Below are 143,241 nucleotides of genomic sequence, written 5' to 3'. Positions count from 1 at the left end.
GAGAATTGGCTGGGTGGTGGTGGCACATGCTTTTAATCTCAGCACTCAGGAGGCAGAGCCAGGTGGATCTCTGTGAGTTCCAGGCCAGCCTGGTCTGCAGAGTGAGATCCAGGACAGGCACCAAAATTACACAGAGAAACCCTATCTCAAAAAGCCAAAACAGACAAACAAAGAGCAGGCTAAGAGTTATTTATGTAGGCACTGTGAAGGCAAATTTTTCTCTTTTTCTTGTAAGGGTATTGAGAAGAAACAGTCTTTTAAATTTATAAGTATAAGAGGCCATTCTTTAAGTAACAGAGTAGGCAAAGGAATTCCAGATTATAGAGAGCCCATTGACTGGATTACCTTGTTAACAACTCTTAGATCTATTACTGTTCTCCATTTACCAGATTTTTTAAATAACAAATATAAGAGAATTCCAAAAGCTGGTTGATTCTTCAATATGCTGAGTGTTTAATTGCTCTTGTACCAGCTCTTCTAAAGCCTGCAGTTTCTCTGTTGTTAAAGGCTGTTGCTGAACCCATACAGGCTTGTCTGTTTACCATTTTAAAGGTAGAGCTGTTGGTGTCTTTGAAAGATCAGCAGCTGTTGTGTCCTGTTCTTGTACAACCTGAATGATCAGTGACTATTCTTTTTAATACTTTCTAATATTCCAGAAATATATGTTAGTTTATGGTTTGTTTCTGAGGTTGGAGGAATGTTAATCTGGGTATTCCATTGTTGTAATAGATCATGGCCCCATAAATTCATAGCTATATTAACCACATATGAATTTAATTTTCCTCTCTGTCCTTTTGGCCCTATACATTCGACCCATCTCATGCTCTATTTTACTTGAGATAATGTTCTAATCCCTAACTGAACATTTACCTCCTGAAGAGGTCAATTTGGATGCCAAGATTCTGGTGAAATTATTGTTATATCCTCACCTGTGTCTACAAGACACTCAATTAAATTATTTATTTGTATTTTTAATTTTGGTCTTTGTCCATTTATAGAAGTTTGCCAAAAAATTCACTTTATGGTTTCTCTCTAATTTTTTGTTCTCTCTTTTATAGCTGTGCTATTATCCAGAGCAGTATTTTTTTTACAATAGGCATTAGGTTTTTAATTGCATTCTTACACAATGACAGGAAAAGACTGAACAGAATTTGACATGGGGGCCTGTGAGAGGCCCCTCAGGGCATTTCCTGATGGCGAATGCAAAAGATTACCTTGTCTGTCCCTTGTTGACCTACATTAATTAGTTCAATGTCTGCCTTTGCCACACCTTCTGCATAATCCAGAAGGGAGGAGCATTCTGTTGGGATTATTCCTTGAAAAAACCATTATTTCTAGGAACATCTTGTTTACAGTCCCCTTTTAGTGACGTTGTTTGCCACAATTGAAACATTTGACCTTATGATTTTTCTTCAAAACTCTGGAAATCACCTCTCCTATCCAAGCATGATTATGGTTATGAGATTCATTATTGACTATATCTGGAATCCACTCCTCCAACGGTCCTGATCTTGCCTTTAATGGCCTAATTACCCTTTTGCATTGTGCATGAGCATTTTCAAAAGCCAGAGAATCAATTATTATTTGTCTAGCTTCTGAATTTGGTATCATTCTATTTATTGCTGACATTAGTCTTTGTAAGAAATCAGTGAAGGTTTATTTTGGGCCTTGTATAACTTTAGTAAATGACTCAATTTTCTTTCCTATTTCTTCAATTCTGTCCCAAGCATTCAAGGCTGCTATATGGCATAACGCCATGGTGTGGTCATCATATAAAGATTGTCTTTGTGTATCAGCATAATTGCCCTCCCCACAAAGTTGTTCTTGGCAAATTTTAATACCTCTAGCTGTACTCCATTGTTCAATGGTCTTAGCCTCATCCTTCCACCAGGTCCTCCATTGTAATTGAGGACCAGCCCCTAAGACTGCTGTAGCCAAATCTCTCTAGTCTTGAGGGATGATTCTATTACAAGTTGACCACAAGTTTATATGGTGATATATTGTGTATCCTAATAAAATTTGCCTGAAGATTAGAGAACAGAACAAGCCACTAGTTTAAACATAGAGGCAAGGCAGTAGTGGCACACACTTTTAATCCTAGCCCTCGAGAGACAGAGATCCATGTGGCTCTCTGAATTCAAAGCCACCCTGGACTACATGAGATTGACTCAGTCTAGGAGAGAAAACAGAGCAGGCAGTGGTGGCACACACCTTTAATCCCAGTACTGGGAAGCACACATGCCTTTAATCCCAGGAAGTGATGGCTGGGCAGAGAAAGGTATACAAGGCGTGAGGAGACAGGAACTGAAGGCTTTTCAGCAGAAGCGTCCCTTTCAGCTAGGAAAAAAAAACTTTTTCAGTTGAAGCTTTTTGGGTGAGGACTCGGAGGATTTCAGGCAGAGGATTCATGAAATTGGTGAGGTGAGACATGGCAGTGGCTTATTCCTTTGTCTCTCTGATCTTCAGGCAAATTTTACTAGGGTACACAATATATTGCCACGAGTTTAACATCTGCTTCACAAATGGTGAGTGGGTGCCATATGAAACTATTGCTTCTTTGAATTTCCTCAAATCTAACATTTGCACAGGAGTCCATTCAGCTCTTATATGGTCTTGGGTTATCTATCATTTGGCAGCTCCTGTGAGATTACTGAGTAAATTAAGGTTGGCTTTTGGAAAGCCTTAGGCTGTTTCTCTGTAACCTTATAATGCAATGCTGAAATTGGCTCTCCTTTAAATTCCTCTGTCTGGGTCTGAATATCTCTTTGATCTGTTTTACTAAGTTTTTCTAAGACTTGTATCTTAGCACTCATATAAACCAACTTTTTTAGGGATAAAATAAGAATGATCAAACTGATAATGTTTATGGTTGACATTACATCAATACCACCTAAGTTAATTATCCTCTCATTTAATTGCTCCATTTTCAGACTGTCCAGTGTGTTATCAAACAGAGACCACACTCCTTCCATTGTAACAGTGTTTCCCATTTTTTAATGTGGGGAAAAAGTCTTTTAACTAATTTCTCCTTTTAAAAAAAATCCCAATTGACTCACCAAATCTGCTGATAATGATTCAGATGATGGTGTGGCAGCAGCCTGAGGAGGGGCCCAGAGAAAGCCATGACCCACTGGGAGAGGGGAGAAACCAAAGAGCCAGCAGTCTGTGTGGGAAAACATGCAAAAACAGCTAATTCCAGCATGTTTGGAGCCTGCGCCTGGGCCTGCGCCTTTGGAGTCAGCTGTCTGCACAGAGGAATGTGCGAAGGCAGCTGGCTGCTGTGGGTTTTGGGGCCCCAAACCTACAGGATTTTCTGCAGAGAGACGGCAACTGACAGGGTAGGGACTCTGGCCCAGGCTGGGTGGAGACTCCAGTCATGTGCAGCTCTGGACTGAGCTGGTGGCTGCAAAGCCACGGCAAGAGGCTTTTCTGTGAATTTGGGCCCCATGTTGGGTGCCAGATGTTGCATCAATCCTAAATGGTCTCACAGTAAAAACCTGGAGCCAGATATCAGGGTGAACGCTGAAAGATCAGAGAAGCAGAGCAAGCCACAGCCACTTCTCACCTAGCCAACTCCTCAGCCCAAAAGAGAAGAACCCATCTCCATGAATCCTCAGACTCAGTGCTTCTGAGTCCTCAGTTTAAAGGGTCCAACTCCTGTCTCCTCCTGCCTTACATTCCTTTCTCTGCCCAGCCATAGCACTTCCTGTCTCAACCTCCCTAGTGCTGGGATTAAAGGAGTGTGATTCCCAAGTGCTGGAATTAAACCCCACTGCCTGGCTCTTTCTTTTTTTAGACTGGATTAATCTTATGTAACCCAGTGTGGCCTGGAACTCACAAAAATCCAGACAGATTTCTGCCTCTGCTTCCTGGTTGCTAGGATTAAAGGCGTGTGCCCCCACTGCCTGACCTCTGTGGCTAACTCTGTGGCTAGCTCTGTCCTCTGATCTTCAGGCAAGCTTTATTTCTTAGATTACAAGTGCCTTAGCAACCCCAGGCCTGTTTTCTGTTCACACAATGTGGCCTCTCCCAGAATGTCATTGGACATAATTCCTCGCACACCCTGTGGCTGTGCCCTCACACTCTTTCATTTCCTACCAAGCCTCTGAAACTCACACCTACCACAGGAGAGTACTTTCTGCTGCTGAGTAGATGTGCCAAAGCATGTTTATCCACACACACGTAGAAGGACATCTGGGCAGTGTCTGCATTTTTGGCAGTCACAAACAGAGGCTTTCTGAGCACCCATATTCAGTTTTATGTGTGGGCCTTCATTGTCATGTGTGTGCATATTTAGGAGTGAATCTCGCTAACTACGTGACTGCTGGCCCATAATAAATGCATGCTTAGTTTTATGTTTTAAGAAAAGAAAAAAACCCTGCCAAGCTATTTTCCAAAGTTATTGTCCTGTTTTGCATTCCCGCCAGCAGTGTGTGAGTTCTGGCTTCTCTGTATGTACTTGCCAGCACTTGGCATTGTCATTTTGAAAATGTTTAGCCATGTTAGTCTGTGTAGAGCTGTATCTCATTATTGCTGTAGTTTGCACTTCATCTTGCATAATATTGGGCATATTTTTAGCCAACTGGTAAGTATTTAACTCTGTTTTAACTATACAGAACCAGCTCACCAGTGCTCTTAGGGACATATGCCATATCCAGAGGCATCTCAGTGTCTCTGTTGTGTGCTCCACTAGCTCCTTTGGGTTGGAGGCCATGCATGGTGCTATCCACCTTCTAGTGTGAGGAACTGCCACACTCATACTATCCATCTCATAGTGTGAGGGACAGTCCTAACAACAGAACTGCCTGCCCCAACACTTCCATACTATCAAGGCACTAGAGGGTTATCAGGAAAATTCAAAGCCGAGGCCAGCATGAAGGTGACAGAGGATGTGTGTTCTGTAACACTGATGAGAAATGGAAATGGGCCTAGGTTCTGACTCAGCCCTGGAACCACACATACAAGTAACATTATACAGGTTGTATTCAGCAATGTATGTGTATATACATATATGCATGTAACAATTAATGAAAAATGAGGCCATGAATTTGAAAGAGAGCAAGAAAAGGTATATCGGAGGAGTGAGAGGGAGGAAAGGGAAGGTAGGGATAATGTACTTGTATCATAATCTCAAAAACACAAAAACAAAACAAAGTAATAAAATGGCTCTAGGAAACAATTCTCTGGCTGCTGCTGCACACATTTTAACTTTAAGCCCCAGCACCTGTCTCAATGAGGGAGCCAGGCTGTAGCTAGCCTGGGTGTTTGCTACCACACCTGCAGGCGAGCAGCAGCTCCCGAGCTTTCCTGTGCAGACTTTGGATGAGCTAGAGCTGTGCCTGTATCATAGCTCCTGAAAACCCTGTACTCAGGAGGCCACGCCGACACCCGCGGCCTCTCAGTGTTCCGCTGTAAAATCAGAGACACAAAGAGCACTCTGTAGCTGTGGCCACTTGGGGCTCTCACAGGCTTTGCTTCCAAAGGACCTTTGGGTGCCATTCCGCCATCAAGCAACACAAGGAAATCATTCATGAGTCACTTTGGGCTCACCAAAGGTCTTTGTGGATTTAAGACTCCAGGCCTCTAAACACCAGAAATCAATTTTAAGAAGCAATCAACAGGCAGGTGTGATCCATCTAGGAAGAATGTGGCTTTGTAGAGTTTACTCATTTTGAGATTCAGATTTAGCTTAATGCAGAAACAGAACCATCTCTAGTATGTGGAACCCAGAAGTTTATCTTCAGAATGGATGTAGAAAGAACAGGGAGAGGCTAGGAGATGGCTCCCTCTGTAAAGTGCTTACCATACAAGTATGAGAATCTGAGTTCAAATCCCCAGCATCCATTTAAAAGTCAGGAGCTGGTGGAGGAGCATGCCTGTAATCCCAGCTCTAAGGAGGTGGAAGCATGCAATCTCTGGGGGTCACTGGCCAGTCAATCTAGCTGAGTGAACAAGCTCTGGGTTCAGTTAGAGACCCTGTCTCAATAACAAGATGGAAAATGACTGAGGAAGTGCACACATACACATACATGACACACACACATACACATGATACACACACATAATGCATATACACTCCCCCTTGTGGCACACACACACACACACACACACACACACACACACACACACACACACACGGGGGTGGGTTGTTGGTGGGGATAAAGAGTCAGAAAAGACAAGTGACCACTTGCTTACTAAAGCCAAACACTGCTCTGAAACATTCTCATTGTAATTACCAAAGAAAGCTTCATTCAAAGACAGGTGTGTGTGTTCTCTCAGCTCTCTGCCAGAGGCATTGGCAGACAAGGAAGAGGCTTGCGCTGGGGCATCCGTCCTTCAGGAGTCCATCTTGGCAGAGAAATGCTGGAGCCACCCTGTTCTCATTGAGCTAGCTGGTGGTTCATAAGCCTGAATTCCCAGTTCCTTGCAGGTTCACACCCCTCACACTGACACTCCTACACAGCAAGCCCCACATGCTCTGTTGAGTGCTTCTCAATCTTTCAGTGGTAAATGACATTTTTCAAAATCCCTAGCCCACTGCAGACCAACACCCTGGTAAAGCACATGAAATGATGTCCGCGAGCCACAGCAATGCTGACTTCTTGTGCAAGATTCTAAATGCGTTCTCTCGACTTCTGTGGTTATCTCTTTGTTGACTAATAACAATAATAACACACCCCCAGAGCAGCATGGGTCACAGACCACTCTTTGGCGATGAGGAAGAAGAGGATGCGTGGGACCCACTGAGAATGCCCGAGACCATAGTTCACACTCGGTGCATCTACCAAGTCCTGGGGCCGCTGCAGTTGTACAACTGAAGAAGTCTCTGCTCGGTCGGTCACTGGCTGAGTAAAGCAATCAAGGCAGAGGAGGAAGACACACGAAAGGCAGGTGCAGGTTTCTGGAGTGATGAGACCCATTCAGAATGCATCAGCAAGGGTGTGGCTCTGCTCACCTCCCTCCTCTCAGGTCACCTCAAATGGATTCATCCTGTCTACCTTGCTTGCCCCTCTGTGAGCTGAGATTGTCTAGCTAGGTTCTCACACCTCCTGTGTTTGTCACTGGGTGGAACCTGCCATATAACATCATGGTCAGGGCACTCACCTGCAACCTCGTGCTTCTCTAATTAGGTTCAAGCTCACTGAAGCATGGCTCCCAGTGATCCGAGGCTCATCCCTCCACTCCCACCTCAGCCACAGTCACCATAAAGTGACCAGGCAAGATTTTCATTTCCATTATGTGGCCAACTGCAAGCCAGTGACCTGGAGAGGAGTCACCCGCCCACAAGCAGCCATGGGTATCTATCTCTCTGTGCAGAGCATTTTATTTTAAGAAACAGAGGGAACTGTCATAGTGAGAACTCTCCTACAACTAGGGGTGAAATTTTATTACAAAGCCAAGGAGCAACTGGAGTAGGAAGAGGAAGTCAGTGTTCTGAACCTTACAGGCAGCTAGTTTTAATGAGAGAGGAGAGAAGACACCCGGAAGTTCCCTAATACTTTTGTAAGCAGTGCTGAACATTTTGTAGAACATGGCTACAGGGATTCTCTTAGTGACTCATGATTTAATTGCTCTCATGAAAGAACATGAAAAAGAAGAATTCAGTGTGTTTAGGTCACTGGTGTGGTATTGTTAGTACTGACATTGGTGTTGTGGTTTTTGATTACTCAATAAGATTGGAAATTAATTTGACCTCAAGATGTAATTGTCATACAGAAGTGGAGAGGTTTGTGCCTTCCTTCTTTCCTTCCTTCCTGACACTTTGACATCAATCTCTGAGAAATCAATATTGAAGTTGAGATATAGTGACCAGAACTGCCCATCAGCTTATCGTTCTACCCTCTTTTCTGATTTCCACCTACCTTCATGTTAAAGTCTTCTTTATAAAATAAAATGCTCACTAGGCTAAGAGAGATAGTCCACTGGGTAAGACTGATTACCCTGCAAGTGTGAAGATCTGAGCTCGTATGCCCAGATCACACATTAAAAACCAAGCATGGCCATATATGCCTATAACCCCACCAACGGCTGGGCAGAGATGGAGCCTGAGAGAGCTTCCTCTCCAGTCAGCCAAGACTGAGAGCTTCAGCACCCAGTTCAGTGAGAGATCCCATGTCAAGGCAAAGAGGTGAAGAGCAACAGAGGAAGACACACAAGATCCTATTCTGACCTTCACAGTACACTTCTCTCTCTCTCTCTCTCTCTCTCTCTCTCTCTCTCTCTCTCTCTCTCTCTCTCTCTCTCTCTCACACACACACACACACACACACACACACACTTCTCACACAGCTCTTCTTTGCTCAGACATCTACAAAGATAACCCACAATATATCTTAGAGAGTCTGCCTTGTAAGATAGGAGAACTCTCAGTTCTATCATTCTGTCCCTTTGTTTATAAAAGGGTCCTGAAAAGATGGCTTCCTCATGGTCATTAGCCAACAAGTCATAGAAATAAGAGCTTCAACTTCAGATCTAGTGGGTGGCTTGTTTGATTTGTCTGTCTTGGTCCTTCTGATAAACTCTCATAGCACAATTAGACCCCCATCCCTGCAGACCACTGTTCTCCAAGTTCCACCTTGGTGCTACCTAGAGACTTTCCTTCCTCCATGTGTCTGCTCTACCCCACTTCTCACCACTGAAGTTTAGAGAGAAGCATGCTTTTAGACAGGCTCTCTCACTGAACCTGGAGCTCACTGATTCAGCTTGACTGGCTGGCTAGAAGTTCCCCAAGGGTCCTCTGGTCTTTACCTCTCCAGCTCTGAGGTTTCGAGTGTGTGCCACTGCACCTGGTTTTAATATAGGTGCTGGAGATCTGAGACGGGTCTTCATGCTTGTACACTAAATTATCAATTCAGCTATCTCCCCAGCCAAGGACTGTTTGTTTAAATTAATTTACTGCATGCATATGGAAGGGGGCACATGCTACAGTCTGTAGCATGAATCTTAAAAGGTCGTATTAATTAAATCAAACCTGAGCGAGGTATTTGGTTAAGTACTGTGCTGCTCAAAACCTAAAAAGCTTAACCAGCCAAATGCTTCTAGTTTCTGGTCCTTGTGCCTTATATATCTTTCCTTTCTACCATCACTCCCCGGGATTAAAGGCTTGCTTTCTGGGATTAAAGGCGTGTGTCGCCATGCCTGGCTATTTCCAATGTAGCCTTGAACTCACAGAGAACCAGAGGGATTTCTACCTCTGGAATGCTAGGATTAAAGGTGTGAGTGCCACCATTTTCTAGCTTTTGTATCTAGTGGCTGTTCTGTCTTTGACCCCAGATAAGTTTATTAGGGTGCACAATATTTTGGGCAACACAATATCACCACAACGGTATAAAAGTGGAGGTCAGAAGACAGCTTCTAACAGTTGGTTCTCTTCTTCCTCCCTGTGGGTTTCAGGCAGCAAACTCAGGTCCTTGGACTTGGTGGCAACATCTTAACCTGCAGAGCCATCTCCCCAGGCCTGCACAGAGTTTTCATGCACAGAAGGGATATTGAGGGCTTTACCTAACACTGTAGTGAGGGGGGCTGAGATGCAAAAGCCAGAAAGGAAAGAATGGAAACTTCTGAGGGGGCTCAGGGCAGAAGTCATGAACTTTCCTGACATCTCAAATGGCAGTCTGAACTCAGGAGGAGTTGTCTTGGCTTTCCCCTCCTCTATGTGCATGTCTCATTTTCTGTGATGGAAAGGCTCTGGCTTCCCAACCCTGATTCATTTGCTTAGTTCCACAGCAGCCACGGTCTCCTAGTTACTACAGGTATGTATTAACCGGGGCTCCAAGTCTGTTTGCAGCTTCTGCTGCTCTCTACCAACTGAGTGTCCACACTCGCGGTAATACATTCAACAGTGACTTGGTTTAGTTCCACCTCTCCACCCCCCATCATGCCTCATGGTTATTTCTCTTTGAAATACATTTGGGTCTGCAGCCAAACCACCCTGAATGCACCCACTCTATCCTGAAATACATTTGAGCTGATTTGCTTCTGTCAGCAATCCCTCTGAGTCCTTTCCTCCTATCTTTGTTGATTCAACTTTATTTTGTTTAATATGTAAATTGTTCATGTGCTTGACCAGAGACTCCATGTGATGCTTCTTTGCTACCTCACTGAACCATTCCTAACAGGCCATCATGGTCGATTTTTGATTGACTGCTTGCTGATGATGGTTGGGGATTATGTGTAACAGGGATGAATCCATGAGAGAATTTCACATGGAGATCCTGTAAGGTCATGTCTTTGACATCCATTCATGACAAAGTCCCATGTGCTCCAAAAGCCTCAGGCTATCCAAGGGCATGTACCCAGATGGCAGCCTTGGGAAGCCCCAAAGGAAAGGCACAGCATCTGGGATGCCACTCAGCGGAAACCTGTCCCCAGGGCTTTGACCTTGATGGAGTAGTGGCTGATGAAGGATTTTTAGAAGCAGTACCTGCAAAATCAATTGCCCGGGACAAGTGCTGCTTCCCCCTTTGTGGGAGAGGCTGCAGGAGGAAGGAAAGGGCTAACCTTCCTCCGAGGTCGAGGCAGCTCTGCACACACGGTGCTCCTCCAGTGCAGAGAGGGCAATGTTGTTTTAGAGAACCTGGCAACTGAAAGGCAGCCAGGATGCCCTCTCCCTGGAGGAGAGATAAGAACAATATGACTCATTGAATAAATCATTCTGAGAAAAAGGCTTTAGTTAGCACACAGTCTATTTGTTCCACTTTTTAATTATATTTATCAGCCATAAAATCATTCACAAACTATTTACATAATTGGCCATAACCTGTAAACCCGGGGCCAATAGACAAGCTACTCTTTGAATCAAAGACAAATATCTTAAAATTCCCAAGAAGTTCTGATGCAGTTCGCTCCATGAAGTTCTCTTTTCCTCTTTCCACTCCGTGAGGAGGGAGGAAAATATTTGCAGGTTCCTGAACAGCCCCTGGGGTGTGTTCCGGTTGTGTCGATTGGGAGGAATGGTTCCTAGAAGGGAAAACTCAGCTCAGGAGGCAGGAGACTGCTGAAATGTCCACCATGTGGTCCAGCCGATGCCTAGATTTCTCCCTAAAGCCTTGATCTCATCAGACAGGGGAGAGAAGTGAAATTGGAGACTGGGTTAAATGTCTCCCTTTTGAATGTTGACGATACCTTTCTGCTCACGATGCAGTTAGAGAAGAATGAAATCCATCTACAGCAACTGTTCTCACCTAGACTTCGTGGTATGAAATCTCCAATCCAGAAATAAACTAGAGTCACTGAGAGATTAAATGCTGAGCCTGAGCCACAGCGTGAGGTCCAGATCTAACCATTCCGGACTATTTTTCATTCTCCTTTATGTGTCTCCTTAGACAGAAGCTACAGGGAGACTATTTATTGATCACATATTACACACAAGGCAAGGTGCTAGGTGTAAAGGTAACAAGAGGCATTGGACACGGCTGGCCAGATGGCCATTGCTGCATAATAAACCCCACTGTTACTCTTGTTCAGGAGTCTGTGTTCATGCAGGGCTGGGTTAGTGTTTCTTCTGTGGCTCATGCTCCTGAACTCATTGATCTGGCATTTCTTCTGGGGCTAATACAGCAGAAGGTTGATGTCAGCTGTCAACAACTGGGTCAGGTGATTCCTCACAGGGAGGCAATGTTCTGAAAAGGCCAGCCTCAATACACAAGCACTTTTCAAGCTCCTCATATCATGTTTGATGGCATTCAATTGGCCCAAGAAAGTCACATGCTGGACCCAGAATCACCATGGGAAGTTACTAAGGGTGTGGGGGTAGAATTTACTGAGGTCAATGAATGTCTAATCTCTCTGTCATAATCTCACGAGAAGACAGGCTATGGGCATTCAAATCAAAATCACAACACGAGGCTTGCTCCTGAGTCTGGAAGCCCTAGGCCTGGACCCTTCTTTGTTCTCACCAGTCTGCTTCCCAGGTCCTAGCTGCCACTGGGTTCCCAGTAAGTTTCGGTGATTCAAAGCATCCTAGAGATGTGAACTCTGAGTCTAGGACAGCTTAGCTCTTGAGCCAACAGCCCTCAGTTGTTTGTTTTATGTTCTTGACTAGCTTAAAAATATAGTAAAATAAAATAAGTACCTGATAAAAGATATATAAATACTGCACATAATAAACAGCTAAATATAAAAGCTCTGCTGCCCCATTTTATCATCTACTCCATGGATTTTTTTTTCCCCTCTGAAGACATCTCAGGGTTATCTGATCTCCCATGTCCTCATTTCCTGCTCAGAACTTCAAAGCTACAGGATTTCTTTGGGTCTGCAAAATCAGAAGGGATGGAGTGGGCTGTGGAGCATCTGTAATATTCCACAGGCCCCTCCTTAATCCCTCCCAGCTGGCTCTGGCATTGGGATTTGTTAACTCTCCTGATCAGGGGTCACCTTCTTCCCACTGGAAATGGTTCCGTGGGGCTGGGGTGTTGGCTTTCTGTCCTTAGCCAGCTTTGTGCATGAAGTGGGTCACACAGTAGGTGACCCCAGAACTGTAGCAGACAGTGAGGTGTTAAATGAGAAGTGTCACGGAGTCCTGGTGTGTGCTACCCAGGAATAAGTTTCCATTTCATATTCCAATCAAGATGGATTCTGCCTTTCAAATAAGCAGTATTCATGTCCTGATCACACAGTCTGTGCCCACTCCAAAGAGTTAAACACTGCACTCTGGAGCAAGCAGACAGGGGACAGGTGTGAGACCACACGCCCAGGTGGCACACAGCAGGAACAGGCAGACAGACAGACGCTGCCATAGCCTCTGTGTGAAGACTGTCCTTAAGACAGAGTGGGAACAAGGGCGGCATCATGGAGTCTGAGGATAGTAGTGAGCATCCTCACTCCAGCCCAGCATGAGCCCCGCCGCAGAGGAGCGTGTGTCCTGCCTGCAGGCTTAGACAAGGCCAGTGTCATTTTCTCAGGCCTGCTTGTTAGAAGATTTTCACCAACGCCTTTGCTCGGAGCTCACTTCCTGAACATCTACCCCAGTAGAGAAGGCTGTCTAGACGTGGAAACACACATCCCCATGACACAAGCAGTTTTTCAGTTTGCTATGTGGACTGCAATGCTCATGGTGATGCTTTCAGGCCTTCTCCTTGTCTTCCTGAAGCCCCAAGAGCGCTCATGTTTCCCCGTGTCTGCCCAGGCTCTCTCAAAGCCTAGCTGTGGTGAGGGGAAGAGCCCTGCCAATGTCCCCTGAGCAGTCTGACTTTAGTAAGGCTTATTTCTGTCCGTTCCTAGGACAGACCAACTTCCTGGTAATGCCTGAAGGCACCCTTCCTAGGAAGGCCCTCACCATTCCCTGGAGGAAAAACAAAATAAACAAATATGTAGAAAACCCTCTGCCTCTGTTTCACCCTCAATTCTGATTCTCTTTTTAAATTAATATGTCTTATTATCGAACCAGACTCATCATCTCTTTTTAATCTTCCTTTTGTTTCTGGGAGAATTTCTTAACTTCCTTCCTGCCTCCCCATAGTGAAAATCTCCCCCCTGGGGCTTGGAGTTTGGCAATCACAGCTTTCATTTTTTCAAGGATGCCTGGACTGCTTCCCCAGCTGCCATGTCCTCTTAGATCTCACTGACACCATCCGTGTCCTGAGTCTCCTTCACAGGGGAACAGTTTGCTCAGTTCCTCCGATAGTCACGGTGATGGTTAGCTTTAATTGTCAACATAACACACTCTAGAGTCACTGGGAAGAGAATCTCCGTGAAGGACTGTCTGCATCAGGTAGGTCTCTGGGGGACTGCCATTAAATTAATTGATAGGGGAAGACCCAGGCCACTGTGGGCAGCACTGTTCTTTAGGAGGGGTCCTGAATTGTGTAAGGATGGAGAAGTAAGCTGAGCACAAGTAAGCGGGCACTCCTGTGTTTAGTACTCTTGGCTCTTGACTGTGGCTGTGACTGGACCACTGCCTTAAGTTCCTACTATCCGGACGTCTCTGTTGTCACGAGCTGTAACCTGGGACTGTGATAAATCCTTTAATTTACTTAAAGCCAAAATAAATCCCCCCACTTGTTTTTGTAAGATATTTTTATCACCCTACAATAACAACAAAAGAAACTAGAATAAGCCCATCTTGATTTTTTCCAATTAATTTTTAATTGATACATCAAATTGTGTGTATTTATTTACATGATGTTTTGAGGTGTGCATGCTTTGGAGAATGGTTACACCTACCTAATTAACACATGCATTGCCTCCAAAACCATCATTTTGTGGCTAGGAGCATGGACCCTCCATTCTCTTAATGCTTTTCAGAGGACAACCTATTATCCCAGAGAGACACAACAGTACTTTCACACTTAATCTTCTCATCTGACTGTAACTTTGTGTCTTTTGAGCAACGTCCAATTGTCTTTTAGAGGGAAGGGGCCTTTCATGCCCAAAGCATTCTGTCTGCACTGAAAGTTCCAGAGATGGATAAAATGTTTTCTTTCCACAGTTGGGAGCTGAAGTCTCTTTCTAAGTGATATGCCATCTGTTTAAAGAGCTTGTATGCAAGTAAAATTTGCTGTGCCCGGTCAGAGGCCCACCGGCTTCCGTAGAGAGTTAAGTGGTAGCAGTGGGAGGTGGGAGAAGAGAAGGGGATTTCAGGACCTCGGGCCTTTGCGCAGGAGAGTCTGCTCATGCTGACAGCAGCAAACACACTTTGTCTGAAGCAACTGTCCTCTGAGCAAGCTCCCCTGCCACGTATGCGGCTCTGCCCCACAACTCTCCAGCCTAGATGCTGGAACTGGGAATGACTGGCCCCACATGCCGCAGTGCTGGAGGAATCCCACCGCTTTCCGTACTCCCCATTTCCTCCTCCCCCTTTGCTGCTCCACACACTTGCACCTTTCTAGCTCTGGTCTGTGGTCTGGATAGGATTTGAGATTGTCCTAGAAAGTTTCAGTACTAAAAGCGTGGTTTCTGCCGTGATTCTGAGAGGTGACAGACCCTTGAAGGGGGGGGGGGGTGCTGTCTAGTAAAACGGTGATTACGTCATTGAGAATGCTGCCATCTCAAAACCTCAGCTAGTTCTCCCAAGAGCAAGCTGGTATGAATTCCTCTAGCTTCTTACATAGGCTCCCACTGCCAATCACCACACTGAGATGTAGCCAAGAGAACCTCACCAGAGCCTGGGCACCTCTAGAACTGTGTGTAAATGAGCTTGTCGTCATGTATTACCCAGTGTCAGGTGTTTTTGTGATTGTAAAGGAAAACAAACTAATGTAAGACCTAATAAACCTCTTCCGTGTGCTAGATGTGGAGTTCCTTTATGATTTAGTAATACTGGAAGACAGACATACTTATCAGATGTCCTCTTAGGGAGTCCACTGTATTTCAAGAAATAATTTGACCAGCTACAGGGTAAAATCTCCACGTCATGTTCTTATTACTAAAGACACACACTTAACTGTAGGCCGTGGCACAGGGAGAGGAATTCACTTTCTTCCTGAATCACAGAAGAGTGAGACCAAGCGAGGAAAAGGGGAAGGGGAAGTCTCAGATGGCGGACACCCACTCACTATTCTGCTGCCAGCCAAGTTCATGACCTTCACAGCTTCAGCGCAGGCACGTGACTCCTGGACTCTGCCCACTAAACACCAGCAGCGCTCCAGCTGTGGTAACTGGACACCTTCAGATGTCACCAAATACCCCCCAAGGGGCAAAACTGCCCCAGCGGAGCCCCTGTCCTAAGACAACGAACCCACACAGAGCTTAGGAGGAGTGAATTCTTGGTGGACATAGGGAAAACTTTCCATTTCTGGTCAGGCTGACGGAGGGTCAAGCAGAGTCAGCTTGAGGGACATGGAGATAAGAGATGGAAGGACCATAAGGACAGAAGCCCTGGAACACACAGATCTGGTGAGTGGGACTTTGTAGTCCCCAGGCTGTGGTCTCTGGGGCCTGGGAGTGTGCCCCACATCTGTCTCTAATCAGCTCTGGGTCAGCTCCCCTTTCTCTTCAGTAGAGCCAAGTCCAGGCCATAAACAACGTGACAGAAATTCCTCTTATTCCTGGCACATGACAGCCTGTCTTAGTATCCAGTGGTAGACATCCCATTCAGAGTTTTTAGTGGGCATCTAGAGGAGAGCTCCAAGTCACCTCACCCAGAATCAACAAGCGAGGCTGTGTCTCCTCTATGGATCAGGGTGTCTTTGAGGCTGCAGGGGAGTGATGATTTTGAGGTTTCCCTTAGGAGAGACGGTCGAAAGCACTTGAGGTCAGTGTGTATTCTGCTTTGGTGCATCAGACTTGGGTCTAGGCTGGTCAGTCCTGGATCCAGGAATCCAAGATCCTGTCTGATCTTCCTCTGCGCTCTTCCCACAGGAACACTGAGCATGGTGACCCCATCCATTTTCCTCAGCCAGCCCCAACCTCCTGAGAGGCCAGCATGGAACGATGAAGACATGAAGACAAAAACTCTGGCATTCTTTCAGCAAGGGTTACAGGCCACTACATATCACCTAGAACGACTTCACGTTTTGGAGACGAAGAAATGCAGATTCAGAGAAGCTAAGCAACACACTACTGCTGTCTCAGAACTAGTGACTCCATGGGCTAACGGCAAGCTCCTCACCACACTACTGCTGTCTCAGAACTAGTGACTCCATGGGCTAACGGCAAGCTCCTCACCACACTACTGCTGTCTCAGAACTAGTGACTCCATGGGCTAACGGCAAGCTCCTCACCACACTATTGCTGAACGGTGTCAAAGGAGTAGGCATTCACTAGAATCTGCAGCTCTTGATTGTTTGGAGCAAAGATCTAAGTTTTGTGTTGTGACAGTGAGTTTCAGAGTCTCATGTAGCCCGAGTGAGCTAGTAGCTCATAGATCAGGATGACCTTGAACTCCTGATTCTCCCACTGAGATGATAGGCCTGTGTGCCAACATCCCATTTTAGGAGCTGCTGGAGATTCAACCCCAGGTCCTCTGGTGTGCTAGGGCGGCGCTCTACCCTGATAGCTATAGCCTGTGGGAAGAGCATTCCTTTTAAAGCCAGGTCACTTTCAAATTTCTACCCATTAGAGAGATTTCCGAAGGTAGAATTTGAGATCAAAGATGATAAACATTTTTTTCAATATTCATGTTACATTTTGCCAAAGGCTCTTTTTAAAAATCTTCGCCACTCTGGTAGGTGGGGACATGCACTCTGGATACTTACAGTATGTGCTTTCTTTATCTGTGAAGTCGAGTATGATCTGTGTTCATTAGGCATTTGCCTTTGTGCTTATGTCCATTGCCTGTGTTTGTATTGTCCCTTTTCTTAATATTTTGTAAGGTTTTCTTGTAAAATAAGGACAGTGGCCCTTCCTTGCAGTGTTGAAATCTTTCTGTCAGCATGTGACTTGAGTTACCACTGTTTAATGTCACTGGGGTCCATAAATCCCTTTCTTTCTCTTCATTTATTCGACTGATGTGGTACTTAGAAAGTATCCAAAGTTGGGGTTTTCTCCTGATTTTAAAAAGCTTTTGTTTGCTTGTATGCCAATCCATCCGTAATGCATTTGACTATTTCAGATGTGGCTATAATTTTGATTTTACAAAATAACCATTTCCCCCATCACTTTTTGAATAAATCATGTCTCTTCCCTCATTGGTTCCCGTATTTAGTGCTTAAATGTCCGTAGTTGTCTGGGTTAACTCTTTCGTTCTTTCTGTGCGCCAATGCTATGCCCACAGCATTTCCAGCCACTCTCCAGTCTCCCTTCCCACCCAAGCTCCTTCCTCTCCCCACTGCTCTCCCCACCCCCCTCCAACCCTCTCCCCACCCCCCTCCAACCCTCTCCCCACTCCCCTCCAACCCTCTCCCCACCCCCCTCCAACCCTCTCTTAGCTCTGCTGCCTTCTGCATTTTTCCAGATGAACTTTGGCATTCCCGTGCCATGTTTCTTTAAGAGAAGGAAAATGCACCGTTATTTTGAAGGAAATTGGTTGCGTCTCTTACCTGAGGTCTCCCTCACAGGATCTTTCTGCCTGTACCCTCTTTGCCTGGGACTCCCTCTTCATCACCTTGTGACTCCAGCTGCTGGCTTGAATTGCCTCGCTTTCTCCTGGCTGTGCCATGCTCCCCCTTCCGGGCTCAGCTCCATTTACACCAGCGTCTGTGGGAGCAAAGGCAGCAGTTTCTTCTCATCCTTTACCAAGCAGCTGGACATCCACCAGAGGCACTAAAGGAAAGATGTTGTAGACTGGGGACCAAGTGCTTGCCATGAAAGCACTTGGGCCTGGATTGATTCTGGAATCCATGTGAGAAGTACACGGATCTGTAATCCCAGCACTGGTGGGGTGGAGGCAGGGGGATCCCTGGGTCTCACTGGCAGCCAGCCTAGCCCAGTTGGTGAACTCCAGGTTTCTCCCAGTGAGAGACCCTGTCTTTTATAAACAAGGCAGGGCCAAATGATGGTTCAGCAGGGAAAGGTGCCTGCTGCCCAGCCTGGTGACTTGAGTTTGATCCCTGAGACCCACTTGATAGAAGAGAATCAATTGCCACAAGCTGCTCCTCACATGTGCATGCTGGTCCTGTATACCCACCCTCTCTCTCTCACACACACACATGCACACATACACACACAATAAATAAATTTTAAAAATGAGGTAGATGACTTGAGGAATAACATCCAACGTTGACCTCTAGCACACTCATGCATGCACACACACTAAAAAGAAAATCTCTGCAATGAGCCAGGTGGAGGTGGGCAGGTGGAACTGACCCAGGTGGAGGTGGGCAGGGGCTGAGTTTCATCCTGATCTTTAGACAGCTTTGGTCCTAGACGTTCAGCTGGGCTTCCCGACCTCAGAACACCCACCCAGCGACCGTCCGAACTCTCATCGTGTCTATCAACTTTCTGCTTGATAGTTCTGCAGACCTCCGCTATCCCAGTCCATAGTGAGAGGACGTGAGATGGTTATGAAACTGAACTTCAGTTTTGACAGCAGAGCTTGAATAAACATTACCATGCTTTGTTTCTCCAGATCTGTTGCTAACTCCATTGCTTCTCCACAAGTTAGAAGCCCAATAATCAACTTCTGCCATGCTCCACCGTCTTCTCAACTGACATTTCACATGCTCTGGAGGACGCATAGGGTCTTGGGAGTTCCACCACAGAAGTACTTGCTTTGTGAAGCATTTAGCCCAGAAATCCGTGATCTGGGGTCATCAGAAGCAACTGGGGAATAAAAGCAACCACTGGGAACAGTAGCACCTTTTCATGTTGGGGTCATGACCTCCAAGGAGGACATGTGATGGTGTTTTTCATATCTCCCCTTCTGTAGCCGGGAGTGTAGGAAGGGTCTTGCTTTTGAAGTGGAGTGATCCTCTCATTGGATCTGAAATAGAAAAGGAATCCTCTTTCCCTTTGCTTATATCCCCAACCATAGATGCTCAGATATTTACCAGGATATCCTGGGTAAATAATCACCAGCCCCTCCTTCTAAATCCGCACTCACACCCTGAATTAGAAAATAAATGGTAGGATGGTTCCTCCTTTGTGTGTGGGAGTGCTAACTTTTCAAATCTGTACCAAGATTTTATAAACAGTATATTCTGTGGTCTCACCCTATATATAGGAGGAGCAGGGCACTGCCTGAGTAGTGGGATGGAAAGGCTGCTTGCGTGTGTCACACCAGCTCACGCCCACACCCAACTGTCACCCGTCCTGAAATTCCTACCATTAGAGTTACTGCTTCCACTCTTGTCACAGGCTTCAAGAAAACCTTCACTCAGGCACCCCGTCACAGGTGCTGTCACCTCCTCAAGCTCAGTCTCAAGTAGCATTGTTTTCCCACTGCAAATTTCAAAGCACTGGGGTGGCTTACTAGAAGATGGAAAGGGAAAAATAATCCTCTACCTTGGGGAAACTGGGCAGACATCCCTTAACCAAAGATGAGGCTGACACACAGATGACGTGGTGTGGGCTGCCTGTGCCTTCCGATGAGGAGGCTCTTCGCCCTCTCTAATGGTGAGAAAAGTCTTGACCAACCCAAGGTAGGGGGCATTCTACAAGATCACTGGCCAGGATCAGTCAAGATTACAGACACAAAAAGGAAGGAAGGCCTAGTTATGCCATTGTTCAGAGAAGACGTGGCAGCTAGATGAAAGATGGTGTCAGGGGTGGACCCTGGTCTAGAGAGAGAGTATTGGTGGAGAAACTGATGACATCCAGAGTCACAATGCAATAATATGATATGCTAAGGGAGGAACCTGGGCTGACCGGATTAGGAGAATGGAACAGTTAACGACCATGCAGATTGCATGAGGCGCCTGACAGAAACTAACTATTCTATCTCGACAACATCATTCCCAAGTACATTATGCAGGGTTCTCCAAAAGAATAGAAGCAATACATAGGGGCTGGGTGACCAACAGTGGCTGCATGCACGCTGGAGAGCCTGAGAACCCAGGAGATGCTCGGTCCATGAAGCTGGCTGCCTCAGAAGGCCTTGTCTGGTGCTGAAGGCTGGGGGTTTCTTGGAGAGTCGCTGGTCTTCAGTCCATGCTGGTAGGCTGAGGAAGCTAGAGCGTAAGGCCAGTGGAAGAGGGCAGCAGTGGTAACAGATGTTCCTGCTGGGGAGGAGGTAGAGGCAGGCAGGGACAGTGCCTTTCCCTCAGTCACCCAGCAGAAGGTGCCCCACTTGGTGGTAGGTCTCCTGTCTCAGTCCTCTGTAGAAACATCCTCACAAGCACACTTAGACGTGTATCTCCTAAGTGATTCTAAATTACTGTAGGCTGGCCACTAAGAACATCATTCATTCCAGCTGCAGAGGAAGCCCTCTAGGGTGCAGATGTCCTAAACAATCCTTGCTGTTTGGAGCTGATGCTCAGCTGTGTCACCTCCCGTCACCATGTCCATGGCATGCACTCCTCCCCCACTCCCTCAGGCCTGTACGTGCTCTGTTGCCCTCTGCAGTGAGCTCTGCTTGCTCCTTAACCCCGGGCTATGCTGGTTATGATGCTGCCAAGGAGGGGACGGCAAGCTTGTCCCCCACCCCGGCACACTAGACGGGGTCCCAGTGGCACTGATCTTGGCCGTGGGGCCCTGGCTGTCAGTGCCCTCTTCTCGGGCTTCCAGGTAGCCTGCCCTCGTTGTTCAATGGAGTGCCTACTGGCTGCAACAGGCCTTCGCCATTCCACATCCCCAGTCCTTCCAACCAGCCAGACTCAGGCCTCCACCACCTCCCCTCTCCTTCCTCCGACCCTCTTCAAGTGGGATGAGTCCTTCTCCTGCAGAAGCCTGGACTGACCAAGCAAAGGCGTCTGTCTAAGAGAAGGCCAGGCACCTGGGTCACAGGACCTGGTACCTCACCTGAGAGAAGCAGCACAAAACAGCTCTTTCTTTCCTAATAAGAGGACAGCGGAAGGGTGGGAAGCTAATGATTCTCTAGCTGGTTATCTGCCACATTAAATATTCAATGTATGGTCTCGGCCATGAGTACATGAAGAGTGACGAGATACACGGAATGGGAAGAATTGACGCCATGCCTCCAGTGCCCTCCACCCACCAGAGGCAGATGGGAAAGAACTAAAAGATGGAAGATTCTTACCATAAGTGGTCAGGTATGCCCATAGGCCCAAGCAACAGAGAAAACAGTGGTCCTTTGCTGTCCTAGGCAATCCCAAGATGGCTGCTGGGCATAAAATCAAGACTGACAGCTGCTGCTGGAAATAGCATGTGAAAATTTGCTTTCTTAGTGTAAGTTTAAACTGCACTGTGCTCTGAGACGCAATATTTGCCCCTCCCTTAGAGACACGAGAGGGCTTGCTCCACCAGGCAAAGAATCAGAGGCGCCTTTGAAATCCATGGCGGAAGTGGGACTAAGTCTCTACCGCCCAGGGGTTTCCGTCTCCGTGAAGTCTAGAACACCCATCGAAACACCACTGACCGTCAAGACGAAGCCCGGGTGCCACTGGGTACCACTGTGGACAGGACAACTCAGCATGGGCAAAAGCCACGGTTCAGGAAGGGAGCTCAAAGGTGTAGAGAGCCGGGACCAACCAGTTTGCAGAGAATCTCGTAGCTCCGCCCACCGGAGGGAAGGCCACAGTGTAAGCTGCCGCATCCTTCTTTCCCAAGGATGAAGGCAGCGGGCGTCCACTGTGACTGATTTGAGGATCTGTTACAAACTGTTTTGCCCACAAGCTTCAACCTCCAAGCCTCATAGGATTCTGAGAGTCACCTAACAAGCTCTAATACATTTTTGTTTCTTCTTCAAAGGGTCAGATTTGGTTCTTGTTATTTGCCGTTAAGAACCCCCTATAACATGTTAACTCCCTTTGTCCCTAATTTATGTAAATAAATCACACGCCAATGATTCCCTTGAGCCTGGAAACTCTGGATTAAATCATTGAGATGGAACTGGGCTGGGCCGCTGTTCAGTAACAGAGACCAAAGCGTGGCTTCCTTCCCTCCTTCTCTATCATCTACTAAATAACACCCGACATTATATCTGAGACCTAAAAACCGCTAGTGAGCCCATGAGGGCTTGTGAGTTAATTATAACGGCTTTTGCTAGGTTTGGCTGTGGTTTTCCTCTTATAATCAAATGTCAGGCATGGGGGAGGGAAGCTTAGCCGTGTGTTACCGCGGATGTTTTTAACCGAGAATTTAAGGCTGTTTGATATTTTTGGCTTCATAATTCCCATTTCCAGTCCTGATTTGGGAATAAAGCAAGACTGAAGTCCAAAAGAAAAAGACTTCCTACATGTAAAACAGCCTGGCGTTTCAAGGTAGAAAGTTAAGTTAGTCATCCAAGGCTCTCTTCACCCTGTGCTTCCCTGTTTCCTTTTGGGCTTGTTGTTTAGTCTTCGTTCATGAGGCGAGCTGGTCTTCTTTGCTTTACCAACTCCTAATCTCTGCCTAAGCCCTTTGCAGAATTTTACGTGTTTATTCGATATTTAGCATTGTCCCCTTAAAAAAAAATTAGTGTGTGTGTGTGTGTGTGTGTGTGTGTGTGTGTGTGTGTGTGTGATTCCTGCAAGCATACTCTTGTGTGGAACCAGAGGCTAATTTGCAGAGTTAGTTCCTTGCCCTGTGAGCTCCAGGAATTGAACTCAGGTTGTCGGGCTTGGTAGCCAGCCTCTATCCACTGAGCCATCTTATTGTCCAGTTTTGGTTTTCTGTCTTTTTTGATTGTTTTGTTTTTATGACTGCAGACTTATATTTTGTCCATTCTCTTATCCAGTGAGACTGTACACTCAAGAGTCTGGCACCAGAAAGCAATCAAGGTGTCCCTCGTTTGCTCTTGGATGTCCCAGGAAGGCTGAGCAGTACTTCTTACCTTTCTCTCACTGCATTGCATAAAGTAGGGCTCAGCAGAGAAGGGTCCCCACAGCTGTGGCAAGAGGGGACCTAGGTGCTTCATTTTGACATTGCACTCAGCCTTCTAGAAAAACTAATTTGGGGTCAACATTACACATTTTTAATTTACCGTCATGGAACATGCAGATTTTTTTCTCATCACTATTCCTTAATCAATGTATTACAGCAACAATTTACATCATGTTTATCTGGAATTAATTATTACAAGTCAGCAGAACATAGTTAAAAGTATATGGGGAAGGTGGTTGTATGCAAACATTACACCATTTTATAAAATGTCCTCGAGAATCCCCAGGTCTTGGTATCTGAGAGGGGTCCAGGATCAACCCCACACTCTCTCAGGAGAGCTCTGCTTTGCATTCTGTGAGCTGAGGCCACTCTGCAGCATAGAAGCATAGAGGTTGGGGGTGTGGTTCAGTGGCAGAGCACCAGCCTCGCATGCACAGGGCCCTGGCTTTGAGCTCCAACACTTGAACAAAGGGAAAGTCTCTAGCAATGAAACTCTGAATGCTACTCTATCAAAGAATAAGTATAAATACTTTAAAGTCTTTTAGATATTCATCTTAAAGTCTTCTAAGTAATTTCTGGTTGAGTCTGGTTAGTTCCACAGTTTCTTTTCCCCCCAGAAACACCATTGCATTTGGAGTGCAAATTCGCACGGCTTCTGTGTGCAAACATCACAGGCTCTTGTTTTTCATAAAACCCAGAATGATCTCACAGTGTCAGCTGTCCTGTGTTAGACATCCAAGGCTAACAGAACCTGAATTCTGTCACTGCCTTAGTTTAGACCATGTGCCCCAGTCTCAGACCCAGGCTGACCTCCAAGTGTCCAGATCCTGAACAGCCTTGGTGACTGAGGAAGAGTTAGGCAAAAGCTGCTGAAGGCAAGACTATGTTCAGTGAGGCGCCCAGCGTGTCCCACACAGCCAGAGTCACACACAGCCAGAGTGAGTCACACACAGCCAGAGTGAGTCACACACAGCCAGAGTCACACACAGCCAGAGTCACACACAGCCAGAGTGAGTCACACACAGCCAGAGTCACACACAGCCAGAGTCACACACAGCCAGAGTGAGTCACACACAGCCAGAGTCACACACAGCCAGAGTCACACACAGCCAGAGTGAGTCACACACAGCCAGAGTCCCACACAGCCAGAGTGAGTCACACACAGCCAGAGTCACACACAGCCAGAGTCACACACAGCCAGAGTCACACACAGCCAGAGTCACACACAGCCAGAGTGAGTCCCACACAGCCAGAGTGAGTCACACACAACCAGAGTCACACACAGCCAGAGTCACACACAGCCAGAGTCACACACAGCCAGAGTGTGTCCCACACAACCAGAGTTACACACAACCAGAGTCACACACAGCCAGAGTCACACACAGCCAGAGTCACACACAGCCAGAGTCACACACAACCAGAGTCACACACAGCCAGAGTCACACACAGCCAGAGTCACACACAGCCAGAGTCACACACAGCCAGAGTCACACACAGCCAGAGTCACACACAGCCGGAGTCACACACAGCCAGTCTTTCTGCCCAGGTTCCTGTTGACTTCCAGCGGCTCTCCCTTCCATTTGCATTTTCTAACACAGAGTATGTGTGTAGTTGGCAATGCTGGACAAATACAAGAACAAATCACTAACGTTATTTCCCAAGGCTCAGTTCCCAAGGAGACATGGCATTAAGCTGTATCTTTGAAAGTCTATTTTTCCAAAGGAACTTGGTCTCCAAATAGGACTTTCACAGAGCCCCTACTCCTACCCCTGAGACACACTGTGGTACGCTGTCTGTCCTTCCTATAGAGTGACAGCTTGCTTTTATTTATAGCACTTGAAACCCTCCAAAGTTCCTTTTCTTACTCCATCTCATTTGCGTCTTTAGAAAAGAGAACAAGTTTGATTCCAATTTTACCAGTGAGGAAATTGAATCATGTCCTTCCCAAATCCCCAGGATATGAGCCTTAGACTGTGGCTGTGTTTGAGATGGTGCCTTGAAAGAGGTAATTACATTAAAATGGGGTCACTGGGGTGAGCACTAACCTAGTCTGACTGGTGTCTTTATAAGGAGAGATTAGGCCACAGATGCAAACACCCAGGCCAACTCACATGGGCACACAGCAAGAGAGTCCTGCAAAGACAAGAGGGGCGCCTCAGGAGAAGCCAGCCCTCCCCACACTGCTGTCCAGAAGTTTTGGCTTCCAACGTGGGAAGAAAACCACTTTCCATCATTGAAGCCACCTGCTCCTTGGTATTGTGTGATGGCCGCCATTGCAGACTAACAGACTCCCAGGCTCTGAAACTTCCCCACATCTCACGCTGAGCAGCCAGAGCAAACTTCAGCTCCCAAGCTCTATGCTTCATAAATCCTTTATGGAATAAACTATTTTTTTTGCATACAGGAAAAAATTCTGTTGCATAGCTGGAGATGCACAGTGGGTCTCTCACTGACTGCATGGGATGCACAGTGGGTCTCACTGACTGCCATCAGGATGCACAGTGTGTCTCTCACTGACTGCATGGGATGCACAGTGGGTCTCTCACTGACTGCCATCAGGATGCACAGTGGGTCTCTCACTGACTGCATGGGATGCACAGTGGATCTCTCACTGACTGCATGGAGATGCACAGTAGGTCTCTCACTGACTGCATGGGATGCACAGTGGATCTCTCACTGACTGTCATGGGATGCACAGTAGGTCTCTCACTGACTGCATGGGATGCACAGTAGGTCTCTCACTGACTGTCATGGGATGCACAGTAGGTCTCTCACTGACTGCATGGGATGCACAATGGGTCTCTGACTGCATGGAGATGCACAGTGGGTCTCTCACTGACTGCATGGGATGCACAGTGGGTCTCTCACTGACTGCATGGGATGCACAGTAGGTCTCTCACTGACTGCCATGGGATGCACAGTGGGTCTCACTGACTGCCATGGGATGCACAGTGGATCTCTCACTGACTGCCATGGGATACACAGTAGGTCTCTCACTGACTGCATGGAGATGCACAGTGGGTCTCTCACTGACTGCATGGGATGCACAGTGGGTCTCTCACTGACTGCATGGGATACACAGTAGGTCTCTCACTGACTGCATGGAGATGCACAGTGGGTCTCTCACTGACTGCATGGGATGCACAGTGGGTCTCTCACTGACTGCCATGTCGTTCAATTAGTATTTATAACAAATGTCTTCGGGTCTTGAGGAAAGGCAATCCAGGACCCCCTGCAATTAGTATTTATAACAAATGTCTTCGGGTCTTGAGGAAAGGCAATCCAGGACCCCCTGGCCTGTTCCATCCACAGGAAAACTAAGGCATCCCTCTTTATCTGTCCTTGTTTGCCCAGTCTCAGCTCCAGGAAGAGAATAATGATTCCAACAAGCAAACTGGCATCTTCAGGGCCGAGCTAAGTCCAGTGAGAACAGCCCTTTGGTGGGTACACTATCCCTCCAGACACCTGAGTGTACACCCTCCCTACTCAGCCAGTGCCAGCTCCTGGCTCAGCTGTTGCTCTGTCCACTGCCTCCTGGTGACTCCTGTCTGTGGTCTTTTGCTTTGCATTGGGACACGGAACTGAAACTCGGGTGTGAGCAGGGTTTTGCATGATGAACACATTTCCCCCTGTCCTCTCAGCTCACAGGCTCCAAACTGGGCTTAACCTCAGGAGGAATGTTATCAATCACAAGGAACAAGACTTCCTCTCACAGAGGTTGCCCCAGAACGTGTGGCAAGGAGTCTCCCTCTGTACTGGCCCCACCACTCCCCCTGCCTACAGGGCTGTAACTACATTTGTCCCTCCTGGAAGTGGGGTGCGGGCAGGGAGTTAAGGCCACTTTCCCAGCAGGCAGACAATTCACTATCTGGCTAAGATAGTGACTCTTGAGAGTGACAGTGACAGAGTCCATGCTCACAGACACAGGCAGCATGCTCACTCCCAGGGTTCTGGAGCCAGGCTCTGCCTAAGGTCTACCATACATAATTGACATTGTATCCTGCCCGGCTCCAGGTCCAAAACCTAAGGGTTCTGAGAACTCACGTTCTTGCTTATTAATTTAGATAATGGATTGAATTCATGAAAAGTCTGGGTTGCCATTTTCCTATTAACAGCTTTGTAGCTTTTAGGAAGGCCATTAGATTCATATCAACACACACACATACACTTGGCCATGGTCCCAATATACCAATAAAAGCCAGTTTCCAATCTGTGATCTCCATGCCAAGTGGTGGAGTTGGATCCTCGCCTGGACTATGGCGTGGTGACTCTGGAGTTGTGAGAATCATAGACAAGTCCTACCGGGGGTGCAGGGCGCCGCTCCCCACCTCTCCCTTAGTGATGTTTGCAATAATGCACACTGTGGACCTCAGTCGAGCGCCAGGGTAAGGATAAGATGGGAAGCTACTGCACATCTTGACAACTCGGCCCGCTTCTCAGCGCAACTCGATAGAACACGTCAGTGATTCCCCCGTGCTGCACGCTTAGGGAGGGTGCTGGTGGTGCTGGTGTTCGAACCCAGGGCCTGGACAAGTGTCTCAGAAAGCACTGAGCCAGTGAACTGCCTTTTGGGCCCTCATCCCACCCAAGTTATCATCAAAGCTCCAGAAATGTTTCCAGCTATACAGGGATGGAAATAGCTTCCTGGGGAAGAGTCCCCAGATTTCAAGCCAGAAATGCATCTGGAAGAGAGGGAGCAACCCAGGGCTGTTTTCCTTCTGGCTCAGCGGACCCCACGGGTGCAGAAGGGAGGCGCCAGGAGGCCATCGGACACCCACCGAGAGATCTGCACCTGAGAAAGTCCTCAAAGCCAGGTGAAGTGTAGGATCCTGAAGGAAAAGGACTGCGGGAGTGAGCCACTCCACCGGGAATCAAAGTCGGGGGCGGGGGAGAGGGGCTGGTGGCCACTGACAGAAGTGGCTGGCTGGCGGCTCCAAAGGAGACCTGTTCCCAGCTTGCCACTTGGATGGCACCTTTCAAAGCCCCCGGGACAAAGGGATGAGAGGCTCCTCAGTGAGGGTGAGGCTCCTCCCCGCCTTTGAGCTCCACGCAGCCCTGGTGCCGCCCTTGGCCGCTCCGCGCTCCCTCGCTAGTGTCCTTTGATCCATCGACTGCTCCAGCAGCCCTTTCGAGGAAGCGAGAGGAGCCCAGGCGCCCGGCTCCCCGCTAGCACGGAGCTAGGATTTCTTTGAAAGAGAATGAAGATCTTGTTGGTATAATAGGGAGCTGTCCATCTCAGACAAAGTCCCCCTCGCTCCCCCAACCCAAGAAGCGGGTCCTTTGCTAGAGAGCTCCCTCCTCCCGGGGAAGCACCGTTAGGGTGACTGTCATTCCCACAGGGGCTGGGTAGATGGACAACGTCCAGCCACCGCCCCAGCGGGTGAGACTACAGCATCTGTGCCAGCCTAGAAACTGGTCAGCACCCCGCAGGGGGGCCTATACTGACAGTGGCCTTGGCCACAGGTGGGAGCAAAAAGCTCCCAGGCCGGACAGTTCCTTCCTCCAGCATCGCGTGAGAAGCATGCCTGCCACTTTGATGTGCTCCTTCGCATTGTCTGTATGAATCCTTTACAGACCACACCCTGCTCTCCTGGCTGGTTCCACTGGTTGTAACACGACATTAAAACAGCTGGTTTCCCTCCGTGTTTACAGACTGCTTGATAATTCCCATCCTGAACTCTTCTTCCTGGATAGGAGACAGCTGCTAGAGAGTTCAGACTTCAAGAAAAGCCCTTTCAGCTAGGCTCGGAGCCTTATCTTTCAAACAGCCAAAAGTAAAATCCTTTACAAGCATCCCAAATTTTGGAATGCTGTTTCATACCTCAAAAGAATGATTTCTGAGCTTAAGAAACTCCAGACAGAGAGCAGGAGGGTCACTTGCTGGTCTTGGAGTCGGAAGGTTGGGAAGTGGGTCTGGCTGGGGTGAGGCAGGAAGATGACATCACTCACAGTGGTTCAGAAAAACGACTGCAAGTGTGTTGTCCTTTCTTCCAAATGTTCACCCCCACCCCTCCCGAGAGTAGAACATAAACCTCTCAAAGGTCAGGAAGTTCTCAGTGTCTTCTGGGTTAGGAGCTTGGGCAACTGTGAAATAATATACTATACTGGTTCGAGGCAGTACCTGCAGCTGGGTGAGGACGCCTCTAACCGCAGTCTGTCACCCTGACTCTGGAAGACAAGGAGCACAGCTCACATTACAGAGAACTGAGGATCCTGCAGACAGGCTGGGCGTTAAGGTACTCCCAGGACTGGACTGTGACGACTGGCTGGTTTTAATGACATTCCTCTGCCATCTAGTGGCACTCAGCCTACACTTCCCTCCCAGAGAAGCTTCTAGGAGCTCCCACGGGCTGGGGCACCTAGATTTATCATTATCTTATTTCTTTAGCGCAGACTGAAATTTTAAATGGCCATCTCAAGGGCCAGTGAGACGATTGAGCAAGTGAGGGTGCTTCCTACAAAGGCTGGCAGCCTGTGTTTGAGTCCTGGAAACATATGGTAGGAGAGAACATCCTCTCAGCAAGTGGTCTTGTGACTTCCATATAAGCTCCGTGGCAACTGTGTGCACTCACAAATTAATTAAAATTTAAAAGTCTCCCAGGCAGTGGTGGTGCGCTCTGGAGGCAGAGGTAGGTGGATCTCTGAGTTCGAGGCCAGCCTGGTCTACAGAGCAAGTTCCAGGACATCCACCAGAGAAAGGAGTACTCACCAGAACTTACTTGGAGTCTGTGCTGTAAGGAGTCACTTTATCGTGGACATATGGCTTGATAATCTGTGACAAGTGACAACTTCCTCCAAGTATGACTCACAGCACAGAAGCCACACACACATGTAAAGACAGCCTTGCCCTCTCTGACCCTGGAGACAAGGCATTCCATAGATGCCATGCTGTATTTTCTCTGTGCCATGCTCTCTGAATTGTTTGAGGAGAAAGCAAAGACTTCGATTACATCTTGCTATTTATCTGACTACAGCCTTCCATCCTGCCCTGGAATCTTGTGCTGCCCTCAGAGAGCCACATACCACACTGGTGCTCTGAACTCTGTGTTTACAATAGCTAACATTTATTCAGCACTATGTGATTGGGTCTGTAGGTGTTTTGTGTTCTTGTCTCATTCAGATGTGACAGTAACAACCCTCAGATCATTCCTCAGAGGGCATCTGCTACAACTATCCTTTGCACATGAGGAAATCAAGGCCTTCAAAGGTCAAACAAATGATGGAATCAGGATTTCTGCTCAGGCAGATTCTAGAACATTCTTAGGCATATGGCCACAGCTTCCTTCAAGTTCGTACTGCCCTTCGCCAGTGGAATTTTAATGAACTACTCTACTTTTCCAGGTGACCAAACTGTTTAAAGTTTGGTGTTGAGCTGGCGCAGCTGCTCAGTGGTAGAGCACAGGTATGTCTACAGCCTGGGTTTGATCCTCAGTGCTGCAAAAGAGTAAAACTTAAGAATAGGGCTGGAATGCAGGTGAAGGTAGGTAGAAACATTTGCCGTGTGAGAGGGCCTGAGTTCGAATCTCCAGAACCACACATGCTGCATGCACAGTGCGAGTGTCTGTGATTCTGAGCATTTCTACAGGGAATTGGGAGGTGGAGACAGAATTCCTGAAGCTTGAGAACCAGATAACTTTTTCACCAGATATGCGGTGAAAAAACAACAGAGATCCTTTCTCAAACAAGATGGAAGGTTGTCCCCTGACCTCTGTGTGCTCTCTGTGGCACTTGAGTGCCAGCACTCACACACTTACACACACTGTACACACACAATCGATGCAGGCATGCCACCACACATGATTGTTTACATGTATGTTCTCCCACCATAAAACAAGAAATATCTCATAAGGCTATTGCCATTTTTGTTGGTTGCCCACCATAACTAGATGGTAAGACCCAGTTCCCAAAGACAGACACTGTGCTTTAGCTGCAAGACATACAGAACTGAGGCTGAGACTGAGTTGGAAACCTGGTCCCTGCTGGCTAAAAGTACCATGTGGGCCACTGGGGTAGAAATGTCATCAGTGGACTTATCTAGAGGCAGAACCTACATGCTGTAAAGTCTCCTCTCCCACCAACTTCACCTTAGAGTCGCCTCCTCCCCGCCAACCATTAATTGTGTCAATCTCAGGGCAGATGTGCCCCATGAGCCCTTTGTACTGAAATGTGATTTTAATTGTATGTTAATAAATAAAGTTGCCCGGGGGTCAGAGCTATTAGAGCCATAGCAAAAGCTGGGCGTTGGTGGTGCACGCCTTTAATCCCAGCGCTTGGTAGGCAGAGCTAGGTAGATCTCTGTGTGGTCAAAAATACAGCCATCATTGGAGACACATGCCTTTAATCTCAATACCATAGAAGACCTGGAGGGCTGTACAACAGACAGTGACGAGGCAGTCATGTGGTTGGTTTTACAACCAATGAGAAGGCAGAACAGAAAGTCTATATAAAGACAAACAGACAGGAAGTAGCTTTCTTTTGGAGAGGTCTCTTGGCTTAAGAGGCTAGCTGCAGCAGGTGGGTAAGGCTCTTAGCTCTGATCTCTTGGGCTTTCTTCTTTGCATTGGTTCTGTGTTTCTTATTTAATAAGATGGTTGGTTACATCTACAGCCCGTCCTCCTTCCATGACAGTGTTGGTGGGCCCAACCTTGTGTGGATCTTGTCTATTAAGGTAGTATCTTTATAATAGGTAATGGAATTTAAAAATGAGAAATTGTAATTCTTTTGTACTCAAGGAACAACTGAAGTTCAATCTTCGCATTGGCTTGAACTACAAAAATATTTTATAAGACTTTGGAATTCTAAATTTCTAAGGGAACTTTTCATTACAGAAAACAGAATTTCTAAGAATACAAAAATATACTCATGAGATTAAAAGTCTATACACAAGAGCCTTCAAGACCGTGTTTTCACTGTGCGTGTCTAAACTCTGCATCCCTCCAGCTCAGCTGTGGCCCTGCCCACTGCCAGGGCAGTTTTTGTCATTGCCAAGCAGGTGTCCACTCCACAGCCTGCTTGCTGAAAAACTGGCAAGAAGCAGAAAGCATTCCTACCACCCTGGCAAGAAATGTGTGTTGGCCGGGCGGTGGTGGCACACGCCTTTAATCCCAGCACTTGGGAGGCAGAGGTGGGCAGATCTCTGTGAGTTCCAGGCCAGCCTGGGCTAGAGAGTGAGTTCCAGGAAAGGCACAAAGCTATACAGAGAAACCCGGTCTCAAAAAACCAAAAAGAAAAAAAAAAAAGAAAAGAAAAAAGAAATGCGTGTCATTTTTGTATTTTACAACAATGTGGGCACTGCATTTTTTTTCAATGACCTGCAGAGTAAATTTTATATCGTGCTGAACCAATTAATCTGAGCTACCCAGGAAAAAAATGTGACCACACAGAGACCCTACTCTTGTATTTTATTTATTTATTTATTTATTTATTTATTTATTTGCACTGTGTAATTTAGTCTTGTAACTGCTTTGACAAACATTGCTGAAGAGAACACTGGATTTATCAGAGCCACTGTATGCAGAGTGCATGTTCTTTATGCCTGGTGCTGTGTTAGGGTTGTGGAGCCTGATGACCAGCAATGGATGTCACCATTTGTCAGCACAAGTCTTCAAAGTCAGCAGGCCTGGGTTCAGGCTGACTCTTCAGCTAGTCACCTAGTTAGTAGGGTGACCCCAAGAACTCTACAGAACTCTGCTTGGCTTGTCCATGCCTAAAATGGATTTATCTGTTGTAAGCACCAAGTGAGTTAATATAAGTCATCTAAAATAGTCCCTGTCTGTCCAGGCCCACGGCATTTCCATTGTTATGGCTGCAGATCAATGGGTCTGGAAGCGCAGCCTCTGCCCTATGTACATTGCTGAGAGACTGTGAAATTGAACCTAGACCACTGTCAGCTAATGTTGTCACACTTTCTAATCTTTAAAGAAAAAAAAAATCTGTGTGTGACTTTTACAGCAGTGGTGAGAACATCTGTTTATTTCAGATTGAGTATTGAGTCTGGACCAAAGAAACAGCTGCACCCAGGCTTAGCTCAGAAAGCCAGTGAATTTATTAGAGTTACTCCCAGGAGCAAGGGCGAGCCAGACCACTGCTTCACCACAAAGCCTACTTCAGTGATGGGAGGACTCAGTGATATGGGAGGAACGCCACTTCCCTGGAGCCCTAACACACCTTGCAAGCAGCTGAGCCAACCCACGGGAGCGTCTTCTCTCCCTGCAACTGTTACTGTGTGCTACCTTAGGAAGGGACCTTGCAACGCTGTAAGCTTTGAGAGCTTCCTGGGACTTGTGAGATTTTTGTTTCGGTTTTCTTCTTGAGTCTTAGCACTCGGCTCCAGGAGGGATGTTTCAATTGGGAGGAAAGAGCTACACACTCACTGAAGGCCATATGGTCAAAACCACAGAAATTCCAGGCTCCTACGAGTCTCTAAGGGGAGCCCACCAACTCTTATCAGTCACTGAACTGGTCTCGCTGCTCAGCAAAAAGCAGAGGAGTTCCCACATGTCCAGAGGCACACTTGTTCCGTTACTCCGCCATTTCTTTGACCCACATGTCCAGAGGCACACTTGTTCCGTTACTCTGCCATTTCTTTGACCCACATGTCCAGAGGCACACTTGCTCCGTTACTCCGCCATTTCTTTGACCCACATGTCCAGAGGCACACTTGTTCCGTTACTCCGCCATCTCTTTGACCCACATGTCCAGAGGCACACTTGTTCCGTTACTCCGCCATTTCTTTGACCCACATGTCCAGAGGCACACTTGTTCCGTTACTCTGCCATTTCTTTGACCCACATGTCCAGAGGCACACTTGTTCCGTTACTCTGCCATTTCTTTGACCCACATGTCCAGAGGCACACTTGTTCCGTTACTCCGCCATTTCTTTGACCCACATGTCCAGAGGCACACTTGTTCCGTTACTCCGCCATTTCTTTGACCCACATGTCCAGAGGCACACTTGTTCCGTTACTCCGCCATTTCTTTGACCCACATGTCCAGAGGCACACTTGTTGCGTTACTCCGCCATTTCTTTGACCCACATGTCCAGAAGCACACTTGTTCCGTTACTCTGCCATTTCTTTGACCCACATGTCCAGAGGCACACTTGTTCCGTTACTCCGCCATTTCTTTGACCCACATGTCCAGAGGCACACTTGTTGCGTTACTCCGCCATCTCTCTGAGCTAGGGTGTCATTTCTCTCAACAGATGATCACTTAACTCACTTCACCTCTGGCATATGCTGCTTTCCATTGTCCCTCATGGTCTCTGAGGAAACCCGAAGGTTGAAGGATTCTGGGGATAGCTCACAGAAGTTTGGATTTGCTAGCTACGCCCTCTGAAGTCTCTCACCTTCAGGCTGGTCCTTGCAGGCCCAGTCATTTTCTGTCTACTCATCTGTTCACTTATTTACATTCTTTCCTCGTCCCCACTGTCGGCTACATGTCACTCAAACCGTGGAAAGCACCAGACATTTCCAGCTTACAATTTCTTGGTACATCCTTTAGCAACTGAACGAGACTCCAATAAGCATTCCATTTGACACAGAATGATAAATAGCTTGAAACAAAGTCTTCTATTTGGAAGAAAATATTTCAAAATAACTTCTTAAACTATTTTAAAATTGTCCTTCACCTGAAATTAAATATTAATATAATAACCGACAGAATGCCAATACTTTTGAATGGTTGAGACTTTCATGTAAGAGATTGCATTGAAGCAGTTTTTCAGTTGGGTGGTGTGTGACAGCTCACAGCCCTCTAATTAGTTAACTCCTGAAGGTCCCCTCCATTCACATTCACCTTACCATTTCTTGTTGAACATGTTAAAGGTTGGCAACAGAAAAAGATGCCATCGCTTTGGGTCAGGAACATGATGCAGATGCAGCTCTAGCCAAACACCATTCCAAACTCACCCCACACGTCCCCAGTTACCACCTCTGCGATACTATGCTGCCCTGTGCAAATTCAAGCCAGGCCAAACAAATCCCAGTTTGGAGAGGGGAGGTGAACAGGAAGCTCCAGCCCTAGCCAGGGAGCTATTAGCAATTGCTAGCTGCTGGTGAAGGGACAACCCATTGTAAGAATGCTGCCCCTAGTTAGCCCATCGTGCTCCAGAAGGCCACACATACAAGAATATGTAGGCTGTACAAATTGGTCTTGATGGGGGGGGGGTGTTGGACACAAAGTTGGGTGGGTAGGGAAGAGGGGGCGGATCTGGGAGGAGTGGGGAGGGGTGAATATGATTAAAACACAGTGCACAAAATTCTCAAAGAACTAATGAAAAGAACTCCAGCCATCTGGACACTTTCCTTGTTGACACATAGTTATGTTCAGAAAGTGGGGTGGGGCTTGGGAAGGGGAATACACCAGGTATTTTCATTCTTCCAGTGTGTTTATTCTCAGGATCTCCCAGGTTGTGGCCTCATCAATCCACCTGCAGCCTAGGTAGCTGCTGAAGTCAAACATGGGTCAGAGAGTAGAGCTGGACATATAGGTCTGAAAGGAGGCTACTCCCTCCCAGCAACATCTTCTCACACTCCTTCCCAGTCTTAGTCTCTTCCAGGGGAATCAGAAATTTGAACAGGATCTTTTCAGACAGTAAATAAGTATACTCTCCCTTCTATCATGTGCTTGGACTGTGCCATGAATGCTATATAATCCTTAGAGTAAAAATCTATTTAAGAGTGAAAGTACCCTTTGAATAGTTTTGCAAACCAAGTATAAAGTAAAAGACAAGCCCCTCAGTCCTCAGGGGAAACCACCGTGGGCTTGGTATACCTCACCCACAACCTTTTTGCTGTATACCTACATGGAGGCGCTCACACAATGGTTTTTTGATGTTTTATAAAGGGTATGTCATCAAAACAAGTTTTAGAGGACACATGCATATCACCCTTAAACATTTTTAATACTTAACAAATCGTATCTTTGGTTTTTCAGAGATTCAGCTTAGTCAGAAACCCACATTACAATTGAGTTCTTTTCCACACATTCTCCTATTTAAACTACAGAACTGCTCTGCCAGGCAAACTTGATCATCCTCTATCTGCAAAGAGAAAATCAAAACTCAGAGAGGTCAGAGACTTGACTAGGGGGTCACAGTAGTGACAAGGCAAGGTCTTCCCCACCTAGGACACTTCAGTAGCTCTGTGTTCTCTGATGGCCTTGGCTGGAGATGGGGGCAGGTGAAAGAGTGTGTGCTACAGTCAGGATCGGAGCAAGGCATCGGCGTATCCACAGCAAAGCTGAAGTGGCACCTGCCCTACCGCAGTCCAGACTGCCAGCAAATTACACTGAGCCCCACTGCTTCAACTCTGCTCAACTCCGGACTCACTGAGTTCAACAGGCAACAAAATGGTTGGTTTTCTGGCTGCAGTTGGGGGGAGCAATCTAAATATGACTTGTTGGGGTGTTAGACCTTCTAACTTGGGGAGAAAGCAGATTCGTGGAAAGCATCCCTGACTGAGCTCCAGGGAGAGGCCCGAGTGTCCTTCTCATCTCACAGGGTGGTCGGAGCCTCATTCAGAGCAGTTCATTAGGACGTCCCGTCCTTCTTGGTATGTTTGTCTTTTAAATTTAACTATGTTCCTTATTACCACAAAGGAAAAACAAGACGTTCTGAAAACACAAAAAGCAATAGTGCCTGCTGTGTTTAATCTTTGACCAGAATAGCCCTCCATGCTATTTTGCTTTCTATGTAAATGTAGCATTGAGTAAACTATGAAACACATAATAGAAACTTTGATGACAATCTGTCCATGTATTTTTACATTGAGAATACCCAGAATTACCAGGGTGACTTGTGACTTTTGGGGACCATGCATCATACAGACAGCTGCCCCTGAACTCGGAGTCCTGGCCCTGCAGACCTCGTCTATATGTGAGCCTGGCATCCACTGCACACTCACTCTGCCCTGTGCACCTCCAAACCAGCATCGTTTCTGCTTCTCATATCCAGAAGCTATATTGATATTCTAAGACTTAGCTTTCTCTGTTAATGAATCTCTGAAAAACGGGGCTAGCCTGAAGAAATCAGATGCAATGTAACCTGGTTTCCTAAAGTGGTTTTAAAGAATTTTCCCAAAGGGCAACCTTAGGCCAGGGCTCCAGGACTGTACAGTGAGTTCAAAACAGCCTGGGCAACTCGGTAAATCTAGTCTCGGGGTCAGGGATACAGCATTGTGGCACCTCACCTGTGTGATAACCCAGGTTCAAACACTAGTGCCCCAAGAGTCACCTTTAAATAACATAATAGCCTAAGAGTCAGATCAGCCCTTCAATCATGCCACGCCTTGTGGGATGTTCTGTATGGCAAATGTGTTGCTCTGATTGGTTAGTAAATAAAACACTGATTGGCCAGTAGTCAGGCAGGAGGAAGTATAGGCGGGACAAGGAGGAGAACTGTGGGAAGTGGAAGGCTGAGTCAGAGACACTGCCAGCCGGCACCATGACAATCTGCATGTGAAGATGCCGGTAAGCCACCAGCCACGTGGCAAGGTATAGATTTATGGAAATGGATTAATTTAAGCTATAAGAACAGTTAGCAAGAAGCCTGCCACGGCCATACAGTTTGTAAGCAATATAAGTCTCTGTGTTTACTTGGTTGGGTCTGAGCAGCTGTGGGACTGGCAGGTGAGAGATTTGTCCTGACTGTGGGCCAGGCAGGAAAACTTTAGCTACAACGCCTTCTTTTTCCTACCCCATGCACCCAGCACATGGGCACACAGGCCAACCACCTCTGCCTTTGGAACATATCTTCTACAATCCTTTTAAAAAGTAAACAGAAATGCTCGTCCACTTTGCTACTCATCACTAATTACAAGTCTCTAGCTTGACTTGTAATTAAGGAATCACAAACATCTTTTCTGAAAGACTTATCAGTGAAGAGCTGCCAGCTGGACTTCAGTGGCATCCAGTCCACAGCTTCGAAATCAAATTGCTTCCACCTAAGCGGAAGTCTCATCCATGCTGGTTAGTTTATTATTGTGCAAAATACCTGCAACAGTTTAAAGATGATTTATTTTATGTTTCCAAGGTTCCAGTCCATAACGAGCTGTTTCCCTTGCTATGGGACTGGTGTGGCAAGGCACCATGTGATGGTGTGACATTGGGAGAGAGTTCCAGCGAGCAGGGAGAGAGGTGCATGGAAGGCCAGTGACCTGCTTCCAGCAGGTCTTACCTCCTCAGCCCTCAACATCACAATGTTATTAAATTACACACCCCTCCCACCACCACCAATGGATCGATCCACTGATTAGGTCAAAGCTCTCAGGATCCTGTGGCTCTCTCAGTGGATGGAACCTTCAATCCTTCAACACCTGAGCCTTGGTGAGGGATATTTTGTATTCAAGCCAGAACACTGAGGAAATAGAATGAATGTGACAAAGCATTTTGTTAACATTAAGAAACTCCTTTTCCCTTCCCTCTTTCCCGTTTGAATGCCCTGGTAAATAAAGGCCCATCTAAATAGGAGGAAGAAAATGGTGAATGGAGACAAGGAACACACATACAAGACTCTGCTGCAGCTGTTTTGGGTGTTATCTCTTTTGAGGGATGGGAGAGGAGTCTCATGTATACTTTCTGAAACGGGTTGTATCCGTGTCAGAACTGTGGTTCACTCTTTAAAACCATAAGCAGCATGTGTGCTCTGCAGCTGCATGGGGTGCACACTTAAATTGAAGACTAGCCTTGTGTATTACAGTTTTCAAATTGGATCATCCAAATCTCAGAAGGCACAGGGAATTCCTGCTGTTTTGTTTTGAAGTTGGTGCCATGGAACCTAGCAGGCATTTATTTACCCATGCATTTTTTAAAAGAATGTTATCAGGCGAGTGCACACCTTAAAAAAAAACAAAAAACTATGATGTTGCAATTAGCTCTTAGGTGCTCACTCTGCCAAGTGTGACTTACGTGGCTTCTGAATCCCAGTTAGAGATGCTGGAAGCAGACCTTTCCCAGCCTGCTCCACTCACAAGCTCTCCCATGCAATTCTTCATTCTGCTCACATTCATAACAAACCCCAAACTGAGGAACAAGCTAGTTGCAATTCAAAGAACCACCTGCTTCGGCATGGGCATCTGAGTGAGAGAAGGGACTTATAGGGTGACATGGAGCTGGGCACCGAGTTTATCCTACCCAGGAGACTAGCCAACAAAGCTACAGATGTATGGCAAGGGCAGCAGAGCTGTGCATTAAGGGGTGCTCACAACACAGGGTCTACGGAAGTCACTGGTCAGCAAGTTTGACAGAGAGTGCTTAAAACCAGAGATGCGGGAGGGTGCTCAACTGTACACAGACCCACCTTCCACCAGGCCCTTGTGGCTTTCATTAGAACTAAAGACAACAACTACAAAGAGATGATGTGCAGTCTCTCCAGAAGCAAATGTAGTTCCTGGTTTATCGTATCTAGAAACTGGCATGCCAAAGGATAGGCAGTCCAGTGAAACAGCATGGCCCCTGGGTAGTGAAAGGTGACTGGAAATCCCCCATACTTCCTTCCATCGAGGTGTTTTGTTTTATACAAATTGTTTCTTAAATGTTAGCTGATGACTGGCCAGTAGAAGCAGCATGTCTTGAACACATCCACGGGTTCCTGGGAGGCAACCATAGAGGACACTGTGGAAGCTTCCATCACTGTCAATTACTTGTATTCTATAGATCTGTATTTCAGGGGACCTTCCCAAGAATGCAGAGTTTATGTGATGTGGCATAAAGGAGGCACCCGAAACCTAGAGAGATGCAAAGTAACACCAAGTGACGTGAAATACTCGTTGCATGTTAACCCCATTTTAGCATAAAACTGGTTCTTTATTGTTAAAGAAGCTGGAAACCATGGGCACAGAAGGTCCACAGCTTTGTGAAACATCAGAATGTACTACAAGGTTACCAGCCCAGTAGGAAACTTCCTAGCCTGTGGGACTAACATCTATAAAATGCTCAGCTTTGCTATCTAAGTTTAAAGTGCAACCTGGCAATCAACTTAACCTTACTTCAATCATATTTGAGAGGATAAAGATACATATGGGAAGCAAGAATAATCAGTCTAGTTTAAAAACCGAAATCAAGCCGTTTTGGAAGAGTCTTGTTAATGGTGGAGAATTTGTTTAGCCATGTGAAATGTGTAAGTCACTACAGATGCCACTGAGATGCAGCTTGGTAAACAGGCATTGCTTATTTAATAAGTACAGAATGTACACAGACCCCTGAAGAGCATCGCTCTATACAGAGTATTTACAGAAAGCACAGTGAAATCCAGGGCTATCTATACAATGCAGACGCCCACACACTCGGGAAGGGAAGACAGCAAAGTAACAAAGGACAGCCCTGTGTGGTTCAAGAGTCCATTCAAGAGAAACATACATTTCAATATGCAACTAAGTTCTCGTTTAGTTTGTTGTTCAATTATTTCTCTCGTTCACCTTTGACAATTTTCAGGTCACTAGTGCCACCAACTACTATTGAAGATTAACTATTAGTGTGAAAATGAACTGCTCACTGGGGAAAAAAACTCTTGAAAAAGATTAGCAGAGTCAATAGTCCCAAGGCATGAATGACATTATAAAAAATATCCTTACCAGGGCAACATAATATCACATTTACATTATTAATAGTTTCTGAGTTGTTTTTTTTTTCAGATTTTTGCCTAAATTTTCTTGTAAAAATATTTAGAAAATAATCAACATACAACACGATTGGGTTCATTTCCGGACATCAAGCAGGAACCAGTCAGGCATTTACTCAATGGTAAAGGTCTAACCTCACACATGGTCTTCGGGTTTCCCCTTACCACGTTAGGAGATGTGCAGAAGCACCGTGAAAACAGCAATGTGCTCGAAATGCTCCCCAGGCCAGTGCTCCAGGTCAGCCTGGGACTTTCGGGCCATCTACCTGTATAAGTCAATTAACTCTCTCCTCAGCCCAGGAATGAAGAGCTGGCACCAGGGAGGTCTGAGGACCCGTGCTGCTGCTGTCATGAGACCGCAAGTCCCAAGGGACTGGAAAGCGATGGCCACCATACCTGTAGGGTGCCCAGCAAATGTATTTCTTAAATGAATAAATGACATGTGTAGCCTGACTGAGTCATTTTAAATGGTTATGTAGAACAAAACCAAACCCCCACCAATTGTTCATTCTGTCCAAACTCACCATGGTCAATCCTTGAGACTGTTTTAAAAGACTCAAAATCTCAAGTGGTATGGGAAAAAAAGGAGTGACAGGTACTCACTTTCAAATGAAAACGGGGGAAGTGTATGGACACAGACACACAGTTTCTTGCCCAAGGATACCAAAGTATTATTAAATAACTAAAATAGTCACTTACATTTGGAACTAACAATGATCAGATACAACAATATCCCCAGGTCCTCAGGTTCTTCCCCCACAGTCAATCAGTAGGACCTCAGAAATCCACAGGAGGAGCTGTTTATAAATCAGTGGAGAAAGTTCTCTCAGATACACACATTTTTATACATTACTTTGCTCAGTCCTGACCATGTATGAAAGGACACAGGAGATGCCAAACAAAAAAGAAAACAAGACTTTTCCAGCTTTTTAAGCCTCATAAATAGGAAAAAGAAAGTAGTATGATCCCAGTATGGCTTTTAGTAATGATATTTTTCAATTATTTCATTAAGTTCTACAAGTACATGGTGGCATAAATATAAACACTACTTGTTCCGTGTGGTGCCGACTGTGTATACACTTGAAAGCACACAGAAGAGGATACTGTGGACATTACCACTATTTGGTCTCCGCTATGCATGTTTGTATCTTGGAATTAAAAAACCCAATCACTGTAACTCATGAATCAATATCACCTGAGGAACCAGGGAAGTGTAGCTACACTGCCTACACTATGTAGACCTTTGGAATCTTCCAGTATGTCTAGGAATAAATGGGCAAATAATTCGGAATTTATTGCACTTACCCTCTTATTTTTATTCTAATAAATTATTAATAATAAAAAGAGCAAGACATTATGACTAATACTTTTTACAACTATTTAAAAATAAAACAACTTTGAATGCATTTTCACTCTGAAGCTAAGAGATTGTTTGGATAACAACAGATATCACAAAAAGACACTATACTGACATTTAGTATTTAGTAAATTACATTTATAATCAATGTTGATTTAAGGAAATGTTAAAACACATTAAAAGGGCATTGACATGATCTAAATTTTTAGAGCCCATACAATTCTAATTATAAAACTGGGCTTCATGTAGCCCAGGCTGGCCTCCAACTCACTTTGTCCTTGAGGCTAGCCTTTAATCTTCCTGCACCTCCTAGGTGCTAGCATTCTGGGCACGTATTACTATGCCAGCTCGAGCCCATACAATTCTTTAAAGGTCTCTATCCCCGGAGCTCAAGTTCCTTAAGGGGAAAAATGCCCAAGCACAACACAAACAGAGGCCTGCCAGATCTGCTCCACGGTCTCCAAGGAACATGATGCAGTGTTTAGGTTCTGGGAGGTGAGAAAAAAATTCAATGACAAAAACATTGGTACTAACAATTGGCAACATTTAAGTATACATCTTAAACACTGTAGATATCCAACAAGATACAATAATTTGGCTCAAAGTTCCTTTGGCTATGAAGATATAACTGTGTTTTAAATAATAGAGTGAAGCATCACATTTGGTGAAACGGTGTTTCGTTATGCTACGCAATCAACTATCAAGAATGAAGAATGGGTGCACACATGAAAAGTTAGCAGAGCTAAGTGCTGGCTTCTCTTGGGAACGCGGTCTTCAGAAACACCTGAACCCAGCAGTTCTCAACCTCCCTAATGCTGCAATCCTTTAATACAGTTCCTCATGTTGTGGTGACCCCCAACCACAAACTTATTTTAGTTGCTACTTCATAACTGTAATTTTGCCACTGTTAAGAACTGTAATGTAAATATCTGACGTGTTACCCGTGAAAGGGTTGCGACCCACAGGTTGAGAACCACTGCCTTAAGCCTGTTACATTTACTTCTGCACAATGTCAGTAAGACTAAAGCATGTCAGTTTCAAAGTCTTCATTCATCTGTTCTAATGCTTAGATTCATTTCACATTTTAAAATATAATAAGTCCACAGGGAAATTTTAAGTACACACATTGCTTAAAATCTTAGTTTAAGTAACTGAAGATGTAAAAAAACACAACTAGTAACTCAAACAACTCAAATGTGAAAACGTAGCTATGACAAATAAGGAAACCTGACAGACACAAATAGTACCTGGTCACTGCTAGTTACCAGCAGCCAGTTTTCCTGTCTAGTTGTCATTAAAATCAGAATTAAGTATTCATATACATCCTTGCAGCACAACACAAGGCTACTCTGTGATTCCAGCTAATTGTGATGGGGTTGTGAGATGCTGCCCTGGCTGGCTTTGGACTCATGAGCTCCAGATCCTCCTTAGCCTTCGAAGTAGCTAGAACTATAGGGTGATCACCATGCCCAGATCAAAACTGAAAACTTCATGATTTCTCTAGGTGTCTTTGTGTGCTGTAGAAATAACGGATGGAGAACACCTGTGTTTTCATGAATACTTTTCAAAGGCTGAACTCACTAACGGAAGAACTATGGCAAAGTTTTTTGTTTTGTTTTTTAAAAACCCTTGTACTAATGTTTAGCACTTTAGGGCAAGAAGTAAATTAGATGTTGAGTCAGTGACAAGGTGGTTGAACTGCACCACATAGAAGCGGACTTCATTGAGCTCACAGTACGGCACACACACCAATGCATTCATGAAAGGGCACTTCTACACAGGGAAGTAAAATGAACTTTTGATTAGTTGACACAAAGCAAGGGCTGTTTCAGAACACTGGACAGTGGCACCTGCTGGTCTGCGGCTCTTGTCTGTCTACTGGGCAAGAGTTTTTTGTTAGGTTTTCTTCGTCCTCTGCTCCAATTCATGCTGGTGTTTAATAAGGCGTTCTATTTCTGTTCCAAGTGTTTGCAGGTTTTCCTTTAATAAGTGGGGAAGAGAAAACAGAAGTACTGAGTATAATACAAGTACCCTGGGAACTACCTTTGCCTAAACAGTGGAACTGAGTGATTAGTTCTTGGTACTAAGATGAACTACACTAGACACACATGTTTTAGTGAAATAGGCCTGTCCTTTTTTATTTATTTATTTAACTTTCTTTTTTTTTTGACAAGGTTTTTCTGTATAGTCCTGGCCGTCCTGGAACTTGCTACATGACAGACCAGGCTGGTCTCAAACTCACAGAACTCCTCCTGTCTCTGCCTCCCAAATGCTGGGATTAAAGGCCTGTGATACCACGCCTGGCCCAAAGTTAATCTTTTCACTGCAGCTAAAGCAAGTTTTAATGCACAATGATTACTTAGATTGAAAACTATTTTTTAAAAATCTATTACTATCAAGGCCCATGCATAGCAAAGACAGAAAAGTTGGGTCAGACAACAGCTATTAAAAAAAGCCACAAGATACACTTCAAATGTTGTAATATTAAAAAATTATAATTATAATATACGGCAAGAGGCTGACTTTCTGTCCTGGTAACATGATGTCTTGTGTTAGGCAAACAGCCCAGTGAGAGCCGATACTAGGAAGAGGCATCATTCTGTCACACTTACTGAGTGAAAATGAGTAAGAAACACAAATACCTTCAAAGTAATATTTTTTAGCAATGTATCTTCCAAAACAGCCTGTAATTTTCGGTTGATTTCCAAAGAGAGCTCCAGTGTTAGCCCACTGTCAGCGGGATGGGATGTGTATAAGGACGCCATGATGCCACCGCGTCTACTCAAATGCACTTTGTTAAAATCAGATGCTTCTGAAGAAAGTGTGCCTGATTCTTCTCGTAAAATGTAACTCTGAATTATTCTGCAAAACAAAATGATACTCTGTGTGCTTGCAGAATAAAAACACTGGGATTGTAGGAATCAATGAATCACAAGCATAAAGATGATTAGCATAAAATAGACATCTGTTAGGCCAATAACCTAAGTTGGTGCAGAATTTCCTTACTAGATGGTCTCTTACCTGTCCTTTTTTGTTGTATCATGGTATTTAAAGAAATAGAAACACAGCTTGTCTGTTTCTTTCCTTACGTGTATGTAAATATTTTAGTCATTACTTTATTGGTTTGATTTCTGTTAACAGTTTCTATTAAAACTCCATTTTGCCCTTTCTTTTAAAATCTATAAGCACAATTTTCTATAGGTCTAAAATTACTTCCAAATAACTTTAAAAGGTTTAGGAGCAGAGTTGCATATGGAGACAACTCTTACTGAAGTGTGATGTTTGTGAGAGGAACGTGGTGCCCGCAGACTGGCTCAGTCACGCTGGGTTTGGAGCAGAGCTGGGGGTCTGTCTGTCCCTCACAGGTCAGGGCTGGTCGCACAGATCCGGAGAACCCACTCTGCTGCTGAGTGGGCATGAGTGGGTCTAAGGAACTGATTAACTAGTCCCAAGTACAGTGTCTTACACCAAGAGGAGCTCAATTATTGCCCTACTAGGTTTTGACCAGTAGGAAACAACTCTCAAAACTCCATATATCTTTTAGAGTCATTCACTTTTAAAAGCTAAATACATTATTTTTTAAAGTCCCAAGTTATTTTAGTATGTTAAGAGCAAAACCTCTACCCCTCCACTCCCTCTCTCCTCTCCTCTCTGATGTCCCCCTTTAAGAAGACATTTGGTTGTCTTTCTTCTTTATATACCCTAAACCTAGAATACAACAGGTGATCAAAAAAGATGGAGCCCAGATGTGTAGGAATTACTAATCCAGGCACAGAGCTGCTTGCCTATAGTCCCAGCTACTCAAGGAGCTGATGCGGAAGGATCACGTGAGCCCAGGAATACAATGCCAGCCTGGATAACATGGTGAACCCCATGGAAAAGATCACCGTTTCATGGCCACGCGAGTGGCAGTCCTCTAACACAGGCTGTGCTACCACAGTAATACATACTTGGTTTTCTTTCTTATCTCTTCTACCAGTTGCTTGATGTGGTCCTCCATGAACTCTATCTTCTCATTCTTCCGGGCATGCGCTTTCTGCAGCCTCACTATCCTCTCAATCAGCATGGCCTTGTCCACTTCCGGGAAGTTGTCCACAGCCACCGAGGAGCTGGTATTCTCTGGAGATCGGTCTTCAGCACTGCTGCGAGCATTAAGTGACCCTGAAGACAGAAAAGCAAGCTCAGTCAGAGCTCGTGACCAGGGGCCCCTCATCTCATCCATTCTACGAGCACTGTCCAATGCTGGGCAAAGAACACAGAGTGGGCTCCCTGTGGAGGCCATTCTTTTGTGAAAGCACAGACGACAGCAGCGGTCAGCAGTGTCTGTTACATCGCACAGGAACGAGATGGAGAACAGAGAAAAATCATCAAAAACAAAGAACAGCAAAAGTAAACAGTAAGAACATTGAGGGGGAAAAAGGGGGGTAGGAGAGGCAAAGGGGAGTGTGTGGGAGGGGAGGGAGGGAGAAGGTGCCACTGTTCAAATCCACTCAACAGTCACATTACTAGTGTGTTTGGGCACATTATTTAACCCTCGGTGGCTTAGGTTATTTCTGCTAAAAATAGTAACTTACCTCACAGGATTGTCACCCCTGTACACTAAACATGTACAGACTGTGTCCTCAGCATTCACACTGTGTTAGACACTTGCTGTGGGATGGTCTGCATGTCAAATTACTCTGATTGGTCAATAAATTGGTCAAGCAGCATGTGAAGATGCCGGTAAGCCACAAGCCATGTGACAAGGTATAGATTTATAGAAATGGGTTAATTTAAGATATAAGAACAGTTAGCAAGAAGCCTGCCACGGCCATACAGTTTGTAAGCAATATAAGTCTCTGTGTTTACTTGGTTGGGTCTGAGCGGCTGTGGGACTGGTGGGTGACAGAGATTTGTCCTGACTGTGGGCAAGGCAGGAAAACTCTAGCTACAAATGGCATCCAACGTGTTGGCAAGAGTTTCCACCTAAAACCTGTGTAAAAAGATTCTAAAACGGAGCTAAGAACAGTTCCTAGTTGTCTCTTTCAAGCTAGCAGCAGCCTACATGTTTGAGCTACTATGGCGGGTTCCTGGCGTGGGAGCTTGACCTGCAGTATGGCAGGAATGAGGCCTCTGCAAGTGGCCCATTAAACTGAGTGGTGGATTTAACCTTTGCTAGTACAAAACAAAAAGAGGTTTCTGAGCTACACGCTGCTTGGATAAAAGCATAGACCCAAGATGGCTCCCAGAGCTGGTGGAAAACATACCACCACCATGTTGGGAAGCTGAAGTGGGCAAGCCAACAGCCACAGTGCCGTTTCAGGCTTAGAAGGCTTCGGTTTAAAGCAATAGGCTCAAGGTAATATAAAAAATAAGCCACTTAAAGATGGCTGTCACACAGAGAATCTGGATTATGTTCTCTTTGATATTCGTAACTAAAGAAAAACATTTGATTATAAAAGCTGTTGAGTTATGCCAAAATGTATATTTTAAAGGTACCTTGACTTCAAAATTTGGATGTAAGAATATGTTGCTTTGGAAAGGAGGTGCTGCTTTTGTTCCCACAGAAAGCCAGAGGCTATGGATTTGTTCCAGATTAAGATACATCAGGTTTGACCAGCCAAGACCCCCTGAAAGGTCTCCGATGACATCATGTCCCAGATGATCCAACATCCAGAACGGTTTGAAGGCAACTGACTCAGACAATACAGCCTCATGGACTACTCCATAATCCTAAAATTTTCTTTGTGTCCCCATAATATACAGCGCCCCCCTCCAGCAGGAAGTAGTAAGAGAAGCTACGCCCAAATTCCCAAGTTATATGTAATTTTACTATGTTAAGGTTAAAACCTTCCTTTCAAAAAAAAGAAAAGGGGAAGTGCTGTGGGATGGTCTGTATGTCAAATTATTCTGATTGGTCAATAAATAAAACACTGGCCAGTGGCTAGGCAGGAAGTATAGGCGGGACTAACAGAGAGGAGAAAAGAAAGAACAGGAAGGCAGAAGGAGACACTGCCAGCCACCGCCATGACAAACAGCATGTGAAGATGCCGGTAAGCCACGAGCCACGTGGCAAGGTATAGATTTATGGAAATGGATTAATTTAAGCTATAAAAACAGTTAGCAAGAAGCCTGCCACAGCCATACAGTTTGTAAGCAATATAAGTCTCTGTGTTTACTTGGCTGGGTCTGAGCGGCTGTGGGACTGGCGGGTGACAAAGATTTATCCTGACTGTGGCAAGGCAGGAAAACTCTAGCTACAGACACTAGATATCATCTACACACTCTAGATACGTGATGTCAAAATGATTTCAAGTCTGTGAGAGGATGGCATAGATGATACACCATCTTATAAGAGACTGCATCATCTTATAAAAGTTTTTAGTATCCACTGCATACTCTGGAACCATCCCCTGTGGATACCAAAGGAGAACTATAGGTATAAACCTGATGCTACGTAAGGATGGCCATTTTGTCACTTCTTAGGTGTTAAAATTTGGAAGTAAGAGAGTCCACATACCAGATATGGCTAGATACAAATCTAAATTTCAGAAATTAAAAGAAGTGTTGCACAGAATACAAACATGGCAGGTAAAGAAAATGGGGCTCAGATAGAGCCCAAGACATACCTGGAACCTTGGCAAAGAGCAGGATGTAAATATTTAATAAGATACATTTTCCATAATATAATTATATGTAACTTCTATTTTATGTTTCAAAATGAAACAAAGCCTATAAATACTTCTTAAAAGACTTATTTATTTATTTATTTATTTATTTATTTATTTTTCATTTTCGAGACAGGGTTTCTCTGTGTAGTTTTGGTACCTGTCCTGGATCTCACTCTGCAGATCAGGCTGGCCTCGAACTCACAGAGATCTGCCTGTTTATGCCTCCCGACTGCTGGGATTAAAGGCGTGTGCCACCACCACCCAGCAAAAGACTATATTTTAAACAATTACCAACTAAGCTCATTCTTACCTGATGAACTAGAACGGCTTCCCATGCTGCTAACTTCTTTATCGTAGTTCCCATTCTCAGTCTGGTCTAATTTTCTCCGTGCTGTTAGAAAAATAAATGGATTACTTGTGACAGTTTAAATGGCCATTTGCTCATGCCATCTGATATTAACTGCTAAAGTCACTTGGGCAAAAATGGCCTAACCCACAAGACAATGGTCCTTGAGATATATCTTAGAACAGGGGGATGCCATTCATAGAAAACGACTTTTGGAAATGTACAGGTTAAATGAAAAACAAAGATAACTGAAAGCAGCACTTTTGCTGACAATGACTTGAACTTTCAGATCCTTCTCAGTATCAGAAATCTCTCCCAAATTTGCCTTCAGTTAAATGTGCAAAAAAACATGTCAAGAGATCTGTGGACCAGAGATTAAGAGAACTGACTGCTCTTCCAGAAGACCAAGTTCAATCCCCAGCACCTACATGGTGGCTCATGATTGTGGTGATATTTTGTTTGCAATCTAACAAATAAAGCTTGCTTGAAGATCAGAGTGTAGAGCTAAGTCACTAGTCGGCCATAGAGGCACACATCTTGGATCCCACCCAGCATTTGGGATCTCATGCTCCCAGCACTAGGGAGATGGAGACAGGAAGTGATATGGCTGGGCAGAGAGAGGAATATAAGGCTGGAGGAGACAGGAACTCAGCCCCTTTCATGCTGAGGAGTTGGCGAGGTAAAAGGTGTTGTCTGTGGCTTGCGCTTTTGTCTCTCTGATCTTTCAGCATTTATCCCTATATCTGACTCCGGGATTTTATTGTTGAGACCAATTAGGATTCATGGCGCACGCCTTTAATCCCAGCACTTGGGAGGCAGAGGCAGGCGGATCTCTGTGAGTTCGAGGCCAGCCTGGGCTACCAAGTGAGTTCCAGGAAAGGCGCAAAGCTACACAGAGAAACCCTGTCTCGAAAAACCAAAAAAAAAAAAAAAAAAAGGATTCACCCTATACACGACCTCCATAACTCCAGTCCCAGAGGATCTGAAGCCCTCTCTGGTGTCTATGAGGATCAGATAAGCATGTGGTGCACAGTGTGCAGGCCAAATGCCCACAGGCATAAAAACGAATAAATCTTAAAAACAAAAACCAAAAAAACTGAATTCAGTTGGCCCTGAACTATGTAGATGAGGATAAACTTGATCCTGCTGGATTATAGGCATGCATTAGCATACATGAATTTGGGGGGGTAGGGGGGGAGACACATTTAAACAACTTTTGCAGGTAGCAGAATGCAAAGTAAAAAGGTTGAGATTCTCCCAACTGGCCACAGGGACTTTCCTGATTTTCACCTCCTGTGACTTTGTGAAAAACAGCCTTTAGCATGAAAGCAGACTACTCACAGGATTGCAAGTTTAGCCATCTGAGTATTTGTAATTTAGTCTGTGGGTGTTAACACAGTGAAGAAGAATATGCAGGTTGGGCACTGTGGCACATCCCTTTATTCCTAACACCGAGGAGCGTGAGGCAGAAGACTAGGTATGTAAGGTCACAAAGACTGCCACAAGGATGACGACAAAACCTGAGCCGAAGAGAAAAACCAACCCCCCACACAGCTGAATGACGCAGGAGCACACAGAGCCAGTGCGCCTCCTGCATCAGATCTCTAACACACACAGGCACATTCTGGGGCTCAACATGCAAGACATGAGTACCTTGCTGAAGCTGTTTGCTAAGATCCTTGACATTGGAGGCATGTTTGCGCCTCTGTGTTACTAACTCATCTTTCAGTTCTTCCACTTGGGTGCTCAGGGCTTTAACTTCTGTCTGCATAGCAGAGAGCTCGGCCTGCAGGCTCTGGACCTCCTCTTTTCGCAGTTCCTCCTCTCTGAGCAATCTGCTCTCCTGAACAGTAAGTACGATAGATATGGTTAAAAAGCACCGATTCTTCTTTTTTCAATTACTGCTCAGTTTAAAACCTTAAAATTATAAGGGAGAATAGACTCTCCTGTGACAGCCCCTCCTCCTCTTCACCCAGCAGCTCAGGGAACATCAACCCTGCGTGGGACACAGCTTCAGTGTAAGACTCTGAAGTTTTACAAGACTCAAATTTCTTTGTCTTTTTTTTTTTTTTTTTTTTTGAGACAAGGTCTCACTATTCCTGGCTGTCCTGAGCACTGACTTTGTAAACAAGGCTGTCCCCGAACTGACAGAGATCCACCTGCCTCTGCCTTCAGAGTGCTGGGATTAAAGGCATGTGCCACCACTTGGCTCAAATTATTTTTATGAGTAACTAGATGGCACTTTTATTACTCAGGAATATTGTACCATTCTAAACTACTAAAATAAATAAATGCCCAAAAATGGAGACTCAAGTTAGTAATGACAGAAATCATGGTTTCCTTATTTTCAAAACTGTAATATTCTTTATCATTTTAGAAAAATTCTATTATAGGAATTATATTCATTAAACAAATATATTTTTACAAAATTTAAAATGACTTAATGATATCCCTACAAGAACTAAAGCTAATTACACTATACTCTGATATGACTAGATAAATTCAACCTGTGCTTCTTGCTGCTGTTTTAAGAACGGACACTAGGGGCTCAGTAGTTAGGAGCACTGCTGCTCTTCCAGTGGACGGCAGAACAGCGCCCTCTGCTGGCCTCCGCACTGCACTACGCACTGCACTACGTGGTGCACAGCCACGTGCAGCACACGCCCACTAGGAGGAAAAGAAGGAAGCTTACACTCACCAAGTGAGCGTTGGTCTGTGTCACGTGCTCACACTGGCTTTGCAGCTGACTTTCACTGCAGGAGAGGCTGTCCACTTGTGACTGCAGAGAGCAGGACTCAGACTGCAGCTGTGCGTTCTTACTAGTGAGCTTCTCCGTGAACAGCAGGAGCTCAGACTCCCTTTTCCTGCTGCCTTCGATGTCTTTCTGTAGGTCATTAATCAAAGAATTAAGGCTTTCCATTTCTTCCTTCAAATGTTCAATTTCTTGTTTACCACTAAAAAACAAAGTTTGTATTGAAGAAAAATTAAGTAAGCTATTAAAAACATTAAATTAATCGTGTGGAAATTTTCACTTAATGCTTTACAGAGGTACTTGTGGTCATGCGTCCATTCAAACACGACAGTCTCCTATGTTAAGGGAAGAGCTGTGAAGGTAAGTGAGCAAGGCTTCCAAAGAGCTTTTCTAGTGAGCAGCGAATGGCAGGAGTGTGGTGACACACTGAGCAGGCAGGCTGCCTGAGCTCACTGGGTGTGACCACCATCCTGTGAAAGGGCAGGCGGGCTTCTGAGCCACGCTTTATTGTTTTTGGTTATCTGCCTCAAATGTATTTTGTCGCTCGCTGTACTACGAAAACAGCCAGAGACAAAACTCAATGGAGCACTGTGGCTATGTTCTGAAAGGCCTTTTGTTTACAGGGGCTGGAGAAATGGAGCAGCAGTTCAGAGCACTGGGTCTTGCAGAAGACCCAGGTTTGGTTCCCAGCACCTACATGGTAGCTCATGACCATCTGTAACTCCAGTTCCAGAGACCTCACTTTCTCTTCTGGCCTCCAAAGGTACCAGGCATGCATGTAATGCACACACATACAGGCAGGTAAACATGCATATACACACAGTTTTTAAAATCCTGTCAATGTATAAAAGAAAGTCAGTAGACAGACAAGAGACAAAGGACCCACAGCAGAAGTGGAAGGAAGGAGCATCAGAGGAGGAACATCCCCTGCACCAGGACAGGGAGAATGGTTGTGAATGCCGGCTGGCAGCTCAGAACTGAGCACAGGAAGCTGAAAGAAGAGGCACCAACAGCTCCTGTTTTCTGTAACTGATTCCAGGCTAGGAGGGAGAAAGCAGAGCAACTCAGGAGGGAGGAGGCCTGAGGGGGGCAGGGCCGGCCACAGGCACACTACCCTAGTCCAGGAAGGCAACTGGGAGGGTGAGCAGCACTTCTTCATGGAGATGGGCAGCACAGACAACACAAATTTAACCTGACCCAGGCTCTGCTAGATGATAGCATGAATCAAGTTTATGTTGTGGATGATTGACTGATAAATAAAGCTGAATGGCCAGTAGCCAGACAAAAAGTATAAGCAGGACAAGAAGAGAGGAAAATTTTAAAAAGTAAAAGGCTGAGGCAGAGAGACGCTGCCAGCCGCCATGAAAAAAAACAGATGTTAAGATATCAGTAAGCCACGAGCTACGTAACAACTTATAGATAAAAATGGGTTAATTTAAGATATAAAAACAGTTAACAAAAAGCCTGCTACAGCCATACAGTTTATAAATAATGTAAATCTCTGTGTGTTTACTCGGTTGGGTCTGAGTGGCTACAGAACTGGTGGGTGAGAGAGATTTGTCCTGACTGTGGGTCAGGCGGGACCAAAAAAACTCTAGCTACAAGTTTAAGTGATTTTGAGACACCAAGGAATGATGTCAGTTTCTGACCTCAAGCCACACACATGCAAAGTTAAAGATCTAGGCACAGATTCACGGTTCCCTTTCAGAAGAGTGACAGCTGTGAAGCTGAAGACAGATGAACTCACCCCACCTGTGACGGTTCCTGAACTAGAAACTTTGAGTTGACTTCTAGGAGTCAAAGACACAAACTGAAGAAGTGCCAACTCTGCCTTCAGAGTGCTGGGATTAAAGGCGTACACCAGCACTTGGCTCAAATTATTTTTATGAGCAACTAGATGGCACTTTTATTACTCAGGAATATTGTACCATTCTAAACTACTAAAATAAATGCCCTAAAAAAATGGAGACTCCAGTTAGTAATGACAGAAATCATGTTTTCCTTATTTTCAAAACTGTAATATTCTTTATCATTTTAGAAAAATTCTATTATAGGAATTATATTCATTAAACAGGAAAACAAATATATTTTTACAAAATTTAAAATGACCTAATGATATCCCTACAAGAACTAAAGCTAATTACACTATACTCGATGTGACTAGAGAAATTCAACCTGTGCTTCTTGCTATTTTAAGAACGGATGGTGGTTGTACTTAAAGACAAAATGAAAAGCTTGCTGCTCATTTCATACCTCTGAAGCTCCTCCTGGATCTGATCTGTCATTTTCACTTTGTCCAGTAAATTTTGAATTTCAGCTTTCTGACGATTAATAATTTCCCTGTATTTTGATAATTCGTCTTCAGTTCTTAAGCGTTCATCTTCTAGACATTTTGCCTATAAAATGATCACAATCAAGCTGAAGTACCTGAGACAGGAGGGACACATAGCAACCCGAGACACATGCTACAGGGCTGATGAGAAGACGGTATGAAGTCACTCTGCTTCTACTGACTCCCCCATCTCCTTCCCTTCCGTCCCACCGTGGAGAGCGGACACATCGGGAAGGACATGGCACACATGGCACAGACCTACTTCTACCATGTGGAGACAGCACGAACAGTAACATGAACACTAACAGGGCCGTCACTCTGACAGAGAATACACACATGGGATTCACTAATGTCAGAAACTAAAATGATATCCATCCTACTGTGAATACAGCCAGAGTATCCTCAGTCTTAAAGAGTGTTTTGTGCTGACACCACCATAAGGTCCGCCCTTCCTGCCACCTGCTTTACAGTCCTTAGCGCCAGAGCCCACTCGTAAGGTACAGACACTGCAAGTGTGCTTGAACAGGGATGCATGGCACGCACTTCCAGTGACTAACACACACTCAACTCAACAAGAGTCAGATGCACTGCTAAGAAAATGCTATTTTTTCCCTGAGTTCTTTTATTTTAAAGAACTTCTAAGTATTCCTTCCCTAATACTTTACAAATCAGAGTAAATTCTAAGTGAAAGATATTTACCCCAACTCTGAGTTAAGACTGAAGATTTGATTACCTTTGTTCTCAGTGTCCGGAGCTCATCCATACCCTCCTTAAATGTCCTCTTCAGATCTTCCAGTTCCTTTATTTTGGCATGATGCATCTGGAAAGGAGACACAAATCCTAATGCAGTACACGCGCACTGGCAGTTCCCCACCTGCTTCCTCTAAAAAGGCCTCAGCTGCAGGCAGTAATGCGCGCCCACTCCTTCTGCATCACACAGTCTAGCCTGTCATATATTCACAACACACAAGAGCTGAACTCCTCACCTCTAGCTGGTCAGACTTCTCTTGCATCTGTTTTTCAAGTTCTCCTTTTGTGACTCTGAGTTTTGCATCAAGCTCATTTGACTTAATTTCTTCTGATTCCTAATATAGAAACAATGAAAAGTATTTATACTTTGAAAATGAACAAAGCTTTGCAATCAAGTTTACTAATTGTACGGTAGAGTATGCAGCTAAAATGAAAGAATGCATTGAATGATTTTTAAATGTTAACTTTGCAGAACCAAGAATATTGCACTTTGGGTTCACAACATATTACAGAAGAGTGTCTTTTAAGTTGTGCATTTCTTCGCTCTCTTCATTATCTTGACATTTTCTAGGATTATTATTATTATTATTATTATTATTATTTTTTTTGATGAAAAGCTCTCTAACGTGGTGTAATTGTGTGCCTGTGGGCCCATGGAGGCCAGAGGTGACAGCAGGTCTCTTCCTCAACTGCTCTCCACTCCACCGTATTTTTGAGACAGGATATCATGCGACCTCAAACTGACTGGCCAGTGAGCTCCACAGATCGGCCTGCCCCATCTCTCTTCACCCGTCAAAGCCAAGGCTATAGATGCATGCTGCCACATCCAGCTTTTTATGTGGGTGCTGAGGTCTTCATGCTTGCATGGCAAGCCTTTCCCCACCAGGCTAGCTTCCCAGCCTTCAACTGCAGGTCCTTTAACACAGGAACTAACTTACGTGTTACCTTAACTGTCCTAAGAAATCCATATACACTTCAAATTTGGCAGAGATAGAAAGACCGTGAAAACAGAGTTCTAATAATTAGTCTATTTCAAAACGGAAACATACCTGATATGTTTTTATCATATCTTGACAGTTTTGCCGGATCTGATCAGCTTCTTCCTTTGCCTGTGTTAATTTTGACGTTGTTTCTTTGAGTTTATCTTTGGTTTCCTACAGTGACAAAGTGACAGAGACAAAATTAACCACGGTGATATGAAGAGCAGTAAGAACAAAGATAGTTCTGCTTGTGATGGTTTGCATGAAAATGGTCCCAACAGACTCAGGGAGTGGCATTATTGGAGGTGTGGCCTTGTTGGAGGAAGTGTGGCCTTGTGGCAGGAAGTATGTCACACAGGGGGGGCTCTGAGGTTTCAGAAGTTCAAGCCAGACCCAGCGGCTTGCTCTTTCTTCCTCCTGCCCGAGGATCCAAACATAGATACAGAGCTCTCAGCCCCTCTCCCAGCACCATGTCTGCCTGCATGCTGCCGTGTTTCAGGCCATGATAATGGACTGAACCTCTGAGACTGTGCGCCAGCCCAATCAACTGTGTTCCTTTGTAGGAGCTGTGTGATCGTGGTGTCTCTTCCCAGCTGTAGCACCAGACTGCAGAGTAAGCAAGCATCTAGCAGTAGTTTTTGTGTCTGATAAAGTGAAAATGGTCAGCACAGTTAATTGATGGATATTAAATAAGTTAAAATGAACAGTTTTCACCAATTCCTCAAAATGACTAAGGTGCTGAGAGAAGTGGAGTGTTCAAGGGTTCTCTGCACACCCAGAGATCTCTGGGTGTAGCTGTGACATCCACAAGAAGCTCCCTTTGACTGAACAATGCTACCAAACACGGTTTCTGTTTCTAGCTGCTCTACTAAAATGGCGATTTTAGGGATTTTAGGGATTACTCTCATCAAATCCAGTTGCTTTTTTCTCATTCTTATTCGTTACTCTCCTGTCCCAGTCCTGACCACCCTGGCTCTTCACTCCGTGCCCAGTTCCCACTGAATACATGTATACTCTCTTCTGTGTGTCTTCATTGCTTGCTTTCTATCACCGGAGGCTGACTTCTCCCACCTTCCTGACTGCAGATGTCATGTGACCAGGCCTCTCAAACTGCTGGTCATGCCTTTCCTGCTATAATGCAAAACCACAGCCAAAAAGACCTTCCTTGCACTTTATCAGGAGTTCTGACACAGTGATGAGAAACAAAAACAGTGACTAAAACCTACTGCATCTGTGGAGGAATGCCAGGCAGCAGCCTCTGCTCTAGGCAAGTCGGCGTACGGCCCCTTTTGTTATTATGCTTGGAACAGGTTTGCCTTTCTCTCCTAAACATCCACACTGCACCTAGCTCCACACACTACTACTCCAAGTGTCATTTTAACAAGTATCATAATTAAGTATTTATTTATCTCCCTTGAGCTACTGGTCATTGATAGTAAATGGCCGTATGTTAGAATCCAGTATCACTTAATAGAAATAATATAATAATCTAGATATTAAAGAATCTCAGACTAGGTAACAACTGTGGTTCTGCATCTTCACTATCAGAACCAAGACACAGCTGATATATATAGTTCTGGCCCATTTCGTACCCAAAAACCGCAAATGAGATTCCTGTATGCCAAATAAATGTGACTAATTAAATGAACATTTGAATAAATGAAAAAAATTCACATTGTGTTTAGTTAAGGATGCTTACTGTGCTTGATCTACCTATCAAGAGAGCACTTCCAGGCACTGTTCCTTTTTGTTAAATCGTGTGTGTGTGTGTGTGTGTGTGTGTGTGTGTGTGTGTGTGTGTGTGTGTGTGTTAGTGCGTGCGCGCACGCGTGTGCGCATGTGAACAGAGGTCAGAGGACAACTTCAGTTGTCAGCCCTCACCCCCGCACCACCATGCTGCAGCTGCATGCACCAGGCTAGCTAGCCTACAGGATTCTGGAGATGCTCCTGTCTCAGCCCTCATCTTACCACAGAAGTGCCCTCGGTTTTTGGGGATATGAACTCAGTTCTCATTTGCAGAGCCAACACCTTGATCTACCCAGCCATCTCCCCAGCTTTTAGACTGTTCTGGAAAATGGCTTTATAAGCAAACAAATATCTCTACCCTTACGAAGCTGACAGTCTATTGAGGAGTTAAATAAAAAATAAAATACATAAGTAAAGGGTATGTTCATTATATTAGGGACAGTGCTTAGGAATAAAAATAAAACAACAATAAAGTTTAGGAGAGGGGTTTAGAGCTTACGCAGACTGGCTAGGCAGTTTCAATGAGGTGTTGGGTAAATACAGGCTTGAAAGGTGTAAGATGAGGGGCTAGATATGCTGAGAGAAATCAAGCTGAAAGCCTTTTGACCTGAGCAACTAAAAGACTGGCTTGTCATTTATTCAGACAGGGAGGTGACAGAGGGAAGGAAGACACTGTAAAGTATTGAAGATGTCAGGTATAAAGAATGCAGTTGAACATGGGCATTGGTGTTATATGTTTTGAGAAAGTTTCATGCAGCCTAGGCTAGCCTCAAACTTGCTAGCTAGCTCAGGATAACCTTAAACACTGTCTAAGTGTTGGGGTCCCAGGCATGCACCACTAGGCTCAGTTTTATGGGGACTGAACCCAGGGCTTCATGCATGCACTCTATCAACTGAACCACACCCCCAACCTCTCTATTGCTGTTTAATTCAATGATCTGGTCTTCTGCAGTACTTTATGTGTTCATTCTACATAATGTTTTTCATCATGAATGCTGTATCAATATTAATTTTAAATACCATGTCGCCTCTTATCTGACTCAAGCCTTTGTTTATCTCCTTGGAGTTATAGAGGGTACTTATAATTTCAACTGTAACATCCTTGTGTATAATTCTATACTATGAGTCATTCTGGATCTGTTCCTATTGACTGATTCCTTTGTTCTTTGTTGTTGTTGTTTTTGGTTTTTTGAGACAGGGTTTATCTGTGTAGCTTTGCACCTTTCCTGGAACTCACTCTATAGCCCAGGTTGGCCTTGAACTCACAGAGATCCACCTGGCTCCACCTCCCGAGTGCTGGGATTAAAGGCATGCGCCACCACTGTCCAGCCGATTCCTTTGTTCTATGGACTGCATTTTTCTGATTTTGCATGCTGGTCATTTTTCATTAGGTGCCAAACATAGTGAATTGTGTACTTTCAGGCAATGTTTTACAATCATTTGAAATTATTTCTATAATGTCTTAGTGCACAACTGAATTACTTGAAATAAGCTTGCTTTTAAAGCTGTGTGAAATGGCCCTCACAACTAAAGCAGTACTTGCTGAGGGCTACTAGATGCCCTGTGTGCTAAGAGTCCTGCCCTTTGGCTGGTGTCCACAGCAACGTTGACTTCCTTCTGCATTCCCAAGCCCTGCCCTCCTCTTCTGCACACTGTGCACTCTCTGTCCTCAACCCAGAAAGGTGCTGGGTTTGGCTTCAATTCCTCTCCTCAGGCTGCAGAACCCCAGCAATGGCCTCATCTGTTTCACTTCACTTAGGGATCACTAGCCTATGCTGTCTTTTGTCTCAAGTCTGAAAACCTTCATTTCACATATTTTTATTGTTTTTCTCCTTTGTGTGTTTTTCTCCTTTGTGTGTACATATGGTTTTGTTTTTTTAACCTTTCAGTTTCTGTATTTTGGGAGGATTTTTAGCTTAAGGTGGAAGGGTATGTCTGGATCTTGCTATCCCACAGTGCAAGAGAGCAAACAACAGATATAGAACAGATGGCGGCTTACTAAGGGGGGTAAGCAGCAACGCAACTCTCAGAAAGTTCTAAACTCTGGCTAGTGAGCCTCTGACAAACCATGAGCCTGAGGCAGCACTGGCCACAGAGACAACGACTGCAGAGCCCAGGAAGCGCAGATCCTGGCTTTAGGCAGCTGAGCAGACAACACAGCAGTGATGTCAATCACACAGCCTGGGAAGTGCTCCTGCATCCTGCCGTCTGTAGATGCTGCTTTGACTTGAGAGACGGCAGGATGGCCTGGTAAGCACCCAGCACGGCCGACCATGCTGCCAGAGGACCACGGTCCTATCTGCTGCCAGCCATGCCTATGCTCCAGAGGTCTTCTTATCCTGAGGTCAGGCAATGAGACCATGGCAACAGACAGATGAGCAAGTACATGAGGGACAGTGCGGGAAGTCTTTCTTCATTATTCACCACATTCAACAAAACTTTGTTTTTAAAGGCTAAACATTGAAGAAATAATTTCAGTTAAACCCACAAAGGAGCTTGGAGGAGATAATTAGCTTCTGAAGTCTGACCTTGACCCGGACATCAGATACACACACAGTTTAGACTTCAATTCTAGTAACGTACACTGGAGGGCTGACCAGGACCACTGCTCACAACGGACCCAGACCCACAGTACCCCAGTGTTAGCATCTAAGACTAAAGTGGGGCCCAGGAAAGTTTACAAAGTCTCTTGCTCATCTGAGCGGTTTCCCACACTGCCAGATCACCTCTTGACTCAGTTTCCTTCTCCCAGCCAGCAGGCAGATGCATAGACGAGGTTAAGCCAGGGCAAAGACTGTCTTCTCACCCTCATATGTCTGCATTACCTAGTAGTGCTGTACACAGAGCTAATGCTACTTAAGAAGAACTAGTAAACACCCAGTTTCCACACAGCAGGTCAGTATGGTTCATCTACATCATGTCACCTCACAGAAGTCAGCCTTCAGCCACTTCTCTAAACAACCTGTTTCACCTCTCCACGCTGCCATTAGAAGTTTCTCACCGTCCTATCTTTAAACACTCAGGACTCACAGATGTGTAAGCTAAATGCCAACATTCCAGTAGACCTTAAGATTCTTTCTCTTAGAAACAGAGATAGAGGAAAAGGAAGTGCCAAAAACATTAGAAATGACTGAGCAGGGTGCTCAGAACTTAAAAGAGTAACATGGGCAGTTAGAAATTATTTTTTGTGAATTTCAAATTTTAATTTCTCACCACATAACCCAGAGTACGGGGAAAATCTTGAGTAGCTAACTGAGTCAGGTTGTCCACTGCTTTCTAGTTCTGTGTAGTTTCCCACACACCCATGGATCATGAGTGACAGAAACAGAGCACACTGCCAATCTACCTTTGACCACTCTCTCACAGACTACCTAGAGTTTTCTGATACTAACATACAAATATCCAAAGGTGATTAACAACTTCACTGACGTGGTAATCCTTAATAAGGCAATGTGGCCAGGCGATAGTGGCACACGCCTTTAATCCCAGCATTTGGGAGGCAGAGGCAGGGGGATCTGAGTTTCGAGGCCAGTCTGGTCTACCATGTAAGTTCTAGGACAGCCAGAGCTACAACACAGAGAAACCCCATCTCAAAAAACCAAAACAATAACAATACTAAGGCAACCTGGAATTATGTTTTAGACAGCATCATTAAGCCTACTTTTAAAAACTTGGAAAATAACACACTATTTCTCTAACACCACCCCTCTGTTTAAGCTACATTTCAGAGTTGATTTTTTTTTTTTTTTTTTGGTTTTTTTGAGACAGGGTTTCTCTGTGTAGCTTTGCGCCTTTCCTGGAGCTCACTTGGCAGTCCAGGCTGGCCTCGAACTCACAGAGATCCGCCTGCTTCTGCCTCCCAAGTGCTGGGATTAAAGGCGTGCGCCACCACACCCGGCTCAGAGTTGATTTTTACTGTCCATTTTATCATCTGAAGATTTTTATTTCTCCAAAGACTAATTCTATTTGTGTTTAAACTATGCCATCAGTTACCAGACTTTGTAACTGTATTTTATTATATTAATTTTTAAATAAAATGGTATTTGCAGCAAGCAGTTCAGGGACAGGGTAATTAGCCTAGCACATGTGTGTTCATGCACATACATGTTTTTGCCAGCATAGTAGCAATAGGATATTTATGAAAACAGATAAGCTATTTGTATTAAATTAAATTTAAACATGAACATGTATTCTTAATTATGAGAATCTTAAGATACTTTAAAATTTTTCATTTTAATTCCAACAACATATATTGAAGTTTCCCTCTCCTCAAACTGAGGATCAAAAAAATTAATTTGGCAAATTTAGGTGTTATACACTCTGAATTATAAAATTTAAATCCCTTTCTTCCGTGATGACCCAACATGCAGAGTCGCTAAGGAAAGCTCCAGGCCTCCTTAGCTGTCACCGAACTCTCCCTGGGCCCTCCCGGCTGCCCCCCTGCACCCGCACTCACCTTGTGTGAGTCCATCTCGGCCTTTAGCTTGTTCTGTGCCCACTTGACTTTAATGACGCACGAGCTGATCTCCTCCTTTAACTTGTCTGTTTCTCTCATGAGTCTAGACGTTTCACCTTCCTAAAAGGACATTAGGTCATTTTTCACTTAAACAATCAACTGTGGGTCTTTTACACCCCTCTGCAGTAACACAATAATTCAAGGTTGGGTATACTATGGCCCAAAGGCTTTATAAAACTGATTTAAGGTTCAAATGATAAGAGAGTAATAAAACTCTAAATCAAATTAACAGACATGAGGATAATTATTACCTAGTTTGGGTGCAGTGGAAGACAAACATACTCTGATTCTTAACTATCTGGCAGTAAAGTAAACATGATTGAGCTGGTTCTGCTAGAATCCCGGAGGACAGTAACAACATTTCCACACTAAAAGACAATAGCAAGAGCTCTGAATAGCTACAACTTCAGCCATTCAGCCTTCTAGGACAGCTTTAGAATAAATACATTTGTCAGTAAGAAAATGTGAATTCTAGTCTCCAGGAAACTAAATATTGCACTAAGATTCTGGCCAAGCTGGAGATGCGCTCAGCAGTGGTGACCTTGCCCAGCCTGTATGAAGACCCAGACCCAGTCCCTGGCACTGCAGGGGTAAAAGGTATTAAATAAAAAAACAAGGAAGACTGGCCAAATGATACCTTTAATTCTAAAGCTATTCACAACTGACATTAATATGTACATATTTTAGCAAAGTTTTTTTTTTTGAGATACAAACTAATTTTTCCAACAGCTTCTAAAAGAAAGTTTTAAAAATAATTAAGAAAAACCTTTCTAGCAGCAAGAAATGAGGCACCTAAAACAGGCATGAAAGTAAGCTAATAAAACACACTGACTGCTTCAGTCCTACACTGCTATGTGACTGGGGAAGAGGCACAAGGTATACCTTCGATTCATAGAGCTGCTGCAGCCGCCCTTTCTCCTGAGAAAGCTGCTTAACTTTGTTAGTGTTTTTCTCCAACTCCTTATTTGCATCTCTAAGTTTTCTCTCAAGTGTTTCTTTTTCTTTGCGAAGGTCTAGAGACTCCTTCTCACCTCTCACATACTTCATTACCATCGCTTCCTTTTCTTGACGGGCCTCTTCACATTTCTTATTGGCCTTAGAAAGAAAACATTAGCTCGCATTAATAAAAATATTTTCACATAAAAACACCTACAGCTAAAAACTATTTCCTGCAGTGCAGGCATATACTTTCGTACTAAGCTCCCAGCCCTTTCTTACTGCTTCTACTTTGGTTGGTGTGGTTTTTAGTGTATGTTTCCCTTCTCCACATCTGCCTCCTTGCTGGTTTCTGGCCCACTCTGGGCCCCAGGAAGAGGACCATCCATCGCAGCTCCTGTAACCTCACACTTGTAGTGGGGTTTGGCTAGCAAGATTGGCAGGCAGACACTTGGAAAGAAAGAAGTCACCTAATACAACTACTCTCTCTGGGTTGTCCTGCTCTTGAACTGCTAGAACTATAACATCAATATGTGCCTGTTTTTGTAATAGAGTATCTAGACTCAAGTGTTTTGTTGTAGCGACACAAAGGGGCTAGTGAAAACATGTATACATACACAAGCAGGTGTCTCAAGAACATGTATATGTGATGTAACAGAATGTCAATAATTAGTTATGGAACAAGGAAAGAGATAGGAAGGGAATGGAGACACAGGTGAAGAGGTCACTCTCATTTTGTCCCATATATTTCTTAATTTATTAACTTTTTAAAAATTAGCATGTATTTATGATTGCCTTAGCACTGTTTATGACTTATTTTTTTATTTGTATTTATGTGTATGTGTGTGTCTCTGTCTGAGCACAAGCATGTGAATGCCCTTGGAGGATACAAGAGGGCATGGGAACCCTGGCACTGGAGTGATAGGTGGTTGGGAGCCACCTGACTGGATGCTAGAATACAAACTCCTGACTTCTGCAAGATCAGCAAGCAGTCTTCCCAGCTGAGTCACCCCTCCAGTCCTTCGCTTCCTTTCAAAGCTCTTTCTATGAGTGTCACCAGAGTCACAATAGCTGTAATATTCTAATAAACAAGTACCAAACTATCAAATTAATAGTGATATGAAATACCTGGTCCATCCTCTGGGTCATCTCTTTGTGGATTTGCTGAATTGCATTTTTAGCTGTGACATCCTGTGCAACTAGCTGATCTTGAGAAGCTTTAACTTCTTTGTTCAGTTCCTCTATTCTTAATTCTAACTGTAAAAAGAATGATTTCCAGGTTATATTTTATAGCTGTACCAAACAGACCAATGATACAATTAATACATACAATGCAAATGAAGAATGCAAAATATGGATCCTGACTATTCCTCAGGTTCCCTCACAGGCTTTCGCCTTTAAGTTTGGCTTACATATGGTAGACCTGGAGCACATAAAAAAATCACAATTAACTACTGCATACAACAGCTTACAATCTCCTTTCAATTATGTAAAAGTGCAACAAATACATATTAAAACACAAATAAATGAAAACTTGGTTAAATTTTTTATTATGCAGCTGTTTGCTGCTGCTTTCTTTCATCAGACAGCTTTCTGGGAAAGAACAGGAACAGTCATGAGCAGCAGCAGGACAATGCCTGTGTAAGCGATGGACCGTAGGTCCACTCCAAGCCTGCTTCTCCACCGTCTCCTAGCACTTTCGCTGAAGTGTGCCTTACTTAGGATGCCTCACAAGGAAGAAAACCACACGACCCATTCCTCAGAACACGCCAGTGCTAAGTCCACCACCCGGCACAGGACATTCCCACTCTGTCCACAAAAGAAAAAACCAGCTCAGAAAAATCAAGAGCAACTTTTGCTCCGTTACCAACCTAAGCTCACCCGTCCATCCATGTAGCAAACACACAATGGAAAAGAGAGAAAGAAAAGTTCCAGCTATGGACACCAGTTAGCCTGGCATGACCTTCACAGTAGAACTCACAAAACACTGGGAATGAAACCATACTAGAACCACAGTGAGAAAAAGATCCTGAAGCCAGACAGAAATGTCTAGGTGTCACTACTATTAACTACATCTTCTCTTAATTGGTAAGAAGTTAAATCAAATCAAGTCTTTTTCATGGTTTGGAAAGAAAATGTGTCATATTTGGAACAGTTAAACAAATAATTATTTATATAAAATAATTCAGGCTCATTCTAATACTTTAAATACAAAGTAGTTTCCTGTAGCACAAATCTTAAAAGGTCTTATTAATAAAAACAAACCTGGGAGCCAGGTATTGGGGTGAATGCTGAAAGATCAGAGAGACAGAACAAGCCACAGCCAACCCTCACCTTGCCAATTTCTCAGTTGATCTTGTTTCCTCAAACTGGAAGCCTCTGTGTCCTTATCCAAATGGATCTCAGCTGAACTGCTGCTAAAACCCTAAAAGCTTAAAAAAGACCTCTAGTTCCTGATCCTCATGACTTATATACCCTTCTGCTCCCTTCCATCACTTCCTGGGATTAAAGGTGTGTGACACCATGCCTGGCCGTTTCCAGTGGGGCTTTGAACTAACAGAGATCCAGACAGGTCTCTGCCTCCTGAATGCTAGGATTAAAGGCATGTGCTACCACTGCCTAAATCTACGTTTAATATAGTGGCTGTTCTGGTCTCTGACCCTCAGATAAGTTTATTGGGGTGCACAATGTATCAACCACATCTTCCTGCATTTGAAATGTTTTTAACTTATTACATGTTTTCTGTTTGTTTGTTTGTTCAGGAGTTTACTTTCTAAATTTAAGTATGGTCTTGGAAGAATTATTTTTTTTTTACCTGTTTAATTGTGTTCATATGCTGCTTCTCTGTTTCTGTTCTTTTTTTCAGTTCTTCTCTTAAATTGTCTTTTTCTGAGCAAATATTTAAGATGAGTTCCTGATGATTCTTATTTTCTTTAATTAACCTAAACATAAAAGGGGAATATAAATAAAGCAAAAATGGATATAAGATATGGAATGTTATTTATCTACAGATTAGATGTAGACACCTATGATTATATAAGTCAATACTCTCAAGCAATCTTTTTTATAATAAAATACCATATTCATATAAGAACAAAACCCCACACCTAATGATGCCTTCTCAGAGCATGTCTTTGCCATCAAGTGATTTTATGTTTAAGGATAAACTATTTCCAATCTTGTCTATATAAGAAAAGGTAGGAAGATGAGAAAGGTAAGCGCTGCTAGTTTTGTTAGCAAGCCTAAATACTCACTTTGTTGATTCATACATCAGATATTTTAAAAAAAATCTCTGGCCAATCAGCCCTACTAGGCAAGCACCTTACCACTGGCCACACCCACAGCCTAAATTTGTTATTTGTTATTCTTAGATGTCATGTACACACTCCACACCGACAACTATCCTCAAGAATGTAAGTTGGGTAATTGAACAATATTACTGATGGATGGGATAACAGAATAATACAAACAGAGTGGAGTGGTATTTTCCTGGAACCAGAAAGTAGAGGATACAGGAGATGAGATCCAAAGAGTACAAACTTCCAGGTTAAGACAAGTTCTGGGGAATTTAATGTACAACATGGTGATAGTAGGGCTGGGGACGTAGCAGAGTACATGTCTATCATTTTTAAGGTCTTTTAGCACAATGCACAGAGAAGAAGATGAAGAAAGGAAAGGGAAGGGAAGGAAGCGGGTGGGGACAGACGGACAGACAGATCCAGAGAAGGAAGAGAGGAAATCTGCAAAGAGAGTAAATCTTAAGGGTTCACACCACACACATAACTATGTGAGAGGATAGATATGTTTACCAGTTTGAGTGCAGAGTCATAATGACTTTTAAATCATTGCACTGTACATCTTCAATACATACAATTTTGCAAAAAAAAAAAAAAAAAAAAAAAACCACCTCACCAACTCAGACATTTGGGAAAGGATGTATTTATGAAAATTTCGATCACAGGAACTCAAATGTAGTGTTCTTCGCAGGTAAAAGTTAAGAAAAACATTTAGTTGCTTACCTGAACCAACAAGTATTTTATTTGGAAGTAAAAATATTATATGTAAAACCACAACAACAAAAATCAATGAAGCTTCCAATAACATTTGACACTTCTATGACGCCGTAATGTCCACAAGAGTAACCGCAGGTAAGTACCGCCTCTCTCAGAGGAATGAACCAGCTGACTCAGCCAACGGGACTCTTCAATTTCAGGCTTCCCATTAACGCCCTAACCCCACTCTACACGCTGCTCCTGCTCTGACAGGGTAGAACAAAGAGAGGAGTTGTTGGTTTTGTTTTTTACTGTACTCTTAATACTTTTTAGTCATCCAACAACCTGATGATTTTCAGTCATAACTGAGAAAACTTCTAAAACCAAACTCATGAAGCAGTTTCTTAGTTTGTGTCTCAGGTACCTTACACACCTCAGGATGACAGCAGTACATACTGTGTATCTGTAAGATTCCATAAGTCAAGATGCGTGCCAGTCACATATAGCATATGATACTAATGAGTGAAGACAGCTTCAAATTTATAAGTGCTGTATAAACTGGTAGGATTCACCATCTAAGAAAACTAGAGAAGGGTATGAGGAAGACTCCGTGGGGACGGTGCTATGGCGTGGGTACAGACTGCAGGGCCGTGGGGAAGGAGCCCTAAGCCTAAAGGACAGCAGCACAGAGGGTTCAGTGTGAAAGCAGAGTGCAGCACAAGTCAGCATGTTCCAAGTTAGATCCAGTGAGCAGAGACATTCTTGAGAAAAAGGGATTTGATCCCCAGAACCTATGTAAAGGCAGAAGGGGAGAAATGACTCAAAAAAGTTGTTCACATGTGCACACCCCTCACATCATAACACACTCATTTTTTTAATTAAAAAAATTAGAAAACTTAAATTTTAAAAAAAATTTAAATTTTAATTAAAAAATGGAAAAATTAAGCTGGGAGGTGGCAGTGCACACCTTTAATTTCAGGACTCAGGAGAGGGGAGCGGGGCAGAGGCAGAGGAAGGTGGACCTCTGTGAGTTCAAGGCCAGTCTGGCCTACAGAGCAAGTTCCAGGACAGCCAGGATTGTTACACAGAGAAACCCTGTCTTGAAAAACCAACCAACCAACCAACCAACAAACAAAACAAAACAAAAACAGGCTGAAGAAAATCAAACTATCATCAAAACACTATACAAATAGAAGTCTAAAAGCACAATATGCTCAGATTCTGTTCTCCAAATTTTAAGCTTCCAGACTTAAATTTCATGACTTTCAATTTCCTTTTGAATTATTCTGACATAATGTGAATTCCTTTACACAAGGTTCTCACTCCCTAGTGCGCTTACACTGTTTACTCTTCATTTCCTTAGACTTACAATAGCCAGCAGAAGCAGCAAACGTGAGGGGCTCGGTTAAGGGAGTAGACACTGCATTCTGAAATGAGATGTGGACAAGACTACTTTCCTTAGACAAAGTGCAGTTCTGCCCTTGTTTCCTCCCACAGACTAGACTTACTTCTTAATCGTGAGCTCCTGCTGCAAGTACTTGCCATGCATACACTTCTCAAACAGGGCTAAGGCGTGCTCGCCTTTATTCACTCCATTCGGTACTTGGTGTTCCTCTGCAAACTCTGCAGACAAGAGCTCAGATTCGATTTCTCCCAACAAATCATCTGATGTTGAGACAGTCTTTATCTGAGAAAAGAGTTTCCTGGTGCAGTCTGTGTCGTAGAGGCTTGCTGAGGACGTCTTTGGGTCACTGGCTTCTGTAGATGCAGAGGACCTCAACTCTGCCAGTATCTGTGTCACCGTCTGTTCTGGGTCACTTGTTTTGGACACTTGTTTTGCAAAATCCCCAGCAGGAAAGTCATCTATTTGTTCAGAGTTTTCTGAGCACGGGTCTGTTTTAACACAAGAATTCTCACCACCACCACAGTCTGGAATAAGGTTTTCTTGTTCAATTTGACAACTGTGGTCATTAGGTTGACATAAAATTTTGTCCGAGTTCAATGACAATAGTTCAGATTCGGTTTCTAATTTGCTGCTTTCATCACCAGAAAATGGGTTGCACAAGTCTTCTTTTAACTCAGGTGTTTTCCCAGTATTTGCATCAGAAGAAATGGAGGCCATGTGCTCTGTCTCTGACATGTTGACTGGTACCAATTCACTTTGCATTTCTTCAAATCTGCTCCTGATCTTCATTTACATCTAAGGAATCAAATGAATTTTAAAAATTAAACTAAGAGCCTTTACATCTCCACACACACACTCTATGACCATAAAGTGGACCACTCATAACTCCATCAATAAGGGCCTTCCTTCCCTCCCTAGAGGAGAGGAGGAGGACAGCCACCCAAAGGGACACAACCCGTAGGCCCGCGCAGCCTCTCAGTAGTTCCTCTCTGGGGTGGCCAGCCAGCCATACTAGTTAGTTCTGGTTTGCAGCTGCAGGTGTATGGAGGAGTAACTGGAGACCAGTAAGGAGGAGTGCTCTTCAGGGTTGTGGGCAGAAGCCCTGCAGGGTGTGGGCAGGAGGACAGCAATGGAGGCTCTAGACAGCAATCTCAGAGCAAGACAGCACACAGTGCACGTGAGTGAAGATGACACAAAATCACCAAGGAGATGTAAAAGTAACAAGACAGCTGCAGCTCAGAGACCTAGTTGGGAAGTGACCCTTGACAGGAAGCAGCTTTTCTCCTCGGTAGGGATCTGGGAACCCAGTTCCACTGTTGATTCAAAGCATCTTCCTTAGCACAGATCAAACAGAGCTTACTTATATCTACTGTCTAGGTCAGCGAGAGCAACCCTTTACTTGACTAGGTGAGAATACCTTTTTATTTATTTACAAAGGTTCCTTCTCTATGGAAAATCAGTCAACTTCAAAAATTATCCTGAAATACAGAATATAAAATCTTTTACCAGGGGTTGGAGAGATGGTACAGCAGTTAAGAGTGCATACTGATCTTGCAAAGAACTCAAGTTCAGTTCCCAGCACCCATGTTGGGCAGCTCACAACTGCCTGTACCTATAGCTCCAGGGGATCCAATACCCTAGCTTGACATCCTCTGGCACTGTACTCATATGCACAACCCTTAACCCCAACATGCATATACACATAATTAAATATAAATCGAACTCACAGAGATTCGCCCAGCTCTGCCTCCCGAGTGCTGGGATTAAAGGCATGCGCCACCACCGCCCGGCAAAAATAAAAACTTTTAATTAAAAAAAGATCCTACTGGTCTTGATGAAAAGAATTGTCCGTGTCTCTGGTATGTTTCAACAGTGCACAGACAGACAGATAAGTTACCAAAGACGAGACCATACTGCAACTGGGCAGATGAGAAACTACAATGAAGTAATTCCAAAAAGAAGTATGCAAGTGGAAAATAAAGCAAATTAAATTGCAGAACAGAAAAATGTGTGCTCACATCAAACTTTGAGAAGGGTGATGATTAGAGGACACTGGAACCAGGAAGAGAAGATTGGCCACGTAGAACCCTCAGAACACTAAGCAGGAGTGAATTTTGTTAAGGATGAATTATAATAAATTCTAAGACTTGTACAACATTTGATTCTACTATATGATTTCCAGCACCCAGTGAACTCTCAAATACTTGCTGACCTAAGGCCTGCAAAAAAATAAAGCTAGTGCTTGAAGAACATTATTCTAAATGTAGAAAGGAGTCACTATAGTAAGAAAAGTCACCTTGTCTGTCCAATTCTGTTCCTCTGGATCACCTGAGGAGACAACAATTACTACAGCCACTGATCTCAGGCTCCCAATCACTTCACTATGTTTCACCTACCTCCCAATGACACAAATGAACACTATCGTGCTGTAGATGTTTCATAAGCAAGCCCAAGCCCGTATTGACATTAAAGACTAGACTGGACAAATAAATACAGTGAACACATAAGAATCTTGGTAACTTATTCTCAAAATCTTAGAATAAAAAAATGAATCTCAGACATGTTTACCAGTCTCAAAGCACCTTACAGACTAGCTCACTCAAAGTAACTTTCTTTAAAGATATAACACACGATATGATATACAATAAATGTAAGATAAAATTCGCTGCTGCTGACTTTAAAATCTTACACTGTAAAACTGCAGTGGTTTTAAACTTCATAACTAGTTAGCGCTCTACCAACAGATGCTGGACTCACAGTAGACAAGGAATCCCTTTAAGAGAGAACAGATGATAAAGGCATTGTGACTCCCCAGTATTCCGTTAAGAAAGAACACATTTTATCAACTTTAAGGCTCTTATTTGTCTGTCATGATTTGTCAACAGAAAAACACATTCCTTTATTTAGCATCCTTGGTCTCCAGGGCTCCCTCAACTCTTTCTCCCTTCTTAGCATTTACTCAGTTAGCTAAGTTGAAGCAGTAGCCCACAGCTGACGCCCAGATGAGTTTCCAGCTCTGCACCCCGAGCCACAGACACGGAGTTGTCCCTCTTCTTCACGCTATGCCTGTGCATAGTAAGGTCTGTTGCACACAGTCCTTCCTACTGGAGCATTCTCCAGGCTTAACAAAGGGGACAAACCAAAATTCTACTTGAGTACCTGTATCTGGGCACCTTCCTGCCGATGGCTTCTCACACATAACCATCCTTTTCTCCTTGGCTTTCCTAGTCCCTTTAGCAATCTGTTCTCCTGCTTTTCTGTCACTGCCCCCTCCATGCAACCCAGCCCAGGCTTCATCTCACACCCAGAACATTTGCTTTCTCAACCTCCTTCAATCTCTCTTCCTGTAACTTCGAGACAAAGAACAAAGTAGTTAATAGAAGGGCAGATTACTTGGGACAGTCACAGGGGGTGGAGACAGGGTTCCTAAGGGAAGTGACGAATCATCCAATTCAGAGAAGTGATGATGTATGTAGTACACTGACTGTCAAAAAAGGACCCGGAACCACTTGTGAAGCGAGCCTTCCATGATTAAAAAGGATCTGCAGCACTCTTGCTATCCATTCTACACTTAGCACTTCTTCAGACGGTAATCACACAAGGCCAGCTGCAGAGATGTACCCGGACCCTCCTCTTCCCTCTTTACAGTTTCAGTTAACGAAGTTCTGTCTCCACCCTAAAGAGGCTAGCAAAAGAAAACATAGAAAACCTGTCTCTCTGGGAGTAGGATTAGACAGACACCACTGAGTCGAACAGTTAGGGACTGATAGCTTCAATTTTTCTTCAGGGAAAATACGTTTATGACTTTTTTTTTTTAACTGTTATTTTGTTTTTTAAATGAAATCACTGAGAGTTCTCAGTAAAGCGGTCATATTAGTTTCCAAACATCATCTCTGGCCATCTTCAGAAAATCCTGCTCTTCTACTGTAGTGTCGTCTTCCGCCAAGACACTCCTGGTCCCCATCTTGCACACTCACATTTCCGTGGATTTGCCCTCATCTAAAATGTTCTTCCTTTCGGTCTACCTAGAGACTGATTGTGCTTAAGGACTGATTCGAACGCCATATCTTTCTCTAAAGTTTCCTATGACAATAAGCACAAAAACAATCTCCGGTAAACTGAAACCACACTTCATCTACGCTCATCGACAGACACAGCCTTTCGTGACCCTTTTGAAGGAGGCCACCTTTTAAATGAGCGCAGTTCTTGCAACAAGGAAATTTACTCCAAACTGAGATTTCTGAAATATCAAACAATAACAGCAATAAACAGATAAACCTAACAAATACACTCTGTATGACATTTACTGCCATTTTTGCAAATTCTGTTCAGTTCTTCTCAATGGTATCAGGACCCACTGGCTTTGTGAAATGATCTGGGGTGGAACAGTCTTTAGTGGGCTTTAGTAAGGAGACTTCTAGTGTACAAGAAAATGAAGAACAATGGAAAATGTATCGCACATTCTACAGGAGCTTCATCTAGGTAACAGAAAAATAAATAAATAAAAATAACCTGTTTACCCAAGCTAACAATTTGCTCACATATTCTATCAATTAAAAACTAAACTTAAAGACAAGTAATTTACATACTGTCTCTCAATTTGTCGTGACCTGTGAAAAAGTCATTATACAAATTGGCATCTGATATCCATTAAAACTATGCAGATTTAGTTTGCTGAGACCCCAGTGAATACTGACTGGTGACCAGAGGAAAAGGATATGTTAAGGAGGAGGTTCTATGCTTCACATATAACAATGTCAATCCTGAGGAGTACATAAGAACTGCTGAAGACAGAAACCAACCAACCCTATGATAAGCTGATCTGTCTACCATTAACTAGGGGGCAGGGAGAGTCAGCTGAGTTCCCCTACAGGCGTCCCCAATTAGCAATGCTGATGTAGAACTATTTGGACGTTGTCCAAGTTTTTTTCTTTTTAGAAGAAATGCTGTCATCAAAATTATCAAAGATTGAATAGTCTACCAGTAGGCTACAAAAGGGGAGGATGGTAAAACTAAATTGATTACAAGACTCTTTTATGTGCTGGGCAAACTAAATTCATATTCACAAATACATACAGTAAGTATGGTTATTGATTACAATGTGCATTGCTATTCCGAAGTAAGAAAAGAAGCTATGTTGACTTTGTAATAAGTTACTCATGAAGGAAAGTATTTATAACACAATCACAAAATCCCTCTTAATTCTCTTGCTGTCTCCACAGCTCTTCCTGTTTCTGACACAGTAGGATAGGACCAGCTCACACTTAAGCCTGTTGCAGTGGGAACTGGCTTCGCTCTGAGTGGAGCACATCAGCTGTAGGCAAGCTATCACAAGGCTCAATGCCAAGCGCTACTCCAACTCCTCTCTTATACCTTAGGGAGCACACTCATATTTCTAGAAAGTTATTCCACACAAAACTATGTAAGTGAAAACATTAATAGTTTTCAGTTCTTTTTCCGTTTCCCACCAGTTAGTACTTTATGAACAACAACAACAAAAAAACCCATAGGCTGGTTCACTAACTGTAAGTAGAAATGAATTCCATTTATAGATAATTGGTAGCAGGTCATCAAACAAGCCTCATGCAAAGGTACTAGGTCAAAAATAATTTCCAAAGAGCTCATCTTTGGAAATACAAAAATACATGGTGCAGCTTTTCCATGTGGGCATTGTTCTAGGTGTTGGCACAAATACATGGTGCAGCTTTTCCATGTGGACATTGTTCTAGGTGTTGGAACATAGTTCAGAATAAAGCAGGCACACTCAGGTGCAGACCTGAGGTATAATGGACTAAAAGAGACTGTTAAATCTCATTTGTTTTGCTACTGTAAAATGCTGAAACACTACAGATCAGTATTCACAGTATTTTAAAGTCTACCAGCATTTCACAAGAAGATCATATATATATATATACACACATATATATGAGCTTGTTTTAAATCCAGTTGAAAATCTTAGTTCAGCATACCTTTTAAATTATGCGCCGCCACTCCACTCCCCAAGAATACTAGCTGCACACTTCTCAAGTTACTATGCACTAACATATACAACCAGGCCTGTGAGCGCATTTCCATTCTTCAATGAAACGGTTTCCTGCCCTTTGTAACAAAGTGTAAATATTTCAAGAAATTTTTGCACATTTCCCACATACAGTTTGAAAGAAGCATAAATAAAAAACCTTTCTGATTGGTTCTAGTTAAGACTCTGGGATGACAACTCAAGTAAAAGTAAAAATCAGATTTAAAAGCATCCAGTCATTATCTCCTCACAACCTTAAATAGTAAACTTTAATATGCATTAGCTTTGACACTTTCCTAGATTAAGCTTTTAAATTAAAATAACAGAACAGAAGAGAACCTGTGGAAGAAACATTAAGTCACGCTTCCCTGATGAAAACAGCTGACATTGAGGTCTCATAGAAGGTAAATTTATGCAGATTAATTTTTACTTCTAAGAGATGAAAGCTGAGGCAATTGTTTCAAAGAATTTTAGAAATGGTTCAGCAAGAAGGAAGATTTTTCAGATACAGCGATCAATTATGGATTAAAGTTTTAATGTACAGAGTTTCAACTTCAGTTCTTTATCCATTATACAAATGAAACAGTGCTGACAAGTTTGCTTCTTTTTGATCTTTTCATATTTAATCCTCAGTGAGATATTGGGTAGTTTATACATCCTGCAGCACTAACACCTCCTGTCTCTGTAACAGGCAATCATAGTTTTGGTACTTTAGATCTATGCACTTTTACATAACTCTAAAATGGTTTTTAAAATATTAAGGCAGAAAATTGATTTAGAATTCTTAATTTGAGGAGCCCACCAACTGCAATAAAGTCTAAGAAAACATACGTATTTTTATCTCCTTGTTCTTAAAAATCTGAGAACTGAATATAAAAAAATTGATCTCAATTAAAACAGGGATTTGTAAGTTTTCTTTAAGGAGTTGGACTGATGCCTAAATTTAATTTGTCAAGATGTAGTTTATTAAAGACAACAACTATTTATTAGCACTTACTCCCTAATCTTACAGTGAAGGCTCAGCTCACCCACCTCATCAGAAAAGCATTAAGAAATGCACTCCTAACAGTCAGTAGTGTACTGGGTTGTGTCAGCTCTCGGTGTCTAATGCTCCTCTACCCTGATATTTTACTTCTTAGAGCAGAGAAAACCTCTGTTCACAAAGTTCAACTAAGTTTGAAATGGTGTAAGATTATAGAATCATTTGTAGGTCTAAATTGTCTATCCTAGTGCTGTCTCTAAAATAAATTCTAATAGAACACCTACACATTGTAAGCCAAGTGATGCTTGTGAGTTTATGAGAAATTCAAAACTTGGCCTTAGTCATTTAAGACAAGAAGTAGAAGAAAAACCTTAGTTTTTACTAAAAGGAACACAAACAGACCAGAATGTGGGGTTAAATATTCTTTCTTACAGTGAGTCAGATAGCTTTTGTAAACTAGGGTAGAATACTACTCTCCTTTCAACTGGAAAGACAATGTTCTAAATTTGGCTCTTGTGCTTCCAACCATCACAGCTTCCTTGAAGAGCTGAGTGGAGTCTGCTGTTACTACAGTCACCATGGTCATAAACGACTTTCAGGACTGGATATGCTAAGCAATCACCAGCTCTGCTTGCCTCACTGAGTAGTATCGAAGGATAATTCTTTAGCTCGTGGGTGAAGGAACTAAATGTTTATGAGTAGTCACTGCACCACCACACAGTCTTTCAGTCAGCAAAAGATAAGAATGAAATATCAATCATATATCATGGAACCTCTGTTTAAAAAAAAACAAAAAAACTTAAGCTTCTATTATTCTGAATTAGAACAGGCCTTAAAACACACACACACACACACACACACACACACACACACACACACACACGTCCACGCATCTTCTGGAAGTCTTCCAAAGTTCTACTCACCTATTTCACCGTACAAAGGAGGAATCATTGATGCAATACTACAAGATTTATGGCCTACCCAAAATCTTCACTGAATTTAAAACATAAAAAGACCAAAAAGGAACAAAGAAAGACGTAGGCCAATCAACACTGTTGTTTTATTTGTGTGCTCATTAATAAGCAAAGAGCTGGAAAGTAGCTGCACGGACACGGAGCACTTTATACCCAGACGCTTCAGTGTCCCCGTCTCTGGGTCCTGAATGCCCTCCACAAGATCAACACTGCAGACAGACAGGTGAAGTTACAGTTCAGAAGGCCACATCCTCACTAAAAAACCCAAGCAACCTAACAGACTGATGTTTCTTTGGGTGGCTACAAGTGTCCCTTTGAAACGCTATCATCCTGATTTGCTTCAGTTTCCTCGGACAAGCATCCTGCCTATCACTGGAGAAGAAGCAAAAAGCCTGGCCATCAAAGGAACGTAACACAGCGTCTGAAAAGTCTGGTTGGCTTTTTACTACATTCTTCGCTGACGCTCACAAACGGAAGCGGCAGGATTCGAACCCAGGTGTTCTGGATACTCAAGAAAAATCAAGATGTGACTACTGAGCAAGACACCAACTGCTGGCAGCTGAGCCACCGTAGTTCCAGCTGCACTGTTTCCCGGGGGCTGCTACTTCGAGACTACGGAGGAAGGGGGGAAATACACTGGACAGGATCCCCCCACCACGGCTCACGGTGTGCACGGACGGACAGCTGAGGAAGGCGGCGAACCCGGTCACTCCCCACCCGCAAGAGCCGGGCCTCGGTCCTGTGAGGTCGCAGTCCGCCGGGGACGGCGGTGTCGCCGGGGACCGCGTCCCGGAGACCCCGCGCAGGGCCCCGCCAGCCGCCGTCACCCCGCGCGCGCGGCCCCCGGGGCTGGAACCGCGCGGCCCGACAGCGCGCGGACAGCCGCCCGCCCGCCCCATCCGTCCGCCGCCGCCGAGTCCCGCTCGCCCGCCTGCCCGCCCCGGACGCCCCTCGGCCACTCACCGTCCGTCCCCAGCCCCGGGCCGCGCCCTATCGAGGCCGATGGAGCTCCGGCTCCCGGGACAGCGTCTCCATGGCCGGGTCCCGCCGACACGGGGCGGACGAGGAAGTCACGCGTAGAGACCACGGCCGATCCCTGGCTCCCAACCGAGGCTCCCCTTCAACACCCCCGAGGAGCTGACACATCAACAAAGATGGCGGCGACGCCGAAGTCGGCGCGGCTACAGCTGAGGGGGCGGGACTCCCTGGAGGAGCCAATCAGCGCGGCGCGGACCGCGTGACGCCAAGCACCTGGGTGGGCGTGGTTTTCGAAGCACCGCCTCCTCCTGCCCCCGCGGCTCCTAGAGACCTTGCCCAGCAACTCGTCTGCACCCTCACCCACGCCCCAAGGGGGCTGTGGCAGGCTGGCTTTCGTGCCCTTGTCCGGCCGGCTGGTCTGCTCTCGTCCTTCCCTCCCCAAGCCCGGGCTTTCTGTCAAAAGAAGTACTCACTTGCCATCTTCCCTCCTCACCCTTTGGCCGGTCATCTAATGAGTCAGTGGTATAAAGTAATAAAAGAATTCGAGATGTGGCTTCCCGGTTCTGCAAACTTTGCACTGGACGTGGGTGGGCCAAGTCAGCAGCCTACCTGTGCAGGCGAGCATTCATCCTTGGGAGAGATCTCAGCAGCGTTTCCGTAACACCCTTGACTTGCGATCCTCAGTGCCATCGTTTACCAGTATGCTGTTGATGCGTCTGTCTCCTTGCAGAGGACCTGGGCTCCTGGACTAGGTATCCCAGCAGGTTCCATGGCTGCAAGAAGGGTGTTAATTATCATGACCAGGCCCAGTTTGGGGGAGGGAAGGAAGGTGAGCAGTTTCAGTCTGGAGGTTCTGGAAACCGCCTCTATCCAGTAAAAAGATGTTTTAAAGTTTAGGACCGTGTAGACTTAAGTCGTGAGTGAAAATAATTAAGACTCGTCTTCAATGGCAATTTGAAAAGCAAAACTTAACTCCTGTTAAACTACTTTCATAATTGCTGGGGAGGAAAAAATGCAATGCTGAAGTCTTTTCGATAAAAAAATGACGCCTCCCTCCTTAAATGATGGTAATGTATTACAGCACATTTTGCAATTAAGATGCCTATGACAGATTATGGGTTGGGTGGAGAGTAGTGGCTTACACCTGTTAGCCAGACGCTTGGAAGGTGCAGGATGGAAACACTTTGAGCTTTACCTCCAGGAGACCCTGACTCTAAATACATGCATGCATAGGAAAAGAAGGGTTTGACTTTAAAAACAAATTGGCCAAACATTGCTAGTAAGGTATGTTATTAAAAAAGGAGTGATGAGCAGACACTGTTTCAACATCTCTCACAGCTCCCCAAGGCATTGGTCACCATGCATCACTCTTTTGACAGTGTTCCCACAGATGTCAGACAATTAAAATGTCACTTTGCCTCCATGGTCTTCCGAATACTTCACACTCTTTTCCTGTCATGAGAGCTGCATCAGACAAACGTCATGATCGTGGGACATGCTTCCAAAAGGCTGATCAATACGCCCAGTCAGGAGAGACTGCCGCAGCCATGGGAAGACAACTAAACGTAATGTTGGATTCTGGCTCAGAAGATGGATAGTAGCGGACAGGATTTTAAATAAATTATAGACTTTAGTTAATCTTTAGTTAATGACAATAGTTCCTTAAAGATGAAGACCTTATCCCACTAACATGTCAGAGTAGGAGAAACTGTGTAACTTCATCATGAGAACTCTTTTCCATCCCTTCATTCTGTAAAGGTAAAACTAGTCTAAAAGCAATCTATTAAAAATGAAAAAGGCAATGTCAGGCATGGCAGCTGAATGAAAAATAAATAAAAAAGGAAAGGCATGACTGCTTTTAGGTATGGTGGAGAATTTTTTTTTTTGCTTTTGTTTTTGTTTTGTTTGTTTGTTTTAAGAGATTTGAGGAAGAGCATCAGCAGAGGCAGAGACATCTAGGAGAGTCCAGAGAGAACATGACCCTGGTGGAGGGGAGAGCCAGGAGACCAGGAGAGTAAAGGGTAGATGAAAGACTGGGTAGCTAAAATGGTTGGGTTATATTGGGAAGGACAGCTCAGTCCCTGGGCTGGAGAAGTTTAGGGTAGGGAGCGGGTATGCCAGCCATATCCTTTAACAGGTATGGACTGAGGGATGCTGGGAGAACCTGGAGGCCAGGTCCAATTTGGTATGTTAATTAGGTATCTCAGCCATTTGTTCTGGATTTGAGACCTAACAGTTAGCCCATGCCCTTAACCCCAGCATTCCAGAGGCAGAGTCACGGGGATATCTCTGAGTTCATGGCCAGCCTGGTCAACATAGTAATGGCCAGAGGCAGGTGGATCTGTGGTGAGTTCAGTGATGGCTCCGTCAACATGGCAAATAACAGGCCAGCCAGGGCTTCCATAGTGAGACACAATCTAAAAAAAACAAAACAAGGGAACTGATTCCCAAAAGTTGTCCCCCGATTTCCACATATGTGCCATGGCACAAAATAAATGAAAATGTAAAAAGAATACGGACATAAATCTGGGCAATGCTTTTAAACACTCAAGAAGTGACTGGGATGAAAATGTAGACAAGCCAGGCAGTGGTGGCACACGCCTCTAATCCCAGCACTGAAGAGGCAGAGCCAGGGGGATCTCTGTGAGTTCGAGGCCAGCCTGGGCTACAGAGCGAGATCCAGGAAAGGCGCAAAGCTACACAGAGAAACCCTGTCTCGAAATGTAGACAAGATTGACAATGAGTCCTCTTGAAAGTGGCCGACAGGCACGTGGAGATGCCGTTCTTTTGTTAGTAAAGTTTCACACACACACCCAAAAGCGAGCCCTTAGCTGGGAGGGTCTCTCGAAATTCGCCCCTGGTGCTCCCGGGACCCCTTTCTAGAGAAAGCGAGAAAAGCCCCGCATCCGCGAGCTGCTCGGCCGCAAGCACCTGCTTCCCATCAGGGCAGCCTCGCAGCACCTGCAGCCCTGGGCGCGTGGGCGGGGCGGGCGCACGTGGGCGCCGACTGCGCAGGCGCGGGGCCAGCCGCACGCACGAGAGCGGCCTTGGGCGGCCGAGGCGAGGTGAGCGCGGGTGGAGCTCCTGGCTCTCCGGGTATGGCAAATGCCAGCACGACCAGGCTTCCGAGACAAGTCGGGGTCAGCGGCCCTTTCCGCTCTCTCCAGGTCAGGAGCCCGGGCACCAGGGCGCAGGAGCGCGGCGTCAAGGTGGCCTCGGGCTTGGGTCGTTGGGAGCCGGAAGTTGTGAGCTAGACGTTGAGGTCGGGCGTTAAGTCGGGCGTTGAGCGGGCACAGGACCTGCACTTGGGAGAGCTTTGCCGATAGGTTTGGGTGTGGCTGGATCCTGACTGGGTTAGAGGGACCCAGTGCCCAGGAACTGGGGTGTGGGCAAGCAGGGGCCGGGAGCTCGGTTTGGAAACAAAGTGTCCAAAGCGGTTTGGTTTGGTTTCTTTGGTTTTCTTTTCACCCAAAGACCGGTGGATTCAGTGCTTTGAAGTCACACTGGAGCGCTGTTTGCTTGTACTCCTTAGGTCTCTCCCTAAACCCTCTTGCCTCCTATAGCATCTGCAGGGTCACCAGGGTATAACCCGGAGCACTCGTTAATGCATCCGCTGTGTGCCAATCGCTCTTCTTGGCACTTGGCTTTTCCAGGGCCCCAGCTGTAAATAAGTTTCTCCTGTTGGGCCTCTGGAGTTAAAGCAATCAGAGGTCTTTGTTTCCCTGCTAACGCGGGAACTGCAGAATTAGGTATCTGACCCGGATTCTCAAGTGGGTGCTGGGCCCGAGTCGGGTCTGGTGGGTGGAGGGGTGACAAGCTGGTTCAATTTACCAGTCACTCGCGTTTAGAAGTAAAGAAATATACTTTAACCCCGAGATTACTTCTATTTTAAACATGCGAATTCCCCTGGGTATAACGGTTTACCACTGAAATCCCAGCACTGATCAGGGTCGAGGCAGAAGGATGGCAAGTTCAAGGCCAGCAAACAAAATCTTGCAAACTCCTTCCTCATGACACAAAGAAAAGTTGGAGTGTGTATCTGTGATGGACTGATTGCTGTTTGTGTCTGTCCGTGTCCTGAGAGAGTTGTTTGCTGCTCTTCGCAGGGAGGAGGGTATTGTAGAGCAGCCTCCATTGCCCTGGGTGGTTTACCTCCAGTCCCTTGTCCAATCCTCATGATTAGTGTTGAGGAAGTTACTGCGTCTGTCTGCGTTTTATAGTCACTAAATCCTAGAAAGATGAAATGGTTTGAGCAAAATAGCATCGCTAAATGAGGAAGGTAGGGCTTGGATCTGATTTCAGAGCTCTTGCTCTCCTGAACCACTGAGTTGCAGCTCTGAAACAGCCTTTCCTTTTGCATAGAATGTCTCCTGAAATGCACAAGGCCACCAAGGAGGCAAGAGCCAGCTTGGAGGAGGAAAACTGTCTCAAGTCTGGGCTGGGGTGTTTGGGGCAGTGTTTGCTGGCATGCTAGACTGAGGGCATTCACAGCATAGACTATATATGGTGTATGTTAAGATGAGGACCACTGAGGCACTGGAAAGTATCAGAAATACCTTGGATTTCTGCATATTTGAATCTGAATTAGTGTTTTTGGATGTTGCATGTTCAGAAAACCTTTTCTGTGGATGTGTTGTTTTCATGGCTCCCAAATTCATTCTCTTATTATTGTCAGGATTGTATTAAACTATATCTAATTTAAAACAATAAATAGAAGTTTTAGGATACAAAAGCATTTTTCTGCTGTTTGTTCAAAGCCACCTTGAGTGACATTTTGTTTCTGGCTTCTCCCTTTGGAGGTTTTAGAAGAATAGGCAGTTTCACCTGCGTCGTACATGTCACTGCCGAGAAGAGGAGCCATGGTTCTGCTGCAGGGGCTTCCCTCCAGGCAGGGAGTGCAGTCGGCGTCCTTAGGGTGACAGGAAAACCTGGAGCCAGCAGTGTGCAGCAGGTGTGCCTCCCAGGCCCTTGCAGCCACTGCAGCATGGAAAACTTGCAGCAAGTCACTCATTTTCAGAGGAAGCTACTACCTACACACATAGGTCCTTGAAAGAAATACATTTTTATTTTCAGCTTATGAAGCTCAGCTGGAGATTGTCAAAGCAGAATGCTTGATGAAATCAGAGAGAACAGGGGTCAGCTGAGAGAAGTCGAGGACGATGGCTCTGATGAGCAGGCAGGTGGGAGAGGCAGGGCCTTCGGGATAAGTGGTAGTTCATGATGTTAGAGTCGGCCTGGCAAAAGATAGGAAGCAGAGTGAGTGGCAGCTTGACTTAAGTGATAGACTGTATCATACTCCACTAGGAAGAAGTAGGCTTCACACAGGAAATAGTGTTTTCAATTGTGAAAGGGCTTTTCTGTCCCTGGTACTCAGAGTAAAGAATGGTGTGACTCTCTGAGACGACACTTTTCATGCTCGAGTGGGTGTAAGTGAGTCTACCAAGCCTGGAATTTATACTTATAAGTAAATATTTGATAGCAAGGTTAAGTCTGCATGGTATTGTTTATAGGAATTATCTGATATAAAATGTTTGAAAACAGTCCCCTGGGTTTATACTTTGGCAATTCACCTCTTGAATATATTTCTTTCCTCAGACTTCAGTGAATGTTAACTTGCCACCTAATATGATGCCACGAAATAATTTGGAAGCCTCTACTTGTAAAATGGCAGAGCCATTTAATTTTGAGAAAAAGGAAAGCAAGCTTCCACCACAGGACTCACTAAGAAGCCCTGTAGCACAGCATAACCATCCCAATTTCAGACTCAAAAGCCCAGAGAGTGGAAATAAAAAGAACAGTTTCTTGCTTTGTGAGCAAAGCAAACCGTATTTAGCTAGTCAGGAAGACAATTCGGTGATCTCCTCAAACCCTGCTTGTATCAATGGAGAAGTCTGTGGGACCAAAGGAGACAGGAAGACATCAACAGGTGAGTGAGAGCTGCACCCTTCCTACGCGATTCTGATGGCTTGTTTGACTTCATTTAAGACTGAGTGCCGGTGGGATCACAGTGCCAATGACTACAGAAGAGCTCTTGCATCTGATTATTATTTAGATGGGAAAGCAACTACCAAGGAATGTCCTTTGCTTCATTAATCGCAGAAAAGATTCCACAGAAGGGAATGACTACAGATGACTTGACTTCCCCCAGGGATGTGGAAAGGATGGATTGTGGTGTTTTATAATGGGAATTGTGAAATTGACTTAAAACTGTCTTGCACATAGTAGCCCACAGACATGTAGTTACAATGTTAATAGTTTCATGTGATTTGCTTTAAAATAATTTTTTTTCCCTGATTCTGAAAGCTTTCTCTTTAAAGAGAGGAGGGCCTAGTAGGATTTAATTTCTGGATGTGTGAGATGTGCTCTTTTAATGCTGTGTTAATCCAGTCCAAAGTGTGACCCTTGGACTCTAGGAAGCCCTTAAGTCAAAACTAAGGATGTACGTACGAAATGCTTTTACCTCATAGCGCAGTTTAGGTCCAGCACCAGCCTGGGCTAGTTAGTGGTCCTTGAGTGTTTTCATTGCCATAAACTAGTAAGCAAACCCAGAAATGCCAGTTTTGTTAAAAAAAAAAATACTTTCTATGGAATAATGAAAACTACCCTGTCAAACCTTAATGTTTTGTGTAGAAGTATCTCTTTTGTATTTTGTACAAGGAAGAAAGGAATGCTCCCACTTTATGGAAAGCATAGGACTGTAACCTAAAAAAGGATGCCAGGCTTCCTTCAGACTTAAGTTTTGAGAAACCATTTTGCAAACAGCTAACAGAGTTTGTTACTGCAAGGGCAACAGAAAATATTTTGCACTAAGTTAAAACACTGTTATGGTAAATTAGAATCTCAGGTACATCTGCCTGCCTTTAAGAGCTTCATGCATGGTAATGTTGACATTGGACATCAACATCGACATGTTGACATGCCAACATCGGACAACTCTTGGAAACTGAGTAAACCAGTGTTCTCCACTGAAGTGTGAACTGAAGCCACTGGTTCTAATGCAACTGTAGAAGTTACTGATGTGGTCTGGGGCTCCACACTGTATTTTTATATAATATAATATATATATGTATATATTATATAAAATAAATTCTCACCTAACGTATTCTGAATGTGGTTTCCCCTCTTGCAACTCCTTCCATATCCACCCACCCAACTGCACACTTTCTCTTATCTCTTTAGAAAACAGTCAAACCAGATTTTTTTAAAGCACAAGAAACTCACAAAACTCATAAACACAAAATCAGAAACCATAATATATAAGCAAAAGATTAGTAACACACACACACACACACACACACACACACACACACACACACACAGAGCAACATGAGAAAACATCCACAGGCATACCATGGAACCCACTTTGTGTTGACATCGACTGCTGCCCTGAGGCTGCCCTCCCATGTGGTTAATTACCCAGTCAGATTCCTTTGTAAGTAGACAGAGGTCAGTTGCAGATAGCTTCTTGGTTAGGAATGGAAATCCTGTCTACTTCCCCCTCTCAGGGCTGAGACTCAATCTGGCTTGGACCTGTGCAGGCCCTGTGAATGTCGCTACCATCTCTGAGTTCGTGTGTGTGTGTCAGCAGGTGTCTGTTTCCTTGGTGTCTTTCATCCCCTCTGGTTCTTAGAACCTTTCCACTTCCTCTTCCTCACAGATCTCTGAGCCCTGAGGAGAGGAGTTTGAGAAAGACATCCCATTTAGGACCCAGTGTCTCAAAGTGGGACACCGTATTAGTTCCCATCTGCTGTGTGGGGCTTCTCTGATGGTGGCTGAACAAGGCCCTGATCTCTGGGTATAGAAGAATGCTAAGTCATTTTATTGCTATGCTCCTCTAGCAGAACAGTTGTATTTGTTTTCCCCCTAGGTTCATGGCCTTCCTAACTTCTTGGCCACCTTGGCAGTGTCAAGCATGGACTCCATTTCATGGGTGGGCCTTAAATCCCAATCAAAGGGTAGTGAGTTGGTTATTCTCACAATATATTGGTGCCACTATCACACCAGTGTATCCTGAAGGCAGGTCACCTGTCGTAGACTTCAGGGTTTGTAGCTGGCCTGGTGGTTTACCTTTCCCCTCTGGTAATGTGCAGAGTACCTCCTAGTGCCATGAACACTAGTCAGTAGGGGTGAAGACTATAGTTAGGCACCAGCTTGACTTCTCTGTGTTCAGTGATATGTAAGTGTTGTCTTAAGTAGTAGGGTTTTATCATCAATTTGTGGAGAGTAACCAGTAGTCTTAAATACCCCAAGATGTTTGGAAATTTTCCATGGAGTCACTTGGCCAACGACTCAGCTAGATGTAATCCATCCCTGGCACTGGAGATTTCACTTGGTGGTTAAAGTTGGGGCACTGCCTCCCATGTTATTTTTGTGACTCCATTTTGATTTCTTTTATACATGTATATATTTTAAGAAGCTTTTACAGTAGTAGGTTTCCGTACAACCCCTCAAATGGTCCATAGTGTGAGTTGTTCCTCTCCTCTCCCTCCTTAATCCCTCTTCCCCCTCCCTGTTTAATCCTCCTGTATATTAGCACTAATTCTTAATCTTCATTTGAGTACTGATGTGTGATTAGAGGAAAAGCATTAACAGTTACCTGAGAAGAGCATTTGACGCTCCTTTCCTGTCTGAGGCCATATTCTTTTGAGATACTTAAAAGCAGTATGTCATGGGTGACTGCGTGTAGAGGAGAAAGCATGCAAGAATCCAACTAACTTGTTAGGTTATTCATTTAAAAACTGCAAAATTGTAGTCGTCAAAAGGTATGAGAGTGTCTACTTTCTGACTGGAGAAAGGTTCACAGTGGGAGAAGCTTGACTATTGAGTCAAGAAATGATATGCATACCTGTAACTCTAGCAAATTCTTTCTTTCTGCCAGAAAAGGGAAGATGTTGTTTGCTTTTTTGTAGTGTAGCTGGGAGGTTGTTAGGGGGAGAGCTACTGTTGGGCTTCACGGAGTTGCTATTTTACATTATCAGAGGTGAAAAGTAGTATTTGGCATTTGATAGGAATTGTATTTTCCTCTCCTAGGAAACCCAGCGTCACCATTAAGCCTTGAAAACAGTTCACCACCCAACCAAGTCAAAACTGTAAGTTTCTTTTTTCCATCCTGACATTTTTTGGACTGTGCTACTAAAGAGGCATTTTTCTTTTTGTTAGGATTCAAGGTCAAGTTTACTTCTCTCTAGTCTAGAACCTTTCTTAGGGTAAAGTCCTTTTGTTTAACTGTAGATTCCCATGCAGGCAGGTGTTAGGGTTAGAGTGAGGTCCTGTGTAACCTTTATCTGGGGACCTCCAGGATCATAGCCTGCACTAATAGAGAACAATGCTGTCATCATAGGGTCCCTTCCGTGCCTTTCTGTGGCCGCCTCCATAGGCTCTGCCCCTCCTTGAACCCCAGCAACTGCTCAGTGGATCCAGAGTTCTACAGTTTTGTCATTTTGAGAATGTTTTCTCAGTGGAATTCTATTACATGCTTCTCTCTCTCTGAGTAATTCCTTGGAGATTGGGCTGGATTTTTAGTATTTTATTATGTGATGAAAAGTCAGTGATATACTGGAGAAATGTTTGGCTTTTGTCCATTTTCTAATTTGGTTAAGTTTTTTTTTTTTTTTTTTTCTTTAAAGATTTATTTATTTATTATGTATACAGTGAGTGTTCTGTCTGCAGGCCAGAAGAGGGAGACAGATCTCATTGTAGATGGTTGTGAGCCACCATGTGGTGGCTGGGAATTGAACTCAGGACCTCTGGAAGAACAGCCAGTGCTCTTAACCTCTGAGCCATCTCTCCAGCCCGTTGTTTAAGTTTTTTAACTTAAATTTTGAAAATTCTTTTTATGCTTCAGAATCCAAGGTTTTTGTTTTTTAATGAAGCATGGTTTGTCTGGCCTTGCTCCTTGTCTTTTCATCTCCTGTTGAAGCCTTTTGCAGAACAAAAGGCTTCATTTAGAAGATATCTGGTGATCAGATTCTTCTGTGAGTGTTGAACCTTGGGTGTTAAGACTGTAAACTCTTTGCTACTCTAGATCACTCAGACATGTTCCTCTTGAGAATGTTTCATGGTTTTGTATTTTGATCTCTTTTGAGCTAATTTTGTTTAAGGAGCTTGGATTGTGGTTAGTCTTATTTGTAGGTATCCTGTTGTCCTGGGTGCTGTTTGTGGGAAGGTTAGCTTTTCTTGATTGTGAGTCACGTCATTGGAGGATAGTCTGAAGTTCTAGACGCCACAGAGCATCTCTGCTCCTCATGGCTTTTCATTCATTTTCTGTCTTCCAGCCAACATCATGGTCACATAGCCAGAGAAGTCCTAAAATTGCACTGATCATTCAACTTTATTTTGTTTTCAAGAAAAGTTTCTTTGCCTTCACACGATTGATTAGAATAATCTTGCTCCCATATCTACAAAGTAATGCTGTTCTGACTTTGGCCGGAACAGCATTAACCCTGTCCTCGGATGGAGAGTTAGGCACCTTTTCCGTACTCAGCCTTCTCATGGAGACACTCATGTCTCCACTTGTGTAGCCTTTGATTTCTTTCACTCTGCGGATTTTAGCGTCTGTGTGTTAAATCTGTGTCGATTTATGCTGAAGAATGCTTTTTGAGTGATTACATTTATGTGTCCTTGAGTTTATTGCTAAGAAGCAGAAACAATAGGGCTTTCTATTTCACCTTGTGTCTTTGTTGAAGTCATTTATTTTGGGAATCAAGATTATTTACTATAATGATTAATATAGTGACTGATAGTTTAGTCTGTTATTTTTGTGGGTTACATTAATATCTTAATTGTACCTCTGAAATAAATACCATGTGGTCATGGGATATTAACTTTTTACTGTTTGTGTGGTTGATGTCAATGAAATATTGACTTCAATAAAAGTATTCTCTTCTGTTTCCTCAAAAAGACACAGTACATTATTTTTGTTACTGAAATATTTGGTATAATTCTCTAGTGAAAATTTTGTCATTTTTTGAGGGGGGGGGCCTTAAACTGTGATGGAATTTCCTTAATATTTATAACTCTGTTCAAAGTATTTCATGTTGTGTTTGTTTATAAATTTTAAAAACTGGTCTGTATTACTTATGTAGTCAATGTTTATGTATGCTGAGTTCAGTCTGTTCTGGATTAGTTATGTTTGTACGGTATGTTGTCCAGTTGTATTCCATTTTATTTATTTTACTTGGAGATATCAAGTCATTGACTTGGTACTTTCGTTCATGTGGTGCTCTTGATTTTTCTCTCAATGGAGCTTTGACAGTGTCCCATAAGTTTTGATAACTTGTATTTTTTTTTTCCTGTCCAGTTGGCTTAACTCATCCTCTGAGACCCACATGTTATTTAGAAGACTGTTTTTGAGTTTCCAAGTGTTTGGCATAATGAACTTATTACCTTCTGAGTGTTCATTCCCAATAGAGTTTATTGTGATTGGAGAAATCTCTGTGATTTCTATTTCAACCATCCTTTCTTAGCTCCATGCTCCTTTTCTTGTGCTGGAGATGGAACCTGGCTCTCCTGAATGGTAAGCACAGGAGACATATGTCTCTGAGCTGTGCCCCATCCCTCAAGTCTTTAAAGTTAGGTTACAGGCTTGCTGTTAGTATTCTGTTAGCACTTGAAGAGAATGCATGTTCTGCCTTTGTTGGTTACAGTGGCTAAATGTGCATCCCTACCAGGGCCTGTTGACTGACGGCGATGCCGAGTTCTGATTCTTGTTGTTCTTCGGTCTAGTCTGTCAGTTGTTGGCAGCGAACATTTCCATCTCCAGCTCTACTCACTGACTCTTACTCTTCTCAGTTATACTTCATCTCATGGAGCTTTGCTGTTGACCCCTTACAAGCCTAGGGTTGTGAGGTCATCTTGAGGATTGACTGTTTGGTTGTTTTTCCATCCTCTGTGGAAATTCTCTCTCCTTTGTAATCTTTTATCTGATAGTAATACACTGTCCCCTGGTCTCTGTTAATTCATGTTCATGAGGTAATGTTTCATCTTTTTACTACTTGAATTTCTCACACAAGATATATTTCAGTGACCTCTCATTAATCCGTTTACCCATATTGAAAGTTTTTCTGCCACCCATATCTCCCCTGAATTCTTGTGGGTTAATTGAACACTTCATAACTTCGTTTTGATTGGTACATATCTCTGAATAAGTTTCCTAGTAGTTACTGTAAATTTTACATTATATACATAAAACTTGGGGGGGGGCGGTCATCATTTCACCAATTGAGCATAGTTAGTGCTTCTCTGCTCCCTTTCAGAGTTGACCTTATGCTTGCTTTGTATGCTAAGTTTAGGGTTTCAGTTGTATGTAAAAGTCTTACCCACACTGTTACCAGCGAGGCAGTCCCATGTGTAAAGCTAAAGAGACATTCTAATATTGCTGTTCTTTGTTCTTCATAGAAGCCCAACAATAACGTGTCTCCTGAAAAATCAAAAAAATCCCACAAGTTGTTTGAGAATGCCTTGTCTGTAAATAATCCAGCACTCTTCAACTCTTTAGGACCACCCCTTCGGTCAACAACCTGCCATCGCTGTGGTCTGTTTGGTAAGCAAGTTTACTTTTGATGCCCACAGGATGGTCTTTCTGTGCATTTAGGAATGTTTTATTATGATGAGCATTAAACACATGACTATAAATGGTGTATGTAATGTTGTCTGCCCGTTCATCTCCAACAGCCTGTTGATCTTCATATGCCTTCCTGTTCCTCCTGCTTTCTCACTGAGTTATTAATCTTAGGATTTTTAAAAAAGATTACATGCCCTGAAATGCACAAACACACATCTTAATAAGATAGAACCTGCTTTATTGTCCCTTCCCTATCATTCTACCTGCCCCCCCCATTGTGTTGTGCACTGTCACATGAATAGAATTACATAGCCATGGGCCCATTTGTTTATATTTCATTTCATTTAGAGTGGTTATCAGATTAATCTATCAATGGATTTATCAATTACTAATGTTTGTTGAGCAGTAGTAATTGTATGATGGTATCATAGTGTTTTGCAGTTGATTTGCTAAAATGAACAACAGGTGGCGGTACACCTTTGCTGTGTAGAACGTGGTATTTTGGGAGGTTGTCTGTCTGTTCTTGGTAAGAGATGTGGTGCTCATGTCTGGCTTTTAGCTCTGGTGGGTACAGCTCTCAGCACCTTTGCCCCAGGCTGTGTGGGCCTCTGGGTGTCCACCCAGGAGTAGACGTGTGAGACAAAGGTGACAAGGAACCACAAAGCATTTCCCACGGCACTTTCCATGGTCATGAGTTCTGCTTGTCCAGTGTCTTTGTCAGTGTTTGTGGTGGTGTCTGTGACAAAAGCCTTCCCCATGGTAGACGATGTGGCTCAATGTTCTGGTCTGTCGGCTCCTCAGGACCTGCCATCTTTACCAACTTTTCTGTAAGCTTACTGGCTGCTTGGAAATGCAGTTGTTTTTATTTTTTTATTTTTAGAATTGAAGCATCTAAGATCTTTTTGTTTCTTAGTTTTAGATTGTTTTCCTTCCCCCTGGAGGCTGATAGGATTTTATTTCAAAAGTGTCCCTGTTTCCCCAGGTGTAACGCTTCACTATTTTGTTTTTAATGACATACGAAAATCATTTCCTGTGCCCGCCGTGTCTTCCCACCCTGGCACCCTGTGCCTCCTTTTCCCATTTTGCAATGTGTGTTCAGGCTGTCCTGGAAGTCTGCATCTCCAGCCTGAGCTTGATCTCACTCTCAGCCTTGTTTTTCTTTCTGCATTTGAGAGAGCCTGAAAATTCTTCCCAGGGCCTGACCCTGAGCAGCCTGGTGTCTGCACAGTCTTCCTCAATGATTAGCACAGTGACGTCTGGCCAACAGCTCTCAAGTGTTTTGTGTATATATATTTTTAAAATGATCAGTTTTTATTTTATGTGTGGGTATTATGTGTCTGTTTTCCATGTACGTGATACATTGCTTGAGGAAACTAGAAGAGGGCAGGCTATCCCCTCAACTGAAGTTATTTAGAGGGCTGTAAGCCACCATGTGGGTGATGGGAATTGAACCTGCGTCCTTTGGAAGAGCAGTCATTGCTCATAACCACTGAGGTATCACTCCAGCCCCCTCTTCAGTGCCTCAGACTGAGACTGGCTGTGCCCCACAGGCTCACTGAGGTGTTCCCAGTGCAAGCAGACATACTACTGCTCCACGGCGTGCCAGAGGAGGGACTGGTCTTCCCACAGCACCATCTGCAGACCTGTACAGCAAAGGTGAGCACTGTTGGTTCCCCACTGGGACAGTGAATGCACGCTCTGATGAATGGGGTTTCCTGAACGAGGCAAACCCAAGCCGTGTGTGTGGCGGTGCTTTGCCTGCTTACAAGTCTGAAGCATTAGCTAGTGCTTAGCAAGATTTAGAGCCTCAAGTGAATTTTTATTTCAGATTCATTTTTTTTGTGTGTGTGTGTGTGTGTGTGTGTGTGTGTACACCACATGTGTGTCTGATGCCTGAGGAAGTAGTGAGTTTCCATGTGGGTGCTGGGAATTGAACCTGGGTCCTTTGCAAGAACAAATGCTCTTAACTGCTAAGCCAACTCGCCAGCCCCTCATCTGAATTTCTAATGCTAGAATTTCACGGTGCCCACTTGTTGTCATGTGTATGTTCCTGGGTGTTAGTGTTGCACCCTCACTGTGACTCATGAGGCGTGGGCTAGTCTGTATACCAGTTGTCTATGGGATGCAAGGACTGTCCGTATTTCATAGACAAGGACACCAAAGCCTGGGCTGCTCTAGGCCTTCTCATTGGGGGCTTTAGAGTACACACTGCACACACTCACGGTGGAGTATCCGCGTCATATCAGGTTACTGTCCTCTGCTATCAACATCACTCTCTGCAAGTTTTTGCTCTCCTAAATTTTGGTGGTTGAGAATTTTAACAAAATTGAGATTTATGACCTCTTTATTAGTTTCTTTGTACTGTAAATATTATAATCAGTTGTCTTATTTCAGTTTGCACAAGCTTGAAGATAATAAATCACCGTTTGAAACGAAGAGCACTGAAGGGAAAAATGAGGTAGGACATGTTTTAGCATTGAGATAGATTTCAAACAACTCCTTTATGAAGAGGACTCCAGCAAGCTAAGATGTTTGAACTTACACAGCATGCCTGTGTTTATTTCTAAACAAAACAAAACCTTAGTAATTTCCAGTAGGGGTGGGGTGGGGCGGGGTGGCTGCTTGGGGCTTTTGAGAATTGCTTATTTCCAGTCTTTCCTCAAAATGTTGTTGAGACAGCCATGTTTCTTTATAACATAATGTGGACTACTACTGAGCCCTTGCTTTACAGCCCCGCTAGTACAGGGTCTCCATCTGTGGGTCTTCCATTCTAGGCCTGTCTCTCTTCTGTTTTATGTTAGCTCTCCCCCATTTAGGTAACAATATGGACCAAAGCATTCATACTACCATTGTGTCCAATTCATATTCATAGAGAATTCTCATCTCTCTGTAGCTGCTACTACCTTCTACTAGAAAAAAATCACTACAGTATTCATAAAACACTAACAGGTAGACATTTAAACTTAAATATTGCCAGGTATAGTGGCTTGCACCTGCAAACCCAGCATTTAAGAGGCTGAGGCAGGATGGTAGCTTTGAGTTCTAGGCTAGCTAAGGCTATATAATTTCAGGCCAGTCTGCATTGCAGAGTGAGAGTCTATTTCAAAAACTAAAATAAACATTCTTAAATGTTAGGTGGATTAATCTGTGTAACTGCCTGAAGGATATCTTTCCTGTCACTCACTCACTCCTGCTTTGGACCCCTGGGTTGTGTCCCCTGCCTGTGAAAAGTGGCTCATAGTTCTTAGAGGCCTTCCCAACTCCTGTGCTTTCCTATTTATGCTTAAAGTGGAAGACTTTGTGGCCACCATGCCATCAAAAGTCATGCCTGTAGTCACAGCTTTGTGTGCTTTTCCCAAGCAGAGTGAGTGTCCCCTTGGGATTACTAAAGACATGACTACTGGTACTGAGAGAGTGATGCTTTCTGACTTGAGAAGTCTCCAACTCAAGAAAACCATGGAAATAAAGGTATTTGTTTTGCTTACATGGAGAGAGAGCTAAAGAACTGCTGGGTTTTATTCCTTGTTTGTTGTTACTTACACTGAGTTTACCGTGTAACTAAGCACACCTGATGAAATCAATGGAAATTATGAAAACTGTGCACTACTTTTCTCTATAGTAGGTATAAAATTTAAGGAACTTGTTTTGTGTTTTTTCTGTCTTTGAAAGGGCACAATTACTGAATTCAAGCACCCAAGTAACTTTTATATCCAGTTGTATTCTTCGGAGGTTTTAGAATACATGAACCAACTCTCTACAAGCTTGAAAGAAACATATGCTAATATGGTGCCTGAAGATGGTTATCTGCCTGTTAAGGGGGAAGTTTGTGTTGCCAAGTACACGGTTGATCAGGTAACCACTGACGATGCTTCAGCTTACCTTGTTGGGGCCACTTCATGAAGACGGAAGCCATTAAAGCTGCAGGAACTGGCTTGGAGCAAACTGGCGTCACCCTAGTCACACTCCTCCCTGCCCTGGCCCCCAGGCTTCTGCTGCTTCCTCCCCAAGTGACTGTGTACCTGCTGCTTGCTAGCCTTCAAAGTCACGCTTGTGTGTGGCCGAGGCAGTGTGTGGTAGTCATCTGGGCTAGAAGGACTCTCGAGTTGTCCTAATTAGATCATCTTAGGGATTTCTCATCAAAAGGATATTGACTCTTTGAGTGCCTACAGAGGAAAAGGGAACCTTTCATTTGTCTGCACTTAGGCTAGTTGATGGCTTCTTAGACTAGGATTGTGAAATTCTGTTTTAAAGTAGAACGTCACCTGTTTCCTTTGCAGACCTGGAACAGAGCGATAATACAAGGCATTGATGTGTTACAGAAGAAGGCTCAAGTCTTGTACATTGACTACGGAAATGAAGAAGTAATTCCCATAGACAGAATCCACCCGCTAAACAAGAGCATTGACTTGTTTCCTCCTTCTGTGAGTCTCTTCTTCGTAAATCCCTGCCCTCGTCCCTGGGAGCAGGCCTGTGCTCCGTGGATGCAGTGTGTGCTGCTGTTTTCCTGTCTCTGTGCCCACTGTCCGTCTCTGACGGGTGGATGAATACCCTGTAGCTGCATTCTCTCTGCTGTTCCTCTCTAAGTAGCACCTCTTGTAAGTAACTCTTTCAGGCACATCTTACCAGCTCTATAAAATTCGTCATTTCTGTGTGTGTGTGTGTGTGTGTGTGTGTGTGTGTGTGTGTGTATGTATAATTGGAAAGAAGCCAGAATTGATCTATAATAAAGGTAAAATTTTTATCCTAATATTTATTTCTGAAGCTTCAGTTACCATTGCCAGTAGAATCATCAAAGAGGTCAATATCTGTTTTACCTGATTAGTATTGAAGGCCACAGTTCAGATGTTTTACCTGATTAGTATTGAAGGCTTTTGATTCTTTTTAGCATGAAATAAATTCTTTTAACAACTCTTTAAATAATTAATTAGAAAATTTTATTTTAAAATACTGATTTTTGTGAATAACTTGCACAAAATCTTTCAGGCTATAAAGTGCTTTGTGGCAGGTGTCCTCCCCGCTGAGGGAGAGTGGAGCGAGGCCTGTGTGGTGTCCGTCAAGGCCCTGCTCCTGGAGCAGTACTGCTCGGTCACAATCATGGACGTCTTAGAGGAGGGAGTGCTCACCTGTGCTGTCGATGTTGTGATAGAAAGTTCAGGTAAGATCGGAGTCTGTCTTTCGCGCTATTTAGTTCCCATGTGTTTCTCAGAGAGGCAACAGACCATGGATATGAGGCCAAGTCATCTCTCTTGAGTCATTTCCATTGTGATGAAATCTTGTGCCTTTAATTTCTTCTCATACACAATGGTTAATTTAAACATGCTTCTGAGCAATAACTGACTTTATTCAGAATTTTGAAGATGAATCTTTTCATGAAATTTTGGTTAAGTAACTGGGAATTTTTTTTTTTTTTTGGATTTTTTTCTGAGTGTCATTTTGCCTGTGAACTGGCCTGGTGAAGCAAAGCCTGTGTGAGGTTTAGAATGTCTGAGGCCCATGGTTGACTTGTCTCTTACTTTTCCTCTGCCTGTGATGCTTTAGATAGTGTCTCAGTGGAGATACATTTTCTTAATCACCTTTTAGGAAAACAGCTGGACCATGTGCTTGTGGAAATGGGGTATGGTGTGAGACCAGATGAGCAGAACGCCGAGAAGCAGAGTGTGGAACAAAGTGAGTAGCCAGGCTCAAGCTGAGCAGTGACTCCAGCAGTGTCCTCACCCCCCAAGGCTTGGTGGTCGCATTGTCGAGGGATTCCATAAACTTCACACTAAGGGCAGTTGTCATTTAGAAACACGTTGTCTAATCTCGGTCTCCTCCTGTCCCTCCTGAGTCTGTTTTCCAGATCAGTCCTAATTGATCATTAGAGGTTATGAAGCGACACTGGAAGTTAAGGGCTTTTTAGCTCATATTGCCTTAGCTTGATTTGATTCCTGGCCTGGGTTTTTACCAATAATCAGGAGATCTCTGAAATTTTGTTCCAGTAGGATAGCATTTAAGATTTTAGTTTTTTACTTTGTGTGTGTGTGTGTGTGTGTGTGTGTGTGTGTGTGTGTGTGTGTGTTCACATCAAGTTTGACGAGAGAGTTAGAATTACTGTGAGCATTTTTCATGATTTGCTCATATGCATAGCTTTTGTGGCCTCTTTCCCTTTGCTCCTTTGCCACTTGCTTTGGAAGTAGACACAGCTCTTGTCCATGGTGCAGAGGTGACAACAGGTTGGTGACTATTCATCCCCAAGTCAGACTGCACCACCCTGAGAACTGCCACCCTCCTCTTCCTTCCTGTCCTGTCTGTTTGGCTTCCAGTTATTGGTTTTCCTCCCCAGACACCCTGTGTGTCTCCCCTCCCTCTTCCCTCACCCGTGTTTTCTCCCCACTGTCATCTCTTTAGGAAACAACCTTCCCTGCTTATCTTTTATCTCCTGCCTGTGTGCTATGGTGTTTGCTTCCGTGATATCCCTAAAACAGAAATCTTGGTGAAAACCATTGAGTATTTCTTTGCCATCTAGAGGAGAAAACAAACAATAATAAAAAAAAATTTACGAGTCATGCTTAGGACCATAAATGTTGATGGTGCAGAGTGGAAAAAACGAGGTAAATTCGGGGCCCATAGAGTACAAAGTTGTGAGGAGAAAGCCAGGAAGAGATTGTGAAAATTTTGCCAGAGCAGCAGAAAGGTAAGTGCTTCTGGGGAAGGGCATCACATATCAGCAGCACAGATGCATTGTGGTTGTCTGCAGCAAGGAGCAGAAGGGCCCAGGGAACTCTGCCCACCCTGCTCAGGTCCCATGACCTATAAAGGTACCATGGCAGGGAATTCTGTGGTTCACAGAAAGACTATGCAAGTATGAGTTAGAGAAAACCCCCTGGAAAGGTGCCTGCTGAGACTTGGGGTGCCTGCTGAGACTTGGGGTGAAGTCGTCTTGAAGTGACAGCACACCAAGCAAGAAATACAGACTCTAGATGGGGAGGAACCTTCTTCCAAGAAATACAGAACACATTCATAAAAGGCATCGATTTAAAAGGACATGGTTGGGTCTGAAAAACTGAAAGTGAGGTATGGCTGGAATTGACTATCAAGAAAAGGTGCAGGAGAGGGAGCTTAACCTTGGGGTATGAACAAGAGCAGACCACAGGATGTCTCAGCTGTGCTGAGTGGGCCACATCCCACTCCATCCCCTGGGGAAAGTGACAGCAATGTTGAGCAGTGCCTCCTGGGAAGACAGAGGGATAGAAGATTGCTAAGCATCCTGAAGACCGCAAGCTGTGCTCTCCCTGGACCTGGCCAGGCTGACACACCTTGTACACTGTCTGTGGTGGTTTGAACAAGTAAGGCTAGTCCTCTAGGCTCATATATGTGAGTGCTTACTCACCAGGGAGTGGCACTATTGAAAAAGAGTAGAAGGATAAGAAGGGGTGGCCTTGTTGGAGGAAGTAAGTGCCTAGAGGTAGGCTTTGAGGCTCTGAAAGCCCATGCCAGGGCCAGGCGCTCTCTCTGACGGTGGATAGGATGTAGCTCTCTGCTACTTCTCTAGCACCGTGAGTGCCAGCGTGCTCCCCCACTCCCCTTCCTAGAATGATAGTGGATGAACTCGGAAACGGTAAGCAAGCCCCCAGTTCAATCCTTTACAAGAGTTGCCGTGGTCATGGCATCTCCTCACAGCAGCAGAAACCCTAAGACACCGTCTCTTGTTAACCGCCCAGAGGCACTGAAGTCAAGCCTGGGGGCGGGGCTTCTGCCCTTTCTGTTGAAGACTTCTCGTGCCCACTGCACTTGCGTGCAGTCTGTTGATGGGCTCACCTGCCCACAAGACACAGTCTCGTAAGAGCACAGGTTCCTTAATCAGCTCCTCCCAGTTGCTTTCACACCAGATGCCATACAGTAGGTGCTCAGCATGTGCTTTGTGAGGTCATAGGAGCCCTTGGTAGATACTCCCCAGAGTTTGCGTAGCTGAAGGAGAGCATTATGACCTTTCACTCATCCTGCTTCCATGTGGGGCAGCAGATGCTGACAGGACATTGAACTTCCCCAAAACTGGCAGATCTTCATCTCTTCCTGTGCAACAACAGGTGGTTTATTTTTCTTGCTATTAAGTTTTTCTTTTGTCCAAGTCTTCATTTATATTTTGATTTTTCTGAAACACATAAAAATATTTTGATATTTACTTTGTTGCATTCAAGATCATTCGTATTTACCTTGGCTAAGGTTTGGGGCCAACTATCCATTTCAGAGAAACTTTGACCTAATTTCAAGAATCTCTTGCACTGCCTTGTGGGAAGTTAGTCCTAGAAAGCAGACTCCCTCTGCTTTTGGGGCTGTCACAGCGTTCCCTTGGTCTTGGAGGCCTGACAGGTCTGTGGTGACATTAATTCTGTAAACTGTTTATCTGCTGATTTGCACATCTGAGTTAACACAGTGAAACTGACCTCAGGTTTTATCTGGACAGTATGGTCCTCTTGGTTTGTCTTGCAGAGTCTTGCAGACTTCTGATATGTTGATGTTATGATGTCTTTGTCTTGACCCTAAATTCCCAGCCTGGAGAAGGTGGGAGCTTTGTAGGCCATCTGTTTTGTTTTTATTCCTCAGAGATCTCTTGTATCCCGAGTTGTTTTTATGGTGTTCAAAGCCCCTGCTCCTCGAATCCCCGATGTCAGTCTGAGCCCTGCCACATGGTATTTATGTCACTCATTCCGCATTTGAACTAATTAATGCATTTTAAGTGTAATTTTGATTAAATTCAGTGTATTTATTGTAGCAAATGGTTTTCTGTAGGGTTCCATTTCACTGTAAAGTGTGTTTTGCTCTGTCTCCTAGAGACCTTGTGGTATAACTAATTCTAAATTGTATTTCCTTGAGCTCCGTAGAAACTGAGTATTTTACTGGAGAACACGTTAGTTAGGGCTGATGTTTTTATGCCATGGTTTTTCTTCAGACTCTTCCAGCTTTTGGTGATACAGAAACTCCCTTTCTGAAGGTCGGTACACCCCAGGGCTTGCTTCCTCACCCAGGGCTGTGGCCACTCGTTCTTGGCACCATACCCAATCTTTCTTCTAAAGTGATTCAAATGTTTGTGGTTTCCTTGTTACTTTGTTAATGTTTTGTTTCCCCACATGACACCAAGATGCATCTTTCTGCTTTCTGACAAGGCACTCCTGAGGACGTGGGAAGAGTGACCCCTGAGAACAAGATCATTATAGACAGAAATGCCCTCATCCCCAAAATGCTGACTTTGAAGGTGGGTGACGAATTCTGTGGAGTGGTTGCCCACATCCAGACACCTGAGGACTTCTTCTGTCAGCAGCTGCAGAGCGGCCGTGAGTCCGTTTTCTTTGTTCCATCACCTTCTGGAAGACAAGGAGCTCAGTTCCTGTGTCTAAGATGTGATTTGTGTCTACAGACAAGCTTGCGGAGCTTCAGGAATCCCTCAGTGAATACTGTGGCCAAGTGACTCCACGCTCTGATTTTTATCCAACCATCGGGGATGTGTGTTGTGCTCAGTTCTCAGGTGAGAACATGCTTTATGTACAGTTGAGCAAAATCAAAATCTTTGATCCACTCACCAAATGGCCACACTTGGCTTGCGTATTAACATGCACCAATTGTTTTCCTGAACATGCCCAGTCAAACTAGATCAAAGCAGTGTGGTGTATGGTACAAGTAAGGGCAGAGAGTTTACATTAAGGGCCTTGGAGATACCAGTAAGGTGATTTTTTTAACCAATTCCTTACTATTTGGCTATGAGCACCAACAGTCCAGCTGACGTGAGGATGGGAGATAGAACCTTCTGCTCTCTCCTTCATGAGCTTTGTTTGTGTGAAACAGCAGGAGGGCCTGAGGCCTGACACTGCTGTGACCTTTGTAGGTACCTAAGTTTGACTTTGTGGAAGCCCAGCTCTGTTCCCCTTGCATTAAGGGCAGCCCAGCCAGCTCACTAAGAGCAGAGGGGAAGCTGCTGGTGCGGTCATTCTCTGGCCAGATCCATTGAACTGCTGCTACTGCAGTGTTCTAGGAATGGCCTTATTTGGCAACCTTAGCAAGTAATTGATATGCCTTGGGGGGTCACATGGTTGGAATGTGTTCTCTCTCCTGCTGAGCTATATACTAGAAAGCTATCAGAGAAACGAATCCTGTAAATTCATAATGATATTGTATACTATAGCATGATGGTTGGTCGTCATTGTCAACTGACTGGATCTCACACCAAGGTGTGAGCTGGTCTGCCCCTCCATGCCCAGCCACGATGGGACTGACACCTCTGATACCATGAGCAAAATCAGTCTTTCTTCCCTTGGGTTGTTTATCAGGTATTTGATTGCAGGACAAAAGGAATGCAATTAGTAAGCTGGCCGCAGTGGTCCAGCTTTGGCAATGTGAGGGTTCTGATAAGCAGAACTGTAGTGTTTAGTGAGCATGTGTGCTGAGCCCCTGTTATCACAGCAGAATGTGTACGTGACCATCTCTAGTTGGGAAGCATTTGTACTGGCTGTGGGGTGTCTGAGATGATTCTCTCCTTGTTTCAGAGGATGACCAGTGGTACCGTGCCTCGGTTCTGGCCTATGCTTCTGAAGAATCTGTCCTGGTTGGATATGTTGATTATGGAAACTTTGAAATTCTTAGCTTGAAAAGACTTTGTCCCATAATTCCAAAGTTGTTGGACTTGCCAATGCAAGCTCTAAATTGTGTGCTGGCAGGTATGAAATGTTCTTCAAATATTAAAACTTAAAATTGAAAATGGAAATGTGAAAAAGACACTTGTAGCAGGGAAACCTGCTTGGAGGAATAGTGAGAACTGAGATCACAGGCTTAGCTGGGTAGGTGCTTGTCCATAGGAACAAGGGTTTCCTCCTGTGTCGGACAATTGTCTTCAGCAAACATCACAGGTCTACCATTATTACAGTTGTATCTAACATCAGACATTTCTGAGTTTTGAGCAGTGATGTTCTTTTAATTATTTTGGCTGCCTTTGCATCATTTCCAATATCACTTCCCTTGGATATGTTGCAAGACCATACTGCAAAAATTCCTCCAAAGGGTATGTTCCCCCAGATGATGGTGAGGTGTCCATGAGTGTGTGTGTCTTGTTGTGACTGTGGGACATACTGTCTCCAGTTCCATGGAAAGGGTTGAGTTTGCTTGTGCACCCTACAGAAAAGCCAGAGGGAATGGATCCTGCCACACATATGTGCTCCAGAGACACCTCTGCAGCACTTCAGCCTGAGTCGTTTTTTAAAATCAGTTCAGTTTGCTTCATTAAAATCAGTTCAGTTTGCTGGAGTGGGGTTAGGGGGAGGCACTTACTCAGCTTTAGTTTTATACTGACTCTAGCCATACCTTTGAATTATTTATGAATACCTTCCAGTGTTGATTTGCATTGAAACTCAAAAAACTCCTCACATGTGAATATGTAAAGCCAGTATTTTTTCCTGGGGTGTTTTATATCTTTATAATTACCTTAATTGCTTTATTGGGTTGTAATTTAGACTCTGTAGGAATCCTTTTTTTTAGGTATAAAATTCACTAGTTTGTTTCTTTGTCAACTTAAGTGAGTTGAACACTGCTAACCAGGATCTGTCTGAGGGCATTTCCATCACACCCTGAGATCTCATGTTTTACAGGACAGCCTGTTACCAGGCATGGCTAATCTTTCTTTCTCTGTAGATTTGGGACATTTTCTATGGATGGAGTTAAGATTTTTTTTTTTTACATTAAGGTACAGAAGCATTTTTAATTCTGCTATTTTTCATGTTTATGAAATCTTGCTCTGATGGGACGTTTTGGTTCCAATGTTTGACATAGATTTAACTTAGAGGAAATGAAGTTAAGTGTAAAAATGCTTGGTTTAGGGATTATTTTAACGTCCTTTTAACAATTATTTGTTAGGAGTGAAGCCATCATTAGGAATTTGGACTCCAGAAGCGATTTGTCTCATGAAAAAGATTGTGCAGAACAAGATGGTCGCCGTGAGAGTGGTGGGCACGCTGGGGACCAGGTCCCTGGTGGAGCTTGTGGACAAGTCGGTGACACCTCACGTCAGTGCTTCTAAAGCGCTCATAGACTCAGGCTTTGCTGTTGAGGAACCGGAGACAGTGGCAGACACCAGCGGCAGCGTGCACACAGCCAACGGTAAGTAGGCTGTCCAGCAAGCAGCACCAGGCTGGATCCCACAGCTCCGAGAGTATGTGGGCCAGGGTTTCAGGAGAACTGATGTTGGAGTGCCTTTTCAGTTGAGCGGTCACGTAAATACATTCCAGGTGTGTAATCAGAGATTCGTGTCAAAAGTTTGATTCATCAGAAATGTGTGATGTTCACTCAAGTGACAAGGTTCATTGAAATCCTGACTTTTGGGATTCACTTTCCTATAAATTCACCAAAATATCAGTTTTTCCAGATTCCTCCACAGCTCTGCCAGTGACAGCTCCCCTACCTCAACTCTGTCTCCTCTTTTTGCAAAACGTTCAGTTGTTTTCACAGTTCCCTTGGCCATAGAAGAAAGAGTTGAGCCGTTGGAGTGGACATGGGTTGAGTTCAGCGTTGATGAAACAGTGGATGTGATGGTCTGCATGATGTACAGTCCTGGGGAGTTCTATTGCCACTTTCTTAAAGATGATGGTAAGTTGGCTCTTATTTATTTTTTTCTATAGTGCATCAGTAGGTAACTTGTGAAGAGTGTATTATTGAATGATAAAAGCACTCTAAGCAGGCAAGCAGGAATTTCCACAAAAAACTTGATTGCACTTAGTTTGCTTTTATTCTTTCTTAGGGCCCCTACTCTGTGTGCTTAAACCATTTTAGATTTCATAGCATGTCTCCTGACATCATTGTTGGAAATTAAATGTATTTGTTAATCCCATCGACTGTTACATTCATGGAGACCAAATGCTGTAACAGGAGTGCAGTGTAAAGGTCACAGGTCAGCCTGGTAGATGGCTCATCAACAAAGACAATGTTACTCAACATCCCAGAAGTTTCCTGCACTCCTTTTCTTTTCCTTATACATTCTTTCTCCTTCAGAGGGAAGTGGGTTCCTGCATAGATTGATTTTTCCTGATTTGTGAACCTCAACATGAAACAAAACCAATGTAATAATGTATTTTCAGCTTTGCCTTGGTTACTATTTCTTCACATGTTGTTAACAAGTAATTGGAACGTGTTCTTTTATTGTTGCATAATATTCCATTGTATGAGTGTACAGCAGTCTCTAATTCTATTTTGTGGCACGTGGCCACCTTTGAAATGATGGTAATGTGAGCACTTACCTCTGCTCATCAGTGTGTTTCTGTGGAGTCATCATGCATTTCTGTGGAGTCATCATGCATTTCTGTGGAGTCATCAGTGCTAGCCATCTTTTCATCTTGAATCAGTTTCCCATAATTCTGACAGCTGTCACTTGGAGGTTTCTATTCACCCCACATCCTCATACGTTGTATTTTCTGTTTCATTTGAGCTGTTCTGATGAATGAGCATCATGGAGTTTACTTTTCTAAAACTCACTGATTTTTTTCTGCCAAAATAATACATTAGACTTGATATCTAAGTCTTTGTCGAACTCAAGTTCTGAGATACATAATTTCTTCATTTAGAATCACTTGGGAGGGGGGCTACTATTTCATATAGAACAGAACCCTGGGTATTAGAGAGATGGCTTGATGGTTAAGACACCGACTGCTTCTGCAGAGGACCCAGGTTCAGTTCTTAGCAGCCATATAGCAGTTGACAACCATCTGAGACTCCAGTTGCAGGGAATCTGACGCCCTCTCCTGAGCTCCATTTTGGCACCAGGCAGTCACATGGTATACGTACACACAGGCAAAACACTCTTACATATAAAATAAGAATAAGTAGAATTAAGAGTCAAAACTTTAAATTTCCTTTTTATTTGTTTGCATAGGTGGACTTCCAAGTATATAGTACAAAATTCAGGAGTAACAGAGTGTATAGTGGGAAACAACACCCCATCTGTCTTCTCATGGGCTGCAGTTCTTTTGCAGAAGCAGCCTGATATGTATGCAGCTGTGTATTTATGCACATAACTGTACTCTTTATCTTTCTCAGTATCTTAGATACCAGTTCACATATTTCTTTTTGTTTGTTTTGTTTTTTGAGACAGGGTTTTTCCGTGTGGTTTTGGTGCCTGTTCTGGATCTCACTCTGTAGACCAGGTTGGCCTTGAACTCACAGAGATCCGCCTGGCTCTGCCTCCTGAGTGCTGGGATTAAAGGCGTGCGCCACCACCGCCCAGTCTCATATTTCTTTGTTAATAGGTTGTTAGGTTACAGACTTGGTATTTGCATAGATGGTGTGGAGAGCTCTGTGTCCCTCACCGAGCGTCTGTGGTGAGTCTGGGAGAGCAGCACTGGTTGTGTCAGGTTCCCAGCAGGTGACCTTTTCCTGTCCTAAGAGAAGGTCCAGGATAATGCTGTCTTGGCGCTATTGTTTTACATAGCTACATTGTTTCCATTTGTGTGGTCTTATCCTCGCTTACAGGTGTTGATAGAGGTTACAGTCCTTATATTCTGATTTTACTTGAGACTGCTCTTTTTAAAATGTCTGTGATGTTTGCCTGCATACGTGTGTGTACCACATGCATGCAGTGCCAGTGTGGACCATAAGAGGGAACTGGAGTTACAGATCGTTATGAGATACAATGTGGGTGCTGTGAACTAAACTTGGGTCCTCTGGGAGCACAGTTGGCACTCTTAACCACTGAGCCATCTCTCCAACCCTGAAAGCATATTCTTGGAATAAATTACAATCACAGGGATAGGTTAGTGGACTCGTGTGCTTTTTGAGAGCCCTTGTGTCCTTCAGGAAGGTAGCCAGGAGACTCCAGTGCCCTGAGTGCTGCTCCATCCTTCTCCACAGTGCATCCTTGCTCACTTGAAAGTGGAAGATGCTCCCTGACTAGAATGTCTACTTCTGTGATAGCCTTTGCTATAATTCAGAGGCATTTGCTTGTCTCGGGTTTCTGTAGCTGCTTGGGTCCCTTTCCTTTAGATGCAATTCTCTGTGTCTTCATTGTTTCTCCTCAGTGGCTCACTCTCCTGCCTGATTCTCGCCTTGCCTCTGCTCCCCAGTAGGTGATTGTCAGCTGCTTGTGGTTTTCTGTGGTGCTACATTTGAGAGGCTCTGACTTTTCTCTCAGTGTAGTGCACTGTGTATTTCCCTACAGAATTCCATCAGGCCTCTAGATGCCCACTAACTGTGCTGTGCATTTAGTTATTATGTTTACATTTTCAGGACAATATTAACTTTATGGGTTTGTATAAGGTCTCCTCTCTATGCTCAAAGCTTGTAGAATGGCACACTATGGTGCCTCTGAGCTTGTGCCATTGTGCCAAGAAGTCATTGGTTTCCAGTTTATTAAGAATTTAACTGAATATTGTTATATTGGCTTAGAATTTTTGTGAAAGGAACAACATTTGTTGTAGTTACCAGTTTTGGGATGTACTTGAGATTTTCATGATGAAAATGTTCTCTGACATTAAAGAAAAATCTCTGTTTAACAGTATACATTCTGTGTATTGTGTTTTCAGCCTTAAAGAAGCTTGATGATTTGAATAAATCCTTAGCCGAATATTGTGCACAGAAGCTGCCGAATGGCTTCAAGGCAGAGGTAGGACGGCCTTGCTGTGCATTTTTTGCAGGTAAGTTTAAGAGTTGGTGTCAGTGACTGCAGACCTTTTGGTTCCTAGCATTTGGACCTTGTGCTGGTGCATGTTTCCTCCTGTGTCGAAGCACACGTTTCCATTATCACAGTTAAAGGGCTCTTAAGATGCCTTGCCGTAAGGAGTCCTGAGTGAGGAAGTCTTGCCTTAGCACTGCATCCTTCCACACTCGAGTGGTCAGGTGTGAAAAGCAGTTTATCACAAGGCTTTTACCATTTGTTGTTTTACCAAATGATGGCCAAAGCATCCGACTCCTGAGCAGTAAGAACGTCAGGATCGTTTCCCACTTGGTGTTTATTGGATAGAGTATGGATGAAGTCTTTGGTTTTTGTCAGATGTCGGGTCTCAGGGCTGTAAAAAGGATTGGCAGATATTCTAAAAATGAATCTTGGGAATTCTGGGTCTAGGAAGTTTTGAAGAAAAACTAAAGTTACAATCTATAGAAGCAAGCAGACTTACCAGCTGTGTCACACACAGCACGCTTTCTAAGAGGAAAACGTCAGAGACTGTGCTCTTCCAGGTGACGGCAACTGGTACCGGGCTCTGGTCAAGGAGATCCTGCCGAGTGGCAATGTCAGAGTGCGCTTCGTGGATTATGGCAACATTGAGGAAGTCACCACAGACCAGCTCCGGGCCATCTCGCCAGCGTTCCTACTCCTTCCGTTTCAAGGGATGCAGTGCTGGCTCGTAGGTGGGTGTCGACTCCTTGGCAAACCAACCGTGTATAGCCCTCAGTTACTAAGGCCACGCTGGCCTTCCAAGTGAGCTAGAAAATCCCACCTCACACTACAAAATGTAGAAACTTAGTGTTTTGGCCAAAATACTCAGTTTGATGTGGAGAAACATTTCCCTAGTTCTGGGAGTGAAAACTGAGGACTGTCTTGAAGGGCTTTGTAGGACTCTGAGAACCTCAGCTACTCAGACATTCTGGCATTGACTTCTAATAATTTAGTCTAAAGCAACCTGGTCCAGCTGCAAGGAGACTCATCCCAGGCCCATCACTTACAGAGCCAACAGTAGAGGGTGGGTGGTCACATGACCCATGTCAGGATGGTGACTGTGTGGATTAGCACTGGGACAATGTTTGGGACTGAAGTTGTGACCAGGTGTTGGCTGTCCCCCTGCTGCTGTTAAGATGCGGTGTAGACACCTGTGACAGGAAGACGAGCACCTGTGGAGCGCGTGAAGGAAAAAGTGTGAGGGACATGGCAGCCTCACAGTGCAGAGAGGGACTCTGGACCCAGCTCTGCTGAGAAGGCAAGGCAAATTATTTAAACTGCCCATCCATTTCCTATCTGAGAAAATAGTCTCAAAGCACAGAGAAAAACTGTAAAGACTCTAGCAAGGCTCGGCAATACGCCTGTAATAATTGTCATAGGAATGCTTCCTCTTGAGTGCGTTTTGTTGTTGTCTGTTTTGTTGTGACATGGTCTCTGTGTAGTCGAACCTGGCACTACTGAGTCTTCTTGCCTTGCCTCCCCACTGCTGGAATGACAAGCATGTGTCACCGTGCATGCAAACATTGAAAGGAGTGTGTGTGTGTTTGCAGCTGTGTTTTCCATTCACAGTCGCCAGTCATGGGGCAGCCTGGCACAGAGCCTGCCGGCAGTCAGCTGCTCAGCACTTGGGAGACTTGCTGCAGCCCAGGAATTGTAAGCACAGGACTTGAGCTCTGAAACCCCGGTTTCTCTGGAAGGTTTTGGTTGCTGTCATTTGTTTGTTTTTGGAGACAGAGTTTCTTTGTGTAGCCCTGGTTGTCCTAGAACTCAGAGCCGCCTGCCTCTGCCTCATGAGTGCTGGGATTATAGGTGTGCGCCACCACTGGCTATTTCTGTGGATGGTGATGCCAACCAAACTCTTGTGGCTATGTTGGGAAGCACAGATGTTTTTAGGTCTTTGTTTTGTCCGTCTGTCTTACTGACTGTTCTGCTGTGAGGAGACACTTAACATCACACGATCTGTTAATCCTGTGCAGTAGGTATGCTTTAGGTTGCTGTTGTTAAGAATATGTGTATATGCATATACATATGATGTGCTCGTGCAGGCAGTTACGTGCCATGGGTATACATGTGGAGATAAGAGGACTTTTGCGATTCCGTTCACTCCTTCCATTTTGAGAATGGAGAATCAGCTTCAAATGCTCAGGCTTGCGTGGCAAGCACTTTTACATGTGGAGCCATCATATAGATCTCGTGTTCCATGCCATTGTATCTTTTAAAATGTAGCCCCCAGACCAGCAGCATCAAACAAGGGAACTTGTTTTTAAAATTTTGATATAGTTCCCAGTCCAGACTTAAATGAGAAACTCTGGAGTGAGCCCTCAAATCTGTGTTTTAACAAGTGCTGTGAGTAATTTGAGATGCACATTCATGGCTGGAAATCATGTCTAAGGAAAAAGGATGAGAATGAAAAGCCAGTGGCACCGTCACTGACCTCCAGGCTCAGCTGATGAGGGGCTAAGTGAGAGGACTACTTGAACCCAAGAGTTCAAGATGAGCCTGGGCAAGGTCGAGAGGCCCAGTCTCAAAATAAAAGTGAACAAGCCATTGGAGACTCTGCAGAGGTTCCCTCACCAGTTGGTAGCTTCTCGTTGGTCACAACATTGCGCTGTCATCTAAGACAGTAATGGCAGCTCCAGATCTCCCTGGGGAGAGTTGACCTTAGCATCCTAACTCTGTGTTAGCTGTAGTATCTGTGACTTGGGTTTGAAAGATGTAATTTCCTTTAACCACATCTGCATAAATTTTGAGAATCTTACATTCTGATTGAATATAAGAACTTAGTCTCACCTGCTGCCCTAAGCTCACCTCATTCATAGGATTTTCTTTAATGTTCTTGTTCTTAATTCCCAGATATACAGCCCAAAAACAAGCATTGGACAAAAGAAGCTACAGCAAGATTTCAAGCATGTGTTGTGGGGCTCAAACTCCAAGCCAGAGTTGTGGAAATCACCGAGAAGGGGGTGGGAGTTGAACTCACTGATCTTTCCACTCCCTATCCTAAAATAATTAGTGATGTTCTCATCACAGAACATTTGGTTTCAAAGTGTGGTTCACCACAGAAGGACTCTTCGATTTGCAGACTTGCTAATGAACATAACCAGATGGACACCCAGGTGGTGCAAGGTGAGACCTTGAAACTGTCTGGGTTTAAATTTGTGTTAATGTTTGCTCTGCTCTTTAATGTTTTAGTTATAGCATGCAGCAGGAGGTGTCACTGAGGTTTTCATACGTCACATTGTACCTTGTTCTTACTTGCCCACTCCTGCAGTCTCCCATCTCTCCTCACTCTCCACTGGTTGTCTCTCCTCCACAGTTAGTTCCTCAATATATAATTTATTTTTATGTTCATTGGTGTTTTGCCTGCATGTATGTCTGTGTGACAGTCAGAAACCCTGGAACGAGTTACAGACAGTTATGAGCTCTAGACAGACTTTCACTAGTCCAGGCTGTCCCAGAATTCACTATGTAGACCAGGCTGACCTTGAACTCACAGAGATCCTACTGCCTTTGCTTCCTAAGTGCTGGGATTAAAGGTGTGCACCACCATACCTCTCTTCTGCTTTTTCGTGTGTGTGTGTGTGTGTGTGTGTGTGTGTGTGTGTGTGTGTGTGTGTGTGTGTGTGAAGCTCGGGGGTCTAGACTCTACCTGAGAGACAAAGTGTGGTGAGGATACTCTTTCCCTGACCCTTCTGCTGTTCTCCCCTCTTCAGACCTGTTCCTCCTCACTCACAGCTCCTGTTTGTGTTGCACATATGTACATCCACATGCATACGATATAATTTCACTTTTCTCTATAGCTAACTAAATAAAATTCCATTGTGTATGTACCAAATTTTATGTGTCATCCAACTGTTAGTGGCCATCTAGGCTGGGTCCATGTCTGTCCTGAGTACCTGGGTTGGTCTGACAGTGTTCCAGGCATCTTGTGCTGTGCCAACTGTGTCCCTGGGTAGCACCCAGTGTGCTGTGCTGAGGTGTAGCAGGTGCTTTTGAAGCACCTCCATGGGATTTCCACGGTGGCTGTGAATAAGTGTTCCTTTCCCCATGTCACCAGTATTTGTTCTTTGTTTTCTTGAAGATCTTGAAATAATCTTAAATTTGGTTTTTTAATTAATTTTATTATTTTTTGAAAATTTCATACATGAGTACTATATTTACATCATTTCTACCTCTCCCCTCCCTCTCTCCGACACCTCCTGCTCCCCCACCTAAATTCACAACCTGGTGGTGGTGGAGGAGGTAGAGGAGGAGGTAGAGGAGGTGGTGGTGGAGGTGGTGGAGGAGGAGGTAGAGGAGGTGGTGGTTTTCTGACTAGTCAAGATGTCTCCTTAAAACAGTTTGAATTTGCATTCCCTCTACTACTAAGGATCTTGGTCATTTAAAAAAAGTTTCATGTTGAATTTTACACTTTTACTATAGTATATATTTTTATGTGCTACCATCAAAAATGAAAACTCCATGATAGTTGGAACTGGCAAAAGTTGGCTTTACACTTCCTAGAACTTTTTTGTAACCCACAGCTTCAGATCAGCCATGCTGAAGTACAGAGATTCACTGAGATGCAAAGACATTGGGTCTGGTTAATTTGTGTGTGTCCGTGCGCGCGTGTGCGCGCGCGTGTGTTTAATTTCTAGTTTTTTAATAAAGTTAACTAGAAATTATAAATACAGCTGTTGACCATGTGAACTTCTTTGAGAACCATCTGTTCAGGTCACTGGCTATATGTTGATCGGATGATTTGGGTATTTGAGCATTTAATTTTTGGAATTTTTATGGCTTCTAGATATTAACCCCTGTCAGATGAAGAGTTAAGCCCCCCCCATACACACACACACACACACACACACACACACACAGGAGGCTGTGGTTGCATTCTGCTGGTTGGTGGCCTTTCTGTGCAGAAAGCTACGAATCCTGTGCAGTGGCACTTGTCAGAGCTTGGGATTACCCACTGTGCCACCTGAGTCCTGGCCTAGGGCTGTAAAGGTCTGTCCTGTTTTTCCCTGGCTGTTACAGACTTTGGGATCTCAAGATCTGTCCCTCTTGAGTTTAGTTAATGCAGGATGAGGGATCTAGCTTGCTCTTTCTGCTCTGGTCTCCACCTTTCCCCTCTGTCTTTTCTCCGCTCTGTGTTTTTAGCACCTTTGTCAAAGACTGGTTGGCTGTGCTGTGGTTTTGTGTGGGATCCTCTTCCATTGGTCTGCCATCTGTTTTGTACCAGAACTGAGCTGGTGTATTGCCATGGTTGTGTGGTATGATTTAACATCAGGTATTGAGGTAATTGAGATACTTTAATCAGTGCTTCCTCTGTTTTGGAATCTTTGTGTGTCCATAGATGTACTAGATTGTTTTTTCTAGTTCTATGAAGAATGCATTTGGAGTTTGATAGGGATGTATTGAAACTGCAGGATCTTTGAATAAGCAGTCAGTTCACAGTACTCACTCTGCTGACCCAGGAGCAGGCGAGGGCTTCAGTTCTCCTGTTTGTTGTTTACTTTTTTTTTTTTTAATCACTGCAGCTGTACACCTGACAAAAAGGCTCTCGATTCGAGGAGGTGCCATCTGAGCATGGTGGGGAAGGATCCCAGCAGGAGTATTAGGTGGCTGGCCACTTTGTGACCACAGTCAGGAAGCAGAGAGGAAGGCTGGTGCTCAGCTCACTGGCTGCTGTACTTTCATGTTCAGTCAGTTGGATGGTACCACCTCCACTGTGGGTCTTCTCGCCTTAGTTAAACCTCTCTAGAATAGTAGGATTTTTTTTTTAAACAAACATTCATTTTAAATTTAGTTGTTAGATAAACATCATACAGAAGGTATTTAAGGTATCACTTAAAATTTGAATAATTAGAAGAATTGCATTAATTATACTTTAGAAATATTCTGCAGGAGGGTATTAACTCAGATCCTTGTTATTGAATAACTTTATAATGTGCACATACTCTCAGAATTGAGTAAATCCATTTGTGAAAAAGATGTCTCATCTTGGGAACTCTGAGATGTTGATAATCAGCTTTTGATGAACAATTTTATTGAATGAATAAATGGGGGAAAGAATAAATTGTATATGTTTAATTGCAAGATCTGTACCTCGTATGTTTTCAGCCATCCCTTCAGCAGAGCAGTGGAAGACAATAGAATTACCACTTAACAAGACTGTGCCAGCAAACGTACTAGAAATCATAAACCCTAACTTGTTTTACGCCATCCCCAGTGAAATGCCAGGTGAGGAGCCATACTCACTGACCTGTCCCTCTGCTTTTGAGCTGTCCAGAGCAAGTCCTTGGTAAAGAGGAGAAGAGGCTTCTAAAGAATTGTAACCCTGAAGCCTAGTTTTAACAACACAAAGGATATGCCCTGTATTCAGCCACTTACTCAGCAGCCTGGGTTTTGTATAATCTATAGCTTCCTAGAACAAAGAAATGTCCTGAATTTCTATGTAACTTTATTTAAAACATATATTATCTATATTGAATTATATTTACTAAGCTAGCCTTGAGTCATAAAAGTGAGCTTCAACCAGAACTATTTCCAATATATTAAAAAACTTAGTAATCAATTAATAATTATAGTTTTGTTAATTGAAAATTATTATTTGCATGTCTGTATTCTGCATCTGTATAGTCCTACAGACCACAGATTGGAGAAGCATGGTGTGCTAAATATGAGTAAAGTTCTTCTAAGTGAAATATAGGGAAATATTAGTGTGTTATCTTTTATGTGAGATGATACAGATTTTGGTATCTTCAATGCATATTTCATTTGATTAGAAAAATTGAGAAGGCAAAGTTGTGACTTAATCCATATGCTGATTTCATCAGCTTTTTATTCTATATAGATTACTTTTAGGTAGATTGACTTAAGAAAATTTCTCAATACTCAAGTCAAGCAGCACTTTTATGACTGTATACTTTTCAATATGTTATAAAAAAATAAAGTGATGCCAAATATTACTCCAGTTCATCCGAACCATAGATTGCCACAAACAGCCCTGAGCATCTGCTTTTCACTTACACAGACCAAAGGTGATAGTTTGTGGTTTTGGAAAAGTTTAAGAGCAATAATTGCTAGCAGCACAATTCCTGGGTTGACAATTTGAAGCAAACTTCATTTCTTTCATTGTTAAAACACCCAGAGTAGACACGAGGAGATACTGCCCGCTGTATGCAGTGCCCGCTGTATGTAGTGCCCCCCTGGCTCTCTAGTGCTACAAAGATGGTCTCATACACTTCAAAGAGTACTTGATTATAAGCTTCCATCAAACAGGAAGAGAAATGGCAAAACCAGTCTTATACCTACTTCGTTCAAGACTGGGCTCTATTGTGAAACATTTGTCTCTGAACAGAAAGACTACTTAGAGCTGATGAGAGCCCCCTCTTGTTGGTGGCAGTCCTCATAATCCAACCTGTCCCTAGAGCCCATCTCCACAGAGGTGCCATAGCATCCCCGTTATAAACAAATGTAAAATGAAAATAGTAAAATAGAGTCAGTAAATTTTCATAGAAGTGAGTACACTAGTAGAACCACCCTCATTAGGAAATAGATACTCTCATAGCCCTCAGTTCAAATCTTTCTGCATTAGGCGACCAGTAGTGAGTATATTTGTTTTTAAAACAGTGTATATTTAATAGTGGCTGCCTAGGCTTGGGATTATTTGAATACTGTTACTGTTTAACTGTTTAACAGAATACTGTTCTACTGTTTAACACTGGAAATTGTCTCACACTGAAGATTGCTTGTATTTCAGAAAATCAAGAAAAGCTGTGTGTGTTAACGGCAGAATTGTTAGAACACTGTAATGCTCAGAAAGGCCAGCCATCCTACAGACCACGGACGGGAGAAGCATGCTGTGCCAGATACACAAGTAACATTCCTATAAGTGAAATACTGTAGGAAGATATTAGTTGTTAACCTTTATGTGAGATGAAATAGATTCTGTACCTTCAATACATATTTCATTTGGTTAGACAAATTAAAGACAAAATTGTGACTTTAATTATATGTTGGGTCATCTGCTTTTCCATTTTGTATATTAGGTAAGGGTATAGGTATACGCAGTTAATCAGCTCCAAGTACCAATGCTGTATTATGGTGGGTCACTGATGCACAATCTTCCATATGTGTGGAGCTTTGCATGTGAATGGGTCAGAAGGAGAATTAGACTACCTCAAGGGATAGGCTTGTGTAACATTTAATGCAAACACATTGCATTGCTAATATACATAACATGTGCTGTGAATGTTTGGATTTATTTCTGGAAGTAGAGCCAGAGCACAGAGGTGCCATGGGGGTGTGGGTGGGCATAGTTCCCACTGCTCCCTGGGCAGGTGGGGCTGTTGGCAGGATGGTAGCCAAGCAGGTCTACAACAGGTACCCAGGGAGACTAGGTTGGTTGCTTCTAATCATAGCCAAGACCAAGGTAAGGGAATCTTTCATGGGACTCTCTGCCTGGGTCTCAGAGGTCGAATAAAGTCCCCTTTGTCCATAGATGCCAGCAGACTATTAATGGAGCATGGGAATGATGGTCATATGCTGGGAACCTCCTCTGCCATCTTAGTGACGTCACTTCTGTCTTGTTTGACTGTTGTATGGCATCTGGATCTGAACTTGCCCTCATCTTCACCCCAGTGGAAGTTAAGGTGTGGCTTGGGGTATCAGACTGTTTCATGACTTTGAGGCCTCATGGGCACTGGAGACCCCTCCCCTGCAGTGCGCTGTGGCTCCAGGTTGTTGCTGTTGATGTTGTGTGCTTTCACTGCTCCACTCCTCCACGTTGGTGTTAAGTCCCCTCGGTGACAGCTGCATGGATGTCGTCGAGTCTTACCATAATCTTAGTCTAGACTGCTTGTCCTCCAAACCTGGGCTAGCCTGGGGTTTATCCTTTGCCCTCATGTTAAGCACGGTTTGAACACAGCCTCTGTCTCTTCCTGCCCTGTTTGGCTGTGTTAGCTGGATTTCCTCCTTCCTCCCCTCCTTTCTTCACTTGACCTTGCCTATCTTGAATCTACTCCAGTCTCAGCTCTCTCTGTCCTTCAGAAGCCAAGGAAAGGTGCTGCGTGTGAGGTAAAATTCCTGAGTTGGGAAGAGCCCGCCCTGGTGTTGATAACTTGCCTGGATATAGAATTTGGGTTATAAGCCATGTAGTCGGGACTGCCAACCTACAAATAATGACACAGAAACTTATTGATTATGAAAGCTTGGCTTTGGCTTAGGCTTGTTCTCAAATAGCTCTTCGCCATTGTATACTAATTACATTCTGCCACATGGCATTACCTCATCTCTGGACGTACTGCCCATCCTGCTTCCTTTGAGTCTGGCAGGGACTCTGTGTTTCTTCTTCCCAGAGTTCTTTCTCTGGCCGGAAGTCCCACTTATACCTACTGCCTAGCTATTGGCTGTTCACCTTTTTATTACATCAACCACAGCAGTACATCTTCACACAGTGTACAAATATCCAACAACAAAGCCATTTTCCCTGAACATTTTGTGTGTGTTAGCTATTGGTATTTCTGATCACAAGATAGACAGGGTCTCCAAAATCTGAACATAACCTTTTGTGGTCAGGACCTTGCCTGTTCTCTTGATCCTGTGGTTTGCAGATTGGACTGTGAGTTCACAGGGTGGCTTTCTTCCCACTCATAAGTCGGCTCTAGGTCTGGAAATGCTTCAGGGGAAAATGCCCAAACAGAACTCATGCTTTTTTATTCATTCTTTGCTTTTCTGTTCTGTTGAGGAACTTCCAAGTCTTCCACTGCTTGACATGGACTCTGCTGGACGTGTTTGCCTCCATCTCTGTTCTCGTTTTCAGGAGTTCTCTATCCCTCACTTTCCCTACCGAGGTTTTGATGTCACACTTGAGCTTCACTAGCTCTTCTGTTTTCTTGGGTGTGCTTGTGTTTTTGAGGATGGAGTGTCCCGTCTTCACCACTGTGCCATCCTTCGGATGTGACTGTACCCTTCCTCCTGTGCCTCTGCTTCCCCCAGGTCCTGTTTGGTTGGCGTTGGCCTTCTCTGTCACACGAGAGGCTTTCTTGAACCATTTTTCCGCATGGCTAATATGGGGTACCCAAGAGTTATTTGGAAGTTTATACACAACAGAACTTACCCACTTGTGGCCTTCAAGTGCAGGCTTGATCCCTTGTGTGGCATGGAATATACATTGGACTGTGTCTTTGGTAAACTTCCTCCTCTCCTCAGCCTCACACTCCCCAGTCTGTAGTCCCTTTGGAGAAGGAACTTTGTGAAGTTAAACCGTTCTCTTCGGTGAATTGGAAATTAGGTGCTCTATGTAAAAGTCTGTCCAGAGGTCTTGAACAGCTGCTCTTTAGCCCTGTCCTCATTCCCCCTCCTCACCTGCCTGGGCCCTGGAGGCTAGGCCTGAAGGGCACATGTGACATGGCTCGGCTTCCTCACAGCCAGCTTTGCGTGAGCTCCCTGGGCCATGAGCTTCTTGCATTTGTACGTGTTGTCCAGCCCTGCGAATGGCATTGTCTTCTCATGTTCCTTGTTCTTTCTGAGTCTCCATAGAGGGATTTGGAAGGAACATAGGAAAAATCTGGACTCTAGTTTAGATGCCTCGGTGTCAGCTTGTAAGTGTCATAGATAGAGCCACCTCACGGGATAGGAAGGGCTCTGGACTGTGACTGCTGGGCCAAGATCCCTGTGTTCTCAGGTGATGACCTCTGGTACCGGGCCATTGTTCTGGAAATGTCAGACTCCGACGTGAAAGTACTCTACGCAGATTATGGAAACATCGAAACCCTGCCTCTCTCCAGAGTTCAGCCAATCCTTCCCGGCCACCTGGAACTCCCCTTCCAGATCATTAGATGCTCACTTGAAGGTACACAGTTGTGTTGCTTTCCAGATTTGTGTCTGTGGAACTTTTGATCTTTATATTTTATAACTCTAAGTCTGAATCAAATGGTTTATATCGATTGTTACTGGTGGTCAGGGTCTGGGCTGGGGATTCAGGTCTCACACTGATTTGCAGAACACTCAAGGGAACTTTATTTGGAGCAAGCCAAAGTGCAGGTTATGGAGGGAAGCACTGTTAAGATAACAGTGGACCACATGAGTGAGACCCCTCAAGGGCTCCGGTTATTGTGCGGGCCTCCTTTTGTGAGGTTCAAGAGAAGGAAGAGTTGGTTACTGAGAACATGTGTACACAGTACATACAGGTGAAAGAATTAGGCTGCAAAGTGCAGTACTTGAAGAGAGGGAGTTATGTGTGTTACAAGTGGGGTCCCAAGCTAAATTATCTTAAGCTTGCCTGGCACTAAGTAACTTCTCAGCAGCAGTGTTTAAAGAAAGTTTGTATCTTTTATTCTTTAATTCTAGTGAAAACCATATTCTGTGTGTCCTTCTGTTTGAGGGGAACTTTCCTTCAGAGTGCCCAGGTTTGGGTTGTGTTGCCCCCTATTGGGAAGCTCTAGAGGCAAGTGACAGGATGTGAACCCAGGGGGTCCCTGTGGGACCAGGCATGTTCACAGTAGCATTCTAGCCTCCCCCTCACTGTGCTCCTAAAGCAGCCTGTGCTCTGCTGTTGAGTTGGAACTTGTGTAGAGCAAATTAGAATGCTTAAGGTGGCCCTGTCCTGTGACTGTGCCCTTCACACAGCTTTCCTCACAGACAGTGACCACTGACTGCTCGGAGCATGCTTGGTTTCTATACTGTGTGTGAACGTGGAGGCAAGATTGTGTCTGTCTGTGTGCTTGGTGCCATACAGCACACTTAGCACCAGCTGAAGCCGGCAGCCACGCTGCTTGCTATCTTACTGTTCGATAACTTACCTAGATATGGTCTTTGAAGAAGATACCTGTGGGCCGAAGAGGTGGGTCAGTGGTTAATATCACCCGAGTCCATTTCCTGCATGTACACAGTGGCTGGCAACCATTTGTAACTCCAGTTCCGGGAGCCAACACCTTCTGAGTGCCATGGGCACCAGGCACACACAGTACACATGAGTGCAGGCAAAGCATTCATACACATAAAAACAATCTGGAAGAAAGATGATTTGGCTTCTAAGTACAACGTTTACTCTTCCCAGGGCTGATGGAATTGAATGGAAGCTGTCCGCAGTTAGTGATGGAAGTGCTGAAGAACACCATGCTGAATCAGAGCGTGGTCCTTTCTGTGAAGGGGGTTTCCCAGAATGTCCACACAGTGTCAGTTGAAAAGTGTTCTGAGAATGGTGTGGTCAACATAGCTGAGAAGCTGCTGATGTGCAGCATGGCAGAAAACCTCACATCCAAAAGGAAATGTGCCTCACCTCTAGGTACCTTCTCAAATGCAGTAAACAACATGCAGATTCGTGCGTGCATGGCCCACGTGGTTGGCTTGAGTTGTCCTGATGGTCTCACTCCTCATGGCTTTAGTCCCCTCCACCCGCTCCCCCTGCTCTGCACTCCTGCAGCAGTTCAGCCTGACCTAAGGTCAGTGACAGGGTTGCTGCAGGAGTCAGGACCCGGAGTGTTGGAGTGGTCACACGCTGTGCCTCACTTCCTTCCAGTTCCCCTTGAGCCTCATCAACAGGAGAATTCCTTGTGCTTTTGAGATTGAGTCTTCCGGGCACCCCATGAGATCTGCATTTGGCAGATCCACCCCCACCCTAAAGGGGTCCCATACCACAGAAGACCCCCTCTTCAGAGGGGAGTGTTGGTCTCTAGAGTCCAGAACACAGCTGAGTGGGAGGGTCCTGTGTGGAGTTGACGTTGGTCACAGACACAGACAGGGGCAGGCTGGCTGAGGTCTGGGACTGCTGTTTCCTCGTTGATGTGACCCAGTGGCTGGCTTTGCTTGTTTGCTTTTAGAAACAACACGCAGCACGGACTGCTGCTGCACGGAGTTACAGAAACAGGTGGGTACAGTCCCTCCCTTGGAGCCGCACTCCTAACCTTGTGAGAAAGTCAATTAACTGTTTCCTTTTCATCTGTAGATTGAAAAACATGAACAGATTCTTCTCTTCCTCTTAAACAATCCAACCAACCAAAATAAATTTATAGAGATGAAAAATCTGCTGAAAAGCTAAGTAAGTTTCATGTTCTGCCCCTTCCGTGATTGCCCATACATAGAATGCCTGCAGCCATGCTGCCAGGATGGAGCTGGGACCTGTGAGGCCGTGCTGCTTTGGGGTGCCTGACCTGGTTTGCTCCGGTGTTCTTGCTCTGACGATTTTCCTCAGCGCTCCTAACGCACCTGACTCGGGCTCCACGTGTGGAGCCTTTCCTTACTGTCTGACTTTGAAGTTGCTCACGTGATCAGCACCTAGAGAGGCACGGCCTGAAGCTTAGACTCAGACTGTGTCCGGCCTCCCCGGGACTCCGCTGCAGTGCGTTAGCATTACCGGGGGAAGGCTGGAGAAGAACGGGAAGCAGGTGCCCTCTCCAGCCCGTGTCCCGATGGAGCAGACCATGCCACTGCACTGTGGAAGGAATGTGCTCTGGCTCCTTTCCAGCACCCTTCCGACCCCTGCACACACCCTTCCCACTGTCTGGATCCCGCTGTAGCAGGGCCACTAGGAAGTACTCGATAGCCAGCAGCCAGCTGGAACTTGTGGTCAAAAAGAAACTGCGCTTCTTACTTACCCTGGCCTTCTGTTGGCCTAAGAGCAGCGCTGGCGGAGCCCTTGGAGGCCACCGCAGTGGCTCTCTGGGGTCCTCTGTGTTTCTTCTTGAGGAAGCACAGTTGAGCTCTAAGCCAGATGCCAAGAGCATCAGTTCTCACTGTCACGATTTAATGTCTTCATAAACTTGATTTCTGGTTTGTGTGCTTGAACTTAAAATCGACTTTAGTGGTGATTTTAAGCAGATAGACAAGAACCTGCAGTGAGTGACACGAGCTTCTGGAGTTGGCCCAGCACCAAACACATCCATTTAATCACGCTGAACTCATTTGTGCTTTTGTCTGTTGGTCTGTGCAGTGAGCGTTCTTTAGAAAGATCCTGAGAATGCTCTTACACAATTTCAGAAAAAACTAGTATTTTTAATTGTGTCTAGGAAATTAGAGGGCCGAGTACCTTAAAAGCTTGATTTAGAGCATACACTAGTCCCCTGTCCCGCTCCCCCACCCCCACACCCCACGCCAGTACACAGCATAGCACTTTACACTGGGCTGCACCTCGTTTACATGACACATGCTGTCCTCAGGTCACCTACAGGAAGCAGAAGTGCAGAGAACAAGCCAGGCAGTGTGTGCTGTTAGAGTCCCAGCACTGCGGAGGCAGAGGTGGCCGCTGCTGCATGGCTGCCGCTGCTCCATGGCCGCTGCTCCATGGCCACCAGCCTCACCGACTTGGTCAGTGCCAGACCACTGAGGGCCTCTGGCTTCAGAGGAAAACAGGTGGACAAGAGCCTGGATGTAGTCAGGTTCCTCTGGTCCCGCCCAGCCCTGTGGTCCCACAGATGCTTATAAAATACTCAGAGGGTTAATATTATTTACAAACTGTATAGTCTATGGCAGGCCTCTCACTAGCTAGCTCTTATATCTTAAATTAACCCATTTCTATTAATCTGTCTTTTGCCATGTGTTCCATGGCTTATTGGTCTGCTGGCATGTTGTTCCTTGTGTGGCAGGCTGGCGTCTCTCTCACCCCGCCTTTTTCTTTCCTGTCTCTCTCCTTGGATTTCCTGCCTGCCTCTAAGCTGCCTTGCCGTAGGCCAGAGCAGCTTATTTATTAACCAATGGGAACAGCATATATTCACAGCATACAGAAAGACATCCCCCAGCACCTGGAGAATGACATGGGAGGCTACCCACTAAACTCTATACCTGTGGACACAATGTGCACGGACCCACCCCCCACACACCTGCACACACTTGTATACCCCCCACACACACACACACACAGTAGAGTCAGTCTTTTGTTCGATGAGGAAGCAGAGGTTGTGGTGTGCATGCACACACACTGCAAACTGGGTCTTGGAGCTTAAGGTGAGGAGCCGTCTCTGGCTGCAGTGTGTGTGTGTGCGCTGGGCTATAGCCTCTTCCTGGGTTAGTCCAGATCTGCAGAGCATGGAGTTAGGAGGTAACATCAGGGATCATACGTTTTGTTCTCATTTTGATGGAAAATACAGTTGACTATTTATTCTCACCCTAATCCTCCTACAAGTAGAGAAATGTGTTTAAAATTTTGAGACTCTGCTGGGTAGTGGTGGCGCACACCTTTAATCCCAACACTCAGGGAGGCAGAGGCAGGTGAATCTCTGTGAGTTCGAGGCCAGCTTGGTATACAGGGCAAGATCCAGGATAGGCACCAAAGCTACACAGAGAGACCCTGTCTTAAAAATAAATAAATAAATAAATAAATAAATAAATAAATAAATAAATAAATAAATAAAAACCTAAGACTCTAATACCTTGTTTTGTTATTGTTTTTAATGATTATGAGTCAGGTATGCCTATAATGCCAGCCATGGGGACCTGAGGCAAGGTGGTTGTGAGTGTTAGGGCACCTTGGTCTAACAAGACCCTGTCTACAAATTATTATATAATTACATAAAAAGGTGTTACTCAATTTTAAATTTCCTAAATAGGAGTGCTAATATGTTTTTTAAAGAGATAAGTAATACATAATTTGTTTTTATATTTGGAAAGAGCTCCGATGGCTGCATTGTATGTTTGTGAAGGAGTATAGTTTTCTCTGATTAATGCCAATATCTGTAAAAGTTAAACACTGTTGTGGTGTTTAGTGTTTTGTCTGACAGGTGTACTCTAAATTTACGTAATGCAGTTCAGGTGCTTGGTGTGCTTGTACTTAAAACTTGTGAACCACAGTGCTTTTTACATAAACCATAATGATGATGGATTCTTCTCTTTCAGAAGCAGCGTCTCTGGGAAATGAGCACTCGGGAGGAAGAAACAGCAAAAGCTAGACGAGAGAGAACCGCCTTCTGTTTTGTTTACTGAACTGTTTCCTCCTCTCCCTTAGTGACCTCAGCTCTCTCCACCTGTACTTGTTCTGTTGGGTTGGTTCCCCCACCCCCCACCCCCAGTTCTTTCCACAAAATACATGAATCTCACATGAGAGATTCATAGAATAGCCAGGCGTGATGGTGCATACCTGTAATCCCAGCCTTGAGGGGATGAGGCAAGAAGACCTTAAGTTCATGGCCAGCATGGGCCGCACAGTTTGATGCTTTCTCGGTTTACGGGGAGACTAGTGTGTGAGGTGCCTTCTACTAAGTCTGTGTGTGTTCGCTCCACTGAGGATGGAAGCTAGAGCCTCGCATGTGCTAGGCAAGCGCTCTACCTGTGAGCTCCAGCCCCAGCTCTGGCATCTCCTGCTGTGTGAAAGTGTTGAAGAAAGTCAGGCGGTGGTAGCATCGGGTAGGTCTGGTTGGTGGATAGATGGCTTCAGCGTTGTCTGCACCTTCAGACGTTTGCCAGTGAGACTCCTGTCATCCTCTGCCTCTTCCCCAATAAATGCTGTTTGTTCCTTTGCTTCTGAGTTGTGTGCTCCCATTGTGTGGCTTGCGGCTTGTTCCAAGGACATACGCCCTTCCCGTCTTGGCTGTGGAGTGTGCTCACGAGCTCCACCACTGCTCCTGCTCTCCATGTGCCCTTCTGCGGTTTGCTGACTAGTTTGTAGCCATTTGGACTTCTGCTCTAGAAATAATTTACTATTTTCTGAGACACAAATTCAGTAATCAATTATCAATTTAAATTCAAAAACTGAGAGCACATTTATTTTCTCATTTCACATGATGAGATTTTCCTAAACTCACCCATGTGCAGAATGGTGAGTCAACACCTTCCTGACGGCCCCATGGTTTCTGTTGCAATTGTCCACGGTTTCCTATCAGACTGTGGCAACCTAAGACGACATCGCCAGCTCAGTCGACGGGTAGAGCTGGTGTGAGCGGGCTTGTTTTTCCTGTTTTCTTTACTTACTGGCAGTGTGTGTCAGCTCTTCCGTCAACTAGAACTTTCCTTCATGTGAAAACGTTGCTGAGGGCACTAGAACAGAGACCATGTCCCCATCAACAGGTGGCCTTCTGGACACAGGCCTGACAAGTGTCTAGACCCCAGGGAAGAGGCCTGTTTGGGGACTAAAGGACTGCCTCGTATAGGAGAGGTAGTCATACGCACTTTGTTTTCTCGGGGTTCTTTTTCTGTCGCTGCTTAGAATTGTCAAAGGCTCAAAATTGGGAGTGGACGTGATTAATACTCTTGAAATTTTGCTCTCTATATACTATGAATCCTATCTAGAGTCATCTAGAGCAGCAGTTCTCAACCTGTGGGTCAAGACCCCTTTGAGGGGGTTAAATGACCCTTTCACAGGGGTTGCCTAAGAGAACATATTTATGATTCATAGCAGTAGCAAAATTATAGTTAGAAAGTAGCAACAAAAATAATATGGTTGAGGGTCACCACAACAGGAGAAATTGTATTCCAGGGGTCACAGCGTTAGGAAGGTTGAGAACAACTGATCTGGAGTCTACTACCAAATTCCTGACAGGACTGAAGTTCTTGTGAGCCTGCCCACTGGAAGCATCTTGCTCTCTCTATTTCTGGGCTCATCAGCAGCATACCTGCCTGACTTGGGCAGGTGGGACCAGCAGTAGGTACAATGCCCTGCTGGGCAAGCTGGACAGAGGCAGGCATTAGCTCATAGTTTTTCACATGGTTGAAGTTATCGTGTATAGACTTTCCAGTCATCTTCTCCAGGGAAGCCACGGCTTTCATACATCCTAAAACTGGCTCCAGGCAGGACTGTAGCTGCCCATCCTGAGTTTCCCAGAACTTGCCTTTAACTCTGACCTTCAGGTGATGCCAAAAATGTTAAAACTTTGTGGTGGTAACAGTGCTCACCCCTCTGGTGAGAACCTTCCAGGGCATGAGAGCCACTAGAGCTTGTTAAAGTCGGGTGTATCCCTGTCCAAGGTGTACAGCTGTCTGTCCTTGAGACACTTGTGAGAACTGAAAGCGAGTGGATGATCCGGTGATGTGGAGAGATGGCCACAGCCGAGAAGTAGTGCCCCTGTGGTGGAAGAGCTGGCCGTTGAGTGCTGACAGTGTTGGCAGACTCAAACCTTTGTCTTCGTAGGAACTTGACTTGATTGAGCTCAAAGGCACCTTCCCAAAGGCACCTGTGTATACAGCACAGCTACTCTCCCCACCTTAAGAAGTTGAGCTGCGTGACCTCACTCGGGGCTTTGAGATGATGCCATTTCCTCCCCTAGAGTGCCCACCACAGCTTTGTTGATGTTCCTGTTCTCAGCCCCACCTCGATGGCTTGACCTGCAGCCCCTGAGGTGCACTGTGCTGGCCCCCAGAGGGTCCTGGGGGACGTGGCCAGACGGCATCGTTCACTGCTCCAAAGCACTCCAGATGGGCCGCTCGGTGGGCCTGAGTTTGCCTCTCCCTTTTCATCAAGTGTGCTTTCATCATGGAGGGGAAAAATTAGGATGGGGCGCTACAGAGTCAGGAATGACGACACCCCTCTGCCATCAGGAGATCAAAGGTGAAGCATGTTTCCATGTTAGAAAACCAACAGGCTGCAGGGATGGTTGGGGAGCGCTGAGATGCTACCCCAAAGCCATGGTCATTCCTCTACACTCCCGTCTGGAGAGTGGTGAAGTTCTCATCTCTGCTTAGAACTCACAGCTGTGTGTGCGTGTGTGTGTGTGTGTGTGTGTGTGTGCGCGCGCAGCTGAAACACTACAGGGCGATTTGTGAAATCATACATGAGAAGAGCAGCTGGGCAGTGGTGGTGCACACCTTTAATCCTAGCACTCCAGAGGTAGGTGGGTCTGTGAGTTCAAGGCCAGCCTGGTCTACAGAGTGAGATCCAGGACAGTCAGTGCTACACAGAGAAACCCTGTCTCAAAAAAATATAAAAACAAAAAGGAGCAGTTACTGTGTAAATAACTAAGCACTGGGGCCAAAAAGATACGGCAAAGAAAGCCTGGAGCAGAGCTCATGAACTTTGGATAATGTCCTGCAGAATAACTCACAAAACAATGTGGATATAGACAATCATGTATCAACAGAATGAACCAAGTCTTGTAAGAGGAAATGCCAGTCTTTTCCAGTGACCTGCAGCTGAATAGCAGTGACTTTTAAATTTGCTTTCTCTTGTTTTCTATTTTTTAATTTTTCCAACGAGCACACATTATGTAATTTTGATGTATGAAAATGATTGAGAGTTTATGTGCTCAGAGTACCTGCCAGAAGGCACATCGTTTTGTCCTGTGACACTTGAATTAAATACCAGGCATCTTCTAAGTTAAAAGGAGAATGCTGGCCAAACGGTCTGATAATTACCCAACTGCAATAACTAACAGGCAGGTTGGCAAAAGACAGAAGCCATGACAAATAGAAACGATGCCAAAGTCAACATTTCCTTAGGAGTGGGATCAATAAAGCCTGCAGAGTAGCCAGCGCGCGCTGTGACCATGGTCGTAGGGATGTGTTTACGGTGCTGTGGTTGCGGGTCGCTGGGTAGGGCGAACAGCGAGGCGGGCGCGGTTCCCAGAGAGCAGTGGTTACATCTCCGCCGAATGCCCGGGATGCCCACGGGCGCCCGCCTCAGCAGGGCAAGACCCAGGTGTCCCACGTAGCTGCGAGCCGCAGCGCCCCCCTGGCCCGACCCCAGCCTGCGCCGCCAGCACAGCAGCTGTGCGCTCTGCGGATGGGAGCCCCACGCCTCCGAACAGGCGGGACGGGGCGGGGCGGGGTGGGGCGGACGGGGCGCACCCCTGCGAGTGGAGCCCCTACCTGCAGCGCCGAGCCGAGCGCCGCCGGCTTTGTTCGCTTTGTCTGCGCGCACCTGAGTGGCCTGCCGGGAAGGTCGCCATCCTGGAGAGCATACCGGCGCCGCACCAGGTAAGGGGTGCTGGCTCGGGGGCTGTGGGTGGAAAAACCCGAGTTGCCTGGAGCGGTCGCGGGGACCCCTTCCCTGGCGGCCGTGGAACGAGCTGTAGTTTTGAATAAAAGCTTTGGGAATGTGTGCCCCACTGTAAGCACACGCTACAGAATTTCCTCACGCTTTTCCAAACCAGGCAACCTTGTCCTCCCAAAGAAGTCGCTGCAGAAGAACTCGAGGGAGGTTCGCTGCTCTCAGAGAGAGGGGGGGGGGGGGCGCTAGGCTTTTCACGGAATGCACATGCGGGGGACTTTTCCACTTTCCAGCTCCCCGCAGCAAAGGGCTGGCTCAGCCCTGCCCCTTCTCCAGCCTGCCCTGGACCGGGCCCTTGGTGGCCTGCTGAGACAAAGTGGGAGGGTTTCGGCACATGGAAAACCTGAAGTTTAAAAATCTGGGCACTAGAGAGAAGAAAAGGGACGACGGCACTCGCTGCCTTTGCTTACAGCGTTGTCTACTTCAGCCTAGACTTCTCAGGGGGACCCCGCTCTGGAGAGTGAGTAACTATCAGTGGTATGACCTCTACTATAAGCTCTCTTGGTTAAATAAACCTGAGACCCTCTGGATGCTTATAGATTCAGTCCCAAAACCTCAAGGTCTGTTTTGCTCAGAAATGTCCTTATTGAGAGAAAAATATGACAAGTCAAAGGGGAGTCTGCTGTTGGCAACAGCCAGGAGGTGGGGCAGCCAGACTCAACTCTTGCCACTTGTCACCCAGCTCCTCAGGCCCTGCTCTTCCTTTGTAGACATTAGCTGAAAGCCACCTTCTGGGATTGTAGAATTTCCCAGACTTGATTCTCAGGCAAATCCCAGGGACACAGAGGGATTCCTCATTATCCCAGAGTGCCTGAAAATCCATCAAGGAAGTATTTCTCATCAACTCTGGTTTGGGTCTACCAGCCAGAGCTTAAGGCCAAGCTGCTCCACCCCACCCCTGCCTTCAGCAGGCTGTGAAACAAGCCAGCCATTGGTCCATGTTTCTATGGTTGGACGGATGGAAAAACGTGACGTATAGTTTTAAGTTTACGGCAAACCGAGCAGAGGTACAAAGACTTTGCATATACTTCCTGCGTCCCCCCCAGCCCGCCCTGTTACTACCATCCCCCACCACAGCGGGAGCCTCCAAACTCCCTAGTTCAGGACTCGCTGTAGCACATTCTAGATATTTGGACAAATGTTCACTATTGCCTAAACTGTCCACGCTTTGCCTAATCATCCCTCCCTCCCCAAGACCCATGGCAATTACTGATGTTTTTAGCTATCTTCGTCATTTATCCTTTCCCAGACGTCATGTGGTTGAATCGTACAGTGGACAGCCTTTCAGATGGGCTTCTTCTGTCTCTACTGCACACGGAGGTCTCCACTCCTGGCTTTTTAAGGAACTTCATGAGCAGGCCATCGCTGGCGGGCAGTGATGACGCCGGGGCTGGGTGCCTGGTTAAAAAGAAAATGCCTTTGTTAACTGCACCCTTACCGCGTGTGTCCCCACAGTTACAAACATTTTCATCGTCCTGGGCCAGGGCAGGTGCTTAATGATTCCCTTTGGACAAAGGACGTTTCCTGTCTTCGTGTTAGTGGGAGTGACGACAATAGAATGAAGGCTTCGGAGCAGTGGGCTGCAAACTTGTGCACTATGCACCATGGAAATTAAAAACACAAAAACAAAAACACTGTAATCTGGAGGTGCTGTATGAGCTTTTCCTGGGGAGATAGGGACAAAAGTCGACCCATCCCAGATAGTGCAACAGCAGCATACCAAAGCCTGCTTCCTCCAGAGTCCAGGCAGACCAAGGAGTCTATCCGACTCGCTCACAGAACCAAGTCTTGCCCTGGCAACTTCCTGGTAGCAGAGTAGATGGAGTCACTCATCTCTGGAGTAGAATTACACACAGCAGGCAGGAAGCTGCAGGAGGGACAGGCTGAGAGCCAGGTGAAGGTGTGCTGACCCCTTGACCCTCCTATGGTGAGCACGACAGGCTGGATCTTGAAGCTGTGTTGTAGGAAATCACAGCTATTGATGAAGAGGGCGTGTGTGAAAGCCAGTGTTCTGCAACAGGACTGTGACAGAACTGCCAGTTAAAGACATTTTCCCCAGTAAGACTGTTCTAGAATGCCCATTGTGTCATCCGCACACAGCCACCATGCAGGAGGGGTCGCCATGTCTGCACTTTGCTGTTTGAAACCTGGGACCCTGCTCCTAGAACAGCTGAATACACTGAAGTCTCTGCTTCAGTTTGCCTTTTCCTCCTCCAGCTGTACACACACCCCAAAAAAGTTACAGTTGCTGCTGTCGGTCTGCTCGCCTGTGTTAGTAACTGCTGCTATTTACCGGGACTCCTCTAATCTGTAATTAGGGAGGGCAGCCTTCGCCTGAGGGGGCCTTTGAACCGGGTTCTGTGGCATCCTGCCAACCTTCTCGGGCGAAGAAGTGGATAGTGTCACCTCTGTTATAGAGAGAAGAGAGCTGAGAGGTGGAAGTGAACGAATTTACCAGAACGGCTCATGCTCAGGTCTCTTGTGGGCCTATTAATGCTTGTTGGACCCCACCTAGATATTGCACCTGTCCTGACATGGCCGGGAGATCCTGGGCTGGACCCCAGGTATGCAGTTTGCTAGTTCTGTGACATTAGGTCCTACCTTCTCCAGGCTGTTTCTGTGGAGATGGATGTGCTCACGTGAACCCTAGAGGACTGAATATTGTTGAGTGAAATTGGTGAGGTGAGTGTCAGGATCTCTTAACATCAGGTAGAAAATGAACTTCTTCTCAGCAAGGTTTTTCTCATGTTGTCTCACTGTTATAACAGCAAGATCTTAACCATTCTACAGATGTAAGCGCTGAGATGGGGTTGGTGCTTGCCAAGCCCTAGCGGCTGGAAGCAGAGCTGGACTGGAATCCAGTCTCCAGACATAATAGCCTGTGTGTTGTTCCCCACCTCCACGTTCCCCTGGGTTTACAGCCCTACAGAGCATGAGTCCTGAATGATGTAGAACAGCCAGGTGAGCCTCGGGCTGTCTGATCTACAAACGCCTTAGCAGATGTGGAGAGAATGGGAGCCTCTGTCCCAGTCTTCCAGGGACTCCCTGGTGACACCCATTGTTCATCCTGACCTGCTGATTGCTGCCTGTGAGACTGAAGGTTTGTTGGCCCTCTTTAAGGAGGGCACGGCCTTTCCTAGGAAGCCTTAGGATGTTTTCCCTACCTGGGAATGGTGATGCATGTTTGTGGACCCAGCTACCCAGGAGGCTGAAGCAGGAGGATTGTTTGAGTTTAGCAGTTCCTGCACAGCTTAAGAACATAGCAATACCCTGTCTAAAACAGACAGACAGAGGGGATAGACAGACAGGGAGAGGGGGGAGGGGGAGGGCAGGAGGAACTCTCTCTAGCATATCATACTAGGAAAAAAAGCTGTCCTCTTGTCTTGGGTCTCTGGGCCTGAGAAAGATATTTTATGTGAAAGACAAGGAAGATGATTGTTAGAGTGAAAAACAGCAAGGACTTCCTGGGCACCCTGGAGCCGTCCTCTGATTTCAGTCTCCCTGTTCGGGCACTGGCTGTTAGAAAGAACTCAGGTTTCCTTCCTGCAGATTGGGGAAGGCTTACAAGGAACACTCTGATATTTGTGGAAGAAGTTTTATTTTCTAACGAGGTGGAAGCGGTTTTCCTTTTCCTGCACTCTTCATATCTGATGATGAGGAAAGATGGGCACTGCCCTGCAAAGCTGCCCTCGGTAATGGTCTTTAAAAAGCAGCCTTGCTTTGGCTTTTGTTCCTTGCGGTGTCTGAGAAATGCAATTCTTAGTGTGTGTACGATGGAATGATTGAGCAACAGGCCTCACTCGCCTGGTGCAGGTGCTGCAAAGGTGTAGCAATCAGATGGGACGATGGGGTGCAGCCTCTGAGTCCATCTGGGAGCTGCCTGGAAGCCGGAACAACACGTGTGGTGAGCACGGGTAATGGAACAGGAGGAGGCAGCGAGCAAGGCGTTCCGTAATGGAAAGGGCTGGGCAAGGCGGATCCGCACACAGGGTCAGCTCCTGCCTCTGGCTTGCAGATCGTCAACAGGAATGCACATGGCCCTGGAAATCTCACCGTGTGCTCCAGTACTATTGAATTGAAGGCAGGTACCAGCTGGTACAAACTGCCAAGGGAATCGATTCAGGGTGTCAAGGGTGTAATTAGGATTCTCTTCCTCTGTTCCACCCCGTAGCTCATAGCTTTTTTCTGGACCCCAGATATCTGCCCCAGTGCCCTGTTGGCCTGCTGCCCAGTAGCTCTTCCTTGCTCAGCGTTCTCCTAGAGTCTTCCCCAGAATCCCGAAGGTGGTGGGTTGAGCTAGAATGGACTCCAATTCCCTGGCCAGCACTGTAATGCGGCATCTGTAATGGGGATGATAGACCCTCACTGGCTGCCTAGGAGGGCTAGGAGAGAAGACCCAGATATGGGGAGCCTGATGGCAGCCTGTGATGATTTCCTGGGTAATAGTAGTTGTTGATTTTTACTGCAGAGTTCATCCTTACTAAAAACATCTCTAAGCTGTACATGGTGTACACCTGCAGTCACAGCTACTCAGGAGGCCAAGGCACACATTCAAGGGCAGCCAGGGCAATACAGATAGATCCCATTAACTTTTTTCTTGACATGGAGCAGTGGTTTGACTGTTAGCTACTACTGTAAGAATATTTTGATACGTAATGAGATGAGAATAAGCCGGATATTTGTGACAATTGGGTGGGAAGAGTCTGGGTGCTGATGGGACTTTGCAGAATGCCGGAGGACAGCTCACCAGTTTGGCAACAGCAATCCTTCCTTTTATCTTAGTCTAAGAAAGTTCAGTGAGCATATGAACACAGAGACACCCTGAAAGGTTCCCTCCAGCCCCCTGCAGATGGCCTGAAGGTACTGACGCAAGCATGTGACTTCCCTTCTATGTACCAGGCCTTACAGTGTCAGGGCTTCTCCAGAGACCAAGACACCATCCTCAGTGGCACCTGGCAATCAAGACAATCAGATCACAGGACAGTTTCTGTGTGGGCTGTGTGGTAAGAGGGGACAGGCGAGAGATGCCATGTGACCACCATTTGTGGGGAACTGTTTTCCATGCAGTTCCCATTTGCAGAGTGCCAACATAAATTTTGTCTTAATGAGCAGAAAGGTAGGATACCGAGAACGCCCAGCTGGGCAAGCAGAGGCACATTCATAGGGCACAGTGAAGTTGCTTACGTTAGTCCTATGCTGTAGAATGAGGGCCCCATGTTTCCTGGTGTCCCAGTGAGCAGGAACCTCCCATAACATCCCAGCAAGCTGGGAATGTGTTTCCGGAAACATCATTTACATCCTGGCTTCTGTGCGTGCTTGGGGTCAGACGCTGCAAACCCAGAAAACCACGTTGAAGCTAAGGAATAGGACAGCGTTGGGAAGTTTCTCCTGAGTCCCACACTGCCTCTATCCCACTACCTCCTCCACCTGCCTCATTCCCCCACTGGCAATGGGACCTGTCCCACATCCAGTGTAGGGCATAAAAGGAAATACATGCTGAGAGAAAGTCCCGCACCTGTCTTGCTGGCAGACCCAGGATCTGGAATCATGTGAGCCCCTCTCATGGCCAGCAGTCTCCCCAGCTGCCTTTCTCCCTTGACAGTACCTGGGACTCTCCTGATGCCTCTGTTCTGGTAACACTGAGTGTGCAGGGGGTTTGTTTGTTTGTTTGTTTGTTTGACAGCTAGAGTCATCTGGGGCCAGGGATCCTCAACTGAGAACATGTCTCCATCAGATTGGCCTGTGGGCAAGTACAGGGGGGCACTTTCTTGATGAATGGTTGACGTAGGAGGCTCTAGCCCACTGTGGGCGGTGCCATCCCTAGGCAGGTGGTCCTTCTTGTATTATATAAAAAGGAAGCTGAGCAAGCCAGGAAGCAGCTTGGTCTCTGTGTCAGTTCCTGCCTCTAGATTCCTACTGGCTTCCCTTCATGATGAGAGCCAAATGAACCCTTTCTTCCCCAGGTTTCTCTTGGTCATGGTGTTTTGTCACAGCAACAGAAGAGAAATACAGACATGCAGCTTTTCTCTCTGCACACAATCTCAGTAGCTGGAGAGAGGTTTCCTGACTTGCTAGAGAATTCAGAAAATGAGGGTGTTCAATTCCAGCCACTGCCTTGCTTGCTTTTGGAGAAGTGGAGGAGGGAATCGCTTTAAAAGGGATCACATGGCCTGTTGGGACCCTGCAGGGCAGAGAATGGGGACTCTGTAGACAGAAAATCTCTCCCCAAAGCTGTGGAGACCTTGACTGGATTTGAGGCAGGAATGATATCTGGAAACACGTCAGACGGCTGTTTAAGGTTAGAGTGTTTGGGGAAAGCCTCCATGGTTTGGGGACACTTGCCTTCTCCAGGCTGTGGTGATCACGCTGAGGCCTCTAGTGCCCATTCCTGGGTACATCCATTGAGACATCCTGGAGCCGGTCACAGAACTCAGGGCTGATATCTGCTTTCTGTTCCTGGCCCTTTAGGTCTGACAACATGCCTCCATTTCTGTCTCCGCCAGCTGTCTGCATACTCCTCTTCTCTACGGGTAAGGTGTTTTATGGTGGGCTGTAAATTTTGAGGGTTTGGTTTGTTTCTAATCCCACGGACTTTAACTTCATTTTTGGAAAAGATTCTTGTGTGTACGGAGAGGAGAAGGGGTATGCTTGCCTGTGTGAGCAAATGCCCAAGCCAGAGTCCGATGCCTGGTGTCTTCCTGTCACTCTCCACTTCAGCTACTGAGGCCAGGTCTTCCGCTGAACCCACAGCTCACCCTTTCAGCTGGGCGGGCTGCCCAGTGAGCCCCTGGGGTTGTCCTGTGTCCACCACCAGGGCCGGAGTTACAGACACACACACTGCTGCAGCTTGCATGTGGGGGCTGGGGATCCGATCTCAGGTGCTTGTGCCTGGACAGCAAGCGCCTCACCCTCAGAGCCGCCTCCCCGCCCTGATTTTAGCTTTTATAGTCTCTCAAATCTGCGTCTCCACCGTGTGGCAGCCTCCCTAGCCTAGACCCCATAGTCTTCAGCTTGGACTTCTACAGTTGCCTCCTGATGATCTGCTCGGGTCCACCTGCCCCTCCATGCCGTCCTCCAACAGCAGCCTTTTCAGTGTACAAATCCGATCACATCTGGCCCCACCAAGAGCTGCTAAGTGACTTTCTGCTTTGTGAGTCCTCTGTGGCAAGTCTCCTCCTTCTGCATCCTTACTTTCTCCTCTTCACAGAGGTTCTGATTCCTGGTGGCCACTCTGCCCAGATCACGTCTCCACCCCATCCTGTCGGTCACCCGGGTAAACTTCTATCCCTCTCTTTTTTTTTTTTTTTTTTTTTGGTTTTTCGAGACAGGGTTTCTCTGTGTAGCTTTGCGCCTTTCCTGGAACTCACTTGGTAGCCCAGGCTGGCCTCGAACTCACAGAGATCCGCCTGGCTCTGTCTCCCGAGTGCTGGGATTAAAGGCGTGCGCCACCACTGCCCGGCTTCTATCCCTCTCTTACCCAGCACAGCTCCTCTGGGCCCCCAGATTGTGTCAGTTCACCCAGAGCCTGTGCCCTGTAGCACCCGACACAGAGTTTGCTTCTGTGACTTTGACAGCGCATGACTTCCACGGGGAAGGACTCTGTAGCTGATGGCATCCTCGTCGCTGGATAGCTCCAGAAGTAGACTGACAGACCAGAGTCCGCTTCCTTAGCCTCCCGAGTTGCCCCTGAGTTCCAGCCTCTCTGAGGGATGAACTGAGATAATGGGGAGAACCCCATGTGTCTGCAGACAATCATCCCGGAACAAGTGCACTGACGGTTCAGTTATGCAAGGCCAACCTGGGTGCTCTTCTGCAAAGCTGAGGTGTGGGACTGAAGCCTCTAAGACCGTGATCCTCCCGAGCCTGCATTTCAGAGAGCAGACAGTTGCTGTCTACGGAGTCGACTTCAGTCACCTCCTTTCTGTCTCCCACGAACAAGGCTAAAGACACAGGCTGCCCGACCCACTCCGCCCCATCTCCAAGCCAGAGAGGCATACTCTCTCTCTTGTCTTCATGGCCTAGGGGCTAGTGTATACTGAGCCTTCTTGAGGAGCAAGGCCTAAATAAGGTTTCTGGTCGGCTTCCCCAGCCTGAGTTCTGCTGTCTTGTGATGGTGCTTCCCTCCTGAGACCCTGTCCCACCTGTTCACATGCTTGATCTGTCCAGCATCCATGGAAGAGGCCATGTCACTGACCAAGGGGACCCAGATATAGGTGGTATGGCTGGAACTGACTGACACCCAGGCCTCCTGACTCCTGAGCTGGCTCCACCACTGTGGGTCCTCTCAGGAGACAGGACTGGGGAAGAGCTCTCTGTCCAAGCCTGGACTCCATGAGTGAGTGAGCGAGTGATTTCATCCGTGGCTCTCAGGATTGTGTGTGTATTAGCACCACCCACCCACCAGGAGAGTAAAGTTCTGGGACCTTAGCAGGAGGTCTTTAGAAGAGGCTGCTGACTTGATTAGAAGCAGCTATAGTAAATCACCCTATTCCTATTCTGTAGCATCACAAAGTGGTTTGCAAAAGGCACCCAGAGTGCCACTCAGACTGAAGACAGGCTCACCCAAATCCTGGTACTTGCTCTGACTCTTTATCTCATGATGCAGAGGGGCACAGTAATGTGCTTAACAGGTGGGCACTGGTCATAGATCTCACCAGTTCCTGTCTCGGGGAGGTGGGTTTGGGGTTCCTGCAAAGTCTTTAAAAGTGTGAGTACTTCTGTGTTTGTTATGTGGTTGTGAAGAGTCTTTGGCTACTGGGCTCCTTGTCAATAACTCAGACTTATTTCAGGGAACTTTAGTGTCTGGAGTTCAGGTGGAGGGCAGAGCTCTGAGCATGGAAGACGGGCACGTTCCTATGCTCGGCAATTTCCAGGGAGCTGAGGTCCCAGGGGATTATGGGATAAGCTTCGGCAGTCTGCATGAGTTGACAGCCCTTGATGGTCTCCAGTGCAGTGCAGCAGAAAGCCTGTCCTAGACCCGGTACCCCATAGCCTGGGACTATGGACCTCAGTGCTTGGTGATGGGAGGCAGTGACTGTTTGCTGAAACGTAGAGGAAGGGACGATGGAGACAGAGCGGTGTTCACGGAGCCTTTGTATAGAGAGCAGCCGGGAAGGCAGAGGGACCCAGCCTGGCCGGTGCCGCGTGAACAGGCTGACCAGTGACACCCGTGCTGGCGGCGGCGGCGGCGTTCCCAAGCCCACTGCGCTGTTTGAGTGTCTGTCTGTGATCCGTTTCCTGGCAGCTGCAAACCCTGTGGCTCCAGGCTGCTGTACCATGGGACGCCTCTTTCCCACCGGCTCCCCCTCAGCCTGTCCCAGCAGCTCCTCATTGTCAAGGTTACCCTTTGTGTTCCCTTGCTCCAGGCTCTGCCTCCCTGGCCCCTTCCCTCTATGCTGCCACTGGTCCAGCAGCTCCACACACACTTCTACAACTAGATACCCAAGCTTTGAATCTGCAGAGGGAGCTGGTGTTTCAGAAGCATTCCCTGGGTGTCCTCCTCACTGTTTTCCGGTTAAGTCATCCTAAAGCAGTCCCAGGACCTCTTGGTGTGTTATCCCCACCTCCAGAGTTCATTTCTTAGTTTTCTTTAAATTTGGGGTGCCAGAAATTGACCCCACAGCCTTGTGGCTGGCACACAAGTCTTCTACCACTTGACTATACCATCAGCCCCAGAGTCTTTATAAATTATCTCATCTCTAACTGCTCTTAATCTGTTATAATTCCACTGAGTATGAAAAAGCACAAAAAACTTATCAGTGAACATGCTACCCTCAAACATTTCAGCTCTTGGTCATATTAACTGTATTGTAAACATATCAACGTTTTTCACTATTTCTGTCTGATAGTAATCTCTTTGGCCCTTCTCTAGCACAAAGAACACTGAAGGAGAGGACCTTACTCCATGTTTCCTTTCAGGACGACTGTTTTCCCCTGATTTATTTTCAGTTACAATACCACAGGGTCAAAGGATGGAAGCATTTTCATGATGCCTCGTTCACGTGGCCCAGGTGTTTTCTAGAAAGCTTTGTATTGATTTACAGTATCACCATTGTGGGGAAAATTCCCAACTGAATCCTGTCTCAATTATATTTAAAATCCAAATGTAGCCATGTAAGTTTGCACGTATAAGCATTCGGGTACCCCTTTTGAACGTTTGCCCTGGTTCTCTTCTGTGGATTTGTCTCTTCCATGAATTTTAAGCTTTATGGCAGCGATATCTTTTTTTACCCAGTGACAGATTGAGAACCTTGCAAGAAGGTGCCTGGATCCTGAGCCAAGAGCTGTATCCAGAGGGGACACAGTTATGATCATGGACAGAAATCCTCAGGATCATTGTCGTTCCGTAGCCATCTGGTGTTAAGAACAAACAATGATAAAACTTTCTCCTACAAGCTACTCAAATATAAATAGCAAAGTTACTTCATAAAAGTGGAGAGGTTTTTAAATGCTATCCAAGTATCCACAATTCCACAATGCTTGGGGCTTGGGGTAGGAATGAGTGCTAAATATATATAAATATATAGCATGTGCTATCCCGATACCTCCTGAGAGTTTTCACTGTCATCCGGCTTCCTCTAGTGGGGTGGCCAGTCATTTCCCGCATTCACACCCCAGCCCTGTAAGCCACAGCCACAGCTCTCTGGTGATTTTTGAGAGAGGACGGTTGGACTTCTCCACATCTACCCTCTGCTTTGTTCGTTTAGGTCACATGATGTAGAGACAACGATATCTCCCATCCTTCCCTGTCATGACTGCTTCTGCTTTTTTCTCTCCCAGTGTCCCCATCCATCTCTCTTCAGGAAGTCCATGTGAGCAGGGAGACCATTGGGAAGATCGCAGTGGCCAGCAAATGTAAGTTCAGTTTACCTACTCCTCCAGACATGGCTGTTCAGACCTGTGCGGCGGACCCAGCCATGCCCCTCCTGAGAGTTTGCACTGTCATCCCGGCTTCCTCTAACGGGGTGGCCAGTCATTCCCCCCATTCAGACTTTATATATATACATATATATATATGTATGTATGTATATATATATATATATAATTTTTTTGGTTTTACAATACTATTCAGTTCTACATAATAGCCACAGATTCCCCTTGTTCTCTCCCTTCCTGCCCCCCTCCCCTTCCCCCCAGCCTACCCCCCAGACTTTTTTTTATAACTCCTGCTGAGCTGCTCTCCATGGTTAAAATAGTAATGATTAGAAGCAGCAACAACAAAAGCAACCTCTTGAATTTTAAGTTAAATTTTCATTTCATTTATTTATTTATTTTGTGTGTGCACACTTATGTGCATGAATGCACTGGTGTGACGTGCATGTGGCGCCCAGAGGACGCTTGGAGGGACTGGTTCTCTTTCTACCATGTGGGTCCCAGGACCGACTTTAGTCAGCAAGCCAGGTGCTAAGTGACTTTACCTCTGAGCGGTCACAGCGGCTCCCTTTGTAGCTGGTTTTCTTGTCCCAGGGTTTTCTGTCACCTGACTGCTATCTACCAAGCCACCCATATTTCCTGCCACATTTCTCCTACCTGCTGAAGCCAAGCAATTGCTTTCCCTGAGGCCCTGCCTGACTCCTCCTCCCTCCCACCTCCTAGTTGGGGGAGGAACTTAGGATTTCATTCCAGCTCCACTACTTCCTGGTACTTTGTTACTGGGAAGTTACTGCTTCCCTCATCTGTCCAGTGGGAGTGAAAACACAAATCTCAGGCTGAGGGGGTGGCTCAGTGGGTAAAGTGCTCATTTGGATCCTCAGTACCCACATAGGAAGCTGGGTGTGGCAGGGCGCTGTGATCCCAGCACTGGGTAGTGATGACAGGCTCGCCGGTCAACCCATGAGCTCCAAATTCAGTGAGAGACACCTGTCAACAAGCAAAACAGAATGCAATGGAAGGACATACAGGTTGTCAGCTCTGTACTGCAGACATGCACAGGTGTGCACACCTGCATGCACGCACACATACACACATATGCATATCACACACACACACACACACACACACACACACACACACACACACAAAAGAACTCTTTAGGAGTAGAGTTGAGATCTAGATGACAGCTAAAAGTACAGACTGCCCCGCTAGGTGGTAGAAGAATTTCCTCCATCCAGTGTGGGGATGGCTGGTAGGAGCCATCAGTGCATGTACTAAAAATGCTAACTATGTGCCTTAAGTGGTGAAGTGTATGGTATAGGAAGTCTCAAGAAATAGGAATTTCTCAAAGAAATAAAATAGTCGGGGAGCTGCGAGGATTAGATACGTGAACACGTCAGATACATCTTGTGCTGGCTCGTTTTATGTCAGCTCAACACAAGCTATAGTCATCTGGGTAGAGGAGGGGCTCAGCTGAGAAGATGCCTCCATAAGATGGGGTAGAGGCAAGCCTGTAGGGCATTTTCATAATTAGTCATTTGAGAGGGCCTGCCCAGTCCTCTGGAGGTGGTGCCACCCTTGGGCTGGTGGTCCTGGGTTCTATAAGAAAGCAGGCTGAGCAAGCCCTTCATGGCCTCTGCATCAGCTCCTGTCTCCAGCTTCCTGCCCTGTTTGCGTTCCTGCCCTGACGGCCTTCCGTGATAAACCGTGATATGGCAGTATAAGTCAAAGGGCCCTTTCATCCCCATGCTGCTTTTGGTTCTGGTGTTTTGTTGCAGCAGTGAAAACCCTGACTAAGGTAACTTAAGCCGTGCTGAAGTAGAAGAAAGGCGTGGTCACTTCAGTTATTTGAACTCTTGGGTCACTCAGCCTCACATCATGACTCTGGAGGCTGGGCCCGTGATCACCCAGAAGACCCTCTTCACAGGACTCCTGTCATACAGCTGAAGAAGTGCCCACAAGCAGGCAGGCCCTTACCTGTCTTTCTTTATAACATGGAAGCATCTAGTATAATTTCCTCCCTCTGCTCCTGCCTCCAGTGATGTGGTGCTCAGCGGCGGTTGACATCCTGTTTCTGTTCGATGGCTCTCACAGCGTTGGGAAAGGCGGCTTCGAGAGATCCAAGCACTTTGCCATCACTGTCTGTGACGCTCTGGACATCAGCCCTGGGAGGGTGAGTGCAAACGCATGTTGTCCAGTGTCTTTGGTTTCTAGGGACAGAAACTCAGCTGGAAGCAGAAGAAAGAATCAATTGTCTGTGGGATGTGGAGGACTAAGGGGCAAATGGCAACGCGGCGGGATTGATGCTGGCAACTTGGGGATCAGCCAAGGCAGTTGAGTGAGCCCTTCTTCCTCGGCTTTGCTTGCTTTGATTGACTAGCTTCTTTGCAGCACACAGCAAAGGTCTTCTGTATTGTCCTTCCAGCTGGTTCCTCCGCAGGTCGGGGAGAGGTTGCGAGAGTGCACCTCTTAGATCCTTGTGGATCAGGCAGAGCTCCTAGGAGGGCACCAAATGACCTCAGCCACATGATAATCCCCTGTCCAGTCTCAGCACTGGAGAAGAGGGCCTCGTGCAGGTTCGGGGCTGGAGAGGGAAGAACATGGATCCAGCTTCCAACTATAGAGAGACTGGAGTTTAAAGCAGTGTACATCTTTGTGGATGCTCTGTGGGTGGTCTGTTGTTGAGCTGGATTTAAGGCAATGAAGTCTTCCCTCTCAACAATTAAAATTTCATCCCTGGCTCCTCAGAAGAGGGAATACACACTGAGCAGACTGGATCTTAGTGTGAGGCACAGCCTTGTCCTCTCTTGTCACTTGGAAAGATCTGCTCCTGTCTGATCAAGTCCAGAGAGCACCTTCATGCCGAGTCCTTCCTGGCTTCCAGTGCCACAAATACATAGTGGGGTCACTGTGACTCTTGCTTCTAAAAGGAACAGTTTTGAACAACCCAACAGCACAATGAATAATGAACACAACCCTCTGAGAGACACAGACAGCCCTCGGTGTGTGCGAGGTCGGGGAGGGGTGGGGGGTGGGGTTCCGCCCAGCTTCCCTGACTTAGCAGCAGATCTCCAACACTGTATCTGTTTGCACTCCGCGGCTGAACAGAAGTACTGGTGGCTTGGTGATGTGCTCCATGGGCAAACCTTTCATAAATGAACCCCCAGGCTCCAGAAGCATAGGAATGTCCAACACTTCCACTTCCATGGGGGCACACCAACTTCTCCCACACTGTGACAGCGGCTTGGGCCCTCCGATCTGATAGTCCTGAGTACTCCCACCCATGCAGTTATTGATTACAGTGTTACTTGTCACCATAAAAGAATTCAGGCGCCAGGCAGTGGTGGCGCATGCCCTTAATCCCAGCACTTGGGAGGCAGAGACAGGCAGACCTCTGTGAGTTCAGAGGCCAGCCTGGTCTACAGAGTGAGATCCAGGAAAGGCTCCAAAGCTACACAGAGAAACCCTGTTTCAAACAAACAAACAAACAAACAAACAAAAGATTTCAGGCAATCTGAACATGCATTGGTAGGGGACAGGTAAGAACTGACAAGTTTCCTGTTCATCCTTAATTACAAATGATGTAGGGTTCAAGTTCAGAAAGATAGACTGGAGCTAATATATACACTTTCTGAATTTTCTACTATGTAAACCCACCCAAAAATAAAGTAAAAAGAAGGGTAGGTTAGTTTGGAAAGCCCATAATTATTTGAATTAAAGACTAGGCACAGGGGGAGAAAGGAAGTGGTTTTCAAGACAACATTCCTGGCTTAATCCTGTAAAGGATTTGGGAACAAGCAAGGCTTGTAATGGGGGCCAGGTTGTCTGGAGAGGGGTGTCATTTGCACGTGCAGGCAGTCAGGCCGGTCTCTGACACTAGAGATGTCATTCACACAGTCATGACAGGAGCAGCCCAGAGGTTCTGAGTGTGGTATCAGAGACCTGCTGGGTTTCCACCTTCCTCCAGACAAGGCCCTACTTTAAAAATGATCCCCCCACCAGTTACTCCTGGAGGAAGCGGCAGAAGGCCAGTGACCTTGCATTAGCCTAATGTGTCCTGAATGGGTGGCAAGTTGGGAGAGAAGAGAAATATGACATGCATATTCTTTATTTATTTATTTTTTTTACATTTATTGTATGTAGGTGTGTGTACTCACACATGTGGGGTCAGAAGGCAGCTACTGGAGTTAATTTTCTTCTTCTGCCTTGTGGTTCCTGAGGATCACACTCAGGTCACAGACTCCACAACAAGTACCTTCATCCACTGAGCCAGCTCACTGGTCCTGACCTGTACATTCCTTCCTTTTTCTTTTTTTTCCCCTTTGGTTTTTCAAGACAGGGTTTCTTCTCTGTGTAGCCCTGGCTATTCTGGAACTTGCTCCTTGGACCAGGCTGGCCTCAGACTCAGAGATCAGCCTGCCTCTGCCTCCCAAGTGCTGGGATTAAAGGTGTGCACCGCCACCAGCTGGCTTGATATGTACATTCTTTATCCTATGCTCTGCAGAAGAGGCAATAGGCTCAGAGACATTAAATGATGGCTGGGGGAGTCACAGAACAAGCTCGGACAGGGTTACATGTAGAAGAACTGGGGTGCTTGACTCTTAGCCCAGGATTTGCCCAGATTGTCCATCTGTCTGTCCCTGTGGGCAGCCTCTGGGTTAGAATGGTGTAATGACACAAAATGCCATCTCCTGCCACCACAGCCAGTTGACAGCCGGCAGTGTGGCAGTCTGTGGTAGCGGAGGGGATGGCGGCGTGGATTGGGGCGGAACACAGAAAGAAAAACAGGTCAACAGACCTTGGCTGACGACGCTGCCAGGGGCAGATCTCTACAGCTCAGGATTGAAGCATCTCTGTGTACGTTGATTATTTTTGTGTCTCGATGACCAAAAGGAAGGAAAAGGTTTATTGTGCCCATGGATTTGGGGAGACTTTAGCCCATCATGGTGGCGAAGCTGGGCTATGGAGGTGGCGGCATCTCTGGCACATGGTACAGACCAGGGAGAAGAAAAAGCCGCCGAAACCAGGCCTGCCTGCCTGTATGACCCACTCCCACCTGCCAGAACCTTCAAAATAACACACTGAGGACAGAGTGCTCGAAACAGGAACCTGAGATACGTACTTCGGGTTCAAACCATAGTGTAGAAATGTAGTATGGAATCCTAGGGCAGGCAGGGCTTGTAACAGAGCCAGGGTAGTGAGGAACCTGGGAGCTTCCGTATAGCCCCCTACCTGCCGCCACCCTCCCACTGCTGCTCTGTGAAAGAGGCAGAATGGCTCCATCATGGATGCTTGGGGAGATCAAAGTGGGTTTAACCTAAGAAAGACTGAGAAGCAGGGGCTGGGGAGGGAGCTCAGACAGCAGAACAGGTAGAAGAAGGGCTTGCTCCATAAGTGTGAGGACTGGAGTATTCCCCACACCCACATAACAAGCACACATGGTGCCACACATTTGTCACCCAGTACCGAGGAGGTGACAAGTGTGTAGCCACTCTACCCTGACTAGTCCCCGGGTCCCAGTTAGAGACCCCATTTCAAAACACGGAGAGATACCACCCAAGGTTGGCCTCTGGCCTCTTCATGCTCTCTCAGATGCAGAGACACAAGCACACACACAAAAGCCTTGAGGAACAGAAAATGGTGTCTGCCTGGGTGAGCCAGAGAAGGCACTCTGCGGAAAGGCTTTGCTGGGCGGTGCTTGTGTGGCTTCAGGGTTTCTGTCTTTTCTGTTTGTGGTATCTGATTTGCTGCTCATTTTGAGTCCTTTCGTTTTAGGAAGTAGCTTTGTGGATGGCCTGTTGTTTAGGTAGAGTTGAAGTGTTTGAAGTCTTCCTCTTAACACAAACTCAGACACTCACTTCCTGCTTTAATGGCCCTGTGACTGGGGTGCGGACAGAGACCTGGGTGGTTTGCTTCTGTGTACAGTAAACTGAAGATAAAAGGCAGTCATTGTGTTCCCAAACCACCAATTAAATGAAATGCCTGAGCAACCGACTGGGGCTGTTTCCTGTGTGCTTTGATTTGAAGCTGAGTTCTTCCTGCTTAATCCAAGCAAGTGGCCCCAGCTGCCGGTCTCCAGAGAATTCCTCCCACCCCTTCGACCAAATAACTCCTTCCCATGGTTCAGTAAAAAGGAGGACGGTGGAAGAAAATCTGCACCCACACACTCCCCACTCACAGACCACACCACCTGCTCTGATCACCGGACCCCACTACCTGTTGGACCCCTAGATCCTCCAACCTGTTCTGAGCAGCCTTGCAGACCCACTCTGTGCAGGCATGGGCACCATGAAGACGTGATTTCATTTTCTCCTTTTCCAGAAAAGTTAGCGTAGTCTACACATTGCTCTCTGTCTCTTGTCTTTTTATAGCTATTATCTGAGCAACCTCATCTCTCTCTATGTGGATGTATAGGTATTACAGGTAATTAGCCCATCATGAGGATGATTTACCAGGACTAATTAGCCAGCCCTATTGGTGGACTGTTGTCACAAATACACTGTGATCTCGTAAATGCCTCATTCACTTGAGTGGAAGACTATCTCTAAGATAATCTCCAGCAGCCACATGCATTCTTAGCTGTTGGTGTTGCCCTCCATAGATCTGGTACCAGTTTACA

The 143,241-nt window shown here is 45.2% G+C and overlaps 3 protein-coding genes and 1 long non-coding RNA gene across 8 annotated transcripts in view; 2 read left to right on the top strand and 2 right to left on the bottom strand.

Annotated features, from left to right (window-relative positions):
- Window positions 1–43,317: 43,317 nt before the first annotated feature.
- Window positions 43,318–77,742, bottom strand: Ccdc186 (coiled-coil domain containing 186). 2 transcript variants are annotated; one of them, XM_028875150.2, is made up of 16 exons: window positions 77,616–77,742; window positions 68,781–69,472; window positions 66,096–66,222; window positions 64,409–64,537; window positions 63,227–63,439; window positions 62,285–62,404; window positions 56,152–56,256; window positions 55,339–55,437; window positions 55,086–55,172; window positions 54,274–54,416; window positions 51,967–52,222; window positions 50,922–51,111; window positions 49,233–49,313; window positions 46,223–46,433; window positions 44,915–45,134; window positions 43,318–44,252 (listed from the first exon to the last, which is right to left on the bottom strand). In XM_028875150.2, the coding sequence occupies exons 2-16, from the start codon at window positions 69,464–69,466 to the stop codon at window positions 44,169–44,171; spliced, it is 2,751 nt and encodes a 916-aa protein (XP_028730983.1). In that variant the 5' UTR covers window positions 69,467–69,472; window positions 77,616–77,742; the 3' UTR covers window positions 43,318–44,168. The 2 variants fall into 2 exon arrangements, with proteins under 2 accessions (XP_028730983.1, XP_037061798.1); XM_037205903.1 differs by lacking the exon at window positions 77,616–77,742 and adding an exon at window positions 71,367–73,168.
- A 2,890-nt stretch (window positions 77,743–80,632) lies between these two features.
- Window positions 80,633–122,297, top strand: Tdrd1 (tudor domain containing 1). Of its 4 annotated transcripts, none has more exons than XM_037205901.1 (26): window positions 80,633–80,695; window positions 83,226–83,556; window positions 86,661–86,719; window positions 90,027–90,171; window positions 91,743–91,848; window positions 92,587–92,650; window positions 93,553–93,660; window positions 93,862–94,044; window positions 94,470–94,613; window positions 95,176–95,347; window positions 95,773–95,859; window positions 99,336–99,503; window positions 99,587–99,694; window positions 100,710–100,880; window positions 102,070–102,312; window positions 102,661–102,798; window positions 105,723–105,833; window positions 106,375–106,545; window positions 108,707–108,979; window positions 111,959–112,078; window positions 113,601–113,717; window positions 116,526–116,693; window positions 117,900–118,127; window positions 118,663–118,709; window positions 118,788–118,880; window positions 121,670–122,297. In XM_037205901.1, the coding sequence occupies exons 2-25, from the start codon at window positions 83,256–83,258 to the stop codon at window positions 118,878–118,880; spliced, it is 3,525 nt and encodes a 1,174-aa protein (XP_037061796.1). In that variant the 5' UTR covers window positions 80,633–80,695; window positions 83,226–83,255; the 3' UTR covers window positions 121,670–122,297. The 4 variants fall into 4 exon arrangements, with proteins under 4 accessions (XP_037061796.1, XP_028730986.1, XP_037061795.1 ...); XM_028875153.2 differs by having other exon boundaries at window positions 80,686–80,797; window positions 93,556–93,660; XM_037205900.1 differs by having other exon boundaries at window positions 80,686–80,797; window positions 121,673–122,297.
- LOC114697072 lies at window positions 82,677–85,214 on the bottom strand. Its single transcript, XR_003735107.1, has 2 exons — window positions 85,047–85,214; window positions 82,677–82,864 (listed from the first exon to the last, which is right to left on the bottom strand). It is a non-coding gene; the product is annotated as an uncharacterized LOC114697072 (long non-coding RNA).
- Window positions 122,298–125,553: 3,256 nt separating the features above from the next.
- Window positions 125,554–143,241, top strand: part of Vwa2 (von Willebrand factor A domain containing 2) — a 39,475-nt gene continuing 21,787 nt past the window's right edge. Inside the window, exons 1-4 of the mRNA XM_028875154.2 lie at window positions 125,554–125,677; window positions 132,219–132,280; window positions 136,530–136,604; window positions 138,662–138,795. Coding sequence (XP_028730987.1) covers window positions 132,229–132,280; window positions 136,530–136,604; window positions 138,662–138,795 — 261 coding nt within the window. The 5' untranslated portion in view covers window positions 125,554–125,677; window positions 132,219–132,228. The remainder of the gene's footprint in view (window positions 125,678–132,218; window positions 132,281–136,529; window positions 136,605–138,661; window positions 138,796–143,241) is intronic.

This window comes from Peromyscus leucopus, chromosome 1 (assembly GCF_004664715.2).
Source record: "Peromyscus leucopus breed LL Stock chromosome 1, UCI_PerLeu_2.1, whole genome shotgun sequence".
NCBI lineage: Eukaryota > Metazoa > Chordata > Mammalia > Rodentia > Cricetidae > Peromyscus > Peromyscus leucopus.
The sequence above is the reverse complement of the archived record's forward strand: the minus strand, read 5'-3'. Positions and strand labels throughout refer to the sequence as shown.

Excerpts from the sequence above, each read along its gene's own strand:
- Tdrd1 (XM_037205900.1), top strand. The coding sequence starts at position 80,729 with ATGGCAAATGCCAGCACGACCAGGCTTCCGAGACAAGTCGGGGTCAGC. Across the intron at positions 80,798-83,225 it reads GCCCTTTCCGCTCTCTCCAG|ACTTCAGTGAATGTTAACTT; the intron begins GTCAGGAGCCCG and ends TTCTTTCCTCAG. Across the intron at positions 99,504-99,586 it reads TCAGCAGCTGCAGAGCGGCC|ACAAGCTTGCGGAGCTTCAG; the intron begins GTGAGTCCGTTT and ends TTGTGTCTACAG.
- Ccdc186 (XM_028875150.2), bottom strand. The coding sequence starts at position 69,466 with ATGAAGATCAGGAGCAGATTTGAAGAAATGCAAAGTGAATTGGTACCA. Across the intron at positions 55,173-55,338 it reads AGAAGTCTGACCAGCTAGAG|ATGCATCATGCCAAAATAAA; the intron begins GTGAGGAGTTCA and ends TCTCCTTTCCAG. Across the intron at positions 46,434-49,232 it reads AAGCCGTTCTAGTTCATCAG|GGTCACTTAATGCTCGCAGC; the intron begins GTAAGAATGAGC and ends TTCTGTCTTCAG.